This window comes from Mobula birostris, chromosome 9, assembly GCF_030028105.1.
Source record: "Mobula birostris isolate sMobBir1 chromosome 9, sMobBir1.hap1, whole genome shotgun sequence".
Lineage (NCBI taxonomy): Eukaryota > Metazoa > Chordata > Chondrichthyes > Myliobatiformes > Myliobatidae > Mobula > Mobula birostris.
In genome coordinates this window covers 59,629,940-59,774,118 of record NC_092378.1, presented here as the reverse complement: position 1 = coordinate 59,774,118, position 144,179 = coordinate 59,629,940, and the positions used below count along the sequence as shown (strand labels likewise).

The 144,179-nt window shown below is 42.6% G+C and overlaps 2 protein-coding genes and 1 pseudogene across 2 annotated transcripts; 1 reads left to right on the top strand and 2 right to left on the bottom strand.

Moving 5' to 3' along the window:
* Positions 1-44,584: 44,584 nt before the first annotated feature.
* On the top strand, positions 44,585-77,450 carry LOC140202788 (GLIPR1-like protein 1; annotated as a pseudogene).
* A 966-nt stretch (positions 77,451-78,416) lies between these two features.
* On the bottom strand, positions 78,417-104,931 carry krr1 (KRR1 small subunit processome component homolog). Its single transcript, XM_072268126.1, has 10 exons — positions 104,833-104,931; positions 103,707-103,882; positions 100,140-100,274; positions 99,573-99,698; positions 98,747-98,830; positions 91,262-91,318; positions 82,555-82,725; positions 81,788-81,865; positions 81,549-81,642; positions 78,417-79,787 (listed from the first exon to the last, which is right to left on the bottom strand). The coding sequence occupies exons 1-10, from the start codon at positions 104,885-104,887 to the stop codon at positions 79,657-79,659; spliced, it is 1,107 nt and encodes a 368-aa protein (XP_072124227.1). The 5' UTR covers positions 104,888-104,931; the 3' UTR covers positions 78,417-79,656.
* Positions 104,932-108,963: 4,032 nt separating this feature from the next.
* LOC140203380 (uromodulin-like) lies at positions 108,964-130,648 on the bottom strand. Its single transcript, XM_072269433.1, has 8 exons — positions 130,485-130,648; positions 127,391-127,522; positions 121,775-121,965; positions 121,352-121,509; positions 117,112-117,369; positions 116,327-116,492; positions 113,225-113,375; positions 108,964-109,128 (listed from the first exon to the last, which is right to left on the bottom strand). Exons 1-8 carry the CDS (start codon positions 130,633-130,635, stop codon positions 109,001-109,003), a joined length of 1,335 nt encoding a protein of 444 aa, XP_072125534.1. The 5' UTR covers positions 130,636-130,648; the 3' UTR covers positions 108,964-109,000.
* Positions 130,649-144,179: the final 13,531 nt, after the last annotated feature.

Genomic DNA, 144,179 nt, shown 5'->3' with positions numbered 1-144,179 from the left:
GCACTTGAATAGCTCGTTCAAGGGTGGACTACCGACACTTAAACAAGGCAGCCCCCCTCCCCCTTGCTACCGCAGTACCGGGCAAAGTCACCCTTGTAGATGACATTGCGGGACGCCCAGATAAACCCTGGTATGTCGTAGTGGACTTGGCCAAAGCATTTTTCTCCATCCCCCTCCATCAAGATTGCCAGGAGCAATTTGCATTTACATGGATGGGAGACAATACGCTTTCTGTCGCTTACCCCAGGGCTATATCCACAGCCCAACAATTTGCCACGGCCTAATCTCCCATGATTTACATCAAATTCAACTTCCCCCAGAGGTGCCACTCGCCCAGTATATAGATGATATCCTCCTGCAAGGTCCGTCTCAGAGGCACCTGATATGTTAACCTCCTCCGTCAGGGGACCTGGCTGGGCAATTAACATTGAAAAAGTACAGGGCCCCAGCCAGAATGTCCTGTTCCTCGGGATTCAATGGCACTCGGGCCAAAGAGACATTCCCGAGACTGACAAAAACAAGATTTTAAACTGTGCCGTCCCCTCAAACAAAACGGACACCCAGAGATTCGTCGGCCTCCTAGGCTACTGGCGGCAGCATATACCTCACCTCACCATTCTTCTCAGACCACTCCCCGATAATCTCCCGCTAGAAAGCCACATTCCTATGGGGACCCGAGCAACAAGCTGCTTTCGATACAGCTAAGCAAGCTGTGGAACAAGCACTGCCACTTGCTCCCCGCCAGGCAGGTGCCCCTTTGGAATTGCAGGTTTCGGCCAGTGAGACGGTCACCGAATGGAGCCTCTGGCAGAATACTCAAGGGCGCAGAGTCCCGCTCAGTTTCTGGACCAAGTCTCTACCTGAAGCTGCCGCCGCTACAGCCCATTCGAGCACCAGCTGCTTGCCTGTTACCTGGCACTCCTCGCCACCGAACACCAAACAGGCACCCACCCTGTCGTCCTTCGCCCTCACCTGCCCATAATGCGGTGGGTCAAGTCCCCCGATTCCACCCACAAAGAGGGTCCTGCCCAGAGGTCCTCCATAGTAAAGTGGAAGTGGTATATAGCGGACCGGGCCGAACCCGGTCCAGAAGGGGTCAGCCGCCACCACGAACAGATTATATCATTCCCGCAGTCCCAGGACCCAGCCCCAGACATACCCGAAATCCGGCCCTCCCCTGTGTCCTGGACCAACCATTCGACTCCCTCGACCCTGATCACAAATTGCATGCCTGTTTCACAGACAGATCCAGCCGCTGAAAAGGGGGAAGTAGTATTGGAAGGCGGTGGCACTTCATCCTGCCACGGGCAAAATTTTAACCACAGAGGGAGCGGATGGTTCCTGCCAACTTGCCAAGCTGGCGGCAGTAGCCCTTACCCTGCAGGATACCACCGACCCAGTCCACATTTACACCGATTCTTTGGCAGTGGCTAATGGTATGGCTGTGCGGCTGGCCCGGTGACATGAGATGGGCTGGGAAATTCATGGAAATTCTGGGGACAGCAGCACGAGCGGTTCATTTGGGACTCCCACATAAAAATTTCAGTCCATCACGTGGATGCCCATACCCAGAGAAACACTGACGAAGCAATACATAACGCCGCTGTGGACCAGGCTGCCCAAATATGCCGCGCCACCACTTCCCCACTAGAAACGAAACTCAGTGCGCTAGCTGCATGGGCACACCGTAAAGGTGGCCATCTAGGGGCCGACAGTTGGGCAGAGCAATCTGGGCTCGCCCTCACGCTAGATCAATGTAAGACCTCTGTTGCCAACTGCCCCATCTGCCAACAGGGGAAAACACGGGGCTGGCTGACAGGGCCACCGGGTCACATTCGCCACGGCACGGGAGCAGGTCTCCTATGGCAGATTGACATATGGCATATTGGACCGCTCCCAGCCAAAGTAAACAGCAGTACGCCCTGACGATGGTGGACACGTTCTCTGGTGTCCAGGTGGCGGTGCCCTGTTCTGGACCGAGCAGAACAGCACCATCAAAGGATTACAGTACCTCTCCTCCATCTATGGAGTCTCGTGGGAGGTACAACCGATCAGGGCTTGCACTTTGCTGGGGCCAAAGTTCAGAGATGGGCTGCTAAAGCGGGGATCTCTTGGTTGTTCCATATACCCTATCACCCACAGGCATCGGGATAATTGAGAGGATGAACGGCCTACTTAGAAGAAAAAATACGCACGCTAATGCCCTCTGGCACACTGCAGGGCAGGGGTGGTTGAGCGTGCTGCAGCAGGCCGTTGACCAGTTAAACACACTGCCCACCGGCGGGGCGGGGGTCCCCACTGTCCCGCCATCTGGCACACTCCCCATCCCCCGACTTAGAAAACACCGAACCCCGCCCCCCCGCCCCCCCCCCCCCCCCACCGAGGACAGAGGAAGAGTATGCCTACAACGGCCACAAGGTCCCCCCCAGAAGGGAGAAGTTGTGGCGCAGTCCAGGTGACACCTATTGGGTCGCGATTTTGGGTAAAACTGACTTGTCTACATACCCGACACCTAACCCGACGAGAATGAGTCTGTTCCTCACCACCCCGCCCCCCCCCCCCCCAAACCCCTACAGGACAATGGCCTTAATCCAGTCATCCCTCCTGGTCACCGTGATGGTCGGCTTCGGGACAGCTGCCAACATCTTCCTCAGGGTCGCTTACGAGTTCGCCAGAACCACCAACACATCGGACTGCTGGATCTACATGCGAACCCCAGCACACTCCAGTACCGCTGGATGACTCTGAAATGAACTGTTTACACAGACTGTTTGCTCCTGTGGGTTTTGGTATATCTGTTGAGGGGGGGGGGGTAATGGCAGTCCCCCATCACTCCCCTCATTACTACATAACATCTCTTCCAGCGATCCCCGAAGGGGTGGGTGCTTCAGGAACTGGTATTTCCCTCCCTACAATTTGACCTCCACCCGAGTTCCGACCCTCAGGGTTATTATCCCTCAGCCAGTGAGCCGACCCAGGGAATGTTGCTGCAGGCTTCAAAATGAGCACAGTTCCAACCTTTCAATTGGCCATAGCGACTCTGAGGAAGACTGGTATCCAGGTGCTCCAGTGACCACTGCCGATGGTGCCGCTAAGCTGGGCTTTGAATGGGACCCACCGGATTTGAGGCCACGGTGCCTATCCGTGGCTCCCCGCGAGCTGGAACGGTTGTTGCTTTCCAGCATATGTGGTGCCTTTCATCCACCCCTGAACGATCTGGGGGAGCACCCGACATGTAGCGGCCACCGGGACAAGAAGGCCATTATGGAGGCGGAGAGGTTCTGGATGATAGCCTTTCCCAGATATGGCACGACCCGATTGTTCCCGTGAGGTGATCCAGATGACCAGTGTGCTCGAGACGCTGGCCAACGAAACGGCAGTGGCACTGCAACACACCGAAGATGCCCTCACTTGAACGGCAGCAGAGCTGGCGACTGTCAGGATGGTCGCCCTGCAGAATTGAATGGCCCTGGATTACCTACTCGCTGCTGATGGTGGTACCTGTGCAGTGATTGGTAAGGAGACCTGCACGTTTATCCCTGACGAGTCGAGTAACATCACCCACTTGTCATGGTCCAGTCCCTGAAGTCTTCATTCCGGTTCACGGTCCGGTCTGTGGACTCGGGACTCCGGGTCTTCTAGCTGTCCCTTGTTTTGATTGAGTTAATCATAGGCACCTGATTCCCATCTTGAAGCTTGGAATATAAGTAGCCTTGGGGTTGAGTGTGGGCTGCTGGTTTGTCTTGTCAAAATCCCTTGGGAGCAACCTGCTGGTGGAAGGCTAGAGTGGCCACTTGCCATTTCTAGGCTGTGTTGGAAAACCATCGCTTCATGGAGCTTTGCTGTCAGTAGTTGGAGCTGTCTTTGTGGTATGGATTTGGCCATTTCCTGGACCAGCTGAGGGGCTGTCAGCCACTCTGAGTTAGGTAGCGATCTGGCTGTTTCCATAGCCAACCAAAGTTGCTGGCTGTAACTGCTATTTGGAGCAACCCTGATGCAGAGAGAGAACTCTGTTGTTTGTTGGTGTTTGTCTCTTGTCCTTGCCTCTGTGGGGTAAGTCAGGCTGTTCTGCTGTTGCCCTGTGGGGGGGGGGGTCCTGTCTTGTCTTTGCCTCTGTTGGGTAAGTCCAGCTGTTCTGCTGTTACCTGACGGATGGTCCTGTCCTGCCTTGGTGTGGAGAAGTTGAGTCCCGGCTTGTCTAAGTATAAGACCCAGATCTATGTCTATGTAATGTCCTGTCTCATGTTGGTGATGTGTTAAAGATGAGTCCTGGCTTTTTGAAGGATAAGTCCTGGCTCTATGTTGATGTACAGTTCTCAGTCTGTCTCTGAGCTCCAGTTTCTGAGTTATCAGCCTCCGCAGCCTCAAGAGCCAAGACCCTGGCCTGCAAGCCTCAAGACCCCAAGCCTGTCTCCAAGCTCAAGCCTCAAGACCCCAAGCCTGTCTCCAAGCCTCAAGACCTCAGCCTCTAGTCATGTCCATGTCTGGTTCTGGGGCCCGAGCCCAAGGCAAGACCCAGGTTCTGGGTCCTTGTCCAGTCTCTGGCTCGGGGTCCAAGCCCAAGTCTGCGTTCTTGTCCCTGCTCCTTGTCTGTATCCTGTCACATCCCTACTCTAGTCAAGTCCTGTTCCTTGTACTTCAGTGTCTGTGTCTTGCATTTGGGTCCATTCCCAACGCCCCCATTGTGACACCACTTGGCTGCTCACATTTGGGACTTGGTGGCTAAAATTCAAAAATCGAGGGACCAGCTCCTCCAGCATGACACCTCATGGGGAAACTGGTGGCGGTTTGGGTCCCGGGGTGGGGGGGGGGGGGGGTTGGTGGGTAACTGTTGTCCACTGGTCGATTGCACTCGTTATCATCGCTATGTGTATATTATGCCTTGCTTGCCAAATTATTCAAAGCACGTCTGCCTTTCTTTAGTTCTGTATAGTCACCTATAGCGTTAGCCTTATAAATAATTAAGTGTAAGACTTCCATTAAGATATATTACTTTCCTTCTCACTGTTACATGTAATGCTTGGCGAGTGTTGTGGCTTTCCAGGGGTGGACTGTATTGGTGGGGTTGTGACTGTCACGTGACAGCACTGCCCACTACCTGGTCGGAAGGCACGCCACCTGCCAATCAAGGTTTGACCCCTCATCCATCAATGCACACCTAACCATTGACCCCTCTAAATAGCCTTGTACTTGGCCTCGGGCGATTGGCCTTTGTGATCAGCTTATCTCTTCTGGCACCGAGCCATTGGCCCCCTTGTGAATTACCTGGGCTGGACCCTCCAGCCCTCCTGCACTAAAAGAGTGCCACATGTACTGGGCTCTCTCTTTCTGCCATCTCTGAGGGACCACCCTGCTCCACTCTAGGATGAGAACGGTGGAACCGCGCTGGTGAAATTGGTGAGCTGTGCATTGAATAGGGTTGGGAGCGTTGATTGTTGTCCCTAATAGCATGGAGCTGTGCCTGCACAGAGTCAAGGGGTGGCGGGTATCGTATTGACTGTGTGTGTGTGTGTGTGTGCGTTTCCCACGTTCGTTAATTGTCTGTGTGTTTTACTGCTGATCTGACTTTTCCCACGACTGCTGTAAATTGTGCCCGTGTGCATGTTGCTTCTGTTGCCATTTTTCCACATTTGCCTTCTGTAAATAAAATCCTTTACTACCAAGACTGTGTCCAGAGTCCTTGCCTTTGAGACCTACCGAATCTGTTTCCTCACTTACAACAACTGGCGCTGCACGCAGGGTCTCAGGGGTCTTGGTTGGACACCAGCGTGGGAAAATGTTTTGGAACAGGGGCAAAAAAGCCAGTGCAGGCACTGAGGATAGGATTCCCGGCTGGACTGACGAGAGAGAGAGAGGGGGATTTGAGCACTTGGCCAGCCTGCTGGCGGGTATCGTATTGAGTTTTCCCTTGGTTGTATGTGTGTGTGTCCTGAGTCCTTTGCATTTGAGACCTACCGAATCTGTTTCCTCACTTACAAAAACCTTATGAGAACAGGTTGCGCAAACTTGGCCTTTTCTCTTTGGAGCAAAAGAGGATGAGAGGTGACCTGATAGAGGTGTATAAGATGATGAGGGGCATTGATTGTGTGATAGCCAGAGGCTTTTTCCCAGGGCTAAAATGGCTGATATGAGGAGGCATAGTTTTAAGTTGCTTGGAAATAGGTACCAAAGGGATGTCAGGGGTAAGTTTTTCCACACAGGTGGTGGGTGCATAGAATGTACTGCTGACAGCACTGGTGGAAGTGGATACAATAGGGTCTTTTAAGAACCTCTTTGACAGGTACATGAAGCTTAGAAAAATGGAGGCTATGAACTAGGAAAATGTAGGCAAATTTCTAGAATTTCATGGTTGGCACAACATTATGGGCCGAAGTGCCTGTAACTTTCTATGTTCTATAAATTGTAATCTAATTGCAAATAATACCTTTGGAACTTATTTTTAAACTTTGAATGAATAATTCTGTTATTTAAAAAAAAGTCAGTGATCATTACTCATAATTGCAATTGTCTGGATCAGCTAGGTTATCCAAATGTTAATAACAGTTATGTGAACACATTTAGCACCTTTGTTATTGTATATTCATGATTGATTATTGCTTGATCAGTTATTGAGTCAAATTCTTGAAGTCTCCATCAGTTTGTAAAATGGTAACATAAGAGCCAAAAATGAGAGTTCCTCCAGCAGCATCCAAGATATTCATTCCATTTTAGGGTCAGAAACTGTAATTCACTGATACTTAAGTACTAACCCCCTTTTTGGAATTCATTAGGGAATGAAGCAATCTATTTCATACAGTAGTACTAGGACAAAATCCAAAGTAACATTACACTATACTAGTACTACTTTAAAAACTGTTTGCAATATGAGGTAATTTAAAAAAACTGAATATCACATTGTCCCCTACAATATACATTTTGGAATTTATTGCTGACCAAATGAGCTAATGATATCCATGGCTACTACTGTAAGTCCATGAGTATTCAGCAGCCAGAAATGCTTCCCCACTCCTAAACCAAAATTACTCCACAATCTGATGTAGGTAGTATCTTTTCCAAAGGCCCAGCTGTGCACAGCCTCAGTACAACTACAGATTGCACCTAACTTAGACATCTTCTCCTTCCATCACTGGAATCTCTGGTCCCTACATATAAAAAGTTGCCATACTTTCTTCAGGAAAACTTTAAGTTCCCCTCTACCTACTAGGACAAGCTGGGCAGGAATTATCCATGGCTTCCTAACTTACCCTCAACTTAATGCCAAAATACTTGCTACTTTCGATCATAATTTTGACATAGCAGAATATGTGTTATTCATATTTATTTATCACACGTACATTGATGCATTTAGACCAAAAGACAAAGGAGCAGGATTAGGCTATTTGGCCCATTGAGTCTGCTCTGCCATTCAATCACTGCTGATACTTTTATCCCCTCCTCAGCCCCACACCCTGGCCTTCTTCCCGTACCCTTTGATGCTGTGGCCAATCATGAATTTAACAATCTCCACCTTAAATACACCCATTGACCTGGCCTCCATAGCTGTCTGGCATAACAAATTCCACAAATTCACCACCCCCTGGCTGAAGAAATACTCCATTTCTCTTTTTTAAATAGATGTCCCTCTATCCTGAGGCTGTGCCCTCTTGTTGTAGACTCCCCCACCATGGAAAGCATTCTTTCCACATCTACTCTGGCTAGGCCTTTCAAGATTCAAAAGGTTTCAATGAGATCCTGCATTATCCTTCTAAATTCCAGTGAGTATGGGCCCAGGGCCATCAAACATTCCTCATATGATAACCCTTTCTTTTCTGGAATCATCCTTGTGAATCTCCTCTGAACCCTGTCCAATGCCAGCACATCTTTTCTTAGATTAAAAAGCCCCAAACTGTTCACAGTACTCAGGTGAGGCCTCACCAGTGTCTTATAAAGCCTCACCTTGAGTATTATAAAACCTACCAATTAGCCAATGTGCTAACCATGCTAATAACTTTCCTGTAATACCATGGGCTCCTATCTTGGTAAGCAAGCTTGTGTGCAAAAGGCTTTCTGAAAATCCAAATATACAACTGTCATGGTCCGGTCCGTAAAGTCTGCACTCCAGTTCACCGTCCGGTCCATTGACCCTTGCTCCAGGTTTTCCTGTCGTCCCTGTTGAGCACTAATTGAGGCAGCTGATTCTGGTTGGGGTTGGCTGCATAAATACCAGGGTGTGGCTGCTGGATTGTTCTTGTCCTTGCTCCTTGTATCCCTTCCCCCTGCCTTCTGTTTCCTCACCTGAAGCCCTGCCTTGTCTTGCCGGTTACTCTCACCTTGCCTGAAGTTCTTGTCTCGCCTTGCATTGCCTGAAACCTTGCCTTGTCTTGCTGGTAACTCTCACCTCATCTCGCCTGAAGTCTTCTCTTGAAGCCACCCTGAACCTAGCTCCCTTCCTGTCCCTTGCCTTTGTTGGGTAAGCCAGGCCACATTGCTGTAACCCTGTGATTGGTTCTGTCCCTTCCTGTCCCTAGCTTCTGTCGGGTAGAGATCTGCGCCCTGCCCAGGAGGAGCTTCAAGACCCCAACCCTTGAGCCTCGCCCCAAGCCAAGCTTCAAGACCCCAAGCCTCGAGCCTCGCCCCAAGCCAAGCTTCAAGACCCCAAGCCTCGAGCCTCGCCCCAAGCCAAGCTTCAAGACCCCAAGCCTCGAGCCTCGCCCCAAGCCAAGCTTCAAGACCCCAAGCCTCGAGCCTCGCCCCAAGCCAAGCTTCAAGACCCCAAGCCTCGAGCCTCGCCCCAAGCCAAGCTTCAAGACCCCAAGCCTCGAGCCTCGCCCCAAGTCAAGCTTCAAGTTTGTGGATGACACGAAGCTGCACGGCAGTGTTAGCTGTGAGGCGGATGCTAAGAGGATGCAGGGTGGCTTGGATAGGTTAGGTGAGTGGGCAAATTCTTGGCAGATACAATTTAATGTGGATAAATATGAGGTTATCCACTTTGGCAAAAACAGAAAAACAGATTATTATCTGAATGGTGGCCGATTAGGAAAAGGGGAGGTGCAACGAGACCTGGGTGTCATTATACACCAGTCATTGAAAGTGGGCATGCAGGTACAGCAGGTGGTGAAAAAGGCGAATAGTATGTTGGCATTCATAGCAAGAGGATTCGAGTACAGGAGCAGGGAGGTACTACTGCAGTTGTACAAGGCCTTGGTGAGACCACACCTGGGGTATTGTGTGCAGTTTTGGTCCCCTAATCTGAGGAAAGACATCCTTGCCATAGAGGGAGTACAAAGAAGGTTCACCAGATTGATTCCTGGGATGGCAGGACTTTCATATGATGAAAGGCTGGATCAACTAGGCTTATACTTGTTGGAATTTAGAAGATTGAGAGGGGACCTTATTGAAACGTATAAAATCCTAAAGGGATTGGACAAGCTAGATGCAGGAAGATGTTCCCGATGTTGGGGAAGTCCAGAACGAGGAGTCACAATTTCAGGATGAAGGGGAAGCCTTTTAGGACCGAGATGAGGAAAAACTTCACACAGAGTGGTGAATCTGTGGAATTCTCTGCCACAGGAAACAGTTGAGGCCAGTTCATTGGCTATATTTAAGAGGGAGTTAGATATGGCCCTTGTGGCTAAAGGGATCAGGGGGTATGGAGGGGAGGCTAGTACAGGGTTCTGAGTTGGATGATCAGCCATGATCATATTGAATGGCGGTGCAGGCTCAAAGGGACGAATGGCCTACTCCTGCACCTATTTTCTATGTTTCTGTTTCAAGACCCCAAGCCTCGAGCCTTGCCCCACACCAAGCTTCAAGACCTCGAGCCTCGCCCCAAGCCAAGCTTCAAGACCTCGAGCCTCGCCCCAAGCCAAGCTTCAAGACCTCGAGCCTCGCCCCAAGCCAAGCCTCAAGCCTCTGGCCTCTAGTCTCTCCTCAAGCCTGAAGACTCCAGCCTTGTCCTGCCTGCCTGCCAAGTCTCGTCCTTGCCTAGTTCTGGGGTCCAAGCCAGAGATAAGACCCAGGTACTGGGTCCTTGTCCAGTCTCTGGCTCGGAGTCCAAGCCCTGGCTCCTAGCTTTCCTGTTCTGGGTTCCCGGTTTTCGTGTCCATGTCCTAGCCGTCACCCTGTATCCTAGTCCTGTCCCTAGTACTGCAGTGTCTGTGTCCGTTCCCATCCACCTCATTATGACAACAACATCCACTACATCTACTTTATTTATCCTATTTGAAATCTACACATAGAATTCCAACAGATTTGTCAGGCAAGATTTCCTCTTAAGGAAACTATGCTGATGTTGTCCTACGTTGTTCTGTGTCACCAAGTACTTCATAAGTTCATCCTTAACAATTAACTCCAACATCTTCCCAACCACTGAGGTCAGGCTAACTGGTCTATAATTTCCTTTCTGTTGCCTCCCTCCTTTCTTAAATAGTGGAGTGATGTTTGCAATTTTCCATTCCTCCTGGCACCATGCTAGAGTAAATAATTTTTGAAAGATCATTACTAATACCTCCACAATCTCTACTGCTATCCCTTTCAGAACCCTAGGGTGCAATTCATCTGGTCCAGGTGATTTGTGCACCTTTAGATCTTTCAGCTTTTTGAGCACCTTCTCCCTTGAAATAGTAACTGCACTCACTTCTCATCCCTCACACCCTTCAACACCTGGCACACCACTAGTGTCTTCCACAGTGAAGACTGATGCAAAATACTCATTTAGTTCATCTGCTATCTCCTTGACCCCGTTATTATTTCTCCAGCCTCATTTTCTAGCTGTCCTATATCCATTCTCATCTTTTTTTTTTATATATACTTGAAAAATATTTTTCTACCCACCTAGGTATTATTTGCTCGCTGGCTTTCATATTTCATCTTTTCCCTTCTAATGATTCTTTTAGTTGCTTACTGTAGGTTTTTAAAAGCTTCACAATCCTCTCTCGCTGCTCATTTTTGCTTTGTTGTATGCCATCTCTTTTGCTTTTATATTAGCTCAGACTTCCCTTGTCAGCCACAGTTGTACTATTTTACCACTGGAGTATTTCTTCATTTTTGGAATACATCTATCCTGCACCTTCCTCATTTTTCTCAGAAACTCAAGCCATTGTTGCTCTGCTGTCATCCCTGCCAGCATCTCCTTCCAATTTACTTTGGCCAACTCCTTTCTCATACCTCCGTAATTTCCTTTACTTCACTGAAATACTGCCACGTCAGACTTTACTTTCTCCCTATCAAATTTTAAGTTGAACTCAATCATATTGCGATCACTGCCTCCTAAGCGTTCCTTTACCTTAAGCTCCCTAATTGCTTCCAGTTCATTACATAACACCCTATCTGGTATAGTTGCTCACCTAGTAGGTTCAATGATAAACTGCTCTACTAAGCCATCTTGTAGGCATTCACCAAATTCACTCTCTCGAGATCTATTAGCAGACTGATTTTCCCAACCTGCCTGCATGTTGAAATCTCCCACAACATTGCCCTTTTGACACACCTTTTCTATTTCCCATTGTAACCTATAGTCCACATCCCAGCTACTGTTTGGAGGTCTGTATATACCTACAATCAGGGTCCTTTTACCCTTTCTTAACTTTACCCACAAGGATTCAACATCTTCTGATCCTATGTCACATCTTTCTACAGATTTGATGCCATTCTTTACCACCAAGCCATGCTATCCCCTTTGCCTACCTTCCTATTCCTCTGATACAATGAGTAACTTTGGACATTGTGGAAAAAGTATCAAGGCCTTACGTTGTAATGGGCATTTACGGTCTAATGATTTGTTTCAAAATGTGAATTTGAAGTTTACAATCATTTATCTGTAACAAATGTACTCCGTGTGACAGCTATCTGTACTTCCTTATTCTGAGAATTTTTATGTCTGCGGTTGAGCCAGATTACCTGATATATTTTTTGAGAACTAACATTTAAGTAAAATGTGTAGCTACTCAAGGACATATATTTTGCTACTTCGCTATTCGCTCGAGTTCCATTAAATACTAAGAAACTGATTGTTAAGCTTTGCTTTGAAGTTGTCATGCAGGGTGCAGTGGACTAATTATACATTGTTCTCTAAAATATTAGACATTTTTCTCTGAAAATGCTAGACAAATGTTCAAATAAGAAATTACCTGGTCATACAATGTCCTGAGGCATGTGACCTTTATTTCTGTGAACAAAAAAAAATCCACCTAAGTGTCTCCTGTCATGTACCATTCATGTATAAATATGACTGAGTTTTCTTGTTTGATGGAGTTCCAGGATCCCGCTTTTAGGTGCTGGAGCTACCCATGATATCATGTGACACATAAAGAATTTTCTACAGCACTCTCCCTCTGGGTCTGAGTATTCTTTTCTGCGACAGACATTCAGTTCCCAACTACAACCATCCTTCAGCCATGATTCAGTGATGCCCACAACATAATGCCTGACAATCTGTAAGTGCTACAAGATCATTCACTTATTTCTTGTACTCCGTGCATTGAAATATAACACTTACGGCACTGTGTTTGGCATCATTTTTGATTCAGCATCCCTAATACCCTGATACTCACCTGCTGGCTGCAATTTTGTCCTATCAGCTGCCTGCCCTTCCTGACAGTATGACTGCATGCTACCTTTGCTTTTTTTTAACCATTCGTCTTATCCTGAGTCCCTTCACTCTGGTTCCCATCCCCTGCCAAAGTAGTTTAAACCCTCCTCAACAGCTCTACCAAACCCTCCTGTGCAAATATTGGGCCCCCCCCTCAGGTTCAGGTGCAACCCGTCCCTTTTGTACAGGTCATACCTCCCCCCGAAGAGATCCTAATGGTCCAAGAAGCTGAAGCCCTGCCCAGTGTGCCAGCTTCTCAGTCAGGCATTTATCTGCCAGATCATCCTGTTTCTCCCCTCACTAGTGCAGGCACAGGTAGCAATCCAGAAATAACTACCCTGGAGGTCCTGCTTCTCAGTGTTCTGTCTCTCTTTCTCTAAATTCTCTCTTTAGGACCTCTTTACATTTCCTTCCTATATCATTGGTATCAGTATGTACCAAGACATCTGGCTGATCTCCCCCCACCCCACAAAATGCTGTGGATGTGACCCAAGACATGCTGACCCTGGCACCTGGGAGACAACATACCATCCGAGTGTCCCATTCACCTCCACAGAATCTCCTGTCTGTTCCTCTGACTATTGAGACCCCTACCACTACCACTCCCCTCTTCTCCCTCTTTCCCTTCTGCACACAGACCAATGCTCTGTGCCAGTAACCTGGTCTCTGTTGCATTCCTCTGGAAAGTCATCCTCAGCATCAATATCCAAAGTGGTACCATATACTTATTATTGAGGGGAATAACCACAGGGGTGGTCTGCGCTAACTGCCCATTCACCATCCCATTCCTTCTCCTGACAGTCACTCTGCTACCCGCCTCCTGCAACTTCCCTGTAACTCCGATTGATGATCTCCTCATTCTCTTGGAAGGTCATCCACTGCTGCTTCAGATCCCTAACACGGTCTTCAGGGAGCCTTAGCTGGATGCACCATGCAGATGTTGTTCTCTGGAAGACTCTGGGTCTTCCTGAACACCAATATCTGGCATGAAGAACACACATAGGTCATTTAAACTACACAAAGTACCCTGACACATTAAGAAAAAGGGCAACTTACTTGGACAACTTGCCCAGAGCCAACACCTGTTCCGAGCTGAAGTCTTCGAGCCAAAGCCTGACACTCTCACTTTCACCACCGGCGCACTCCCGACAATGGCCGCTCCACTTGTCCCTCTGTACTTTTATTTACTCCTCTTTGAGCTGCTCCTGCCACTGATTGGGCTGCTGGAATGACATGTTAACCTGCGAAGCTCTCCTTTTAAAAACAAGCACCGCCAATCTGAAAAAACTCCTCTGATTAGGACACTGGAATTTACAGTGAAATGCACAGTTTGCGTTCACAACCATTGCAACTAAGGATGTTCTGGGGACAGTCTGCAAGTGTTGCCACACATGCTAGCGTCAATATAGCATACCCATAATGCTCGGCAGAAAAACAGAACACAACAAATAACAGCAAAATAAGCCCCTTTCTTCCCTCCCACCACTCACATATATGGACAGTCTTCCAATTCCAGGACAGGTCTCCTGTCTCCAGGCTTCAGCCATTGGGCTTTGACCTCTGGATTTGCAATGGACCTTCGGCACCTAATCAGCCATTAAAGCTCACCAGATCCTAGGCTTCATAATTAAGAGCACTGAGAACCACATAAGAGATTAGTGGGCAAAATTAGGGCACATGGCGTTGGGGCCAGAGTACTGACATGGATTGAAAATTGGCTGGCTGACAGAAAACAAAGAGTAGCGATTAACGGGTCCCTTTCGGAATGGCAGGCGGTGACTAGTGTGGTACCGCAGGGTTCAGTGCTGGGACGCAGCTCTTTACAATATATATTAATGATTTAGATGAGGGAATTAAAAGTAACATTAGCAAATTTGCTGATGACACAAAGCTGGGTGGCAGTATGAAATGTGAGGAGGATGGTATGAGCATGCAGGGTGACAGGCTTGGTGGTAAGAACAGGAAGGCAGATTATTATCTAAATGGAGTCAAGTTAGGAAAAGGGGAAGTACAACGAGATCTAGGTGTTCTTGTACATCAGTCACTGAAAGCAAGCATGCAAGTACAGCAGGCAATGAAGAAAGCTAATGGCATGCTGGCCTTCATAATAAGGGGAATTGAGTATAAGAATAAAGAGGTCCTTCTGCAGCTGTACAGGGCCCTGGTGAGACCGCGCCTGGAGTACTGTGTGCAGTTTTGGTCTCCAAACTTGAGGAAGGACATTCTTGCTATTGAGGGAGTGCAGCATAAGTTCACAAGGTTAATTCTCGGGATGGCAGGACTGTCATATGTTGAAAGATTGGAGCGACTGGGCTTGTATACTCTGGAATTTAGAAGGCTGAGAGGGGATCTTATTGAAACATACAAGATTATTAAGGGATTGGACACGCTGGAGGCAGGAAGCATGTACCCGCTGATGGGTGAGTCCAGAACTAGAGGCCACAGTTTAAGAATAAGGAGTAGGCCATTTAGAACGGAGTTGAGGAAAAACTTTTTCACCGAGAGAGTGGTGGATATGTGGAATGCTCTGCCCAGAAGGCAGTGGAGGCCAAGTCTCTGGATGCTTTCAAGAAAGAGATGGATAGAGCTCTTAAAGATAGCGGAATCAAAGGTTATGGGGATAAGGCAGGAACTGGATACTGATTGTGGATGATCAGCCACGATCACAGTGAATGGCGGTTTTGGCTCGAAGGGCCGAATGGCCTACTCCTGCACCTATTGTCTATTGAGTATAAAAAAAGCTTATGTTGAACTTGTATTGAAGAATAATTGCATCACAACTGGGTCACTATGTCCAATTAAGGTAAGTGCTCTTTAGTAAAGATCCAAGAGGGAACACAAATATGATTTACTGGAATGGTTCCAGGAAAAAGGGACCAGTTATAAGTTAGCATGGATTAGCTGGGAGCAAGGGAAGTTGAGAGGAGATCAGATGAAATGGATAAGATCAAAAAGGATTAAGATAACTTTTCTCATTGCTACCATCCAGAGGAAGTTACAGGGGCATGAAGATCCACACCTTATGGTTCAACAACAGCTCTGCTCTCACTGCTATCAGGTTCTTAAACAGATCTGTGAAAACTCAATTCGACCATGGACTATAATTTCCCTGGAACTTGCACTAAAGTTGTTCTGTTACTTTTGTTTATTTTGTTGTGCATTTAGGTACAAAATATGTTAATTTAAGATTATGTGATGTATGTTTGTCATGCCTGTAATATACTTTGCTGCTACTGCAAAATGCTAAATTTCATGGGATTTATATACTGTGTCCATATACCCATTACAATAACCTCAAACTTGACAACTTGGACAACAAAAGAGAAAATATCCTATTCAACAAATAGTGCATGTCTAGAGAATGGATCAAAACAGGTGGCGGGGGGAGAGAAATTGTAAAGATTTGGGATGGCGGTGCATTGAGTAAAAACTTTTGTACAGATGAATAGTGTGCAAGTAGAAATGATGTGAACAAAATCAAATGTGGTTTCCAAAAGAGAAATGATGAGGCTACTGCAGTGTGATATAGGTATTTTAAACAAGTTCAAAGCTCTGTTTTTATATTCTGCGCTCTTTATTGTGAAATCTAGGATTCCATGTGTGTTACCAACTGTGTTCATGATAGGTCTTGCCACTTTCAAAGAGTTACATACATTTATATCTAGGTCTCTATATAATGTTTAGGAGTAGAGCTATAATACGTTGTTTGATTGAGAAAATTGAGAGTACATCCTTCTGTATTCTAATTGCCTCTGGAAAAACTACTGAAGGGTAAAACACTATGAGCAAGATCCTTCCCTAGGTTTTCAGTTTCATGTTTTCAAGTACTCAAGTTTCAAGACTTTTTCTGGGTCTAAGTGTCCTGGTGTAAGCATTCAAGGTTCTCAAGATTCTCTGGTCATCAAGGTTTCCAGGTTTCACTGCCTCCCGAGGTCCCCTGGTCATCCCACCTCTCAAGCTCTCTGGATATCAAGTTTTTTAGTTCTCCCTGGGCCATCAGGTGCTGACCATAAGGAGAGGGGTACTGTAATAAGCTCCTTGGGCCTGTGCGGGTCTCTGGAGTGCATTGGGTTCTGAGGTTTTTAGAGCACCTGAATTGGTTAATTATTGTTTAATAAGAGTTAATCATTTAGAATTCTTTGTTTTCCCCCGAGTGACTTGCTCTTTGTAATGGAGATTCACGGTGCATTCCGTTTAAGCTTGATGTTAATTTTGAAAGGCTTATTTTGATAGATTGTTTTAATTGTATTATTTAAGTGGATCCCAGATTAGTGCTAATTGTGGGGCCCTGGTTTACAGAATGTTATTTCTCAACATGCAAACTTCTTACAGGAAGCAGCAGGAATTGAATCCACGTTACCTGTACTGTAAAGCATTGTGCTAACCACAACTCTACCATGTTGAAGTTGTACAAGGTATTGTTGAGGCTACACTTGGAGAATTGTGTGCAGTTCTGGTCACCCACCTAAGCTTGAAAGAGTACAGAGAAAACTTGCAAGGATGTTGCTGGTGCTTGTGGGGTTATAGGGATAGGGCAAGAAGGCTTTTTCCACTGAGGTTGGGTGAGATTAGAACTAGAAGCCATCACTTAAAGGTAAAGGACGAAATATTTAGGGGGAGCTTCTTCATTCAGAGTGGCGCGAGTGTGAAATGCGCTACCATTAGAAGTGGTGGAATTGCATGCAATTGCAAAATTTAGGAGAAAATTGGATAAGTATATGGATGGGAAGGAGTTATAGTCCAGGATGATATGAGGCAGAATAGCAGTTCAGCATGGACTAGATGCACCAAAGGGTCTGTTTCTGTGTTGTAGTGCTCCATACTTCCAAAATGTAAAGGTCATGTACTGTTTTGTACATTTTTAAAAAAAACGTACATTGCTGTCTGTCCTTTCCAGCAATGACCAGATCCTATAATTGAAATTAAAGCCCTCTACATTCGAGGTACCTGTCTACTTCGGTTACCTGTAACAAGGGTAACCTGGCAGGGTATGAGGTATGAACGGATGCGGCTGTGTTACGTCACCGTGGACAACCCCTCCCCCCACTCCCCAGCATTGGTCGTTACCCGACCGGCCATCGCAGGCCTGTCTGCCATGGAGGTGGTAGCTGTCGAACTCCTGTCGAATGCACTGGCTGACCACCTTTCCACGCCCGCTCACGTCAACAGCACCGAGTCCACCGCCAAATTCGTCAAGCAATGCGTGAACGAGCACATACGGTATAGATCGGCGGTGTCCCCAGGAGCCGCTAACATGCACTTCATGGTAAATGCTCGTCTTCTTTGGCACCGCGACGATACGAGACAGGTGCCTCTGGTTCGAAGGGGGTGGGATGGAGAGGGCAGAGGGGGGGCAGCCGGCAGTCCGAAGGGAAGGGTCATGCCTCTGGGAACTGCGGTGTTATAAGGACCAGCAATGGTGGGAAAATCCGCTTGGCTTGCACGCTGACCTGTTGACGGTTAAAGCGGTTTCCCGCGCTTCACGGTCATTGGCTGATCAAGTCACGTGGACGTCTCGTACCGTCAGTATCAATGGCAATGGCCATCGACCGACCACAACTGGCCCAGCCACATTATTTCCCATGGCTACAATATTGTAATTTATAGTATAGAAATATCCCTCAAAACAACAAATCTCAGCGATAATACTTCTGATTCGGCAGAGGTGGGAGCTGGATGGTCTGTAGAGAGTGAAGGACCTCATGATGTTCCAAGGATCCTCCACTATCTGAAATACAGAAACCAAATATTAAAGATTAGGTTAGATTAAAGGTTAACGTTATTTATAAATTGTATATTGAAACATTAAGTGAAATGCATTGTTTGTGCCAACCATCAGCCTGAGGATGTTTAGGGGACAAGTTGCTAACGCTAACCATATGTCTTTGAATGTGGGAGTATCTGGGAACTCGGAGGAAAGCTGTGAGGTACTGCAGGCAGTGGTGGGAAACATTGCACTAACTGCCGTGCTATGGGACATGAAGGAAACTAAAAGACTGCAGCTACTGGAAATCTGATATTAAAAGCAGAAAATGGTGGAATAACTCAGCAGGTGAAGCAGCATTTGTGGAAGTTGAAACAGTTAATCCTTCAGGCCCAAGACAAAATTCTTACCGAGTAAAACATTAATTTTTTTTGTTTGATGGAATATTCTACATTTGATCAGTGAATTTCCAGCAATACTACTAGGGACAAGTCTGAGGTGCAATAGAATGCTTCCTACTGTTTTTTTGTTCAGTAAACTTCCAACAACTAGTATATGTGGGTACAATTAGAACATTTTGAAAAGTCCATGGATAGAAAAGGCTGGTAGGGATAAAGGCCAAACACAGGTATATTGGATTGGCTCTGGAGGCTACGGTTGGCTTAGACAATTTGGGCTGAAGGGTCTGTTTCCTTGCTGTATAACTCTGATCAACTATACAAGCACAATTCAGAATATTCTCCACATGTCAGGATGTGTGCACCTCCAAAACAAATAGGGCAAAGCACCCCATTTGACTAGCACCACATCAATCTCCTAAATATTCATAGCCTCTATCCCCAACATCTAGTGCCTGTAGCATATGCCATTTATAAAATGCTCCCCCCTCACACTTTAACCCACAGCCTCTAGCACCAAAAGCACGTGGCAATAGACATAGAAACACTACCACCTTCAAGTTCCTCTCCAACACTGCCCACTTGGAAATAGATTACAGATCCTACGTTGTCAGAATCTAGACACATTGCAAAGGTGTCCTGCGAGCACTTCTCTAGAAGAATTTCAGCAGTTCAGGGCTGGGACTCACTACAAACTTCACAAGGATGATTAGCAATTGGAAATAAATGTCAGTCTTGCCAGTGACACCCAGATTCTGAAATACAACAATGAACATTTTAGAAAGTCCATATTGAAGTGAGGGTGGTGTGAGGCTAATAAAGAAAATAGAACATTGCAACATAGTACCAGCTCTTCAGCCCGTGATGTGCCAACCTTCTAACCTAGTCTAAGGTCAATCTAACCTTTCCCTCCAACATAGTCCTCCAACTTTCTCTATCATCCAAGTGCTCACCTAAGAGTCTGTTAAAAGGTCCCTAATATATCTGCCTCTACCACCACCCTAACAGGGCAGTACATGTTCCCATCACTTTAAAAAAAACTTAACTCTGACATCTCACCTGTACTTTCCTCCCATCACCTTAAAATTATGTTCCTCATATTTGATTATTCAAATTAATACCTTCACAATATGAAGATATAATGAAGACCAATAATCTCACAATGAAGGCATGTACCACAGTTTTGTTCACTTAATCTGTGTATGTTCCTTTGTATTAATCCTTGGAGAAATGCTTGCTGGATTATGGGTACAGTGCAGTGGTTATGTTTTAAAGTGTGGAAGTGAGCAGGGTGAGCTACATAGCTTAGCTGCAGTGCATTCTTTTGAAACTCTACTAAGTGTAAGTGTATACTTCAAAAATCTGGTATCCCATTACTGAATGTGGAACAGTTACAATACATGAGGAGTTTAAGACTTCACATTAACATTATAAAGATGGGTATTGAGAGGTTTCTAGCCATGTGATGTAAGATCTGTTTTTACACTTAAATGAATAGAATAATTTTTAAAAAGATAAAATTGGATAACTATCTTCTTTGGTGATTGCAAGATCTCTCATTACGATCTTGCAGCAGCTCACCGGAAAGCGGTTGAATTTTCCACTACTGCATAACAATGTAATTGAAAGATATATTAAAGATAAGAGTGACAATTGTAGTATTATTTTTGTTAAGATGCAGAATGAGAATGCTAAGATAATAAAAAAAGTAATTGATATGAAATTGTGTTACATGTAGTACGTATATGTAACTTTTTTTCACAAATCTAGAGCTGGGATGCAGAACTTGCAAAAAACTGCTAAAGCATGGAGCAAGACATGCATTTAAAAACAATCCATATCTGAAAGTCAAAGGAAAAAGCTATCCATATTTTAATAACATTGGAGAAAACCTCTATCAGGCACATTTTCTGTGGTGGAAGCTATTAAAGAATGGATGCTGAAGGAAGTAATTTTGATTATGACAACAACACATGCTTGAAGTATAAAACATGTGACAATTTCATCCAGGTAATCCTTACCTTTTTCTTCACCGTATTCCTCCCTATTCAAGATATTATTTGTCATACATTTTCTACTGGTCAAGGCAATATAAATTACTATTGGATAAATTGCGCTGAAGTATGAACTGAATGATAAAGGTGAATATCTTAAGAATGTAAGAAATAGAAGCAGAAGTACAGCCCCCAAACTGTTTTCAAGATCATAGTACTTCTGTACCTTGTCCACTTTGATTTTTTGCTAAAAATCTATCCAACTTACATTTAATGTCTGAACACCACACCACTGAAGTAAAAAATTCTACACTTTTGTAAAGAAATTTCTCTTCGGAAGCTCACTCTGAAAATGCTCCTTAGCTTTTTAGTTCTTGGAATTCTTCCTTCTGAAAAAGGTTTTGTGTCCGGCAATGAAAAGTTCCGAAATAAATGTTTGATACAACAGTGCCAACTTAGCAAGTTACATAAGTGAATATATTGCATCTGGTTAGGAAGTATACACATCATAATTTGCGATATAAGTAACTGGAAAATATTACTTCAAATAATGTACTTATTTGGAGATCACTAGTGGATTTACACACAGATTTTAGATGTAGATGGTATTGCAAACCATGCAACATACTTTACTAAAACTAAAGTATTAATTCCACTACTTATAGGATTTGGATATGGAAAGCAACTGTAGCATTTACACTCAGTGACACTTCATTATGTACACCTGTATACTTGCTCATTAATGTAAATATCTAATCAGTCAATCAATCATGTGGCAGCAACTCAATGAATAAAAGACTGCAGATATGGTCAACAGGTTCAGTTGTTGTTCAGACCAAATATCAGAACGGAGAAGGAATGTAATCCAAGTGATCTTTGAGCATGGAATTATTGTTGGTGCCAGATGAGAAGGTATCTCTTTTTTTTAAATTTTATTTTTATTTGGATAAGGAATTCACAAATATCATGTACTTTTTTCACACATATAAGCTTTTCCATTTTTTTATATGTACAAAACTACAATTATTTATACATTCTTAAGTACACATTGAGATGATATAAAAGGAAAATAAACATTTAAATAGATAATTATGTACTGTGGTAAATCTAACCTATTAGGCTAAGTAATGGAATTAGTTGTTAAGAAAAATGGTAATAATAGTTTCCATATAACCCTTCTGGACCATTTCCACTGGTCCAAAATGTTGTATATAAGCCTATGTATCAACCTATGTATTTGCCTATGTATTTGTTCATGCTTGCTCCTGCCCGCAGACATAATTATCCAATCCCTATGTACTTATTTACTTAATTTTTTCATTTTTTATCCCTTTTCCAAATCTTTCCCTTTACTTGTGTTAATTCTCTATTTTCCAAAAGAAAACAAAAAAAACAAACATTTAGACTAGGGGTGCTTATGTTAGCAATATTACTGTGTTGATGAGAAGAGCAGTATAAATCATAGGAGAGTCATCTAAAGTCTGCTGGCATTGGAGTTATATATTCAATCCATTTATTCCAGATTTGATAAAATTTTTCTTTTTGAGTTCTCAGGGTGTAAGTCAACTTTTCCATTTTAAATATTTCCAAGATAATTTCGTACCAATCTTCTAATGTAGGTGGTATTGGATTTAGCCATTTTCTAGTGATTGATTTCTTACTTGCCGCTAAGAGGGCCTGCAGCAACTTTATATCTTCCTTCTGTTCAAGAAACAATACATGCCCCAAATAGAGCGTCTCAAAGTTCAGAGGTATCTGGGACCTAAGTACCTTAACTAATGTTCTATGAATACCTTCCCAAAATAGACTTAATTTAGGGCAATCCCAAAAAATATGAAAATGATTTGCCTCCTTGGAGCTGCACCTTCTCCAACACATCACATTTGTATCTTCATATTTTTCCTGATATGGGATCTTGAAGTATCTTATAACGTTTTTCCAACAATGTTCTCTCCAAGTCAAAGAATTAGTCGAGGACCATTGAAAGCAGCAGATTTCCCCCCAAGCCTCCTCTGAAAGTACCAACCATGCTTCTTTCTCCCACTTCTCTTTAATATACAGTGTATTTACATTTTTAGCATGGGAGAGTGCATTATATAATCGAGAAACTGATTTTCTAGGTATTGAACTGCAAGCCGAATTCAGAATCTTGAAAAATTCTAATTCTACTGTTGATAGGTCTGTATATCTACAACTCTGGTTAACATAGTTTCGTACTTGAAGGTACCTAAAAAAGTCATTATGTTCTAGGCTATGTTTGTCCTGCAGGATTTGGAAACTTTGTAATACTCTTTTATCTATAAATGAGAGGTAGGTTGTAAGACCTTTCTTTATCCATAGCTCAAATCTTTTATCTCCTCTGTTGGGAAGGAATTCGGTATCATATGCACACCGTCTAAAGAGTTTTAACATGTTATTAATTCCACATGAATTAACCACCTTCTGCCATACTTTTAATGTAAGATTTATCCAAGCGTTTTTAAATTTTTCCAACTGGGCCATCAATCCTTTGTCAGCTATTGAGGCCTGAAGAGGAAAACTGTCAACTAATCCAAATTCTATTTCCTTCCATCTAGCCTTATATTCCCTATTACACCAATATAACAGAGGGGTTATCTGTGAGGCATAAAAATAATTTCTCAGGCAAGGAAGAACCATACCTCCTCCTTCTTTCCCTAACTGTAAGGTGTTATATCGAATTCTAGGTTTCTTTCCTTGCCAAATGAAGCGGGAAATCCATTTGTCCCATTCCCTGAATTGATTATCATCCACCTCCACCGGTAAAGTACGGAAAAGATACAATAACCGAGGAAGAATATTCATTTTTATAGTATTTATCCATGAATTTAAACTTAAAAAGGGGATAAGATTCCATCTATGCATATCTGCTTTTATCTCTGAGATTAATCGCCCATACTTTACCTGTGACAGTGTTGAAAGATCCTTCAGCAGGGTTATTCATAAATATTTTAATGATTTAGCTTCCCACTTAAGATCATATGTATCCTGCAACTTTTTGGATGGTGTATAATTTAGGGACATAACCTGCGTTTTCTTTACATTTATTTTATAACCTGATATTTTCCCAAAGTCATCCAACAGTGTAAACAATCCTATAAATGATTCTTCTGGTTCACTCAGGTAGACCAAAACATCATCTGCGAATAATGCCACTTCCCGTTCAATCCCTGCCACCTTGATACCTTTTACGATTTCGCTCTGTCTTATTAGTTGGGCAAGCGGTTCAATATATAGCGCAAAAAGGAGAGGAGAAATTGGGCATCCCTGTCTGGTGCCTCTCTCTAAGATGAAGGAGTCAGAGAGGTCCCCATTTATCTTAATTCGGGCTGTAGGGCTGTCATATAGAGCCTGAATTACTTTAATAAACTTTTCTTGAAAGCCGAATTTTCCTAACACTCTGTATAGGAATGCCCAACTAACCGAATCAAAAGCTTTCTCAGCGTCCAATCCTACTACCATTGTCTCTGTCACGTTCTTATTAACCTGTTCTAATATGTGCAGAGTTCTCCTTATGTTGTCCTGTGTTTGTCTTTGTTGAATAAATCCAGTCTGGTCTAAGTGGATTAGGCCAAGTAAAAGCTTTTCCAATCTGCGCGCTAATATAGATATAAATAGTTTGTAATCTAAATTAAGAACACTAATTGGCCGATAATTGCCACATTCTAGTTTATCTTTACCCTCTTTAGGAATAACTGAAATAATCGCTTCTCTCCAGGAAGGTGGAGTTTCTCCTCTCTGCAAGATCCAATTAAAGGTGTTAAGTAGTAATGGGGCTAACTGTGTCTTCAGGGACTTGTACCACTCTGAGGTAAACCCATCAGAACCCAGGGACTTTCCAGCCTTTAACCTAGAGATGGCTACGTTCAGTTCTTTGACAGTTACTGGTTCTAATAAACTTTCATTTTGTAAATCTGTAAGTTTAGGTAGATCTAAAAAATTCAATACACTGTCTATATAGGGCTCATTGGGGGCCCGGGGTTGGGAGTACAGCTCTCGATAATATGTTTCAAAACTCTCTTGAATTTTCCCTATTGTACTCTCCACAAGCTTTGTCTTTGGATTCTTTATTTTATGAATTGTATTGTCTCCTTGTTGTTTTCATAATTTATATGCTAATAATCTAGCTGATTTACCTCCTACTTCATAATTCTTTTGTCTCAGGTAAAGAAAATTTCTTTGAGTTTCCAACGTATAAATATCGTCAATTTCACTTTGCAATTTCCTAATTTCCTGTTTTCGATTTGAATTACTTTTGTTGCTATCTACAATTTGAAGTTGTTTCAATTTTCCTTGAAGGTCTGCTAATTTTTGTGCATTGATTTTTTTCATGTGAGTGGTAATGGAAATAATTTTCCCTCTCAGTACAACTTTCAATGTATCCCATAAGATCACTGGTGATGTTTCTCCTGTGTCATTAAGGTCTAGATATTCTTTGATTTCTCCCCTTAATCTCTCCATTACTTTCGGGTTATTGGGTATATGTGAATTTAGCCTCCATAGTGTTTTCCTCATTTTCCTTTCCAGGATTAGAGACATAGAGACTGGGCTATGATCTGACAGATCAATTGTTGTAATATTACAGTTTTTTATCCTGTGTCTATCTGTATTAAAGATAAAGAAATAGTCTATCCTTGAATAGGCTGAATGAGGGAAAGAGTAATATGTATAATCTTTACTAGTAGGGTGTAATTCCCTCCAGACATCTATAATTCCCAACTCCTCCATCAATGAATTCACTTTCCAAGTCAGAGGTTTATTCTGAGTAACTATTCTTGAAGAATTTAATATAGGATTTAATCTAATATTAAAATCCCCTCCACAAATTACTACCCCTTGAGAACTGACCAAAAATGGTCAAAAATGTGTCTATAAAATGACCATTCACAACCTGGAGGAGCATAAACATTCAGCAATGTTATTTCTGTACCTTCTATTCTTCCTGTGATTTTTACGAACCGTCCTTCTTTGTCTCTAGTCTCTGAAATATGTTCATAATTAAGAGTACTTGATATTAAAGTAGCTACCCCTCTTTTGTGACTCAATTTATATGATGAATAAAATACATGCTTAAAGCCCATTCTTTTTAACTTTCCATGTTCAGATTGGCTCATATGTGTTTCCTGGAGGAAAGCTATTTGTGCCCTCTCTTTTTTCAATTTAGACATAATCTTATTTCTTTTAATTGGATTCAAAACCCCATTAACATTATAGGAAATTATTTTTACCAATTCAGTTTGCATTTTTCTCTGGTAGAAAAAAAACACTCTCCTTTTCTAACCAAACAGTAAGCAATCCCTTCTCAGCAGTAAACCAAGACATATAACCACACCCTAGACATTTTTGAACGTGCAACATTTGAAAATTTTTCCCGACTTCCCACAGTGAGGCCTGAGCACCGACCTGCCTCAGTTCAGAGGGATAACCTCTATCTTCACCCTGTGTTAGAGGGCCCTCAGCAGTTTGAATAATCATAGAGAATTTTCTCCTATTTATGTCTCGACCATATTGCTATCATTCAAGTTATTACGTCTAGGTTATTTTCAGTTACCAGTTTTCATTTTACCTTTAAGTCCGATTTACTCTTTTCAGTCATTTCTCTTAATTAATCTGTGTCCTCTGTACATTCGCATCTGAATATTTGCAGCTTTTCCTTGTAGTTTGACACCCTGGTTCGTGTGGAGCGTCCTCGCCCCACTAACTGCCACGGCTTCTGCCGAATCCTCTCCAGTAGCGACTCCGGTTGGGTGATAGCTTTAATAGGTAGTCCCCGGTCCGCCAGGTCCAATGTTGCCTCCTCCACCGTAGCATAAGTTTTTGTCCCTTCGTCGTAAAAGACTCTCAGCCGAGCTGGATACAAGGTCTGGAATTTGATGTTGTTTTCCTTCAGGACTCTCCGTGTTTCCGTATATTCCTTCTGTCTGGCAAGAATCCCCGGTGCGTAGTTGTGGTCTAAACTGATTTTACAGTTGTTCCACATGAAACCTTTCTTTTGCCATGCCCTTTTAAGCACCTCTTCCTTCGTTCTGTAACTGAGAAATCTGACCAGAATCGATCTGGGCTGGGCGCCTGCTGGAGGCTCTGGTGCCAACGCGCGGTGAGCTCTTTCTATCTGTAGGTCTTTTGCAGCTGGTATATCAAGGTTCTCTCTAAGTAGCTTCTCCATGAAGGGAATCATCAATCTGGGTTTACCTTCAGTTCCTTCGGGAACTCTGTAAATCCTCACATTTTCCCTTCTCGAGCGGCCTTCTTGATCTATTAGTTTCCACTGGAGCTGGTCTTGCAGCTTCAGCATTTCTGCTATCACCTCCTCTGCGTTTTGTAGCTTCTCTTCAATTCCAACAATCCTCGCTTCGGCTTCATCTATCCGCGAGTTAGTTTTTACTATTTCTCCTTTAATATCTTCCAGCTGTTTGCTGTTATCTTGTCGGAACTCGCGAATCTCTCCGAGAATCAAGGACAGAGTCACCGATTCCCCCTCATTATCTCCGTCCTGGCTTGCCGTGGGGGAGCTAGGCCCGTCGCCTTGCTGCATCTCTTTATGTTTATCAGCCTTCGGAGCGGACTTTTTAATCTTGTTCTTAGACATCATCCTTGCCCCTTTTACTAATATAGTTATGCAATATTAAGTATTTGTCTAAATTCGGTTATGGGGCTGTTTACCTTCTTTTTTGTCGAGAGACCTTTTCCTTACGCCGCCATTCCCTTGATGACCCGGAAGTCCCACCCGAGAAGGTATCTCAAACTGCTGATCACCTGGGATTTTCAACAGTCTCAAGACAGAGAATTGTGCAAAAAACAAACAAAAAATAACATTCTGTGAGCAGCAGTTCTGTGAGAGAAAAAGGCTTGCTAATGAGAGCGGTCAGAGAAGAATGGCCAGATTGGTTCAAGCTGACAGGGAGGTGATAGTAACCATGCGTTATGCCTGGGGAAACTCATGCAGTCACAGAGAACAACCATCTCCACACTGACAGCATCAGAAGTCATATCAGTGGAACTATTAAGAAGCAGTTGCACCACAAGTGAGAGAGAATGAACCACCCACCTACCAGTAGGGTGGGAACATCTTGTTAGAGTGGTAAATATTTTACATAGATTTTCAGGTGCTGTAAGGTGATGCTTAGGGAGAAGGCTGAAAAGAACATATCTGCTTCTGGTTCCACTGAAGAAAGCTATTTACTCAGTATGAATTACCTTTGTTGTATTCATTTGCTATGGCAAATGGTTAATTGACATTCTAGTTCCTGTTGATGATGCAAAGCTTCGATTCAGTATTTATATATAAAACTGCTGAACAAAGCTCTTATTTGCAGTCTAAATAAGCAGTATTGAAATAGATGGCACATAGAGTAGTAACATTTTGATGGCTTATTCATTCTGGTTGTAGTGACAGTAGACATTATCCCACAATACCTGATCAACAAATTCATTTTCCAATCTTGACGTCTTTGAATGCTTGTACAGAAGTTTTCATGTTATATCTGTATGTTTACAGTGCCACTTCTACTTCTTTTCAGGGAATTAAATGAAGATCATAAGACAGGTGCAGAATTAGGCCATTTGGCCCATCAAGTCTGCTCTGCCATTCGATCATGGCTGATCCTTTATACCCCTCCTGAGCCCCACTTCCTGGCCTTCTCTCTGTAACCTTTGATGCCATGTCCAATCAAGAACCTCCACAGCTGCATGTGGTAACAAACTCCACAACGGACACCCCTTTGTCCTGAGGCTGTGCCCTCTTGTCCTAGATTCCCCCACCATGGCAAACATCCTTTCCACATTTACTCTGAGCCTTTCAACATTCTGTAGGTTTCAAGGAACCCCCACCCCCCCCCCCCATCCTTCTAAATTCCAGAGCTATCAAACGTTCCTCGTATGATAAACTTTTCATTTCTGGAATCATCCTTGTGAACCTCCTCTGAACCCTCTCCAATGCCAGTGCACCTTTTCTTAGATGAGGTGCCCAAAACTGTTCACAATACGCAAGGTGAGGCCCTACCACTGCCTTATGAAGCAACAGCATTACATCCCTGCTCTTGTATTACAGACCTCATGAAATTAATGCTAACATTGCATTTGCCTTCCTCACCACTGACTCAACCTGCAAGTTAACTTTTAGGGTGTTCTGCACAAGCTCTCCCAAGTCCTTTGCATCTCAAATTTTGGAATTTATTTCCCATTTAGGAAATGCTCTGCATATTTATTTCTACTACCAAAGTGCATGACCATGTATTTTCCAACATTGTATTTCATTTGCCACTTTCTTGCCTATTCTCCTGATCTATCCAAGGCCTTCTGCAAACTTTCTGTTTCCTCAACACCACTTGCCCCTCCACCAATCTTCATATCATCTGCAAACTTGGCAACAAAACCATCTATTCCATCATCTAAATCATTGATATACAGCATAAAATGAAGTGGTCCCAACACTGGCCCCTGTGGAACACTACTAGTCACTGGCAGCCAACCAAAAGGGGATTCTTTTATTACCACTCGCTACCTCCCACCAATCAGCCAATGCTCTAATCATGCCAGTAACTTGCCTGTGATACCATGATAAACAGTCTTATGTGTGGCACCTTGCAAAAGGTCTTCTGAAAATCCAAATATACAACATCCACTGCATCCCCTTTATCTATCCTACTTGTAATCTCCTTAAAGAATACCAACAGATTTGTCAAGCAGGATTTTCCCTTAAGGAAATCATGCTAACTTTGTCCTATTGTGTCCAGTGTCACCAGGTACTCCATTACCTCATCCTTAACATAAGGTCAGGCTAACTGGTCTATAATTTCCTTTCTCCTTTTTAAAGAGTGGTGACATTTGCAGTTTTCCAGTCCTCTGGCACCATGCCAGAATCCAATGATTTTTGAAGGATCATTACTAATGCCTCCACAATCTACTGCTATCTCTTTCAGAACCCTAGGGTGCAGTTCATCTGGTCCACGTGACTTATGTACCCTCAGGTCTTTCAGCATTTTGAGCAGCTTCTCCCTTGTCATAGTAACTGCACTCACTTTTCTTCCCAAGCACCCTTCAGCGTCTGGCACACTGTTCATGTCTTCCACAGTGAAGACTGATGCAAAATACTCATTTAGTTCAGTTGCCATCTCCACCCCAACCACAATCTATTCCAGCTGCTCCCATCCAGGAAACGGTACCGCAGCATAAAAGCCAGGACCTACTGGCTTCGGGACATCTTCCATCAGGCCATCAGACTGATTAACTCACGTTGATGTGAGTGTATTTCTATGTTACATTGATTGTTCTATTTATTACAAATTACTATGATTGCACATTTAGACGGAGATGTAACATAAAGATTTTTCATCCTCAAGTACGAGGGGTGATTGATAAGTTCGTGACCTACGGTAGAAGGGGTCAATTTTAGAAAACCTAGCACATTTATTTTTCAACATAGTCCCTTCCTACATGTACACACTTAGTCCAGCGGTCATGGAGCATACGGATCCCTTCTCTGTAGAAGTGGTCCACAGCTGGGGTGAGTGATAAGTTCATGGCCTAAGGTAGAAGGAGATGAGTTGTACAGCTCTTATGCACAAAACAAAGAAACTCAAAAGAACCCATAAAAAAAAGATCAAACGCTCAATGAGCAGAGAGGGAAAAGAACAAACTGTGCAAACAATAAAAGTAAGCAAATGGCATTCAAAGCAAAAGTGAGTCCATAGACACAGTGCTCCAAGCAGCCAGAGCAGGCCACAGCCTCAGTCTCAGTAGAGCGCATGGCCGGGCAAACGTGTTGGAGCAGCAAGGAGACTCAGACCAGTCCTTGTGTTTGGTCCTGACACCCTGCCTTTACAGTTTGGCCCGGCAATTAAATTGTCCAAACATGGTGTTGCTTTTCGCTCTAGAATCCAGGCTCTGGTGTTTCAATACGTTCTGGGCCTGGATTCTTCCTCGCCTCCGCTTGCCCCAACTTTGCCTTGCTTCGAATGTGCCTCAACTTTGCCTCGCAACTGTTTGACTCAGCCTTGCCTCTGTTTGCTTCAACCCTCGACCTTCCTTGCCTTTGCCTGCCTCCCCACTGCTTGGGTGTGCATTTTCCATCAATTTTACCAGCAAAAGTGTTGTTAATAAAATATTTAGTTGTATTCTTTATTTTGTTTTCCGCCAGTAAGTAGCTGCTGGACTTCACCAGCATCATCTTAAACAGGGATATGGGTCAAATGCAGGAAATGTGACTAGCTCTGAAAGCACTTTGGTCAGCACAGACAAGTTGGCTGAAGGGCTTGTTTTCATGTATATCTCTGACCTCAAGAATAATATCTTAAGATGTGATGCAGGGAACGGTTCTGTTAAAAAAGTTGTTGGCTTTTGCAGATGCAGATGAAAGGACCGAATAAATTACTTTCACAGTACCTGGAAGAGATAGTGGGGATTTTGTTTACAATGACTATCCAGCACTTCAGGACATGCTCTCTACCCATAAAATGTAAACAGTGGCTACAGATACTTCATAAAGAGTGGCATTGAATCTGCTTTCCTAAAGCACACCCCCATCTCCAGAAATGAGGGAATTTGAGACATCCCTTTTTGACCATTTGAAATTTGAACCAAAGACAGTTAAAAATGAAAATTACAAGTATTTTATGGGATGCATGTTAAAGTCTCTTAAAAGAGAAAATGTGCCAACTAGTGATCCACATGAGACAGATGACTATATAAAATTATATAGAAAAGATTTAATGTTCATTTAAAGAACATTGGGTCATCTTTTCTTCTTTTTTAGCTTATTTGGGGAAATACTTACAAGATTGGCTGCGGTGCACACCATTGTCCAAATCATATTGAAGGTTCTAAAATAAAAAGGAATAATTTTTGTCTGTAATTATGTACCCAGGTGAGTATTTTTCATTTGAAATGCCATGCTTACACCATTCATTTTTATAAACGTATTAACAGTTACGTAGAACCTAGCAGTTAAATAATTAATCGGGTATGCCAGTGGCACAATTGACTTATTACTGGCAGAAAATATTGGTTCTGGAATGTTTCATGAATAGTGTAGAAATAAAATGGTTTGTATAGTTCACTAAGTTAAAGCAAACATAATTTGCCAGTCAACTGTCATGCTGTACAGGATATAACTGTATTCAGGTTATGTATTTATGTTTTGTACCAAACAACCTAAACAGTGTAGATAATGGAAATTTTAAAGACAAATAGAATATTTTGAAAATACTCAGAATATCAGCAGCATTTGGCAGAGAAGAAAATAACTAGCAAAATTTAAGATTGCAAGGTCAACTCGGGTCATTAATCCTGCTACTGCTCCCACAATTATAGCCCAACTTGGTAAGTATTTCCATCAATTTCTGTAATTATTTAATATTAGATTTGTACCTTTTTTGTCTAATGTGCTGTAATATCAAATAATTATTTGTTTAAAGAAGGATTTCAATGGACAAAAATTTATATATCTGCCTTCTTATTCAATTCTCATTAAGTTTTTTACTTTATGTTAGTTTTTAATCAAGTAGAGCTAATAGGACTTGATGTTTCAATCCCCATGATAAGTTGGCACTCTTGATATTGGAGGTAGGTTTGGAGTGGTGGCCAGGAGGGAGGGTAGGTACGTCATCGGGGTCAACAGGTGGGCACCCTCCTTCTTTGATGTTTTGTTGATAAGCCCACGACATCTCCAGAGGGCTCAACGGTGCTACCTGGCATCCCAGATACACCCCCTCAGTTCCATACCCTCCTGTCTTCATCTTGCAGCCCAGTTGTTGTCTTTCCTTTTAATCCAGATCCACTTACTGCTTTCTTCTGCTGCATTTGACAAGGACTTGATTGTTTGTTGGAGGAAGTGACCCCTCACCCCCATCTTCTTCAATAGACTGGTCGTAGATGTAGCCACGAATCCCCAGCATCCCACTTCTACAGGGAAAATCTTGGTCTTCCAGCCATTCTGGGCAGCTTCAGTTTCCAGTTTAGAGTACTTGGTCTTTTTCCTTTCATAAGCTTCTTCGACACCATCTTCCCATGGTACTGTCAATTCCACAACATATGCCAGCTTGGCTGTTGTGGACCACAGGACCATGTCTGGCCGGAGTATTGTAGCCGCAATGTCTGGGGGAAACACAAGCTTTTTTTCCAAGTCCACATCCATTTACCAATCCTGAGCAACCTGCAGAATACTTACCTCTTTTCATGTTATATGGTGCTCTGGAGGTTGGCCTGCTGGTACAAATCGTGTGATGTGAACATTTCTTGCCGATGTTTGTGGGAGAACATTGTGGTAATTTGCCTCTGTTCCAAGATTGATGCCAGCTGTCTGAGAACTTGGTTATGCTGCCAAGTATACCGCCCCTGGCTGTGGCTCATGGTGCATCCTGTTAAAATGTGCCTTAGTGATCCAGGTGCTTGACGAAGAGAGCAAGCGGGGTCTTCTCCCCACCATTGATTCAGGTTCTGGGGTGTGGGTAGGTGGTCATAAGTAGCTCTGATGACAAAACTTAGCCAAGATCCCTCCATCTCCCAGATGTCATGCTAGCTAAGTTTCCTCTTCTCCAGGCTCTCCCAATTAGTCCATTGGTCCTGCTTGTCCATTGAGATGGCCCTGGCATGTCGCTCTGCCTCCTCCTGTCTTCTCCCCTCCTCCACCACGAGCCATCTCTTCTGCACTGATGTTGCCTGGTGCCATTGAGGAGCCTTTGGGACGAGCCCAAACCCGAGCCCGGCTCTCCGAAGTTGGACTTTGCCAACCACATCCCTGAAGCGAAGAGCAGACTTAGCACTCTGAACGGCTTCAGACGGAGTCCACTTCCTCCCCGTTGCCACACGGGGTGGGGGGGGGCTGCTGTTCAAATAACAGTATCTTCAGATTTAGTGAGGGTCATGACCAACCTTGCTTTGGTGCATTTGAATTCTTCCACAAGACTTGCAATTGGTAATTCTAATTTGCCGTTCCCGCGCAGCCCAACAGGACTTAAGCATCGTGGAAGTCCAAGCCACTGTTTTACATGTGTGCTGATCACACTTTCGAGCTTTTCCACCTTGTTGATGGGGATTTCATACGCTGTTAAAGGCCACATGAGTCTTGGGAGTATGCCGAACTAGAAGCACCACAGCTTGAGTTTTCCTGGCAGCCAGGTCTTGTTGATGCGAGCTATGTACGTAATGGTATCCTTTTTGAGTTGTTTAAACTGCTCGGTGTCCTTGAGCTTAGCATCATACCATCGGCCCAAGCTCTTCACTGGCATTTCTGACACAGTTGGGACAGGTGTTCTGTCAGACTGAAATCTTTGATCTGTGACTTGACCTTTGACAATGGAGATGCTTCTGCACTTGCTGGGCTTGATCTTCATCCTCGCCCATGTGATGTTTTGATGAAGCTTTTCCAGAAGTCTCTCGGTGCAGGGGACAGTTGTCGTAGGTATTGTTATATCATCCATATAGACTCATATCAGTGGTACTGTTGACCAAACTTTAGCCATTTTCCTCCCGCAACTCATTTTGAGGCTCTGATAATGAGCCCCATTGCCATAGTGAAGGCAATGGGGAGATGATGCACCCCGCCATGATGCCTACTTTCAGTGGTTGCCAAGCTGTGGTGAAGTCTGATGTTGTGAGACAAACTTGCAGATCCTGGAAGTAGTGTTTTACCAGATTTGTTATTGATGCAGGCACCTGAAAGAATTCAAAAGCAGTCCACAGTAGGAAATGAGGAACTGATCTATAAGCGTTGGCCAGGTCGAGGAACAAGACATGTCGATCCTTTCTTTCTTTCTTAGCCATCTGGATTTGATGCCATATGATGCTGGTATGTTCAAGGCATCCTGAGAAGCTGGCTATGCCAGCCTTTTGGATTGACGTATCAATGAAATGGTTTTGTTTCAGATACTTTGTAAGTCTTTGTGCCAACGCACTGAAAAAGATCTTGCCTTCTATGTTCAGAAGGTTTATTTGCCGAAACTATTCGACGGTGGATGAATTCTTTCCTTTTGGGGTCAGAACTCCCCACCGCCCCCCCGCTCTTCTCCAGGCTTTGGGGATCACTTGCTTTTAGAGAGCCTTTTAGAGAGTAAATGCATGTAAGAAATTGTTTGCTCCTCATCATTACTGTTGAGTATTTGTTTATGAGTTTGAAATTTTACATTTGAAATTGGCAGTGTGAGATTGGATTAGACTTTTAAATTAACAATTTTTGAATTTCTGCAGGCATTGTATTATATTTGTGTTAAGTAAGTATATCAAATGTATTAGAAAAACAAAGACCATAACTAAAATCCATAATGGGATCCCAATAGAAACTGCTAAGTTCAAATTTTCTGTTCAATTCAGCCAGGCACACATCTTTCTTGATAGTTTCTGTCATAGAAGTCCGATTTAATAGTGATCACCACATCATGCACAAGGATAGATCTGGTCCTAGGGTTGAGGTTCTGAACTGGAAGAAGGCCAAATTTGAAGAAATGAGAAATGATCTAAAAAGCGTGGATTGGGACAGGTTGTTCTCTGGCAAAGACGTGAGCGGTAGGTGGGAAGCCTTCAAAGGAGAAATTTTGAGAGTGCAGAGTTTGTATGTTCCTGTCAGGATTAAAGGCAAAGTGAATAGGAATAAGGAACCTTGGTTCTCAAGGGATATTGCAACTCTGATAAAGAAGAAGAGGGAGTTGTATGACATGTATAGGAAACGGGGTAAATCAGGTGCTTGAGGAGTATAAGAAGTGCAAGAAAATACTTAAGAAAGAAATCAGGAGGGCTAAAAGAAGACATGAGGTTGGCTTGGCAGTCAAAGTGAAGGATAATCCAAAGAGCTTTTACAGATATATTAAGAGCAAAAGGATTGTAAGGGATAAAACTGGTCCTCTTGAAGATCAGAGTGGTCGGCTATGTGCGGAACCAAAGGAAATGGGGGAGATCTTAAATAGGTTTTTTGCGTCTGTATTTACTAAGGAAACTGGCATGAAGTCTATGGAATTAAGGGAAACAAGTAGTGAGATCATGGAAACTGTACAGATTGAAAAGGAGGAGGTGCTTGCTGTCTTGAGGAAAATTAAAGTGGATAAATCCCCGGGACCTGACAGGGTGTTCCCCCGGACCTTGAAGGAGACTAGTGTTGAAATTGTAGGGGCCTTGGCAGAAATATTTAAAATGTCGCTGTCTACAGGTGAGGTGCCGGAGGATTGCAGAGTGGCTCATGTTGTTCCGTTGTTTAAAAAAGGATCGAAAAGTAATCCGGGAAATTATAGACTGGTAAGTTTAATGTCGGTAGTAGGTAAGTTATTGGAGGGAGTACTAAGAGACAGAATCTACAAGCATTTGGATAGACAGGGACTTATTAGGGAGAGTCAACATGCTTTGTGCGTGGTAGGTCATGTTTGACCAATCTATTGGAGTTTTTTGAGGAGGTTACCAGGAAAGTGGATGAAGGGAAGGCAGTGGATATTGTCTGCATGGACTTCAGTAAGGCCTTTGACAAGGTCCCGCATGGGAGGTTAGTTAGGAAAATTCAGTCGCTAGGTATACATGGAGAGGTGGTAAATTGGATTAGACATTGGCTCAATGGAAGAAGCCAAAGAGTGGTAGTAGAGAATTGCTTCTCCGAGTGGAGGCCTGTGACTAGTGGTGTGCCACAGGGATCAGTGCTGGGTCCATTGTTATTTGTCGTCTATATCAATGATCTGGATGATAATGTGGTAAATTGGATCAGCAAATTTGCTGATGATACAAAGATTGGAGGTATAGTAGACAGTGAGGAAGGTTTTCAGAGCCTGCAGAGGGACTTGGACCAGCTGGAAAAATGGGCTGAAAAATGGCAGATGAAGTTTAATACAGACAAGTGTGAGGTATTGCACGTTGGAAGGACAAACCAAGGTAGAACATACAGGGTTAATGGTAAGGCACTGAGGAGTGCAGTAGAACAGAGGGATCTGGGAATACAGATACAAAATTCCCTAAAAGTGGCGTCACAGGTAGATAGGGTCATAAAGAGAGCTTTTGGTACGTTGGCCTTTATTAATCAAAGTATTGAGTATAAGAGCTGGAATGTTATGATGAGGTTGTGTAAGGCATTGGTGAGGCCAAATCTGGAGTACTGTGTTCAGTTTTGGTCACCAAATTACAGGAAGGATATAAATAAGGTTGAAAGAGTGCAGAGAAGGTTTACAAGGATGTTGCCGGGACTTGAGAAACTCAGTTATAGAGAAAGGTTGAATAGGTTAGGACTTTATTCCCTGGAGCGTAGAAGAATGAGGGGAGATTTGATAGAGGTATATAAAGTTATGATGGGTAAACATAGAGTGAATGCAAGCAGGCTTTTTCCACTGAGGCAAGGGGAGAAAAAAACCAGAGGACATGGGTTAAGGGTGAGGGGGGAAAAGTTTAAAGGGAACATTAGGCGGGGCTTCTTCACACAGAGAGTGGTGGGAGTATGGACTGAGCTGCCAGACGAGGTGGTAAATGTGGGTTCTTTTTTAACATTTAAGAATAAATTGGACAGATACATGGATGGGAGGTGTATGGAGGGATATGGTCCGTGTGCAGGTCAGTGGGACTAGGCAGAAAATGGTTCCGCACAGCCAAGAAGGGCCAAAAGGCCTGTTTCTGTGCTGTAGTTTCTATGGTTTCTAATGTTTAGGAAGCTGTCTGGAACATACTGTATCTTGTTTCAATTGCTTCCTTCATGAAATGCAAAGTCTCCCTCATTTAGAATTTCACATGGATATAAGTTGTCATATATGATTTCAAGTATTTTCTCATCTTAATTTTAATTTCTATTATTGAACAACAATTCCAATTATTGTTGGAATTACTTCTTTATATCCCAGAGTTATTAATAAGTACATATTTTACATTGGCTATAAAGCAATATTTTCTAATCTGTTTCAGATAGAAGTGCTTCATTATAATCCTTTCTCTTCCTTGTTTAAAAGTTTATAATTTAAAACTAACTAAAATAAACTTATATTTTGGACTTTCCAGAAGAAAAATTGAGTGTTTCTCCTGAAATTGTAAGCCTTATTCTTGTGGAAACATTATACACATATTATCTATTTGTGGGCTGACAAGCTTGATGTCTCTTACATATTTTTACTTACCAATTTCCCATTACAAGCTTTGCCATCAAAAAGCTTGTCTGACTGATAAGATTATCTCTTTGGATCTATTTCATATCCCTTCTAATCTGATCTCAGAATCAGGTTTAAAATCACTGGCATATGTCATGAAATTTATTGTTTTGAACATAGAACATAGAATAGTACAGCACAGTACAGGCCCTTTGGCCCACAGTGTTGTGCCGACCCTCAAACCCTGCCTCCCATATAACCCCCCACCTTAAATTCCTCCATATACCTGTCTAGTAGTCTTTTAAACTTCACTAGTGTATCTGCCTCCACCACTGACTCAGGCAGTGCATTCCACGCACCAACCACTCTCTGAGTAAAAAAACCTTCCTCTAATATCCCCCTTGAACTTCCCACCCCTTACCTTAAAGCTGCAGCATTACCTAGCAATACATAATTAAAAACTGTAAATTACAATAAGAAATTTTATATATATATCTATATAAAATTTAATTTAAATAAGTAGCACAAAGAGTGCCAAAAAAAGGAAAAGAAAACTAAATAGTGAGGTAGTGTACATAGGTTCACTGGACATTTAGAAATGGGATGGTGGAGGGAAAGAAGCTGTTGCTGAAAAGTTGAGTGTCTGTCTTCAGGCTGTATACACCTCCTCCTTGATGGTAGCAATGAAAAGAGGACATGTCATGGGTGATGGGTATCAAAATACTCAACTGGTTTAGAATCAGAATCAGATTTATTATCAAGGACATCTGTTGTTAAACTTGTTTTGAAGCAGCAGTACAGTGCAATACATAAAATTACTGTAAGTTACAATAAGAAATATAAAAAATAAATTAGTGCACAAAGAAGGCAAAATAGTGAGGTAGTGTTCGTGGACTATTCAGAAATCAGACAATGGAAGGGAAGAAGGTGTTCCTAAAAGATTCAACATGTGTTTCAGGCACCTGTACCTCCTCTCTAATGGTTAGGCAGCATCTCCACCTAACAAAGTCATGCTGATCATGTCTGATTGTGATTAAAATACAGCATGGAATAGGCACTGCTGGCCCTTTAAGCTGCGCCACCCAGCAACCCCCGACTTAACCCTAGCCTAATTATAGGACAGTTTACAATGGCCAATTAACCTACTAACCATTACATCTTTGGACTGTGGGAGGAAACCAGAGCACCCAGAGAAAACCCATGCATTCTATGGGGTAGATGTATGGACTCCTTACAGTTGATGTTAGAATTGAACTCTGACACCCTGAGCTAGAAACATAGAAAACCTACAGCACAATACAGGCCCTTTGGCCCACCATGCTGTGCTGAACATGTACTTACTTCAGAAATTACCGAAGGTTACCCATAGCCCTCTATTTTTCTAAGCTCCATGTACTTATCCAGGAGTCTTTTAAAAGACCCTATCGTATCTGCCTCCAGCACCGTCACCGGCAGCCCATTTCACACACTCACTCTCTGCGTAAAAAACGTACCCCTGACATCTCCTCTGTACCTACTTCCAAGCACCTGAAAACTGTGCCCTCTCGTGCTAGCCATTTCAGCCCAGGGAAGAAGCCTCTGACTATCCACATGATCAATGCCTCTCATCAGCTTATATACCTCTATCAGGTCACCTCTTATCCTCCGTTGCTCCAAGGAGAAAAGGCTGAGTTCACTCAACCTATTCTCATAAGGCACGCTCCCCAATCCAGGCAACATCCTTATAAATCTCCTCTGCACCCTTTCTATGGTTTCCACATCCTTCCTGTAGTGAGGTGACCAGAACTGAGCAATGGGGTCTGACCAGGGTCCTAATAGCTATCACATTACCTCACGGCTCTTGTAATCAATCCCATGGTTGATGAAGCCCAATGTACCTTATACCCTCTTAACCACAGAGTCAACCTGTGCAACAGCTTTGAGTGTCCTATGGACTTGGACCCCAAGATCCCTCTGATCCTCCACACTGCCAAGGGTCTTACCATTAATACTATATTCTGCCATCATATTTGACCTACCAAAATGAACACCTCACACTTATCTGTGTTGAACTCCATCTGCCACTTCTCAGCCCAGTGTTGCATCCTATCGATGTCCTGCTGTAACCACCAACAACCCTCTACACTATCCACAACACCCCCAACCTTTGTGTCATCAGCATATTTACTAACTCATCCTTCCCCTTCCTCATCCAGGTCATTTATATAAATCACGAAGTGAAGGGGTCCCAGAACAGTTCCCTGAGGCACACCACTGGCCACCGACCTCCATGCAGAATGTGATCCATCTACAATCACCCTTTGCCTTCTGTAGGCAAGCCAGTTCTGGATCCACAAAGCAAGGTCCCCTTGGATCCCATGACTCCTTACTTTCTCAATAAGCCTTGCATGGGGTACCTTATCAAAGGCCTTGCTGAAATCCATTTACACTACATCTACTGCTCTACTTTCATCAATGTGTTTCATCACATCCTCAAAAAATTCAATCAGGATAGTAAGGCACGACCTGTCTTTGACAAATCCATGCTGACTATTTGTAATCATATTATGCCTCTCCGAATGTTCATAAATCCTGACTCTCAGAATCCTTTCCATCAACTTACCAACCACAGAAGTAAGACTCACTGGTCTATAATTTCCTGGGCTATCTTTACTCCCTTTCTTGAATAAGGGAACAACATCTGCAACCCTCCAATCCTCTGGAAACTCTCCCGTCCCCATTGATGATGCAAAGATCATTGCCAGAGGCTCAGCAATCTCCTCCCTCACCTCCCACAGCAGCCTGGGGTACATCTCATCCGGTCCCGGAGACTTATCCAACTTAATGCTTTCCAAAAGCTCCAGTACATCCTCTTTCTTAATGTCTATATGGTGAAGCTTTTCAATCAGCTGTAAGTCATCCCTACAATCGCCAAGATCCTTTTCCATAGTGAATACTGAAGCAAAGTATTTATTAAGCACCTCTGCTATCTCCTCTGGTTCCATACACACGTTTACACTGTCACACTTGATTGGTCCTATTCTCTCACGCCTTATCCTCTTGCTCTTCACATACTTGTAGAATGCCTTGGGGTTTTCCTTAATCCTGCTCACCAAGGCCATCTCATGGCCCCTCCTGGCTCTTCTAATTTCACTCTTCAGCTCCCTCCTGCTAGCCTTATAATCTTCTTGATCTCTATTATTACCTAGTTTTTTGAACCTTTCACAAGCATTTCTTTTCTTCTTGACTAGATTTTCAACAGCCTTAATACACCACAGTTCCTGTACCCTACCATCCTTTCCCTGTCTTATTGGAATGTACCTATGCAGAATGCCACGCAAATATCCTCTGAGCATTTGCCACATTTCTGCTGTACATTTCCCTGAGAACATCTGTTCCCAATTTATGCTTCCAAGTTCCTGCCTAATAGCTTCATATTTCCCCTTACTACAATCAAACGCTTTCCTAACTTGTCTGTTCCTATCCCTCTCCAATGCTATGGTAAAGGAGATAGAATTGTGATCACTATCTCCAAAATGCTCTCCCGCTGACAGACCTGACACCTGACCAGGTTCATTTCCCAATACCGGATCAAGTACAGTCTCTCTTCTTGTAGACTTATCTACATATTGGGTCAGGAAACCTTTCTGAACACACCTAACAAACTCCACCCCATCTAAACCCCTTGCTCTAGGGAGATGCCAAACAATATTTGGGAAATTAAAATCTCCCACCACGACAACCTTTTTATTATTACACCGTTCCAGAATCTGTCTCCCTATCTTCTCCTCGATGTCCCTTTAATTATTGGGTAGTCTATAAAAAACACCCAGTAGAGTTATTGACCGTTTCCTGTTTCTAACTTCCACCCACAGAGACTCCGTAGACAACCCCTCCATGACTTCCTCCTTTTCTGCAGCTGTGACACTATCTCTGATCAACAGTGCCACCCCCCACCCTTTTGCCTCCCTCCCTGTCCTTTCTGAAACATCTAAAGCCTGGCACTCTTAAGTAACCATTCCTGCCCCTGAGCCATCCAAGTCTCTGTAATAGCCATCACAACATAGCTCCAAGTACTGATCCATGCTCTAAGCTCATCCACTTTGTTCATGATGCTTCTTGCATTAGAATAGGCACATCTCAAACCATCCGTCTGAGCGCATCTCTTCTCTATCATCTGCCTATCTTCCCTCTTGCCCTGTCTACAAGCTTTCTCTATTTGTGAGCCAACCGCCCTTTCCTCTGTCTCTTCAGTTCAGTTCCCATCCTCCAGCAATTCCAGTTTAAGCTCTCTCAAATAGCCTTAGCAAACCTCCCTGTCCCCCTCGGGTTTAAGTGTAACCCATCCTTTTCGTACAGGTCATGCCTGCCCCAAACGAGGTCCCAATGATCCAGAAATCTGAATCCTTGCCCCCTGCTCCAAACCCTCAACCACGCATTTATCCTCCACCTCACTATTCCTATACTCACTGTCACGTGGCACAGGCAGTAATCCCGAGATTACTACCTTTGAGGTCCTGCTTCTTAACTTCCTTCCTAATTCCCTGTAGTCTGTTTTCAGGAGCTCCTCCATTGTCCTACCTATGTTGGTACAAATATGTATCACGACATCTGGCTGTTCACCTTCCCACTTCAGGATATCATGGACGCTATCAGAAACATCCTGGACCCTGGCACTTGGGAGGCAAACTACCATCAGCGTTGCTTTCCTGAGTCCACAGAATCGCCTGTTTGACCCCTAGCTATGGAGTCCCCTATCACTGCTGCCTTCTTCCTTTCCCGACCCTTCTGAGCCACAGGGCCAGACTCTGTGCCAGAGGTGCAGCCGCAGCCACAGCCACTGTTGCTTCCCCCGGGTAGGTCATCCCCCCCAATAGTACTCAAACAGGAGTGCTCATTGTTAAGGGAGACAGCCACAGAGGTACTCGCTAGTATCTGACTCTTGCCCTTCCCTCTCCTGTGACCCACTTATTTGTCTCCTGAGGCCCCAGTGTGACTACCAGCCTGTAGCTCCTATCTATCACCTCCTCACTTTCCCTGACCAGAGGAAGGTCATTGAGCTGCATCTCCAATTCCCTAACCCAGTCCCTAAGGAGCTGCATCTCCACGCATCTGATGCAGATGTGGCTGGGAGTCTCCTGGACTTCCCACATATGACACCCAGTACAGAACACCGGCCTCACAGACATACTTCCTGTTTCTATTCTTCACAAGTAACTTACCTTGCCTCGACCCGTTATCACCAAAGCCCCGTTGAGCCAATGTCCTACCACTCTGCCGATGACCGCTCCACTAGGCAGTGTCTCCTTTTTATGCCTAAACTTTCCCTGCTATCTAACTCACAACTGGTGCTCCAGTTGTAGCCACTGATAGGCCACATACAGTGGACAGATGCTCTCGAAGCTCCCTTTTTAAATAACCGCCGCTGACCTGCGAGAAATCAGTCTTGATAAAGCTCTTTTGACGCCACTGATAGGCCGCTGTAATTACATTGTGCTAACTACTATACTACTGTGGCACCTTGCCTTGCCTTTTTACAGTAAATTTACTGAAGCACCTTCAATTACTCCAAAAGACTGAGGTTTGGTAAAATACTGAAAGGCTTTTATTCACTGTACAATACGACCTCCACAGTGAGTGTCTGCCCCCGGACTGAGGGGGAGGGGCAAGGCGAACACCTTTATACAGGACGCTGTGGGAGGAGCCACAGGGGCAGTCAGCAAAGGGGTGTGTCCAGACAGGTAACCGAGTTACAACATATATACATGGTTTACCACATTTACCATGATGTTAGACCCACTGGTCTGTAATTAGTTAGTTTATACATGCCGTTCTTGTATAAAGTTACCTCAATTTTATTCAGCTTTGACAATCACTTATACTCTGACAGCTTGTTATATAAACTTCCACATGTTACCTCCCGATGTGCTCTTTTATTTACATTAAAACACAGAACATAAAACAATACAGCCCAGGAACAGGCCCTTCAGCTCATGATGTAATGCCAAACTAATTAAGCACTTTCCTCATAGAAGGCAACATCCTGGTAAACCTTTTCTGCACCCTCTCCAAAGCTTCCACATTCTTCTTACAATGAGGAAACCAGTATTGAATGCAATGCAATGAAAATGAAGCCCAAATAGAATTTTATAAAGCTGCAACATAGCTACTTGACTCATGAACTTAGTGCCTCAACTAAGGCAAGCACACCATACCCCTTCTTTATCACCCTAACAACTTGTGCAGCCACTTTCAGGGAACTATGAACTTCGCCACCGCTTAATGGAGGCTATGATTAATTTGAATATTGTTAATACTTTCCACTCAAAGAAAAATATTCTCAGTTTATTAAAATAACACAACTCTTTCATCCCAAGAACCATTCTGCTAAATAATTTCTTCATTCTCCAAGGGTCCTGAATAAGTAATGCTATGCAAGTGAAATTGACAGAATAGTGATGTTATTACATGGAAGCTTAAATTGTGGTTTTACTGTAGTTTAAAAAGTTAGGGCAGGCTTAGATCTTTGCTATGACAGTTATGACTTGCCACTGCAACAGATCCTCCATTATTACTGTTGCTATAGCAGAAAGAATATTGGCAATGTCACACAACTAAACACCTAGCAATTGAGTGGATTGTATCAGTATGGTTGAAACTTGTGCCAATAACCATACCACATATAAAAGGATTTCTTCACCACGTTTGCATCATTGGTGAATTACAGAATTGTTGTCAATGTGGCTGCCCTGAATCAATTTAATTGTAGCCACTTTCAGCTGTTGTCTAAGGCACTGTGGACAACCTGTGAATCTCTAAGTTAACGTCTAGGTTTATTGTTCTCATATGCAAACGAATTCCATGAACATTAACTTCTTGCAGCTTGAATGCTACGTGGAGAGTAGTCAGGATTAGTGTGCAAGGAGAACAATTGAGAAAATGAAGCCCCTGAACACTCCACTGCCATCTGGGAGATTGTCTTGGTGCACAGACGACACAGATGGCAGGTACTGCCTGTGAGAACAGTCTACGCGTGCATCATGACGACCGAAACGGGAATACACCCGGCGCCATTGAGCGACGCTTCGAATCGGGCGCGGGTGCGGAGAGCGCGCTCATCATGGCTGCCCTCCGGTGGCTTCTGTTCGCCCTCAGCGCGCCGCTGTGGTGCTGGGGCCTGTTGCCGTCCATCACCGACCCCAGTTTTATCGAGGACTGCGTGAACGAGCACAACACATATCGTTCGCAGGTGAACCCGACGGCCAGCAAGATGTTCAAAATGGTAATGCTGGGGGTGGGGGAAGGAAAGATCGAGAACGAGCCGTGGTTTGCGCGGGAACCGACGACGCCGCATTTTTCGAAATCAGTGAGGGAAGGAGGATATACAACAAAATTATAACTGCTTAATACTGGAAATGCGCACTAGGTCGGCCAGTATTTGCGGAGAGAGGGAGTCAGTGTGTCATGCTGATCTGCTGTCATAATTCAGAGGCAGAAAGTGGGAACGGGAGGCCGTTCAGCCCCTCTAACCCGTGCCTTTATTTAGTAGAATAGTATTTAACGTCATGTGACAAAGTAGTTACAGCATAATATATATAACATCGACTTCTCTAACTTCCGCTAAGGCCCCATCTCCCCCTCGTACCCCATCTGTTACTTATTTTTATACACACATTCTTTCTCTCACTCTCCTTTTTCTCCCTCTGTCCCTCTGAATATACCCCTTGCCCATTCTCTGGCCCCCCCCTTTTCCTTCTCCCTGGGCCTCCTGTCCCATGATCCTCTCGTTTCCCTTTTGCCAATCACCTGTCCAGCTCTTGGCTCCATCCCTCCCTCCCCTGTCTTCTCCTGTCATTTTGGATCTCCCCCTCCCGTTCCCACTTTCAAATCTCTTACTAGCTCTTCCTTCAGTTAGTCCTGACGAAGGGTCTCGGCCTGAAACGTCGACTGTACCTCTTCCTACAGATGCTGCCTGGCCTGCTGCGTTCACCAGCAACTTTGATGTTTGTTACATAATATATATACTGCGTTCTCATATATTTTAGCATTATATCATATTATGTAAAATTTTCATAGTTTCTGGTAAATTGCTCTCATTACAAACTCAAATCTTGCCAAATCTAACCTCCATCTCTTTCATGTTGCTGTTCAATGTAATGGGTTTGGATTCAGGCTAGTTTTAGACCATAAGAGCAGAATTAGGCCATTTGAACCATCATGTCTGCTCTGCCATTTCATCATGGGTGACCTATTTTCCCTCAGCCCTGATCTCCTGCCTTCTCCCCATATACTTTAATACCCTGACTAATCAAGAACCTGTCAACCTCTGGTTTAAATATACCCAATGGCTTGGCCTCTACAACCGCCCCTGTGGCAATGAATTATGTAGATTCACCACTGTCTGGCCAAAGAGTGATTTACACAGTGGTACAATTAAAATCCTTTCTAGTCCAAAGCTCACAGAGTAAACTGTGTACAAGGTGATAATGAATACAACAATGATATGGAACAAGACACCCAAATCTCCAATACTCATTCCACGTAGAAATGCACTGCTGAAAGGTTAGTTTTTTCTTCTTAGCACACTGTCATATTCTGACTACCCCACCAGTTGGTTGATATCTTCATATGTTAACGCATTGTCTTCTGTCGTAATAAATAACAAGAATGTAACCCCATCTGTGTAATCCATAACCACTGGAGTCAAAATGTTATTCTGGCCAGTCCAATGGTACACTTTATATAAGAAATGGCAGAACTGCCCAGAGTACTTCAGATCTAACCTGGGCTTTTGTATTGTGTTATTCTCCAGATACTTTATACTAAAATAAATTAATTATGCTGAAGCTGTTGTTGCCTTTTCGGGGTCTTTCTTTCCTTTGACTTCACACTTGATTACTGACTTGCTGGCTTCCTTCTCCATATTGGATCAATGTTCAGGTACTCAAACACCTCCAGTCCAATTTGAACTCATCTCAACCAACCAGAAAGAAATCATGTCAATCTTCAAGTCAAAGTACATTTATTATCAAAGTGCATGTATGTTTGGAAATACTACATTGAGATTCATTTTCTTGCAGGCATTTAAGGAAAATACAGAAATACAATAGAATTTATGATAAACGATCATAACCCCTGACATCTCCTGTGTCATCCTTGTAAGTCTCGTCTGCGTCCTTTCTATGGTTTTGACATCTTTCCTATCGTGAGGCGACCAGAACTGAGTGGAGTACTCCAAGTGGGGTCTGATCAGAGTCCTATACAGCTGCAACATTACCTCTCGGCTCCTAAACTCAATCCCACAATTGATGAAGGCCAATGCACCATATGCTTTCTTAACCACAGAGTCAACCTGTGCAGCAGCTTTGAGTGTCCTATGAACTCGGACCCCAAGATCCCTGTGATCCTCTACACTGCCGAGAGTCCTACCGTTAATACTATATTCTGCCATCATATTTGACTACCAAAATGAACCACCTCATGCTTATCTGGGTTGAACTCTATCTGCCACTTCTCAGCCCAGTTTTGCATCCTATCAATGTCGTGCTGTAACCTCTGTGGCGTTTTCTGTACCTAATAATTGGTATTTCCAATACAGGCTGTGATGCATCCAGTTAGGATACTGTTCATCTATAGAAGCTTACTTGAAATTACCCCCTCTCACCTTAAATGCATGTGCTATGGAATGAGATTTTTCAACCTTAGTAAAAGATACTGTTTATCTATGCCTCTCATAATCTTATAAATCTCTATCGGACCTCCCCTCAGCCTCTGCTGATCCAAAGAAAAGAATCCAAGTTGAACCTCTTGTCATAGCATGCCTTCGAATCTAGGCAGCATCATGGTACACAACTTCTGCACCCTCTCCAGAGCTTCGACATTGTTCTATAATGGGGTGACCAGAACTGAATACAGTATTCCAGATGTGGCCTAACTAAACTTTTATAAAGATGCAACATAATTTTCTGACATTTTTGTACTCATTGCCTCCACAATTAAAGGCAAACATGCCATATGCTTTCTTAACTACCTTATCAACTGTGTAGTCACTTTCAGGGAGCTATGAACTTGGGACGGCAAAATCCCTCTGCTTCTCAATGCTGTTTACTTTTGTCTGTCTGCCAGTCACTTATTTGATCCTATTCATGAAGTGTGAAGTGAAAGGTGTCATCCATTTGCCTCTACCTTGCAGATGCACCGTAATGGCACCAGATGCTGGTTATGCTCTGAAACTTGGAGCTTGACCTCTTTCAAGTATTGATACTTCCTGAATATGTTTGGCCTGGAGAAGGAAAAGTTTTATTTCCACTCACATATGTTGGGTTTTCTTATGCCATTATTTACAGTATCCCATTCATTTATTCATTAGTAAATATTGATAATTATTGACACTTGACTCCCGAGGAATGCTTTATCATTTGTCAGTAGATGGCTACTGAAGCCAATCTGGAATTTCAGATATAGCTGCAACCTGCAACTTGGACATGTATTGAATGGAAAAGTCAACAGTCCATCACAGGCAAATCCATTGAGAGCATTAACATGGAATGTTGCCATAGGAAAGCAGTATACATCACCAAGGAAACACATCACCCAAGTCCGCTATTGCCATTAGGCAGGAGGTGCAGAGGCCTTCGTCCCACATCACCAAGTTCAGGAACATTTATTACTCTACAACCATCAAACTCCTGAACTGGTGTGGATAACTCACCTCAACTTGAACTGATTCTACAACCTAGAGACTCAATTTTAAGAATCCACAATTCACATTCTCAGTAGAACATATAACAGTACAGCACAGGGACAGGGCATTCGGCTCACAATGTTGTGCTGATACAGCTAAAAAGCAAATCAAAAATACCCAAACCCCTTCTACCTACACCATGTTCACGTCCTTCCATTCTCCTAATTTGCACTGTCTTTTTTTGCATATTGGTTGCTTTTTTATGCATAGTTGTTCATGAATGTTATTGTATTTCTTCATTTTCCTGTAAATGCCTGCAAGAAAATTAATATCTAGGTAGTATATAATGGCATACATGCGTAAAACCCTGGGAAAGGTTTCACTGCTAATGTAATGGTCTTTCTGTAGAAGCAGTGTTTGGGTTATGGTTAGAGATAACAGGTGTTTTGGAATGTGAAGCCGTCCAGTGACAGAAGGGTGTTTTTATGCCGTGTGCCTGACACCAGGGTGATCTGGGTCATGTTTGGCGGGAGATGAAGAGAGAAGAAACCGGAGTGGGGCCAAGTCCCGACGAAGGCTGGGGGACCGAAGGAGGACAGGCAAATGGGAAACCATGAGCTCTAACTTGTGGACATTAGACTGTTTCATTTAAATGGGCCCTTTTCTTTTTTTTTGCTTTTTCTTCACTAACCCTGTAGTCAAATTAAGAACTATAAAGCTTAATCGTTTAATTGTATGCAGTGTACTGTCTGTTATTTTGTGGTACTGATTTGTAACAGGGTAACAGATCACACAGCATCCACCCAAACGGGGGTTTCGGGGTGGACTCGCATCTCAATCTCACCGGTTTGGCAGGGCCAGAGATTGTCTTCCCTAGACTTATGCAGCCAACAGAACCTGAGGGTCACACATGTACTTTGATAATAAATTTAATTTGACTTTGATATATCTCTGAATGATATTAGTGGGTCTTGGATACTGATCTGCTATCTGAAAAGCTCCTTTTGCTGTTCCTAATTTTCTATATCCTTATTGCCAATTGTGCAGTTTCAAAATGCTTTGATTCTTGCAGCAGGCGATTATATTCCACTGTAAGTCAGCATTAATGTTATATCGTTTCACCTTTGTGTTGAGAATGTCGTTGAAATAGCCTGAGCTCAGAGAAAAGTCTTGCTTCTAGAGTCTGGCTTCCAAATGAAGAACCTGATGTCGGCTGCTTCAGTCCTTGCTGTACTGATTTGAGGGAGGATGTTGGCGATGTTTTGTCAGCCTTGGTGGAAAAGATCTTCTGCAAGCATTAATGATACTTCTTAAGGGGTTTTGAATGAATCTATACTTATTATTTACTTATTGGCTTTTTAAAATAAAAGAGCGATCATGAATGCCTAAAGCCATTGTATTTGAAAATCTCATTTCTTCTGTTGATTAAAGGCCATATTTCCCCACTTAAGGCAATGCTGGATGTCTTTTGTTGCCTTGTGGGAATATCTTCTAAAATTTTGGAAGTGGTTAGTGTTACCTAGAATCTCACTACGAATCAGAGACCAAAGCCCTATATATGAGAGATTCAGTCTTTTTATAAAACCATCAGTGATTGTTGGATCATAAGCGCAAGAAGCTCTACAAATGCTGGACAGAGTACTCCTTGAGAATTTTTTATTGCGACTTCAGTTGGTAAGTGTTCCTAAGTGCACCTTGCCCAGTTTACCTTACAAAGTGTTTGTAATTTTTCTGCTCCTAGATAAGGTGAGGAAAACCATTAAACAAGGGGAAAAACTACTGAACAATACACCCTGATTCTCTTTGACTCCAAGTCTTTTCCATGTATTATGCTGATTCAACATAGATAATGTACCAGAAACATCAAAATATTGCATCTCCTTTGCTTTTGATGATGACTTACTATTTTCTTTCTTTAGTTCCTGAGCTAACCGCCTGTTTCTTTTGGGAAACTGACACGTTCCCCTGAATTAATAATCCAGTATCTGAGAATGTGTTCTATTATGTCTGCTTATTTAATTTTTCAATTCTCAATTAAATAAATAATTAATGGATTGCATGATTGCTTTCAATTGTGTGCTGAGTTTGTCTCAGGGTAGTTAGCCTTGACTGCCCTTGGTTATTGAAGGAAACTGAATGTTAGGGTTCCCTGCTGAATTTGTAATATATAGGTAGCAAAGCAGATTGTCTTGGACTCCAGCATGATATTGAACAGCTGGACAGTTGAATGAAGTATTGCAGATGGAACTTAATCCAGACAAGTGTGACATAATGCATTTTGGAACAGTAGACTATACACAATGAATAGTGGGACCCTAGGGGCTTTTGATGAACCAAGGGATGTTGAGTTACATCCAAAGGATTTTGAGGTACATGCAAAGATCATTGAGAGTGGCAGCATACGTAGATATAACTTCATCAGCCATGGCATATTGGATGTCATGTTACAGCTTTATAAAATTTGGCTAGGCTAAATTGTGTGTAGCTCTGGTCACCACATTATATGAAAAATGTGGTTACACTGAGAGGTTGCAGAGGAGATTCACCAGGATATTGCCTAGATTAGAACATTTCGGTTATAAAGAGGGATTTGCTAGTCTGGAGCAGAGGAGAGTGAGGTTATGAGGAGGATAGATAGGAGAGACGATAAAAATGTTCTTCCTGTGGTGAGAATGTCTAAAAGCAAATGGGCATCGATGTATTATTTCAGTGCTCAAGAAGAACATGGTAGCTTGCCTCAATGACCTAACTATTAATTAGTGGCTCCGTCTGTCTAAGTAGACAATGGATGCACCCTTGGGGTGCAGACCTGGGTGATGAATATGGAGATCCTGGGCTGCCCAGGCATCAAGATCCCCCTCTCGGCCTTGCGGATGTGGTCCAAAGGAAAGCAGTATATTTGGCATCAGCTTGGCTGCAGGAGCTGCCGGGAGGTGATGTGATACGTCATCCAACCACCTTAGGGGCTCCACTCCGGATTTGTGTAGGGTTTACTCCTTAGCTTTCTCTTCTCCCGAAGATACCCACAAGGCAGTGGGGTCCGTAACCCTGGATAGAGGCACATACCGGGTGCTGTCAGCCAGAGCCAGCTGAGCCGGGACTCATGTAAGGCAGGGTCGTCACGCCCTGTAGTAGTGACATATGGGGCCACTACCCACTACCCAAAGACTTTTGTCACCATATAAAACCTTGAGTTTCATTTTCTTGTGGACATACTCAATAAAGCCAATAACCATAATATAATCAATGAAAGACTGCACCAACAGCGCAGACAACTTGTGTGCAAAAGACAATAAACTGGGCAAATAGAAAAGCAAAATAAAATAAATAATAATAATAAATAGGCAATAAATATTGAGAACATGAGATGAAGAGTCCTTGAAAGTGAGTCCATACAGTAGGTTGTGGGAACAGTTCAGTGACGGCGCAAGTGAAGTGATGTTTCGTTGAAGTTACCAAATGTTGATCATGAAGCACATCAGCTTCTGGAGAAGTAATTTGGATTTGCTCCAATTTGTCTACTGTCACAATAGGTCAATAGCAGGCACCGTTTCAGTGGTTTTTCACTCATCTCTGCAACATTTGGACAGCGAAGGTGCATACATCAGGAAGCTTGTCATCGATTACAGCTCAGCAATCAACACTATCATCCCCTTGAAACTTCTAAATAAGCTCCAAGACCTAGGACTCAATACCTTCATGTGCAACTGGATCCTCAATTTCCTCACTTGCAGACCCCAGTCAACTTGGATTGGCAACTTCACTTGCCCCATCAATGAACTCTTCCCACAACCTACTGTATGGATACTTTCAAGGACTCTTCATCTCAGTTTCTCAATATTTATTGCTTATTTATTTATTTTTTTTCTTTTTTATTTGTACCATTTATTATCTTTTGCACACTGGTTGTCTACCCTGTTGGTGCAATCTTTCACTGATTCTTTTATGGTTGATTGAGTTATTGAGTGTGCTTGTAAGAAAAGGAAACTCAGGATTGTATTGCCTGTATTGTATTGTGTTGCCTCCCAGGTGCCAGGGTACGGGATGTCTCGGATCAGGTCCAGAATATTCTGAAGGGAGAGGGCGAGCAGCCAGTTGTCTTGGTACATGTTGGTACCAATGACATAGATAGGACAAGGGAGGAGGTCCTGAAGAGAGATTTCTGGGAGTTAGGAAGGAAGCTGAGAAGCAGGACCTCCAGGGTAGTAATCTCAGTATTGCTACCTGTGCCACGTGCTAGTGAGGGCAAGAATAGTAGGATCAGGCAGATGAATGCGTGGTTGAGAGACTGGTGCAGGGGGCAGGGCTTCAGATTTTTGGATCATTGGGATCTCTTCTGGGGGAAATATGACCTGTTCAAAATGGACAGGTTACACCTGAACCCGAAGGGGGCCAATATCCTGGCAGGAAAGTTTAATAGAGCTGTTAGGGAGGGTTTAAATTAATTTGGCAGGGGGATGGGAACTGGAATGATAGAGCGGAGGAAGGGGAAAACAGAAATAAATCTAAGGTAGTGAGCAGTAAAGATGGCAGGAAAGACAGGCAGGTGATGGGGCAAATTTGTAGCCATTGGGATGAATTGCAGTGCAATAAAATTACGGTGCAATTACAATTATAATTAAAGCGAAAAGTACCAAATACTGGTCTTAAGGTGTTACACTTAAATGCAGGTAGCATAAGGAATAAGGTGGATGATCTTGTCGTACAGCTACAGATTGACAGGCATGATATTGTGGCCATTGCTGAGACGTGGCTAAAGGATGCACGTCTCTGGGAGCTGAATGTCCAAGGATACACGGTGTATCAGAAGGATAGGAAGGTAGGCATAGGGGGAGGTGTGGCTTTACTGGTAAGAAATGATATTAAATCATTAGAAAGAGGTGATATAGGATCAGAAGGTGCAGAATCTTTATGGGTTGAGCTAAGAAATTGCAGGGGTAAAAGGACCCTGATGGCAGTAGTATATAGGCCTCCAAACAGCTACAGTGATGTGGACTACAAATTACAACAGGAAATAGAAAAGGCTTGTCAGAAGTACAGTGTTATGATAATTGTGGGGGATTTTAACATGCGAGTGGATTGGGAAAATCAGGTCAGCGCTGGATCTCAAGAGAGAAAATTTGTAGAATGTCTGCGAGGTGGCTCTTAGAACAGCTTGTTGTTGAGCCCACTAGGGGATCAGTTGTACTGGATTGGGTATTATGTAATGAACTGGAGGTGATTAGAGAGATTGAGGTGAAGGAACCCTTAGGAGGCAGTGATCATAACACGATTGAGTTCACTGTGAAATTTGAAAAAGAGAAGCCGAGATCTGATGTGTCGGTATTTCAGTGGAGTAAAGGAAACTATAGTGGCATGAGAGAGGAACTGGCCAAAGTTGACTGGAAAGGAACACTGGCAGGAAGGATGGCAGAGCAGCAGTGGCTGGAGTTTATGCGAGAAGTGAGGAAGGTGCAAGACAGGTATATTCCAAAAAAGAAGAAATTTTCGAATGGAAAAAGGATGCTACTGTGGCTGACAAGAGAAGTCAAAGCCAAAGTTAAAACAAAGGAGAGGGCATACAGGGAAGTAAAAATTAGTGGGAAGACAGAGGATTGGGAAGTTTTTAAAAGCTTACAAAAGGAAACTAAGAAGGTCATTAAGAGGGATAAGATTAACTATGAAACGAAGCTAGCAAATAATATCAAAGAGGATACTAAAAGCTTTTTTAAGTATGTAAAGAGTAAAAGACAGGTGAGAGTAGATATAGCACCGATAGAAAATGATGCTGGAGAAATTGTAATGGGAGATAAGGAGATGGCGGAGGAACTGAACGAGTATTTTGCATCAGTCTTCACTGAGGAAGACATTAGCAGTATACTGGACACTCAAGAGTGGCAGGGAAGAGAAGTGTGCGCAGTTACAATTGCAACAGAGAAAGTACTCAGGAAGCTGAATAGTCTAAAGGTAGATAAATCTCCCGGACCAGATGGAATGCACCCTTGTGTTCTGAGGGAAGTAACTGTGGAGATTGCGGCGGCATTAGCGATGATCTTTCAAAAGTCGATAGATTCTGGCATGGTTCCGGAGGACTGGAAGATTGCAAATGTCACACTGCTATTTAAGAAGCAAAAAGGAAATTATAGACCTGTTAGCTTGATATCGGTGGTTGGGAAGTTGTTGGAGTCGATTGTGAAGGATGAGGTTACAGAGTACCTGGAGGCATATGACAAGATGGGCAGAACTCAGCATGGATTCCTTAAAGGAAAATCCTGCCTGACAAACCTATTACAATCTTTTGAGGAAATTACAAGTAGGCTAGACAAGGGAGATGTTGTATATTTGGATTTTCAGAAGGCCTTTGACAAGGTGCCACACATGAGGCTACTTAACAAGATAAGAGTCCATGGAATTACGGGAAAGTTACATGGATAGAGCGTTGGCTGATTGGTAGGAAACGGAGAGTGGGAATAAAGGGATCCTATTCTGGTTGGCTGTCGGTTACCAGTGGTGTTCCACAGGGGTCCGTGTTGGGGCCGCTTCATTTTACATTGTACATCAACGATTTGGATTATGGAATAGATGGCTTTGTGGCTAGGTTTGCTGGTGATACAAAGATAGGTGGAGGGGCTGGTAGTGCTGAGGAAACAGAGAGTCCGCAGGGAGACTTGGATAGATTGGAAGAATGGGCAAAGAAGTGGCAAATGAAATACAATGTTGGAAAGTGTATGGTTCTGCACTTTGGCAGAAGAAATAAATGGGCAGACTATTATTTAAATGAGGAGAGCATTCAAAGTTCTGAGATGCAATGGGACTTGGGAGTCCTCGTACAGGATACCCTTAAGGTTAACCTCCAGATTGAGTTGGTAGTGAAGAAGGCAAATGCAATGTTGGCATTCATTTCTAGAGGAGTAGAGTATAGGAGCAGGGATGTGACGTTGAGACTCTATAAGGCGCTGGTGAGACCTCACTTGGAGTACTGTGGGCAGTTTTGGTCTCCTTATTTAAGAAAGGATGTGCTGACGTTGGAGAGGGTACAGAGAAGATTCACTAGAATGATTCCGGGAATGAGAGGGTTAACATATGGGCAACGTTTGTCTGCTCTTGGACTGTATTCCTTGGAGTTTAGAAGAATGAGGGGAGATCTCTTAGAAATATTTCGAATGTTGAAAGGCATGGACAGGGTGGATGTGGCAAAGTTGTTTCCCATGATGGGGGAATCTAGTACAAGAGGGCATGACTTAAGGATTGAAGGGTGCCCATTCAGAACAGAGATGTGAAGAAATTTTTTTAGCCAGAGGGTGGTGAATCTATGGCAGTGGTCCCCAACCACCGGGCCGCGGACCAGTACTGGGCTGCAAAGCACGTGCTACCGGGCCGCGAGGGAACAATATGAGAGTCAGCTGCACCTTTCCTCATTCCCTGTCACGCCCTCTGTTGAGCTTGAACGCATGCGAGGTCATTACCCACGCATCATCCATGTCAGTGCGGGAAGGAGATCAACTCCTGGAGCTTGCAGACGACGGCGGGCTAAAAAGTATGTTTGACATAACATCTCTGCGGGCATTCTGGATCAAAGTCAAGACTAAATATCCTGAGATAGCCACGAAAGCACTGAAAACGTTGCTTCCATTTCCAACATATCTCTGCAATGAATGCAACGAAAAGTAAACTGCGGAGTAGACTGGACATAAGGAAACCCCTTTGAGTATCGCTGTCTCCCATCACCCCTCGATAGGACTGTCTTGTTGCAGGAAAACAAGCCCAGGGCTCCCACTGATTCAGCGATATTGATGCGTTGCAATGATTTTATATGTTCATATGGGGAAAATATGTGCTGTGTGTTTAATATCCAAACGTTACTTAAAATGTTATGATGCTATTGACTTACTTATATAACCATATAACAATTACAGCAGGGAAACAGGCCATCTCTGCCCTTCTAGTCCGTGCCGAACGCTACTCTCATCTAGTCCCACCGACCTGCACTCAGCCCATAACCCTGCATTCCTTTCCTGTCCATATACCTATCCAATTTTTCTTTAAATGATAATATCAAACCTGCCTATATACCACTGCTACTGGAAGTTCTTTCAACACTTACTTCAAGCTCCCCTGATAATTGACTTATCACTATATTCATGCGAGGAAAATATACGCTGTGTGTTTAATATTAAGTTCTTTAGATAAACCCTTTTAGAAACGAAATTGAGTGTATTAGCTAATTATCACCTATATTCCAGTTGTGATTAACACCCCCCCCCCCCCGCGGGGGGAACAGAATCGCCAAAAACGATTTGTAGGAAGAAATATCGGCACGTACCCGCACGCGCACTGGTGCCTGCGCAAGGCTTCATGGTCATTGTAGTCTTTCTCGGGGTAAACACAACGTATTTGACTGCTACTATTGTCCGTTGGCAACCCTACCCCCCCCCCCCCGCCCCCGGGTCGGCCGGTCTGCAAGAATATTATTAATATTAAACCGGTCCGCAGTGCAAAAAAGGTTGGGGACCCCTGATCTATGGAATTTGTTGCCACAGGCAGCAGTGGAGGCCAAGTCATTGGGTGTATTTAAGGCAGAGATTGATAGGTATCTGAGTAGCCAGGGCATCAAAGGTTATGGTGAGAAGGCAGGGGAGTGGGACTAAATGGGAGAATGGATCAGCTCATGATAAAATGGCGGAGCAGACTTGATGGGCTGAATGGCCGACTTCTGCTCCTTTGTCTTATGGTCTTATATGGTGACATATATGTACTTTAATAATAAATTGACTTTGAACTTTGAACAACATCTCCATAATCACCATCAGCACAGGTGGACTAAGGTTGTGTGCTTAGCTCCTGCTCTACTTGCTTTATACTTATAACAATGATGCTAAGTACAGTTCCTGCACCATATTTAAGTTTGCTTAGTTGTTGGTCAGATCAAAGGTGGTGACAAATTGGCATATAGAAGGGAGATTGAAAATCTGGTTGAATGCTGCCATAACAACAACCTTTCACTCACCATCAACTAAACCAAAGAGATGATTATTGACTACAGAAGGAAGAAATCAGGGGCCCATGAGCCAGTCCTCATTAGGGGATTGGAGGTGGAGAAGATCAGTAACTTTAAATCCTTAACATATCAGAGGATCTGACCTGGGACCAGCACATAAATGACATTTGAAAGAAGGCACAACAGCGCCTCTACTTTCTGAAAAGTTTGTGCAGATTCTGCATATCATCTAAACCTTTGACAAACTTCTATTGATGCAAAGTGGCAAGTATCCCAACTAGTTGAATCAAGGCCTGGTATGGAAACACCCAATGCCAAAGAATCAAAAAGCCTACTGAAAGTGGTAGGTACAGCCCAGTCCATCATAGGAAACACCCTCCTCACCAATGAGCACTCTCACAAAGAATGTTGCTACAAGAAAGGTGCATCCATCATCAGGGACTCCCAGCATCCTGGTCAATCTCTCTTGTTACTGTTGCCATGGACTGAGAGGTATGGAGCCTTAAATCCCACACAGCCAAATCAGGGACAGCTATTATTATCCAGCCATCAGGCTCCTGAACCAGCATGGGTTAATTCACTCACCTCAACTCTGTACTGATTCCACAACCTAGAGATTCATTTTTAAGGACTCTACAACTCGCTCTCATCCATCTATCTGTTTTCTTGTATTTGCATAGTTTGTCTTCCTTTGCAAATTGGATGCGTGTCAGTCTTTGTGTAGCTCTTCATTGATTCTATTGTATTTCTTTGTTCTACTGTAAGACACTGATTCTCAGAAGTATGTTGTAACATACTATATTTGTACTTTGATAATAAATTTACTTTGAACTTTGTAAGGTGAGAAGTATGGGGTGACGAAGGGACCTAAGAAGATTTTTCTTCCACACACAAAGGGGTTGGAATCTGTAATGTGCTGCTTCATGAGGTGGTGAAGGCAGCTGCTCATTTAACAAACATTTGAATTATCAAGACAAAGAGGCTGGAAATCAAATGAGGGTAAATGGGACTTGTGTAGATAAGCAAGTACATGGAGGATTGAAGGGACCATTTCCACCCCGATTCTATGACATTATTCAATAACCTGTTGAGAATGACAGGGCACTTCATGAGAACTGAGAAACAAGAAACACAATAATTTTATTTTATTTAGAGATACAACAGGGTAACAGGCCCTTACGGCCTGCATTAGATTGCCAGCAACCTGGGTTTAATGTCAAAGCTCTCTGTAAGGAGTTTGTAAGTTTCTCCCATTACCTATGGGTTTCTTCTGAGTGCTCCAGTTCCCACCTACATTCCAAAGCCTGCTAAGCCTAATTATCAATTAACCTACTAGCCTGTTTGTCTTTGGAATGTGGGTGGGAACTGGAGCACTCAGAAGAAACCCATAGATAATGGGGGAAACGTACAAACTCCTTATAGAGAGCTTTGACATTAAACCCAGGTTGCTGGCAATCTAATAGATTACATGAAAGGATGTAATCTTGAGGCTTTATAAAGCACCGATGAGGTCTCACTTGGAGTATTATGAGCAGCTTTGAGCCCCTCATCTAAGAAAGATGTACTGGCATTGGAGAGGGTTCAAAGGAGGTTCATGAAATGATTCCAGGATTGAAAGGCTTATCATCTGAGGAGCATTTGATAGCTCTGGGCCTCTACTCACTGGAATTCAGAAGAATGAGGGATGAATCTCATTGAAAAGTATTGAATGTGGAAAGATCTCGACAGAGTGAATGCATAGGGGATGTTTCCTATTGTGCGGGGTGTCCAAGACCAAAGAACACACCTCAGAATAGAAGGGCGTCCATTTAGAATGGAGATGAGCCACAGAGTGGTGAATTTGTGGAATTCATTGCCACAGGTGGCTAAGGAGGCCAAGTCTTTGGATATATTTAAGGCAGTGAGATTGATAAATTCTTGATTAGGGCAGGAAGGGATACAAGGAGAATGCAGGAGATTTGGGCTGAGAGGGAAATGGATCAGCTAAGATGAAATGGCTGAGCAGATTCGATGGGCCAAATACCCTAATTCTGCCCCTGTATCTTATGGTCTTATGACTCAAATTGCAAATATGACAAACAAGGCTACCTTAGATTAAAATACAATTTATCCTCTTTGAATTATGCCCTTCAAGCTCAGATCTAATTTGTTTGAATTGAAGTAGCTCACAATACTGAGTGAACACTGATTTCCATGGAATAAATGTTGATTTTAATAATGATTATTAACTGATTAACCTAATATAAATCCCTCTTATTATGTATTTTATCTTCCCAGTTTAAATTAGACAGCAGCAGCTTTCCATTCTGACCAGACTCTTAAGTTTGGCATGCTTCATCTATATTTAGTTTGAAATCAAAGATGAAACTAAATTTATTATGAAAGTACATATATATTACCATATAGTGCCAAGATTTATTTTTGCAGGCACAATTGAATCAATGAAGAACTACACACAAAGATGGACAAATAACTAAAGTGCAAAAGACACCAAACTGTGCAAATACAAAAAAGAAAAACAAAATAACAATACATAAATAAGAAATAATATAAAGAACGAGTTGTACAATTCCTGAAAGTGAGGCCATAGGTTGTGGTCTGCACTTAAATGTAAATTAAAAACAACATAAAAGTAGTACTTCTCCACCCTTTATAAATTCCCATGAATGCCAAATTACTGATCTTTGCAATTTGAAGTTCTGTTCAATAGAAGCTGCACCCACTTTATACATCATACTTTCACAATGGGAACATAAAAAATGAAAGCAAGAGTAAGTAATGTCATTTAATTCCTTGCACTGACTATCATTCATAAGATAATGGCTTTTACTTCATATCCACTTCATTGTACTAACCACGTATCCTTTGAAACAATTTTAAAATTTGAAGATCTGTCTTAAAAAGTTAGTTGAGATGACAAAAATGGTGCAGAGATATTTTAACATTGTTTTCCTTTTCACAATTCTAGTCATGGGATGATGCTCTTGCTAAATCTGCAAGATCTTGGGGCAAGAAATGCATATTTAAACATAATCCAAGCTTGAATAAGATTGGAGGAGTACATCCAACCTTTTTCCCAGTCGGAGAAAACATCTTTGCTACAACAGGCCCTGTTCAAACCAAAGATGCTATTGAGACATGGAATGATGAACTGAAGAATTATAATTTTGGAGCAAATAGCTGCAAAAAATATGCTGTTTGTTGGCATTACACCCAGGTAATATTTCTGTTGTAGACACTGTTAACTTTGAATTACTGAATGAAGAGAACTTCATGAAATATATACAGACAGAAAAAGACAATACTCAGCAGAATTTGTGGGGAGAGAGTTAATTTTAGGTTGATGCCTTTGCAAAGATCTTTATAAATGTTGTCTCATCAACTGAGTATTTAAGGGATATTCTGTGTTTATTTCAGAGATACGGCATCTGTTGATTTTTACTTTTGCCACATTATTTTAGGTTCCTTTTGCATCAGCTGCATTACAAGACTCCTGAGACTCAATTATAACTCACCATTGGTGGCCTGCAATCACGTTAGCTATTTAATGTCAAAAAAAAATGTAGGTGCCACTCTGCTGATGTGAAGTGGTATTGGTTTATTTGTTTATTTTACATAAAGGTTACTTGCCTTCATTTTAATATCATGGTTTTAATCTGATTGTTCAATTTCTCAAGCCTTGGGAAATCTGACCCCTGGAGACAGGCAAGGAAGATTGAGGTGGGTACCTTTACAGTACAACATGTGAGCCAGCAGCATCAGAAATTAAATTGCAAATACACCTGGAACAGACATTTCCAGTTTTCTTTGTAAAGTTCAAAGTACATTTATTAATCAAAATACATAAAAGTATATGTTGCCATGAGATTCATTTTCTTGCATGCATTCACAGTAAATACAAGAAACACAACAGAATCAATGAAAAGCTGTACTCGAGACGGACAAACCACCAATGTCCAAAAGATACCAAACTGCAAATAACAAAACGGTTCAAAAACCTGATGGTTGAAGAGTAATAACTATTCCTGAACCTGGTGGTGTGGGTCCTGAGGCTCCTGTATATCCTTTCAGATGGCAACAGTGGGAAGAGAGTATGGCTTAGATGGTATCAAGCAGGCCTTCAGGATGGAAGATGATATGATTCCAGGTTTGTGGATTTTAAGGTGGCTGAGGAGATCAGTGTGGGATCCATAGACAGGGTGAGTGGGTAGTAAGGGGAATGTCATAGTCCTTATACCATTTTAACTGGGTTTCAGCACGTTAGACAAAGAAACTTGAGGTTCTCATTGTCAGTCAAATGCTTCTCCATTTGGAGTAACCATGAGCTAGGGGTTCCTACAAGTTGTTGGTGATATTGCCCTTCTGAGCAGTGGTCCCCAACCTCCGGGCCTCTGATCTGGGCCGACATTTATGTGCCTGGCGGCACCTAATTAATTAGCTTGTTTATTTCTGCTTTTTTCTTAAAGGTGTGCTGGGTGCATCCCGGCTACCCCTGCACCCCTGCATGCTTCGTGGCCTGGTACCAGTCCACGGCCCGGAGGTTGGGGACCACTGCTTTTGAGGACGCTTTGGGTCTTGAATCACCTCTGTCCTGTTGTAATAGAACTCAGAGCAGAGACAGAAGCACAAGGAGGGAATTGCAAAAATAATCGAATTGATGAATTCAAGAGGAACAGGAGTCCAGAGTTGGACAAGTGCGAGTCTCAGCCTGCCTGACTGGCTGAATGGTGGGGCTGAGAGAATGCTGATCCTGCCAGTAGAATTAGAGGATTTCACAGAGACAACATTGGTTGTATCCCCTAGTGCTAGGAAGTAACTGCTGTAAGTAATCCATCTATCAGAAGCATCTGGAGAGCAGTAATCACCTAGACCATAAGCTTTCCATACTCTTCCCATCCATATACCTATACAAACTTCTCTTACATGTTCAGATTGAACCCACATCTACCACTTCCACTGACAGCTCGTTCCACACTCTCACCGTCCTAAGTGGAAAAGAATCCCCTGAAGTTTCCCTTCAACGTTTCACCTTTCAGCCTTAATCTATGACCTCTAATGCTATGCTTGCTTACATCGATTTTCGCAAAGCTTTTGACTCCATTCAACGAGGTAAAATGCTGAAGATCCTGAAAACTTACGCAGTGCCAGACCATCTACTGAGAGCAATAGAGTCCAGCTATACCAAAACCATGGCAAAAGTTGTATCATCAGACGGAGAAACAGCAGTGTTCAAGCTCCTGGCTGGAGTGCTGCAAGGAGACACTCTGGCACCTTACATCTTTATAATCGTCCTTGATTACGCTCTGCGTCAAGCTACCAAAGATCATGACAAGCTTGGTTTTACCATAAAACCAGGACGAACCAAAAGGGTCAGATCAGTTACGCTCACAGATCTCGATTTTGCAGATGACATAGTCCTGCTCTCTGACCCGAAGGAGGAAGCACAGCAGCTACTGACAAAAGTGGAAATTGAGTGCAATAAAGTTGGACTTCACCTAAACGCTAAAAAGACAGAGTACATGGCGTTTAACTGCGACGAAAGTACTCTCAAGACCGTAAAGAATGATACCATTAAGAAAGTCTTTGACTACAAGTACCTCGGGTCAAGAATGATGAGTTCGGAGGACATAAAGATACGGAAGCCGCTGGAGTGAGGGCTATGAACGACATGAAGTAAATCTGGAAGTCGAACCTGACCGGAGGGCTTAAAAAGAGGATCTTCATAGCAGTCATAGAGTCCATTCTCGGGTACAGATGCGAGACGTGGACACTCACCAAGACTATGCGAAAGTCTCTAGATGGTTGTTATACACGATTCCTCCGGATGGCTCTTGACGTGAGTTAGCAACAGCACATGACGAACGTCGAGCTCTATGACGACGAACCGATGCTCACCACTAAAATCGAGGCGAGAAGACTGCAACTAGCGGGGCACTGTCTACGCCACCCCAAGCTACCTGCCAGCCTAGTCATCATATGGGAGACCAAGCATGGGAGGATGAACCCTGGGCGCCCTCCCAAGACTATGGTCAACACGCTCCTAGAAGACAGTGGCGCAGCTAATGTGGATGAACTGAACACACTGATGAGGGAGAGGGAGAAGTGGAGAGTCCGTCATCGTGCCTGACACCGACCCCAGGCCTGAGTCGACGTAATAGTAGTAGTCTAATGCTAGTCACACCTAAACGTATAACAAATATAACAGTTAGAAATAATATGTTGTATGCATACATATGACATATTAGGTGAATATAGTGGGTGATTCATTCAGCATTATCTGAAAAATCATTTTAAAATTGCTAGAAATATCCAGCAGGTCCCACATTGAACTTTCAGGTACAGTTCCTACTCCTCCACCATCAGATTTCTGAAGGGACATAAACTAACCGATGAACTACACCTTACTATTTTTGCTCTAAGATATACAATATATATAATATATATAGTAATTTATAATTTCTATTACATATTGCTGCCGCTAAACAACAAACTTCATTACAAATGTCAGTGATATTAAACCTGATTCTCATTCACAGTAGCTGTGGGGAGAGATTAACTGATATTTCAGGTTAACTATACTTTCTTTTTGAACATGAGATTTTTATTTTACATCGTTATTGGGTAGAAAACTGTTGCTGGGCTGTATTGAGGTTAATATAAATGGTTAGCGAATTCAACTGAATTTCAGAAATTGTGGATATTCAATGATAAAGTTATCAAAAGAGAATTACTTGATGGCTACAAATTTTAGTTATAATTTACATTTTCACTTTTAGATACACATTTGTGATTTAAACAGAATCAGTAGTGTTTATTTCACAATGTTTTTATCAAACGCAAGTGAACTGTGTCACGTTGGCATCATCATCATCAGAGCGACTTAGTGGTCTGACAGGTTCGTTCTTGTTCTGTGTGCTATGTATGGATCCTGCGGAGCTCCACATAAGGGAAAAAGAACTGTAGTGGTTTCTGACAAATGTTTAATAGAATTAGAATTAAAATCGGATTTATTATCACTGACATAAGTCATGAACTTTGTTGTTTAGCAATGGCAGTACAGTGCAATACATAAAAACACGGTTACAATAAGAAATATATAAATATGTACTGTAAAATGAGAGCTAAAAATGGAACCAATAATTTTTCTACTCTTAAGATAGATATAGATACTTTTTTGATCCCATAGGAAATTATAGTGTCAGTGTAGCATTACAAGTGCACAGATATAATATTAGAAGTAGAAAAAATAAAAAAAATAAGTTACCATGAACAGTCTAATGGGAGGGGGCCATCACTTCCCCAGCTATAGATTGACTCATTATAGAGCCTAATGGCCAAGGGTACAAATGACCTCATGTAGAGCTTTCCAGAGCAGCGCAGTTGCCTTAGTTTTATTTACCATATACAATATAATCTACACAATGGTAGTACCTTCATGTATGATAAATAGATCAAACATTTACAGAATAAATAATGTGACAGATGTTGAAAGACTGATCTTATTTTTCAGGTTGTCTGGGAGAGTACATACAAAGTTGGTTGTGCTGTTACTAACTGTCCCAGTGGAATTAAGCACTTTGGAGGAAGAGGACCAGCCAGGATATTTGTGTGTAACTATGGACCAGGGTAAGTTTTCCAAATATTTTTAAACAATAATTTAATTTGAAATATCATTGCTTTCTTTTAATTGTAAAATTAAGTAAATACTAGAGCAATAATTCAGATGAGTAATTGAAGTTATTTTTAAAATATTAAACACTTACCAGTCATAACATTGTCACACGAAAAGGCAATAATTTTTAATCTGTTTCAGTTTACAGGTGACCTTGAATCAAGCCAGATATTTAAAATAATTACCATTATTCAAATTACTACCCTTTTGAGCATTGTGCAAACATAGTTTAAACTAATTTGCAAGGGGGATGGAACTGGGAGCGATAGAGCAGAGAAAGAAGTGCATGGAATAAAGCCAGATCCAACATATAGAGAGGCTTTGAGGAAAGAGAAGCAGAATAAATGGTGTAAAGGTAGTAAGGCAGAAGGCTGAAGTGTGTGTACCTCAGTGCAAGAAGCATCAGGAACAAAGGTGATGAACTGACAGCTTGGATACATACATGGAATTATGATGTAGTGGCCATTACAGAGACTTGGCTGGCACCAGGGCGGGAATGGATTCTCAATATTCCTGGATTTCAGTGCTTTAAAAGGGATGGGGGGGGCACGGAGGGGAGGAGGGGTGGCATTACTGGTCAGGGGACTATTACAGCTACAGAAAGGGTGGGTAATGTAGCAGGATCCTCTTTTGAGTCAGTATGGGTGGAAGTCAGGAACAGGAAGGGAGCAGTTACTCTATTGGGGGTATTCTATAGGCCCCCTGGTAGCAGCAGAGATACAGAGGAGCAGATTGGGAGGCAGATTTTGGAAAGGTGCAGAAATAACAGGATTGTTATCATGGGTGACTTTAACTTCCCTAATATTGATCGGCACCTGATTAGTTCCAAGGGTTTAGATGGGGCAGAGTTTGTTAAGTGTGTCCAGGATGGACTCCTGTCACAGTATGTGGACAGGCTGACAAGGGGGAATGCCATACTAGATCTAGTACTAGGTAATGAACTAGGTAATGAACCAAGTCAGATCACGGATCTCTCAGTGGGTGAGCATCGCTCCCTGGCCTTTAGCATTATCATGGAAAGGGATAGAATCAGAGAGGACAGGAAAATTTTTAATTGGGGAAGGGCAAGTTATGAGGCTATAAGGCTAGAACTTGCGGGTGTGAATTGGGATGAAGTTTTTTGCAGGGAAATGTACTATGGACACGTGGTCGATGTTTAGAGATGTCTTGCAGGATGTTAGGGATAAATTTGAACCAGTGAGGAAGATAAAGAATGGTAGGGTGAAGGAACCATGGGTGACAAGTGAGGTGGAAAATCTAGTCAGGTAGTTCAGGTGGAAGGCGGCAGCATACATAACGTTTAGGAAGCAAGGATCAGTTGGGTCTATTGAGGAATATAGGGAAGCAAGAAAGGAGCTTAAGAAGGGGCCGAGAAGAGCAAGAAGGGGGCATGAGAAGGCCTTGGCGAGCAGGGTAAAGGAAAACTCCAAGGCATTCTTCAGTTATGTGAAGAACAAAAGGATGAGAGGAGTGAAGGTAGGACCAATTAGAGATAAAGGTGGGAAGATGTGCCTGGAGGCTGTGGAAGTGAGTGAGGTCCTCAATGAATACTTCTTTTCGGTATTCACCGATGAGAGGGAACTTGATGACGGTGAGGACAATATGAGTGAGGTTGATGTTCTGGAGCACGTTGATATTAAGGGAGAGGAGGTGTTGAAGTTGTTAAAATACATTAGGACGGGTAATTAGAAATGTGTGCAATAAAGGAACAGCAATTATAATGGGTGACTTCAATCTACATGTAGATTGGGTGAACCAAATTGGTAAAGGTGCTGAGGAAGAGGATTTCTTGGAATGTATGCGGGATGGTTTTTTGAACCAACATGTCGAGGAACCAACTAGAGAGCAGGCTATTCTGGACTGGGTTTTGAGCAATGAGGAAGGGTTAATTAGCAACCTTGTCGTGAGAGGCCCCTTGGGTAAGAGTGACCATAATATGGTGGAATTCTTCATTAAGATGGAGAGTGACATAGTTAATTCAGAAACAAAGGTTCTGAACTTAAAGAGGGGTAACTTTGAAGGTATGAGACGTGTATTAGCTAAGTTAGACTGGCAAATGACACTTAAAGGATTGACGGTGGATATGCAATGGCAAGCATTTAAAGATTGCATGGATGAACTACAACAATTGTTCATCCCAGTTTGGCAAAAGAATAAATCAAGGAAGGTAGTGCACCCATGGTTGACAAGAGAAATTAGGGATAGTATCAATTCCAAAGAAGAAGCATACAAATTAGCCAGAAAAAGTGGCTCACCTGAGGACTGGGAGAAATTCAGAGTTCAGCAGAGGAGGACAAAGGGCTTAATTAGGAAGGGGAAAAAAGATTATGAGAGAAAACTGGCAGGGAACATAAAAACTGACTGTAAAAGCTTTTATAGATATGTAAAAAGGAAAAGACTGGTAAAGACAAATGTAGGTCCCCTACAGACAGAAACAGGTGAATTGATTATGGACAGCAAGGACATGGCAGACCAATTGAATAATTATTTTGGTTCTGTCTTCACTAAGGAGGACATAAATAATCTTTCAGAAATAGTAGGGGACAGAGGGTCCCAGTGAGATGGAGGAACTGAGCAAAATACATGTTAGTAGGGAAGTGGTGTTAGGTAAATTGAAGGGATTGAAGGCAGATAAATCCCCAGGGCCAGATGGTCTGCATCCCAGAGTGCTTAAGGAAGTAGCCCAAGAAATAGTGGATGCATTAGTGATAATTTTTCAAAACTCGTTAGATTCTGGACTAGTTCCTGAGGATTGGAGGGTGGCTAATGTAACCCCACTTTTTAAAAAAGGAGGGAGAGAGAAACCGGGGAATTATAGACCGGTTAGCCTAACGTCGGTGGTGGGGAAACTGCTGGAGTCAGTTATCAAAGATGTGATAACAGCACATTTGGAAAGCGGTGAAATCATCGGACAAAGTCAGCATGGATTTGTGAAAGGAAAATCATGTCTGACGAATCTCATAGAATTTTTTGAGGATGTAACTAGTGGAGTGGATAGGGGAGAGCCAGTGGATGTGGTCTATTTGGATTTTCAAAAGGCTTTTGACAAGGTCCCACATAGGAGATTAGTGTGCAAACTTAAAGCACACGGTATTGGGGGTAAGGTATTGATCTGGATAGAGAATTGGTTAGCGGACAGGAAGCAAAGAGTGGGAAGAAACGGGACCTTTTCAGAATGGCAGGCGGTGACTAGTGGGGTACCGCAAGGCTCAGTGCTGGGACCCCAGTTGTTTACAATATATATTAATGACTTGGATGAGGGAATTAAATGCAGCATCTCCAAGTTTGCGGATGACACGAAGCTGGGTGGCAGTGTTAGCTGTGAGGAGGATGCTAAGAGGATGCAGAGTGACTTGGATAGGTTGGGTGAGTGGGCAAATTCATGGCAGATGCAATTTAATGTGGATAAGTGTGAAGTTATCCACTTTGGTGGCAAAAATAGGAAAATAGATTATTATCTGAATGGTGGCCGATTAGGAAAAGGGGAGGTGCAACGAGACCTGGGTGTCATTATACACCAGTCATTGAAAGTGGGCATGCAGGTACAGCAGGCGGTGAAAAAGGCGAATGGTATGCTGGCATTTATAGCAAGAGGGTTCGAGTACAGGAGCAGGGAGGTACTACTGCAGTTGTACAAGGTCTTGGTGAGACCACATCTGGAGTATTGTGTGCAGTTTTGGTCCCCCAATCTGAGGAAAGACATCCTTGCCATAGAGGGAGTACAAAGAAGGTTCACCAGATTGATTCCTGGGATGGCAGGACTTTCATATGAAGAAAGACTAAATGAACTGGGCTTGTACTTGTTGGAATTTAGAAGATTGAGGGGGGATCTGATTGAAACGTATAAAATCCTAAAGGGAAACAACAGGAATTCTGCAGATGCTGGAAATTCAAGCAACACACATCAAAGTTGCTGGTGAACGCAGCAGGCCAGGCAGCATCTGTAGGAAGAGGTGCAGTCGACGTTTCAGGCTGAGACCCTTTGTCAGGACTAACTAAATCCTAAAAGGATTGGACAGGCTAGATGCAAGAAGATTGTTCCCGATGTTGGGGAAGTCCAGAACGAGGAGTCACAGTTTGAGGATAAAGGGGAAGCCTTTTAGAACCGAGATTAGAAAAAACTTCTTCGCACAGAGAGTGGTGAATTTGTGGAATTCTCTGCCACAGGAAACAGTTGAGGCCAGTTCATTGGCTATATTTAAGAGGGAGTTAGATATGGCCCTTGTGGCTACGGGGATCAGGGGGTATGGCGGGAAGGCTGGGGCAGGGTTCTGAGTTGGATGATCAGCCATGATCATAATAAATGGCGGTGCAGGCTCGAAGAGCCGAATGGCCTACTCCTGCACCTATTTTCTATGTTTCTATGTAAGTCCCCGGGGCCTGACGGAATATTCCCTAGGCTACTCCTTGAGGCGAGCGAAGAGATTGCTGAGCATCTGGCTAGGATCTTTATGTCCTCGTTGTCCACGGGAATGGTACCGGAGGATTGGAGGGAGGCAAATGTTGTCCCCTTGTTCAAAGAAGGTAGTAGGGATAGTCCAGGTAATTATAGACCAGTGAGCCTTACGTCTGTGGTGGGAAAGCTGTTGGAAAAGATTCTTAGAGATAGGATCTATGGGCATTTAGAGAATCATGGTCTGATCAGGGACAGTCAGCTTGGCTTTGTGAAGGGCAGATCGTGTCTAACAAGCCTGATAGTTCTTTGAGGAGGTGACCAGGCCTATAGATGAGGGTAGTGCAGTGGATGTGATCTATATGGATTTTAGTAAGGCATTTGACAAGGTTCCACACGGTAGGCTTATTCAGAAAGTCAGAAGGCATGGGATCCAGGGAAGTTTGGCGAGGTGGATTCAGAATTGGCTTGCCTGCAGAAGGCAGAGGGTCGTGGTGGAGGGAGTACATTCAGATTGGAGGATTGTGACTAGTGGTGTCCCACAAGGATCTGTTCTGGGACCTCTACTTTTCGTGATTTTTATTAACAACCTGGATGTGGGGGTAGAAGGGTGGGTTGGCAAATTTGCAGACAACACAATGGTTGGTGGTGTTGTAGATAGTGTAGAGGATTGTTGAAGATTGCAGAGGGACATTGATCGGATGCAGAAGTGGGCTGAAAAGTGGCAGATGGAGTTTAGCCCAGGGAAGTGTGAAGTGGTACACTTTGGAAGGACAAACTCCAAGGCAGAGTACAAAGTAAATGGCAGGATACTTGGTAGTGTGGAGGATCAGAGGGATCTGAGGATACATGTCCACAGATCCCTGAAAGTTGCCTCACAGCTAGATAGGGTGGTTAAGAAACCTTACGGAGTGTTAGCTTTCATAAGTCGAGGGATAGAGTTTAAGAGTCGTGATGTAATGATGCAGCTCTATAAAACTCTAGTGTCCATTTGGGGTCAATCCTATAAGCTACCTTTTCTTTGTGGGCGTTGAGTTCAGGATTTCGAACTAGTTTGTTCTTGACAGGTGTGTTTGTAGGTGCGTCGTCTGAGTGTTGAAGTCTAATGCAAGTTAGGCCACACTTGGAGTACTGTGTCCAGTTCTGGTTGCCTCATTATAGGAAGGATGTGGAAGCGTTGGAAAGGGTACAGAGGAGATTTACCAGGATGCTGCCTGGTTTAGAGAGTATGCATTATGATCAGAGATTAAGGGAGTGAGGGCTTTACTCTCTGGAGAGGAGGAGGATGAGGGGAGACATGATAGAGGTGTACAAGATAATAAGAGGAATAGATAGAGTGGACAGCCAGCGCCTCTTCCCCAGGGCACCACTGCACAATACAAGAGGACATGGCTCTAAGGTAAGGGGTGGAAAGTTCAAGGGGGATATTAGAGGAAGGTTTTTTACTCAGAGAGTGGTTGGTGTGTGGAAAGCACTGCCTGAGTCAGTGGTGGAGGCAGATACACGCGTGAAGTTTAAGACACTACTCGATAGGTATACGGAGGAATTTAAGGTGGGGGGTTATATGGGAGGCAGGGTTTGAGGGTTGGCACAACATTGTGAGCCAAAGGGCCTGTAAATGTGCTATACTATTCTATGTTCTATATGTAAAGTAGAATCCAAAAAGTATTTGTGACCACTTCAGGGAACACAACTTTTCATCTGGACTCAATTCAAATGAAAGGTTTTTTTTAAACTGAAAATATTGACTGTGTATTTCCCTCCACTGAGTTCCGATAGCACCTTCTCTGTTGCTCCAGATTACAGCATCTGCTGTCTATTTTGTTTACAACTTGTGTTTCTTTTGTGTCTGCTGCTATACTGTTCTCATGATAACTGCTTTTAGGATTACCAGTGTTTAAGATCATCACTGTACTTTCTACATTCAACTTTGTTCCCCACTTTATTATGACTTTTCATATAAGACTTTGTTTCATTTGTCACATTATTATTTTACTTATCCAGCATCTTTGAAGGTTTACCATTATTGATCACAATTTGATGCCAGTCTACTTTTGCACATTGGAGTTCAAGTTTATTGTCATCAGTTTGTGTGTGTGTATATGTATGTATATATATATATATATATACACACATACACATACACACACACACACACAAACACACACCAAAGTTGCTGGTGAACGCAGCAGGCCAGGCAGCATCTGTAGGAAGAGGTATAGTCGACGATTCAGGCCGAGACCCTTCGTCAGGACTAACCGAAGGAAGAGCTAGTTATAGATTTAAAAGTGGGAGGGGGAGGGGAGATCCAAAATGATAGGAGAAGACAGGAGGGGGAGGGATGGAGCCAAGAGCTGGACAGGTGATTGGCAAAAGGGATATGAGAGGATCATGGGACAGGAGGCCCAGGGAGAAGTTGGGGGAAAAAAAACCCAGAGGATGGGCAAGGGGTATAGTCAGAGGGAGGGAGAGAGGGACGGGGTGGGGGAAGAGAGAGAGAGAGAGAGAGAGAGAGAGAGAGAGAGAGACACAGAGAGAGAGAGAGAGGAGAGAGAGAGAGAGAATGAGAATGAATGAATGAATGAGAATATGTATATAAATAAATAACGGATGGGGTACGAGGGGAAGGTGGGGAATTAGCGGAAGTTTGAAAAGTCAATGTTCATGCCATCAGGTTGGAGGCTACCCAGACAGAATATAAGGTGTTGCTCCTCCAACCTGAGTGTGGCTTCATCTTACCCACCTCCCCCTCGTACCTCATCCATTATTTATTTATATATTCTTTTTCTCCCTCTGACTATACCCCTTGCCCATCCTCTTTTTCTTCCCCCCACTTCCCTCTTTTCCTTCTCCCTGGGCCTCCTGTCCCATGATCCTCTCATATCCCTTTTGCCAATCAACTGTCCAGCTCTTGGCTCCATCCCTCCCCCTCCTGTCTTCTCCTATCATTTTGGATCTCCCCTCCCCCTCCCACTTTTAAATCTATAACTAGCTCTTCCTTCAGTTAGTCCTGACAAAGGGTCTTGGCCTGAAACGTCGACTGTACCTTTTCCTAGAGATGCAGCCTGGCCTGCTGCATTCACCAGCAACTTTGATGTGTGTTGCTTGAATTTCCAGCACCTGCAGAATTCCTCATGTGTATGTGTGTATATATATATGGAAGTTTTCATGCTTTATTGTTTTACAACATTGAATCACAGTGAATTTAATTTGGCTTTTTGACACTATTCAACAGAAAAGACTCTTTCATGTCAAAGTGAAAGCAAACTCCTACAGATTGGTCTAAATTTATAACAATTAAACACAAAATAATTGATTGCATAATTACTCACCTCCTTCAAGTCAATCTAGCAGATGCACCTTTGGCAGCAATTACAGCCTTGGGTCTGTGTGAATAGATGTCTGTCCGGGTTGCACATCTGGACTCCGCAATTTTCCTCCATTCTTCTTTACAAACTGCTCAGTTCTATCAGATTGCTTGGGGGTTGTTGAGTGAACAGCCCTGTTCAAGTGTAGCCACAAATTCTCAATTGGATTGAGGTCGGACTCCAATTTGCCATTTTAAGTTTGTTAGTTTTAAGCCAGTGCTCTGGAGCTTAGGCTTTAGGCTTGGGGTTATTGTCTTGCTGGAAAACAAATCTCCCAAGATGCAGTTCTGCAGTGTATGAGGTTTTCCCCCAGGATTTCCCTGTATTTTGCTGCATCCATTTTACCCTCTACCTTCACAAGCCTTCCAGGGCCTGCTGCAGTGAAGCATCCTCACAGCACCATGCAGCCACCATCATGCCAAACATAACATTTAGTCTGATGGCCAAAGAGACCAATTTTGGTTTGATCAGACCACAGAACCTTCTTCCAGCTGACTTCAGAGACTCCCACATGTCTTCTGGCAAGCTCTAGCCGAGATTTCATGTGAGGTTTTTTCCTACAGTGTCACTCTCCCATAAAGCTGTGACTGGTGAAGCACTCCAGCAAGTTGTTGTCTACGCAGTCACTTCCACCTCAGCCACTGAAAATGGTAACTCCTACAGAGTTGTCATAGGTCTCTTGATGGCCTCCCGCACTAGTCCCCTTCTTGTACTGTCACTCAGTTTTTGAGGACGGCCTGCTGTAGGCAGATTTACAGCTGTGCCATATTCTTTCCATTTCTTGATGACTGTCTTAGCGATTCCAAGAGATATTCGGAGACTTGGAAATGTTCTTGTATCCATGTCCTGACTTGTGCATTTCAATAACCTTTTCGTGGAGTTGCTTGGAGTGTTCTTTTATCTTCAAGGTGTAGTTTTTGTCAGGATACTGACTCACCAGCACTTGGACCTTACAGGTGTATTTTTACTACAATCAATTGAAACACCTTGACTGCACATGATGATCTCCATTTAACTAATTGTGTGACTTCTAAAACCAATTGGCTGCACCAGTGATGATTTGGTGTGTTATATTAAAGGGGGTGAATACTTGTGCAATCAGTTATTTTGCATTTTATATTTGTAATTAATTTTGATCACTTTGTAGAGATCTGTTTTTACTTTGACATGAAAGAGTCTTTTTCTGTTGCTCAGTGTCAAAAAAAGTTCTCCAGGACCTCACCTGTGCCTAAAGAGGATACAAATATACTGGTCAAGGCCCCAACAATCTCATCTCCTTATTCCTTTATTCAAAAGAGGTAATAGGGACAATTCTGAGAATTATAGGCCAATGAATCTTATACCAGTGGTGGACAAACTACTGGAGAGTTTTCTTTGAGATGGGATTTATGAGGATTTGGAGATATATGGTCTGATTAGGGATAGTCAGAATGGCTTTGTTAGGGGCAGGGTTGTGCCTCATGAGCCTGACTGAATACTTAATGTGGGTTGTAGAATGGACTTCCGGGGTGGTTGTAGAGACACATGCATTAGGAACATTTTAGAGACTTTTAGGTATGCACATGGATGATAGAAAATTGGAGGGTACATGGGAGGGAACTGTTAGACTGATCTTGGGAGTGGGTTAAAAGATTAGCACATCGTGGGCCCATGGGTCGATATTGTACCGTGCAGTTGTTACAAATTTATTTAGAAACTTGTGAAAATAAACATGTCATATTACTTGGTCTGATCATGGATCTTCTGAGGACAGCCCTATCTCTTGAGAAGAGTGGTCTGTGCTATCATCAGGCATTTGGGAAAGGGAAGTCACATACTTTACTGGTCTCTCCCACATTTCCATCCTCAATGGTAATGTATGTGTAAAATTAAAAGGTTAGGTGACCTATCATACATCTACATATTTATGGTTGTCTTCTTTTTTTCATGAATGAACTATCATTTTGTCGTGTCCTGATTGCTTTTCAAGTGAAATTTTAAAATTGTTTATAGTTTTTCATTACAGGTGAGCTTTCTGTTATGACCATTTGGGTAACAGAAATTCATCCTTACTGAATTCACAAATTGCTACCTAAAATCTAGCATACGGAATACACTCATGGAATTGGTGTTACTTTATTTTCAGCCTGCATTTCTTGGCATGTGCATATTTTGTGACTTCACATTATAAATTATAATAGAGATAGTTTCCTGGGAATGCAAACCCTCCAATACACAGGGATCATCTTTTTTATTTTGATATGGGCTTCTTTGAATTTCCTTAAATAGATTCACATGTCCCTAAACTTTGAAACATACACCTAATATTGAACTTACTTTGCTGTTTCTTGTAACTTGTAAAATTGCTATACATAATTTTATGAACAATAGTTTCTTTCCATCCAAGTCTTTTTGTTTGCACGCAGTGGAAATTTTCGTGGAAGACGTCCATATACATCAGGAACATCTTGTTCAGCTTGCACCACATGTAGTGGCAAGTTATGCAGTAAGTTAGATAATAGTCTAATACTATTATTGCATTGAAGTTATTATAAAAGTTGATCTAAGTGTAAACTGTTACAATTTAGTTTTTTCTTTTATTAGCTGATGCAACCCGTGATAAACTCAAAAGTATGTATTTTGTATTTTTTATATTTATAATTTGTTTGTCAACTTTGTACAAATTAGTTAAACATTTCCCCCTTTTTTGTTTTGGCAGAGTACCCTCATTGGAATCCAGACTTTGGATCAGCCTCTATTTCCTTTTATGATCAACTAATATTTCTTATCACTATTATTTTAATATATACTCTACAATAATTATGTAAATGTAGTTTATCTTTTCAGGATATTTTGATTGAACTTGAGAGGGTGCAAAGTTTTGGTTCGTTAATATTTTTTAGCCAAGATGTATCTAAATGCATCATGCTTTCAGTACAATTTCATCATCACAGTTCAACTTTTTGCAAGGCATATCCATCTAATAAGTCAAATACCGGCAAAACTAACAATTAAAATAATCCTGGGTTGACAGGGTAAACCAGAGATTCAAACTGGTGATCTTAATTTGATCAACAATCTGTTCAGAATTTTCTCTCCTCCACCCCGAGAAAAATCTCTTCCATCTTACCTACTTAAGATGGTAGTTTTCTAAATCTGAATCTGCCCAAACATTATTCAGAGTAATAATGACTTTTTGTTAAAGTTGCAGAAGAAAAAGTTAGTTACTACTACACATGATACGTTGATACTTAACTAATTTTGTTCATGCTGGCAAAAAACAAGTTGCCAAAGATAATTTGATTTCAGTCAACCAGTAAATACTAGTCAGAAAATCCATGAAAATCCCGCCTGCACTTTTGATTACTTTGTGGCAGATTTTGCTGAACTCCGGCATTTTATTAATCTTGAAGGAGATCACTTGATAGCCAAAACCAGTCATTTGCTGGAAATATTTAACAAGTTTAGCTCAGAAAACAAAACTCTGACATTCAGATTTGCTGCATCTACAGCATTTTAAAATTAGTTATTGCTTGATGGTCCTATCTTAAAAGGAATAATTGTGAATGAGAGTCTTATTTCTGTTTAACCATTTATACTTGGAAACATTACTTTGCCAATTGAGTGTAAGCTTGCCAAAAGTAAACAACTGAAATCACAAAGTATAAGAGACCTTACTAAAATATAAAATTAAACATCATATTGGCAGACGAATTGAAATACAGTACTCTAATGTGACCAAATAGGATAAGTATCACAGGTCTTCATACTAAATTTTGAGATTCTCCAAATATATTCAATTTCAGTAAGATTCTAAATGTATTACTTTAATTAAACTACAGATTAGCAGATGACCAAGTTTCTATTCTTACCCCTTGGGAAGGTAATGTTTATCATCTAATACAATTTCTGTCTGGAGGATATTAGTCAGCCTTCTGTAACTTTGGTTAAAATGTGTCTACGTATTGAACAGTCAGGCCAGTACATATAAATTAACACCATAAATTGATAAATGCATTAACTCAACACCTGCTGTTTTATCTGAGCATTTCAGCACCTTTGGGTTTTGGGTAAATTGCTAATTCCAGAATCTGTAGTAGTTTGCTTTTGCATTAATGCACTGTACTTTGGAAAATTGCAAAGGATCTCGTGATAACTTACCACACCCTCAGCTTTAAAATAAACAATGCTAATTTTCCACCATATTCTTCACTTTAAATAAACTAACACTGATTACTGATAACTCAATAGTAATAAAACAGATGCTTGAATTTTGAAATGAAACACGAAATGGTTGAAATACTTGGCATATCAAGCAGCATCCATGCTATGAGGTTTAATATTATCATTTCAGATCACCTCAGATCTCTCTCTTGTAACACATTTACTGCCTAATCAATTGAGAATTGCCAGCATTTTCTTTGACCCCTATGTCAGACTTGCAATTAGTGTATCAAAGTCTTACAATTAGATTAGCAGCATTTGGACCTTGCCAAGCACATAAACTATATCAGAAATTGTAAAGCTGCACTGTTATTGCTAAGTCCTACGTATTGATACTCTGAACTAATAGCAAGCCTCACCCCAACAGTTTCATAAGGTTAAGTTGCAATTCTGTTTCTATGGATTCATACAGACTCAAATTTTGCTAAGCATTGTTTTCCTTGCCTGACCCAGTAATAAGATTCAATCTTGTATGGTCACCAGGATTTTGGAACCAGCTTCTGAAAAATCAAACTTAACATTAGTCACTAGTGTAGAACAAAAGATAATCGTATTGGCCATTTGTTGTATACCACAACACTGGGAAGTTAGAACCAAATTCCAATTCAGCAGGGCATGGTGAAAAAATTAACACCATGTCTACTATACATTTGCTATTCTAATTACCATCCTTTTGAAATTGACAGTGTTTGATGTTGGTCTGAGAGCAATTTTATGGAAATCAACATTGTAGACCTTGAGGTTGCAGACAATATTTAAAGACATTGGATTTTCCATAACTGAGCAATGAATACTATTTGTGAAACTTAGCCTTGTGTACCAGCATTACTAATAAAATAGTTTCACATTTGTTTATGCCATTTTTTATGTATCATAGTAAATTACAAAATTTAGCTGCAGTCACTGATCCCCTTGCATGTCTATCCAGTGCTTGGTTAAATATTTAGCCTCAGTTTTGTTTTCTCCTATGCACATCATATCATATTTAGTTTATACCAACCCATGTTATTTAATCTGTTTTATTGGCCACAGGAGTATTACCGAGTACTGGTTCAACTGAATGAACCAGCCACATCCTCAAATCTCAATTGCTGAACTCGTTTCCACTTTTCCGTGTTTGTTGGGTGCTCTTCATTATCCGACATGGTGGAAAATACGATACGGCTTTAGTGAGCGTGACAGCAGCCTATATTCAAAGTTCAACCATGCTTCTCAAAAGCAAGTTACTCCTTTGTTCCAGAAAGGTAACAGGTATAATCCTGAGAATTATACTTGCACCAGTGGTGGGCAAACTATTGGAGAGGATTCTTAGGTGCAGGATTTATGACCATGTAGAAAAGCGTAGTCTGATAAGGGCTAGTCAGCATGGCTTTATGAGAGGCAAGTCATGTCTCACAAGCCTATTGATTTCTTCCAGAAAGCGCCAAAACAAATTGATGAAGGTAGAGCGGTAGATATGGTGTACTGTATGTGGATTTTAATACAACATTCAACAAGATTCCCTGTGGTAGGCTCATTTAGGAAGTCAAGAGGCATGGGATCTTGGAAAACTTGTCTGCATTAATTCAGAATCAGCTTGTTCACAAAAAGCAGAGGGTGGCACTAGATGGAGTGTATCCTGTTTGGAAATTGGTGACTAGTGGATTCTGCAGGAATCTGTTCTGGGAACCCCTGCTCTTTGTGACTTTTATAAATGACTGAGATGAGGAATTGGAACGGTGGGTTAGTAAGTTTGCAGGTGACATGAAGGTCGGTGATATTGTGGATAGTGTAGAAGGTTGTTGCAGGTTACAGTGGGATATTGATAGAATGCAGAGCTGGCTGAGAACTGGCAGATGGAGTTCAATCTCAAAAAGTGTGAAGTGAATTATATCTTAACATTGCACTGCACGTGAATAGCTCATTATGAACATTTAATGGAACAAAATCAGTTAATTTTAGATATAACACAAACCATGAGATACAAAATATATTAACAAATTTTGAAATATTTTTCTAAATGGTATTATGTCAAATAAACTAAACAGTTGCACCTACACACAAAACAGATTTCACTGTCTTTGAAACTCATTGAAGACTTCACTTCCAGTACTGTAAAGGAGAACAATAATTTTACCCTGACAGACAATACTAGTCCGAGAATACTCACATAGCACTTTAGTTGTGGTCTGCACAAGTTTCCGCCAGTCTTCATAAACTTCAGAATGCAGTGCACGCTTGTAGTATGGTGAAACATACTCCCACAATCTGTGCCCACTAGGACTATTATACAAGGTTTAAAATAGACTTGGTCGTTGTCCCCCACCTGCATTTTAAAAATATACCCAAGTCATTCTAATCATGGAGTCAATTGATGGTGACAGTAAAAGAACCTAGTACTCAGTTGTTAAGACTGGATTACAGAAGATCCAGACCTGTTAAACATTCTGAGGTAGAAGACAGCTAGGGAATCACAAGTACTGGTTCAATTGCATGAACCAGCGACGCCCTCAAACCTCAAATGCTGAACTCACTTCCACTTTTCTGTGTTTGTTGGGTGTTGTTCATCGTCCGACGTGGTGGAAAATACGATACAGCTTTAGTGAGCATGACAGCAGTCTTTATGGATAGTTCAGCCATCTTGTCAAAAGCAAGTTAGGAGATATGGAAAATTATTCCAGTTTTATTTTTTCTTCTTCTCCTTTTGAGCCATCTTCTGTGCAACTTCCTCTGTTGCTGGAGCTCCTAGTTTTTTCTTCTTGGCTGCTTTCACTTTTTCTTTAAAAACTTTAACGTCAATTTTAGTTTCAACAGCTGAAACAGAAAGCGATTTCAGTAAAGATCACATGTCTACCCTGTACAAACTTTACAATTTAAAATACTATAGGTTGAAAACAACAATATTGGCAATTGGACAGGGTTTAGTTTATGCACAATTGTTCTTACAATTACAATCTGAGAAAGGAAAAAGTTGATGAATCTATTCCACCAATCATCAATCCCATGTTCCATAATACATTTTAATATTTTAACCACTCAGATTTAACATTTTGACCCAGTATCTTGTCCTGTGTCAAAATCTGTCACAAGCCCTGAAAGACAGAGCTTCAATTTTTTGGACTTAGGCCATCAGTGAAAATACTCTGTCCTCAGTTTCCCTTAATATCTCCGTAACAAAATTCCATGGAATGCAAAACTAGATTCTGTGTTCTTTCCACGTAATTTAGTACTTTAATTATTAAGCATTCATTAATGATTTCCAAAGGCAGTCCACTGAATGAAGGCCATTAATGTACTTTCCAAAAATGTCATAAATAGAATGGGAAATGTTTGTTTACAGCACACTATTGACTTTATTGACTTTTCCAAACTTAAAGAAAATACCAGATAAATCCCGACAACAAACAAGAGAAAAACTGCAGATGCTGGAAACCCAAGCAACACACACAAAATGCTGGAGGAACTCAGCAGGCCAGGCAGCATCTATTGGAAAGAGTACAGTCAATGTTTTGGGCCGAGACTCTTCAGCAGGACTGATAAATCCCAGGACTACTGTATATATTCTTAAGAAAATTATCCAAGTGTTTCATGGAACTATGTGGACAATGGATGCAAAACCTAAAATTTTACTGAGAGGACAAAAAAAATCACTTTGTGGGAGAGGCAATTGTAATTGTAAAGAAAATTGCAGAACGTAGGACCGCATAACTACCTTCAAACAAAGTAGGCGGTTCAGTCAGATTTATTAGGTTTCTCACCTGGTACGATTTTTGGAATAATAGACGTACACTAGATTAATAAAATAAAACATTAAAAAATGATCTACTTAATGCATAAAGTAAGCTTTAGCTTTTATAAATACTGAGTATAGAAATTGGGATGTTATGTTGAGGTTATACAAGACTTCGGTGACACCACATTTGGAGTATTGTGTGCTATTCCAGTTACCAACCTCCAGAGAAGATATCAATAAGATTGAAAGAGTGCAGGGAAACTTCACAAGGATGTTGCCAGAACTTAAGGACCTGAGTTATTGAGAAAGATTGAATAGGTTAGGACTTTATTCCCTGAAGCATAGGAGAATGAAGGAAGATTTGATAGAGATATTCAAAATTATGAGGAGGGGTATATAGGGTAAATGCAAAATACAAAGTTGTGAGAAATATAGATAGGGTACATGCAAGCAAGCTTTTCCCACTGGGGTTAGTTGAGACTAGAACTAGAAGACATAGGTCAAGAGTGAAAGATTAAATATTCAAGGAAACCTGAGGGGGAATGTCTTCGCTCAGAGGGCGATCCGAGATGCCAGAGGAAGTGGAGGATGTGGGTTCTGTTGCAACATATAAGAGAAGTTTTGATAAGTACATGGAAGGGAGAAGTATGAAGGGCTATGGTCTGGGTGCAGGTTGATTGAACTGGGCAGAATACAGTGTATAATGAAATAGATAGAACAAAGGGCCTGTTCCTGTGCTGTAGGGCTCCAGGGCTCTATGGCAATGGAATCACCATTCTTAATTTGTTTTTTAATGCAGCAGGATTTTGCTTGTTGTCTTTGTAAACACAAATAACTTTTACCTTTCTTTGCTTTAACCGTGGGCTTTTCTTTAGGAGGAATAAAAGCTTTATTTCTTTCTTCCATTCGTCTAGCTGTTGCTTCTGCTTCTTTGGCCTGGAAATACAAATAGAAAATGGTAGATAATTACAATGATTCATTTGATCAGCAAACTGAGACAAATAATCAAATTAATAAAGTAGTGAAAAGAGATTATTCATCTTTCATTACCCTCCCCCCATTCACAATATTTTAGACTGACCTTCATTTCATGTAATTTTTTTCTCCTCTTGTCTTTCTCCTTTAGAAAGTATTCACCAGTTGCCAGTTCCTGATCAATCTAGATAGTAAGAATAGCAAGCAGTTATAAACAATATGCTGAGGCTTTTTAAGGCATGGGTCAGACTGTACTTCCGAGTATTGTGAGCAGTTTTAAGTCTCTTACCTCAGAAAGGATATGCTGGCATTGGATAGGGTCCAGAGGAGGCTCACAAAAATTATTTCAGGAATGAAAGGGTTAACATATGAGAAGTATTTGATGGAGTTTAGAAGAATGAGGGGGAATCTCATTGAAACCAATCAAATATTGTAAGTCCTAGATTGAGTGGACGTGGCGAGAATAATTCCTGTAGTGCCGGAGTCTAGAACTAGAGGGCTAATATGAGGTGATTTTAAGGTGATTGGAGGATGTCGGAGGTATTTTTTTTTGCAAAGAGATTGGGTGTGCTTAAAATGGAGTTTAATAGGTTGCTGCTCTGTAAGGGTGTCAAGAAACATTATGGAGAAAAGACAGAAGAAGGGGGTTGAGAGGGATAATAAATCAGCCATGATGGAATGGCCTAATTCTGCTCCTACGTCTTATGGACTATACTCAGCGGACAAGAAATATCAGGGAGTGACAATGAGTTGACTAATTGCGAAGTATCCTTGTTCGTGGACCTCATTTGTGAGGCACAGATGGTAGGTAAGCTCCCTATCATCCATGTTTAAGGTTACAGAATAAACAATTTAGCAGTAAAGCGTACCCACCTTGCTTTCTGGCTGAGGTGGTGGGAAAGGCGTGTACTCCTTCTTCACCCTCTTCTTTTTGGGCACTTTGCGTTTGTTTATGTTCTTCGGTTTGAAAGTGGGCAGAAAGCGCTCCCAGTTCTGTGTCCTTAGCTCTTTGTCTTTTGCTAATTCCCGTTTAATCATCAATGTCTTTGAAAAGATCAGAGTTTTACCCCACTTGAGTATCATGCATATGAAACAGGCAAAAAAAAAGAAACAAACCTATAGAACAAATACAGTCGGCCCTCCTTATCCACGAGTTCCGCATACGTGAATTCAACCAACCGCGAATCGAGAAAACCCGGAAGTGCTCTTCCAGCACTTGCTGTTCGAGCACGTACAGACTTTTTTTTCCTGTCATTATTCCCTAAACAATGCAGTATAACAGCTATTTTACATAGCATTTACATTGTATTAGGTATTATAAGTAATCTAGAGATGATTTAAAGTATACGGGAGGATTGCATAGATTATCGTGGATCGGGATTGAAAACAAACTGGAAGTTCTCTTACTAAGTTGGAACAGGTATCTCCGGTATTATTTAGCGTCAGTTAGTCAAACGTTTGTCTTAGTATATATTATATATTTTACCTTTCTATGCATATAAAATACTTAAGAAATGTATGTTTCAGTGCCGGGCTTGGGAACGGAAGTTCCTGAGTTCGATCCAGTGAGAGTGCTCCCGAACGCGTCCTGCATCCATGCCAAGTTGATGTGGAGGATCAAAAACCCCAAACCCAATAATTAAACCACTGCATTGCTTAGTAACAATTATAGCTTTAATCGGGCAGGGCCTTTCTCATTTTATCCTTTAAAATTGTTCCGATCGTTGACCAACTATAGCCTAATGCTTTTCCAATGACCGAAGGCGTTTCACCTCTTTCCGATCGCTTTATTATTTCCACTTTATTTTAAATCGCGATCGTGATTATTTTTGTGAACAGAAACATTGCAGATTCAGAGCTCCACCGCCGGGTCCTAATGCCCACCGCACTTAGGTTAAATAAGGTCCGGGGTTCCGCTGGGTCCAAGGTTCACTGCATTGAGACAGGTTGAATAAGGGACCTGTTTTTGGTATCCGCGACAGGTCCCGGAACCAATCCCTTGCGGATAAGGAGGGCTGACTGTAAGTCGTTGAATGGAACTAGCCTTCCCAAATCCCAGTACCATGCTGGTATTTATGCACATTTTATTCCATATCTGTACTCTACCTTTTACCATTATCTTTGTATAACTCCTTATATAATTGTTGAATATTGTTTTTTGTTGTATGTCGTGCCAACACACAATAGCAAGTTGCAAATACAGTGGATTCCAGATAATTGGGCTATCAGTTAATCAAAGCAGTCGCTTATTTCGGACAAATCTTAAAGAACAACAACTAATCGAGAAAATAGTCGGGATTCCCTTTGTTTATTTGGGACACTATGTTGCCTAGTTGGGACAGGATAGCTGGCGAACAGTTTCTAGTGGCAATCGCATGCACTTGTGGCCATCATACACTACATCATGCTTAGAGTGAATAGTTTTTAAATAGAGTCAGTTGCATGTGTTGATGTTCAAAAAGCAATGATTCTTTCCCCCACTGATAACTGGTGAGAAATATGGAGTAAGACAATTCAGAACTGTTTTACTCACTGCAGTTTCCAACATTCAGGCTTGGAGATGCCAGAAACAACCAGGAGTAAAAATGAAACAATTTCACTACTTCAACAAATTCAGTAGTACAAAGAATTTAACAACCATCTTGAATGTTACAATGAAAAATTAAGATTTGGAGGATGTTATCGTCGAGAGCATTGTATAAAGGCAGCCCAGTATCTGTACTAGGTGTCTGCACTAATTTTGTACATTTACAGTCAATCAAAAGAATATGGCAGCATACACTGGATGAATTCCTTCGTCGATAACTATTAGGAACTAAAATACTGTTTTATAGAACTGCAGTAGCATTGGTGGTGTTCTAATTTATTCTGTATTTCATTTCAAGACATAATTTGTTACTCAGTTAAACAGTAGTTTGCCATGTTTTAAACCTTTTTAACCATTTCCACGAAACTTCAGCAAATTGGGGCAGCCACTTAATTTGTGGCCCCTCTATGTCCCAATTAACCACAGTTTACAGTACGTGTAACTGTTATGGTGAATAAAGTTGATTCTCCTCAAGTCTGTTATCTCCTCACATTCACTGTTCAAAGCAAATGTATTGTTATTGTTGACACAAATCACCTATTGCATCCGGTGCTCCCGCTGCGGCCTCCTCTACATCAGTGAAACCCGACGCAGATGGGGGACCGCTTCGTCGAGCACCTCCGCTCTGTCCGCCACAACAGACAGGATCTCCCAGTAGCCACCCACTTCAACTCTGCCTCCCATTCCCATTCAGATATGTCCATACATGGCCTCCTCTACTGCCATGATGAGGCTAAACTCAGGTTGGAGGAGCAACACCTCATATACCATCCAGGTAGTCGCCAGCTCCTTGGTATTAACATAGAATTCTCCAACTTCCGGTAATTCCCTCCCCCTCCCTTCCTCTATCCCTGAGTCACTCTGCCCCCTCCCCCAGCTGCCTATCACCTCCCTCTACTACCCATTGTGTTTTCCCCTATTCCTTCTTCACCTTTCCTGCCTATCAACTCCCTGCTTTCCCTCCCCCACCCCTTTATCTTTCCCCTTACTGGTTTTTCCACCTGGAACCTACCAGCCTTCTCCTTCCCACCCTCCCCCCACCTTACTCTCACCAGGGAGAGAGAGAGGGAGAGGGAGAGGGAGAGAGTGTGTGTGTGTGTCTGCCTGCGCGCGTGCCACTTCTTTTGGTTACCGAGTATGTAATCTGCGATTGGTTCCTTAAAATCCAATTAAATGATAAATTGTTGTCCGGGCTGTGTTAGTTGACCGTTATGTAGGATTAACGTCCTCATGATTGACACGTGTAATCAGGTGTGAATTGACTCTTGGGACTAACGACGTGACGCTGAAGTGGGATGTAAACTGGGTTCATTTCGATGTGCTTGTTGATAGAATTCTGTGTGGAGAATAAAACCTCTAAGGATTCTCGGGTTTGTTGTTGATGGGCTGGGCTTGGCTTGGCCTAGGATAGTGACATTGGTCCAGTTGAATTGATGTGCTTCACTGTCACAATGTATAGATACAAGGAAAAGTTGATCATGATGGTTTACAGGCAGTTGGTGTTCATGTACCATTGTTGATAGCTTCCTACCAGATATAATGCTTGACGCAGTTGGCGCATGGAATTTTGTATATGGTGTCCATGACATTGGTGTAGTGTAGCTGCAGGTTTGTATGCTACTGTGATGTCAAATGGTCGTAGAAATCTGTTGATCATTTCTGATATGTTCTTGATGTAGAGTAGGGTGACCAGCTTGGTTGGATATTGTGTGCTTCTTTGACTTTGTTGGTTAGACAACCAGCGCTGAACAAAATTCTTTGAGTATTCATTGTTCCTGAAAACTTTGTAGAGATGTTCTTCTTCACTCTTCCGAGTAATGCTGTGCTGCAATGTGTAGTGGCCCGTTTGGATAATGTCCTGACACAACTTTGCATGTGGATACCTGGGTGGTTGCTGTGGAAATTGGGTATCTGATCCGTGTGAGTTGCATTTCGGTAGACACTAGTTTGAAATTCGCTGTTGACTTGTCATTCAACCAATACATCTAAGGCTACGTCCACACTAGACCAGATAATTTTGAAAACGCCGGTTTCGTGTAAAAACGATAGGCATCCACACCAGGTGTTTTTGAAAATACCTCCGTCCACATTAAAATGGGTATTTGGGCGAATCTCCTCCTACTGGGCATGCGCAGGACACATCCACAGAAAACAAGCGAAGAGGAAACAGTATACCATTTCCGTTTCTGCAGTGGTGTTGTGCTATTTCCATTGGTCAAAAACTAAAGTACCTACAACAACAGCGAAAGAAAATTTTCAACACTGTCTTCGAGGAATACAAAGAAAACCTCCACTGGAAAAAGCAGACCAGACTTCTTTGTTTGGAAAGACGATGAAGTCGAGCTGCTTCTGCGAGCTACAAACGACTACAAAGTCAGCAAAGCAGTGCAGAACGTGGGACTGGGGGTCATGCCAAACCAAATACAACGACATCCTCGACCGCTATAAAGAACACTATATGCGTTCAAGAAAACAATGAAATGCCGCGCCGCCGCCACCATCTGTTCCAGCATGTCATCACAGCATTTTTAAAAAGCTCTGGTTACCTGTACACACTACACCGCCCAACTGGTGTTTTCAGATTTACACACTCTGGAGAGTGTTTTAGAAAAGCTCCATTTTCAGGCAAGGAAAACGCCGTTTCAATGTGGACGGAGGGTCAAAACGAAGAGAAAAGCTTCGGTTATGGATTTATCCGGTCTAGTGTGGACGTAGCCTAAGAATGGAAGTCGGCTGTTATTCTCCTCTTAATCCTACATAACGGTCGACTAACACAGCCCGGACAACAATGATATCTTAATTGGATTTTAACAAACCAACCGTGGATTACATAATCGGTAACTAATAGGAATGGTGTACACGTACACACACACGGACTAATCACAGGATACATACAAGACGAACAATGTAGATCACCAATGTTTCATTTGAAGTTGTACTGATGATGTTGCCTAGCTGGGTAACGAAACATTTGCAAGCTAACAAACCAGCTCGGCGAGCTACTCAACAACAACATCCTCATCCCGAGCTACCAATCTTTTCGAATACCTTAAATTTATTATGCACATACATATACTACCCTGAGATTCATTTTTTGCAGTCATTTACAAGGAAAATACGATATATAGGAAAAAACATATATAAACAAGATGGCAAACTGTTCTTGAACCTGGTGGTGTGGAACTCAAGGCTCCTGTACTTCCTGCCCAATGGTGGTAGTGAGAAGCGAGTATGGCCTGGATGGTGGGGTGTGTCTTTGATTATGGATGCCCTTTTTAAAGGCAAAACTCCTTATTTGGGGTGGCAAGGTAGTGTAGTGGTTAACACTTTATAGTTCCAGCGACCCAGGTTCAATTCTTGTTGCTGCCTGTAAAGAGTTTGTACATTCTCTCTGTGACCATGTGGGTTGCCTCTAGGTGTTCCTGTTTCTTCCCAGAATCCAAAGACATATTGTTTGTAGGTTAATTGGTCATTGTGAATTGTCCTGTGATTAGACTAGGATTAAATTGGGGGTTACTGGATTTGTGCTCAAAGGGCTGGGAGGGCCTATTCCACTCTCCATGTCAATAAATAAACAACTGTTCTTATGGCAACACTTCATATAAATGCTGAATGTTTGGGAGGTCTTTTCCTGTGATCGACTGTGCTGTATCCACCACATTCTGTTGCCTTTTCTGTTCCTGGGCATTGATGTTTCCCTACTAGGCCCTGAAGCCTAACATCATGAATGGCTGTGATGCTTCACTGCCAGGTGAGCTCAATGCCTATTATACACACTTTGAAAGGGAGAATAAAACTACACCTGTGTCAACTCCTGCAGCATCTGGTGATCTGTAATATCTGTTAGAAATTGACATCAGATCATCTTTCAAGAGGGTGAAACCTCAAGGCCTCAGTCCCTGAGGTACCCGGTAAGACACTGAAAACCTGTGCCAACCAACTGGCAGAGTATTCAAAGGCATCTTCAACCTCTCACTGCTGAAGTCGGAGTTTCCCACCTGCTTCAAAAGTGTAACAATCATACTACTGCACAAGAAGAGCAAGGTGAGCTGCCTATCAACTGTCTCCTAATTGCACTCACATCTACTGTGATGAAGTACTTTGAGAGGTTGTCCATGGCTAGAATTAACTTGTGTCTAAGCAAGGACCTGGACAAGCTGCAAACTGCCTATCGCCACATTAGGTTCTACAGTGGATGCAAATTCACTGGCTCTCCAGTTGGCCCTGAATCAACTAGACAATAACAATACCTACATCAAGCTGTTTTTATTGATTTCAGCTCAGTGTTCAGTACAATCATACCTTCAGTTTTAATCAATAACCTCCAAAGACTATGCTTCTGTGCCTCCCTCAGCAACTAGATCCTTGACTTCTTCACAGGGAGATTACAGTCAGTGCAGATCGGAAATAACATCTCCTCACTGACAATCAACATAGGCGCACCTTAATGATGCATACTTAACCCACTGCTGTACTCTCTCTACAGCCATGACTATATGACTAGGCATAGGTCAAATGCCAAAAAAAAAATTGTCGGTGACACAACTTTATTGGCAGAATTTCGATGGTGACGAGAAGGCATACAGAGGCATAATAAATCAGCTGGTTGAGTGGTGTAACAACCACCACTTTACACTCAAGGACTTCGGGAAGGGGAAGCTGAGAGAACACAGACCAGTCATCATCGAGGGATCAGTAGTGGAAAGGAAGAACATTTTAAAGTTCCTGAATGTCAATACCTCCGAAGATCTATCCTGGGCAAAACATATTGGTGCAATTACAAAGAAGGCACAACAGTGACTAAATTTCATTAGGCATTTGAGCAGACTTGCTATGTCATCAAAGATTCTTGCAAATTTCTACAGAAGTAACGTGAAGAGCATTCTGACTGGTTGCATCGCTATCTGGTATGGTGTTGCCACTGTACAGGATGGGAAAAATCTACAAAAAGTTGTAAGCTCAGCCAGCTCCATCATGGGCTCTAGCCTCCCCAGCATCAAGGACACCTTCAAAAGGCGGCATCCACTATTAAGGACCACCTTCCATCAGCCAGCACATGCCCGCTTCTCGTTGCTACCATCAAAGAGGCAGGGAGCCTGAAGACACACACTCAATGTTTCAGGAAGAGCTCCCCAATCAAATTTCTTAATGGCCATTGAACCCACGAACACTACCTCACTATTATTTTTTCTCTTTTGTACTACTACTTAATTTATTCTATGCATGTGTTTATACATACATATATGTACAGACACTTCTTATTGTAATTTATAGCTTTTTTTATTGTGCACTGCAATAGCCTGCTACTGCAAAATAGCAAATTTCATGACATATGCCAGTGATATTCAACCTGATTCAATCAGTTAGGATTCTGATTCCTCTAGTTATAGTCTCACCCCACCTCAGTGGAAAAAGTCTGTATGCATTTACCCATTTATACCACTCAAGATTACCCCTCTATCAAATCTCCCCTCATTCTCCTTTGTTCTAGGGAATAAAGTCCTAACCTATTCAACCTTTCCCTATAAGTCAGGTCCTCAAGTTGCCTGGGTAAGTTTCCGATGAAGACTCGAGTCACTTATTTCTTCAGAGGTTGGTTGAAGAAGGTTGCTGTAGCTTGCCTCTTCAATGTAGTGCAACAAAAGATTACTGTGGGCAGATATAATAAATGGATGGTGCAGTTTGCTTCTCAGAGTTTGTAGCACTGGGGTGTAGCACAGCCCTGCAGTGACACAGACCTGGTTTCAATCGAGATATACGGCGCTGCCTATGTGGAGTTTACAGGTTCTTCGCATGACCATTTGAGTTTTCTCTGGGTACTTAAGTCTCGTTCCCCATCCAATAACATACAGGTTGGTAGTTTAATTGGCCGCTCTGTGTAAACTGTAATATGTCACTAATGTGTAAGTGAATGGCAGAATCTTGGGGGAGTTGATGGGAATGAGGGGAGAGTTAATGATCATAAACATGAGATTCTGCAGGTGCTGAAAATGTTAAGCAACATACACAAAATGGAGCAACTCAGCTGGAGAGTCAACCTCCAGAAGAAGGGTCATGACCCAAAATGCCGACTGTCCATTCTCCTCAACAGATGCTGCCTGAGCCGCTGAGCTCCTCCAGCAGTTTGCTTGTTGCTACAGTTCTGCTTCTCATTGACTGAGTAAGCAACATTCCATAGGAAAGAATATTACAGAGACTAACAATAACTACAAATGAAGATATTTCTCATCTCAGTCCCAGATGACATTTCCTTCAGTCTGTCAGGCTGACACATTCTCAAGTTTACTTTTTGTCTCACTGGCATGGTGTCATGACAACATCAGCAAAACGAAAGAACTGGTCATTGACTTCAGGAAGGGGGGAGGGGTGGTGCACATGTTCCTGTCTACATTAACAGTTTTGAGGTCAAAACGGTGAGAGCTTCAGGTTCCAAGGAGCGAACATCACTAACAAACTACCCTAGTCCAACTGTGGCCAAAAATACTCATTAACATCTCTAAATTATCAGGATGCTAAAATAATTTGGCATGTCTACTTTGAACATGGGTTGGTATGACAAATGCTCTGCTCATGATTGCAAGAAAATGCAGCTCATCACAGAGATCAGCCACCCCTCCATGGACTCTGTCTACACTTCTTGCTACCTCAGTAAAGCACCTAGCCTACTCCAGACATTTTGTCCTTTTCCCTAACACCAGGCAGAAGAGACAGAAGCCTAAAAGCTTCTGTACTGCTGTTATTAGGCAATTGAATGGTCCCCTTATACAATAAGATGGACTTTTGACTTCGCAAACTACTTATTATAACCTTGCACCTTGTCTGCTTGCACTTTCTCTGTAACTGTAACACTCTATTCTGCATTGTTATTGTTTTAGCACGTACTATCTCAATGCACTGCTCTAATAAAGTGATCTGTAAAGACATGTTTTTCACTGTACCTCAGTACATATGACAGTAATAACCAACTTACCAATTTATTGCAATAAACCATACCTTGATATTGTAGATTGGATGAATATTCTTCATGGTATCAATTACTACTTTTCTGGCCTGAAAAAATTAAGACAACAAATATTACTATGACTACAAAGGTTATATGGACTATTGTTCTCACTAATGTGGGTAAGCACTGCATGGTCAAGTTTATTGATGAGCTGCAGCAATGGTTCTGTTTGGAACTGACTCCACAACCTGGCTATTTCACAGACATTGGGGTGGCATGTTGTGTAGCACCTAGCTCAATGTTTTTCAGCGCCAGCAACCCAACTCATTTCTCACCGCTGTTCATTAGGTGTTTGTACATTCTCCCTGTGACCGTGGGGGTTTCTTCCCACGTTCCAAAGGAGTATGGGTTAGTCAGTTCAATGGTCACATGGGTGTAATTGGGCGGTGCGGGCTTGTTGAGACGGAAGGGCCTGTTACTCTGCTGTATCTCTAAACAAAATAGAATAAATAATAACATTCCATGACAACTGTATAGTACAGGCTCCAGCAACATGTAGGTAAAACTGCAAGGTCAATTCCTTAGAGAGAGATGGTAGACTGCAAACATTTTGACAAGAAGTCCCCTGGTGCCACTGAAAGCAGACTTGTTGAATTTTGTTTTGGATAGCATAGTGGGTCAGGGTTTTTTTTAAACTGAAAACTTATCACCTCTTATGAATCCAAACACCTCACATTTATTTGGATTAAAAGCAATTTGCCACATACCTATTTTATCATGCCCCCGAAATTTATGTCTACATTACTACACATAAAAAAGGACTGAATGTCAAGCGCTGTGGAACACCACTGTTTTGAAAAAAAATCTTCCAACTACAAGAAGATACACTCAGTGGACACTGACTGTATGTTCGTGATCTTCTTCTGCTGTAGCCCATCTGCTTCAAGGTTCAACGTGTAGTGCATTCAGAGATGCTTTTCTGCACACCACTGTTGTAACGCGTGGTTATTTGAGTTACTGTCACCTTCCTGTCAGCTTGAACTAGTCTGGCCATTCTCCTCTGACCTTTCTCATTAATAAGGCATTTTCACCCACAGAGCTGCTATTCACTGGATGGTTTTTGTTTTGGGCACCATTCTCTGTAAACTCTAGAAACTGTTGTGCGTGAAAATCCTAGATCAGCAGTTTCTGGGATACTCAAACCACACCACCCGACACCGACAATCATTCTATGGTCAAAGTCATTCAGATCACATTACTTCCCCATTCTGATGTTTGGTCTGAGCAACAACAGAACCTCTTGACTATGTCTGCATGCTTTTATGCATTGAGTTGCTGCCACATGATTAGCTGATTAGATATCTGGATTAACGAGGTGTACAGGTAGTCAGTGAGTGTAAAACCCTTCCCTCTCACATGGCTGTCTATTTTTCTTTCATCCACGTACCTATCTAAGAATGTCTTAAACGTTCCTAACTACTATGCTTTCATTTCCTACCACAGATCCTTTTGGGGATCCAATTTGCCACACCCTCTGAATTCCATGCACCTTTTAAAGTTATTTTTTGACCAGCCTGCCTCACAGGATCTTGTTGAAAGCTTTGCTACTCAAGGGAGCACAGGTCTGATGGATTGTTCAAGATTCTACCAGTCTGCTAAACAAGCTGTGCACAATTATGGCCTTTCCTTTACCAAGGCAACAGGGGTAGGGCCCCTGTTCTGGTCTGCAAGAGAGATTTCTTATTCTCTCTCTTTAAAAACCATGATACAACTTTCTCTCCCACTGTGAATATGTGTGATGAAAATGTTATGTGGTAATTTTAGTGGATGTTAGCAACAGAATTAGAATTAAATTTCTATAATAGCAGTGAATATTTAAGCATTTAGACAGTTTGCATTTAAACATTTAAAATACCTTGCCATCACTGTTTCATTATTTATATCATTTGCCAGCTGTCACACACAGAGATGCAAGACACTGGAGATGGTTGCATGACCCACAAACCCACCAGAAAAATGCAGTAAAAAACTGACATGAATTGTACAAAGATTAAAATAAAATTATCCCCAGATTTAGCCTGTGCTTAGCATCTAAAGAAAATTAGGGCAGTTAGTGGATTTATGAATTGTTGGCAACAGCTTCTGCCCCTCAGCCATCAGATTTCTGAACAATCCGTGAACAATTGAGATCATAGGCTGAACGTGAAGTGTAAAACATTTAAGGGGAGTGTGAGGGAGGTCCTTTTCATTCAGATGGTGGTGTGAGTGTGGAACAAGCTGCCGGTGGAAGGGATAGATGTGGGTTTGATTACATTTAAGTTTGGATGTGTAAATAGATGGGAGGGGTATGGAGGGCTACGGTCCATTGTTTGGGTCTATGGGACTAGGCAGAATAACAGTTCTACATGGACTACATAGACTGTTCCTGTTTTTGTGCTGTAGTGCTCTATGCCTCCATGACACTATTTTTGTAATTTCCATATTTTAATGTCTTTACACTGTACATGTGCTGCAAACTACAAATTTCATGTCATGTCTCACTGATAATAAATAACATTAAATCAGATACTGATTCTAAACAACACACACAAAATGCTGGAGGAACTCAGCAGGCCAGGCAGCATCTGTGAAAAAAAAGTAGTTGACATTTCGGGCCGAGATTTCAGCAGGGTCTCGGCCCGAAACTTCAACTGTACACTTTTCCATGGATGCTGCCTGACCTGCTGAGTTTCTCCAGCATTCTGTGTGTTGCTTTGATTTCCAGCACCTGCAGATTTTCTCGTTTATGTCCTGATTCTAAATGTCAATTAGCTCTGTTTTGTATGACATAAACAAAATCTGTAATTTCTTAAATTGTCTCACTTATTCATAAGCACTGAACTGAACTTAAAAAAGTTAATGTTACAAATGTAGGATAGCAAAATGAAAAGTTATTGGCTCTGATTAATTTTAGCCATTCATAGGAGTTGATTATAGTTGGACAGATCAGCTTTAATTCCCCATCTCTCAACACCCCTGAACTGCAGCACCATTGTGGAGGGTTTCACATTGCTTATGGAGCCACATGTTAAGCATATAGCACAAGAATGACAGTTTCCTTCCCCATTGAACAGTAGCAAACTAGATGAAGTTTTCCCATTGTTAACACATTTAAAAATTTAATTAACTAAGCTTTAATTTTCCATAGGGGACCATAAGACGGAGGAGCAGAATTAGGCTACTCAGCTCTTTGAGTCTGCTCCGCCTTTTCATCATGGTTCATTAATTACCCCTCTCAACTGATTTATCATTCTCCTACCTTCTCCCCATAACCTTTGGCACCCGGACTAACCGAGAATCAATCAACCTCTGCTTTAAATATGCTCAATGACTTGGCCTCTACAGCCATCCATGGCAGTGAATTCCACAGATTCACTACCCTCTGGCTGAAGAGATTCCTTCTCATCTCTGTTCTAAGTGGATGTCCCTTTATTCTGTGTACATTCAAATATAACAACTTCGGTCCTGTATTCGTCAGTCTTCGGTTTTGCCAACATGTACACTTCACCTCATCCCAATGACTGAAATTTTACCCCATCACCTGCCTGTCCTTCCTCAGTCTCACTACACACTGCATCTACTTGTACACCATTTGCCCCACCTCAGCCCTATAAATCTGGTTCCCATCCTCCTGCCAATTTAGTTTATACCCTCCCCAACAACTCTTGCAAGCCTGCCCACAAGGATATTGATCCCCCCTGGGGTCTGGTGAAACCCATTCTTTTTGAAGAGGTCATACCTTCCCCAGAAGAGATCTCAATGATCCAGAAATCTGAAACCCTGCCCCCTGCTCCACTCCCTCAGGCACTCATTCATTTGTACTATCATCCTATTCCTGCCTGACGAGCTCATGGTACTGGGAGTAATCCAGAATTTACCACCTTAGAGTTCTTGCTCTTGTGCATCTTCCCTAACTCCCTATACCCACTATGCAGGAGCTCTTCCCCCTTTCTACCTACAGTATGTCATTGGTGCCAATGTATACCACGACCACTGGCATCTCACCTTCCCTCTTGAGAATCTTCTGCAGCTGCTCAGAGCCATCCTGGACCTTCGCACCTGGGAAGCAACACAGCATCCTAGCTTCTCTTTTGTAGCCACAGAATCCACTGCCCGTTTCCTCCGAAACTAATGAGTCTACTATCATTACCGTTCTACCTGACTTTACCCTTTCTTGCTGAGCCTCGTAGCTAGCCACAGTGCCATTGTTCTGGCTGCTAGTGCTGTGCTCTGATATGTCATCTGCCCCCCAGCAGTATTCAAGGGGGTATACTTATTGCTGAGGGGAATGGCTACAGGGGAACTTTGCAATCTCTGCTTACTCACCTCATCTCTCCTGGCGGTCATTCATCTATTATCTGAAGCCTGCGCTCTAGGTGTGACCATCTCAGTAAGAGACTCATCTATGAAATTTTCAGCCTCCCGGACGGTCCTGAGTTCCAGCTTCAGTCCTTAACCCTGTCAGCACTTACTGCAGTAGTCATCAGGGAGACCTTTAGGTACCCTGAAATCCCACATCTCACAGGGGGGCCATTCCACTGTCTGAACTACCACCTTGTCTACACTTGTTAAGCCACTAACTTCTCAAACTTAAGTTCTAGACTGAACCTGTTTCCAACAAAGTCTGACCACTCTAACAATGAGCCTTCTGCTTAAACCTTGCTTCTTTTTATTGGCCTTGCTAATGAACCCTGGTTACTATTAACCCAAGCAATCTCCCACTCCACAGACAAGTCCCAACAGGCTCTGCTCGCTTTTTAAAACTATCATGCAAAGTGCACAAGGAACTGCCTATCCATCTGGTGATATCATCGTCATAATCAGGTGCCATGCCCAGTTTGAGCTTTGACTGCCATGACCCACACTCTCCTGTTTCGGGTCAAGTGGATCAGTTCATTGGTATTCATTTCCAGTTCTCTGGCTGTTGTCTCCATCATCATTTGTCTTTGTCTTCCTCTTGCTTTCTTCCCTTCAATAGTTCCCATAATTACCGTGCATTCTAACTCCTCTTTCCTCATCACATGTCCAATGAAGTTACATTGCCTTTTCATGATCTCATACATTATTTCTCTTTTTGTGTTTGCTGTGTTCATGACATCCTTGTTAGATATTCATTTCGTCCATGATATTCTTTGCATCCTCCTCAAAGACCACATCTCTGCTGCTTCAGTTCGTTTCCTCATGTTACTAGATATTGTCCAACATTCTGAGCCATATAACATAACTGGATAAATGTAACATTTCAGTACTCTGAGGCGGGTTGTCATGCCTAGTTTAGTATTGGTCAGTGTACTCTTCATTATTGTAAAGGTGTCTTTTGCCATCCCTATTCTTCTTTTGATGTCCAAGTTGCACCTGCCATTTGATCTCACCCAGCTTCCTAAGTAGCAAAAGTTCTGTACTTGTTTTATGTCTTCCCCATTTATTCTCAGCCTGCAGATAGGATTCTCCTTCTTTTTGGTTATCACCATACATTGTGTCTTTTTGCAATTGATAGATAGACCCATTTTGGCATTTTCTTCAACAATTATATCAATTAAGTTTTGCAGTTCTTCCTCCGTACTTGCATTTAACAGTGTCATCTGCATATCTGAAATTATTGATGTTTTCACTGCCAACTTTGATTCCCAAGATGTCTCTTATTTTTTGTAATATTGTTTCATGTACACATTAAATAAATCAGTGGAGAAAACACACCCTTGTCTAACACCTCTCTTGATTTTCGTAAACTGACTTACTTCTCCGTCTATTCTTACAGCGGCAATTTATTCCCAGTACAGTTTTCTGATTAGGCGGAGGTCTTTCGAATCTAGATCTAGAGTTTTCTGTAATATTTCAAACAACTTATTGTGCTTCACTTTATCAAATGTTTTTGTGTAGTCGATAAAACAAACAAATCTTCTTGCACTTGAATAGCTCGTTCTGATAGTATCCTTAACGTCAATATTGCGCTTCTTGTACCTTTGTCTTTCACAAAACCACTTTTAGCTCTTGTGATCAAAATTCTTAGAAGTATCTGGTGATATACAGCATGGAAAAAGGCCCTTTATTTCAACTTACCCATACTGTCCAGGGTGCCTTACTGAGATGTTCACATTTGTCTGTATTTGGACTATATCCCTCCAAGCCTTTCCTATCCATGTACCTGTCCAATTGTCTTAAATGTTGTAATTGTTCCCACCTCTAACACTTCCTTTGGCAGCTTGTTGTATATATCCGCCTCCCTGTGGAGGCTATGGCAAAGTAGAAGCTGAGGTAAGGTTAAGGTAATGTCCAGGCAAGGACAGTTTACAGATAACATGCTGTCAGCCCAGGCAAGAAAGGTCAGTGAAAAAAATGCAGAGGACCAGAGCCACTTGGCATATGGAGACAAGATAAGGAAGGATGCAAGGCACACACTATTGGAAAATCACAAAATACAGAGTCACCGGCATATTTTGTGAAATTTGTTGTTTTGTGATACCAGCACACTGCAACACATAATAAAAACTATAATCTACAATAAGAAATATATAAAATAAATTAAATAACTAATGCAAAAAGTGAGCCAAAAAAAGAAGAAAAAAACTGAGTTGGTGTTCAGGGGTTCATTGTTCATTCAGTCCCCTGTACCTCCTCCTCAATGTAGCATGAGAAGAGGGCTTCCCCTGGCTAACAGGGGTCTTTATGATGGGTGCCACCTTTTTGAGGCATCGTCTTTTGAAACTGTACTAACTCTAGATATCATTGGCTGTTATCTCCTAGTTTCTATTGGCTAATAATACCTGTATTACCAATGTGATTGATTATGCAAGTAAGGAATTTGAACATACATTAGGCTACCAACTGGTCAATATCTGTATCCAAGTGGTCAATTGCTGTACAAAAACTTTGTTGTTCAGTCTCAGAACAGTTTGATGATAGCAGCCAGGCTGTCCCCCTTGTGCCCTGTGGAATTCATTGCCACTGACAGCTTTGGAGGCCAAGTCATTGGGTATATTTAAAGGACAGGGTGATAGGTAAGAGTGTCAAAGGTTATGGGGAGAAGGCAGAATGCAGTTGAGCGGGTTAATAAATCAGCCATGATAGAATGACAGAGCAGACTTGATGGACCAAATGGCCCAGTTCTGCTCCTATGGCTTAGGATCTAACCACATAAAGTGTCTTTGAGGAACCAGTGCTAGTTTTCAGAGTCCAGATTTTGGCAACAACTTGTGAAAACTTTGCCCCTTTAAATCTTTCCCCTTACACCGCTGCCCTCATTTTATGGCTCCCTACCTGGTAGCCCTACCATGTACTTCATAATTTTATTAACCTCCATAAGGTTATCCCTCAGCTTCCTTTAATTCGCAGAAAACGGCCCCAGTCCGTCTCCTCATAACAGACCTTGATAGAATCTCAACTTGTGGCTTTGGATCATTCATCCAGGCCTCAGGATCACTAGCCAAGCCTTAGCCAAAACACAGAGGGAATTTATAATTCCTACATGAACACCACGACATAGTATATTTACATACCTCTTTAAGCCCAGAGTATGGCCCCAGTGCAGCCACTGTATTCCCTTGTACCAAAATATAGCAGTTTGTCAACAACTCCAAGGCCTGTAAATTGAAGATAAAACACAAAGAATCTCATTGAAAATATACACTTGACACAGACATGCAATCCTGACTCACTGCAGGTCTGACAATATTACCCAAGTTAAAATTCCTTATTCTGCTGTCAAGATGCAGTTGTGGGACTTCTCTGAGAAATAATTACTCATTGAGGTCTTCATTGATGAATCAGCAGTGGAAAAGGTGAGCAGCTTCAAGTCCCTGGGCAGCAAAATCTAATAGGATCTAACCTGGGCCCAACATATTGATACAGTCACAAATACAGGACACTACCGGCTATACTCATTAGGAGTTTTGAGATTTGGTATGCCAGTTTCTATAGATGTATGATGGAGGGCATTCTGACCAGTTGCAACACCACCTGGTATGGAGGCTCCAAAGCTCAGGGTTGAAAAAAGCTGTTCATTCCCCTCCATAGGCAGATTTGCTGTCTCCAGCATTTTGCGTATTTTGCTCAAGGTTTTCATCATCAGCAGAAAGTCTCATGTTCATGGGTATATCTGACTGCTACAAATTCAATTGCTAATTTAAAGTTGGGAGATTAGTTTCAAACACACATGGTGGTTCAGGTCAAGTTTACTGTCACCTATGCACAGTCATTGGGTATTTTTAAAGGACAGGCAGCATCTTGCTTGCGGCAGCATCTCAAGCAGTAATCAAAGAAAGATTTTCATTTCAATAAAGGTAATTGCATTCTTTAACAACAAAAGAACAAGCACCACTTTACCTTAATTGTTGATCCCTTTGGTCCAATGAGCCTCATTCTCCTTTTCACTAGTCGCTCACGGTTCCTAACTAGTGAGCCTATCTTAATTATGTCACATGCCATATCATCCTGAAAGATGCGAACTGCCTACAAGGAATAACAGGGGTCACAACTTAGAAAGGTCTGAACAACTTGCACAAGGTTAACCCTCCTTGGGAGTTTTAAACTAGCCAAACTGGGTTCATTTTACAAGTTTAAAAGTCTACCTCAACAATTTCAGCTGCAAATCACCAACCATGAGGGTTATGGGGTAGGGCAAGAGAACATTCTTTGAAAATCTATGCAGACAAGGGCATGCCATACATCTTCTTTACCACTCTGTCAACCTATGGAGCCACTTTCAGGGAGGGATGGAGTTGGACCCCAAGATCCCACTGTACATTAGGGAACTGCCATCAAGTGTACTGTGCCTCTACATGTCATTTCCCAAAGCACAGCACCTCACACTTGGTTGAATTAAACCCCACTTTTATTAAAACAGAAACCCATCATATCTCTGCCAATTTCTTTAGATATTTTGCTACTCACTTGCTCAAATGGAACACTTCTTGCCAAAAGTTTTATAAGGTCTCTGGCCTTGATGATAGCATACGGATCAAACGTCTTCCTTGTGCTGCAGACTGTCATGCTGCCTTCGATCAAATCTAACGTTGCTTTAATGTGCTTAAAGACAAAAGATATTTATTTTTATTTAGAGATACAGCAGGGTAACTTCAGTCCCAATGAGCCCACGTCACCTAATTCCACCCATTGCACCAATTAACCTACTAACCCATACATATGCTCCTAAAGATAGGCTTTATTTGTCACATGTACATTAAAACATAACAGAGAAATACATTGTTTTGCATCAACATTCAACACAGTTCATGGGGAAAGCCCGTAAATGTCACCATGTTTCTGGTGCTAACATAGCATGCCTACAATTCACTAACCCTAACCTGTGGGGACGCAGAAGGAAACCAGAGCTCTTAGCGGTCACGAGGAGAATGTACAAACTCCTTACACGCAACTACTGATTCCAAAAATATAAAACAATGCACGAAAGACACCAGATACAGGTTGACCAGCAATTTTCCGAAAACTGATGGACTCTTTTAATTCGGATGAAATTACAAGGCCAAGTATCGTTCACTTTTCATGAAACACCTATTAGATGGGGTGAATGCTAGCAATTCTGTACAGACATTTATAAAAGAATTTAACATGAACGACATACTTGGGTTCACTGCTTGAGGGTGGGAGAGGATAGAACCTTCAACACGAAAGAATGGCCGGCATAAGTTGTGGCCTGCCTTGATGTTTGATAATGCGCCTGAAGAAAAGCTTGATGTTGATTTTACAGGATTTTGTGTACCAAAGGAGAAAGTAGGTGTTCATGACCTACTTTCAACGACATAGCAAGTATTCTTAATGAAGAAAATCTACATGAGTGGATGATTGTCCAAGATGAAGCACCTGTTGAACATCACCTTGCAGAATCGGAAAGTATAGACCATGTTAATACTGCAAGTGATGAAGATGGCAGCGATGATGAAGAAATGGATGAAACTGAAAGATTCACTATTGACAAGTTAATTGAGTTAGGTGATTTAATCAAAGAGTTAGAGAAATGTACCTTTGTGACAGAACAAGAGCTAATGCATTTTAATTTGATGCAAGAAAAATTACAGGGAGATCAAAACATGAAACAACTTCGCCTGGATAGATTTAAAAGCAACATTCATTGTAAGCACAGTAATTAATAAATATACATTTAATTTTTGGTTAATTAATTTCCCTTTTTAAGCTTCCATACTCCATTTTTGCCATCTTTATTGCATGACCTCTTTCAAACTGGCAAAAAAGTTAATCCGGCAAGGCTCAGGAACCAAGTGTACCGGAAAATAGGTGGTCAACCTGTATTTAAAAATTCTCAATCAGGAGATATTTAATAAAAATCTGAATTAAAATGGCAGGACGGGCAGCTTCTGTGGAAATAGAAACTAAATTAAAGCTTCAGATCACAAAATCTGTTATCTTTCTTTTCTAAATCAACAAGCTAGTTTTAAAATCACAACCACTTTGCAACGCAAACTAATCTCTTTTCTTTCTGCCAAGGGGATTTTGGGTTGAAACATTATCTGTTTCCTATCCAATGACACTCAAGAGTTTTCCCTCACTGATTCACAAGTGCTCTTTCACTCACACATCCTTCATTGAAGTGTAACACCCGGTTTAATTTACAACTACTCTCACAAGTAACAAAATGGCAAGTGTGAGTCTCGCACCGACACACGATGCGCCTTCAATGACACACAAAAGCCATCCTCACCATACAGTACATATGATATTATGCCTACAGACATTACGGCTCAGGTCAGTAATTATATTTCAGCAACCCATCAAGGTGTGCCTGTCTTTGCAGTATCCACTGTGTACAGAGGCATTGCCTGAAGCTTCCACTGTTCCCAGCGACCCACTTCCCTGGCTCCCACACACACGAAGTAAAAGTGCTCATCGATGAAGCAAGTGCTTGGATTGGGGAAGGAGGGTTGTGGAGTGAGAGGAGAGGGGTTCGGTCAACTAGGGGCCATGAAGGGTTCAGTCAGGGATCCCAGGACCAACAGTGTGAGTGTGGCTCTGTGAGGATCATGGTGCAGGGGATATCATTTGAAGCAAGAGAGCTGGTGGGGGATATTCAATGATCTCCAGGTTAGAAACAATATCTCTGACACCCCTTTATTCCCTCCTCGATGTACCTCTAACAACCCTCTAAACCCCTTCACCTCCGATGCCCCCATCCTCTCCAAAACCCCTCAACCCTCACACACTGGAGGGCCCATTGTCTGCCCCCTAACCCCAGAGCAGAGATGAGAGGAGTGGAAAGGGGTAATGGATCAGATGGCAGAACACATTTGCTCACAAACACACTCTTTGGTGTCAGTTTCAGAACACCCGAGGCAGTTTGCCAGGGCACACACGCATGTGCTTTAGTACTGCTTTGTCCCCTGCCTGTTGAAATGTTGAGATTCCTTCTCTGCTCATTGGGTGTTCAATGATCTTTTCTGATGGGTTCTTTGGGCTTTTTTGTTTCGTGGCTGCCTGCGAGGAGATGAACCTCAAGGTTGTATAATGTATACATACATTAATAATAAATGTAGTTTGAACTCATCCTTCTAAACCTCACTATAGGAAGGATGTGGAAGCATTGGAAAGGGTACAGAGGAGATTTACCAGGATGCTGCCTGGTTTAGAAAGTATGCATTATGATCAGAGATTAAGGGAGCTAGGGTTTTACTCTTTGGAGAGAAGGAGGATGAGAGGAGACATGATAGAGGTATAAAAGATAATAAGAGGAATAGATAGAGTGGATAGCCAGCGCCTCTTCCCCAGGGCACTACTGCTCAATACAAGAGGACATGGCTTTAAGATAAGGGGTGGGAAGTTCAAGGGGGATATTAGAGGAAGATTTTTTTACTCAGAGTGTGGTTGGTGCGTGGAATGCACTGCCTGAGTCAGTGGTGGAGGCAGATACACTAGTGAAGTTTAAGAGACTACTAGACAGGTATATGGAGGAATTTAAGGTGGGGGTTTATATGGGAGGCAGGGTTTGAGGGTTGGCACAACATTGTGGGCCGAAGGGCCTGTACTGTGCTGTACTATTCTATGTTCTATGTTAAACTCCAGCGAGTACAGGACCTAACCCAACAAATATGTCTCATACATTAACCTTTTCATTCCCAGATTTATTTTCATTACCTTTTCTCTGGAGTTACATATATATTTGATAATTGCTGTCGTATGCCTTGGAATATTTTAACACTTAGGTCCCCAGAAAATTACTAATAGAACGTTGAATCATACAGCACAATATGGTCCTTCGATCGACAAAATGGCTGTAGCATTGGCAATGGACAGCACAGCAGTCAGCATAAAGCTTTACACCACCAGCAATCACGAATGGGGTTCAATTCCACCGCTGACTGTAAGGAGTTTCTGCATTCTCCCGGTGACCATGTTGGTTCCCTCCTGTTGTTCTGGTTTCCTCCCAGAAGATAAAGGTAATCTAATCTAACCAATATTACTCTAGAACAATGATTAAAAGTAGCTCACATGATCATTCAGTGCATTCTGCACCAAAGGCCAGCATTCCTTCAGATAGGCCTCTCTGTATTTAGGAAACAGAGTTGCAAAGCTGCTTTCCTCCAGAAGCCCATGGATATTGTCCTCTTTGGTAAATAGTGGCTCCTTCCACCCATCTGGCACCGTCAACAGCTCTGATTCGTCGGCTGCAGTAAGTTAGCAGAGCCACATTAACAATGTAAAATTTCATCTCCCTGCAAACTACGTAGCTAACAAGTCATAAGAAGTTACCTGAATTTTAAATGATAACTCATTTTAACTGGGGGAGGGGACGAGAAGAGGGGGGCCGGGGGGGGAGGGGCGGATGAGGAGAGAGGGGCCCGGGGGGGGGGGGGGAATGAGGAGAGAGGGGCCCGGGGGGGGGGAATGAGGAGAGAGGGGCCCGGGGGGGGAATGAGGAGAGAGGGGCCCGGGGGGGGGGAATGAGGAGAGAGGGGCCCGGGGGGGGGGGGGAATGAGGAGAGAGGGGCCCGGGGCGGAGATGAGGAGAGAGGGGCCCGGGGGGGGAATGAGGAGAGAGGGGCCCGGGGGGGGAATGAGGAGAGAGGGGCCCGGGGGGGGAATGAGGAGAGAGGGGCCCGGGGGGGGAATGAGGAGAGAGGGGCCCGGGGGGGGGGAATGAGGAGAGAGGGGCCCGGGGGGGGGGGGAATGAGGAGAGAGGGGCCCGGGGCGGAGATGAGGAGAGAGGGGCCCGGGGGGGGAATGAGGAGAGAGGGGCCCGGGGGGGGAATGAGGAGAGAGGGGCCCGGGGGGGGGGAATGAGGAGAGAGGGGCCCGGGGGGGGGGGGAATGAGGAGAGAGGGGCCCGGGGGGGGGGAATGAGGAGAGAGGGGCCCGGGGGGGGGGAATGAGGAGAGAGGGGCCCGGGGGGGGGGAATGAGGAGAGAGGGGCCCGGGGCGGAGATGAGGAAGAGGGAAGGGAATGAGAGAGAGGATGAGGGAGATCACGCAGAGAGCGCGGATGAGGAACAGGAAGTTCGGCAGGGACAAGAAGACGGGGCAGGGAAAGCGGGGACGCGCTATAATGGGGGAAGAAGGGCAGGAGCCCAGCCTGCTCTCCCTCCGTCATCCATCTCCCGTGGGTCGCTCCTTCACCTTCGTTTGTCCCACGTTTCTTCCCTCTCGAAGCCTCCTTTCCCCGCGGCTCCATATCGGTGCAGCGCCGAACACTATCCGGGCACGCACTTCCGCCGACCGCGCTCGATTTTGGGTTCCGCTCAGCCGTGGTTCTTAACCCCTGTGGTGATGTCCGGATCCCACTGTATCAGGAAGAGGATTTATTCCTCTCTTCTCCCTGTTACCTTTGTTACCCTTACTAATAAAGGACCAATAAATTGTACTCTTTTCCATGGATGTGGCTTGGCCTGCTGAGTTCCTCCAGCATTTTGTGTGTGTTGCTCCTCTTTAAATATAACCAATGACTTGGCATCCACAGCCGTCAGAGAGCAATGAATTCCACAGATTACCACCCAATGGATGATTAAATTCCTCTTCATCACCGTTCTAAAAGGTCATCCTTATATTCTGAGGCTGTGCTTTCAGGTCCTATGCTCCCCACCACAGGAAACATCCTTTTCATGTCCACTCTATCAAGTCCTTTCAATATTTGATAGGTTTCAATGAGTTCTCCCCTCATTCTTCTAATCTCCAGTGAATACAGGCTGAGAGCCATCAAACGCTGCTAATACATTACTCATTTTATTCACAGGATCATCCTCATGAACCACCAATGCCAGCATATCTTTTCTTAGATAAGGAGCCCAAATCTGCTCACAATACTCCAAATGTGGTATAACCAAATTTCTCATATCATGTAAAATAGTGATAATAAGCCTGATTCTGATAAATGTTTACTTATGTTTACCCCTCAAGACATTTCTCCCAATTACCTAGGTTATGAACAGGTTGATACTTGGTGCAGTGCAATATTTAGGTCTCACACTCTTGTCCCCCAAAAGTTAGATCTCTTCCATCCATGTGCCCATGGTGACAGTGGGATACAATTAAGATAAGCAGAACAGTTAGATTTTAATCAACCTTCAATACCAAATGCTGACTTTTTCCCCGACTTGTGAGATCACAATGTGCATTGCTATGCCTGTTGTAACATCTGAACACCAAAGTGTGCATAAAAAATGTGAGGTACCTTAAATTAGCAAAGCAGGTGAGGCAAGATAATCTGCATGGACATCCATATTTTCTCAAGTTTACATAAATAGGAAGAATCATTGCTGCCATCAGGAAGAAGGTAAAGGAACCTCGGGACTCACACCACCAGATTCAGGGACGGTTACTACCCCACAATCATCATAACCAGAGGGGATAACTTCACCCAAAGGAGATAACTTCATTCAACTTCACTTGCCCCATCATTGAAATGTTCCCACAACCCATGGTCTCACTTTTAGTGACGCTTCATCTCATGTTCTTGATATCTATTCCTTATTTATTTATTATTTCTTTCTTTTTGTATTTGCGCAGTTTGTTATCTTTTGCACACTCATTGAACAGCTAAGTTGTTGGGTTCTTTCATTGATTCTGTTATGGCCATTATTCTATAGATTAATTGTGTATGCCCACAAGAAAATATATCTCAGGATTACATATCAGTATATATAAATCAATAAATTATATACACAAACACACACACTTTGAACTTTGATTTCTAAAATAGGATTCTGGGGATCTGCTTTTATTTCACAATACTGAATATTACACCAATGCTCAGGAATAACGCGATGGATGTTCACTTCTTGGTTGTTCGCTAATCTTGCTCGCTAAACACAGTAGCTGACTCTTGCAAGGTCAAACAGTTGTAAGTAAATTTATTTAATACTGCTTTCTTTAGCTTTTTGTTGTAAATGTAAGTCAGTCTTCAGTTCTTCAAATGTAAATGGAAAGCAGTAATCAGTTTGAAGTTAAAACAAGTATTGTCTATAAAACAGCTTTGGAAACAAGCTCTGTATGGAGCCTCAGACTTGTTGGCTCATACCACAAGGCTAACTGCTTGAGAGATGCAGTATATGACAATGGGTTATTTAATTTGGCTTGTTTCAAACAGAAAAGATGACTAAATTGCTAAGGAAGCTTGCAGACCAGATAGCTAACATCATTTAGCACATCAAATAACTGATGTATTTATGGTTAGGAATTTTATGTACGCAGAGAAGTTAGGTTCTACGTCTCCAAGATCTTTTTAGAGCATTTGTGTTAAAAGGGTACTGTATTTGAGGTGAAGTCACCTGAGTGGTAGAGAAAGGGTACAAATGTAGAGTGCAGTTGAGGCCTATTAGGAATGGGGTAAGGAACCATCAATAAACACGGAGGAAACACTGTGAACTAGAATACATTCCTCTTGCTTTGGTTTCTGTGACAGACAGTTTGTTCGTCTGCCACTGGTTACCACGTATAGGAATTGTACCTGTGTTTTGAAATATTTTATCTTTTATGCTTTGTATTTTGGAAATATTCAAAATAAAAATCTTCTGAGGTTTAAGTACAAACATTCTTAAAGCATATTTATGCATCACTGAAAATAAATTAACTACTTTATTAGCTGGAAATATCTTTTCCTTGGTAGGGAGAGGGACCCCACAGCTTGAATAGAGGGTATTGGCAGCAAAATTCACCTCAGAAAATACACAGAGAAGTAAACTAGTCTTTGAGGATTGGATCATTATAGTACGATATTCCTTTAGTGAGAGTACTTGTGGCTATTTATATTGATAATGATTAAGGTTTTTCAATGTAGAACTTCACGGTCAGTGAACCCAATATCATCATAATAGAAATGTTCCCTCCTCCCATTGCCTGCCACTCTTCTTCAACCAGATCTACATGTTGCTTGCCACCTCTTGCTCTACCCCTGTATACCAGCCAGCACCCCCTACCTTTTCAGTACAGATGAAAGAATTTCAGTACAAAATGTTAACTGTCCATTGCCCTGGCCCACTGATTTCCTCCAGCAGTTGAGTTTCTTTTTGCTCTGGCTTCCAACTAAAAGGGCAAGCAACTCCAAATTTCTGGGTCTTAATATCTCTGATATTAATATTTTTTATAGTTTTGCTTGATTTGTTCTTTTTTTTCCACACATTGGATGTTTGTCAGTTTTTGTGGGTTCTATTGTGTTTCTTTATTTTGTGGCTGCCTGCTAGAAGACTAATCTTAAGGTTGTATAGGGTATACATATTTTGATAATAATTTTACTTCAAACTTTGATTCTGATTTTGAATTTTTCCCTTTGTGTTCTTTTGAAGACCCTGACCTGGAGTTACATGCTGACTTTGGTTCTTTGCAGGAATGGAACCTCGGGGTTTCAGAACTACCGTCGTTCGGCACGCCAAGGGTTCGGCCTGAGAGTCAGGCACGGATTTGGAAGCCTAAGATCTCGGGGCTCTGGAGACGGGCGGATCGAGTGTCAGTGTCACGACAGGGGACCTGTATGTCATTGGGGGAGTCGGAAAATCTTCTGCAGTGTGCCCAAAGACCCGGGATCTTTGAGAACAGAGCTCGGAAAAAGCGACATAACGGAATTTTAACATTGTAAACCAGTGAGTTGTTTGTTATGTCTCCCTGCTCGCTGGGGAAAATACAGAGACACCTCCTCCTCCCTTATTAGGGAGAGAAAACCTGTGGTATGTTGAATCCCAGGTGAAACGCGAAGTCTTTGGGGTAATTGCAAGTTTGTGTCTTTGCTATTGCTTTGTTCACACTTGAGTGCTCAGTGGTGGGTGCTGATGCATTTTTTTTTGCTAGTGAAGGGATGGGGGATCGTTGCATGCTGCCGCTTATGCTCAGGAGGGAGAGGAGCCGGGGAGGGGGGTGGGGGGGGCACATTTAGCTGTCGGTCATTGTTTGGGCCACTCCTCTGATTTTGTGGATGTTTGCAAAGAAAAAGCATTTCAGGATGTATATTGTATACATTTCTCTGACATTACATTGGACCTTTGAACCTTTAGTTCAGTATTGTCTCTCCTTGTTCCCTGGTTCTTAACCATCCCAGGCCAGTGGGAAGTTTCTCTTCATGCCCCATCCATATAATTCTTGACCTGAACAAACTATTTCTGATTCCACCACCACCCCCCCCCCAGCAACCTTCACCATTTCAGAAGCATTCAGCAAAATCTGATCAGAAAATACACTGAAGACAGTTTAATTAGTTTGATTTTATTATAAACACCCATTGTAGCAAATAATTGGAACTTATCTTAGTGCCAGACAGTGAACTACATCTTCTCTGGGACAGAAGACACCCAAACTTCCATCAGGAACTATGCCATTCCAACCGTGCATGGCTATTTGTAGCCTTCAGTGAAATAACTACAACCACCATCAGCAGGGATATTCCTGTTACACTGCCGATTATCCAGAGGAGGGGTTTTGTGCCATGCCCTAGAATGTAAAAGCATTGGTTTAAATATTCCATTCATGGAGGGATTCACGAAACACATAAACAAGAGCACAAGAACATAAGAAATAGAAGCAAGAGTTGGTCATCTGGCTTATGGAGCCTACTCCGCCATTCAATAAGATCATGGCTGATCTGGCCATGGACTCATCTCCACCTACCTGCCTTTTCCCCATAACCCTTAATTCCCCTACTATGCAAAAATCTATCCAACCTTGTTTTAAATTTATTTATTAAGGTAGCCTCCACTGCTTCATTGGGCAGAGAATTCCAGAGATTCACCACTCTTTGGGAAAAGCAGTTCTTCATCTCCATCCCAAATCTACTCCTCTGAATCTTGAGCCTATGTCCCCTAGTTCCAGTCAACTATCAGTGGAAACAACTATCCTGCCTCTATTTTATCTATTACTTTCATAATTTTAATATGTTTCTATAACATCTCCTCTCATTCTTCTGGATTCCAGCGAGTACAGTCCCATGCGACTCAATCTCTCCTCACAGTTTAACTCCCTCATCTCTGGAATCAACCTGGTGAACCTCCTCTGCATCATCTCCAAAGCCAGTATATTCTTCCTCAAGGAGACCAGATGTGGCCTCACCAGAACCCTGTACAGTTGCAGCATACCTCTCTGCTCTTAAATTCAATCCCTCTAGAAATGAAGGACAACATTCCATTTGCCTTCTTGATAGCCTGCTGCACCTGCAAACCAACTTTTTGTGATTCATGCACAAGCACTCCAAAGTCCCTCTGCACAGCTGCAGACTGCAATTTTTTCTTCTTTTAAACCATTTAAATAATCTCTTCTTCCATTTTTCCTTCCAAAGTGGATGACCTCGCACTTACCAACATTGTATTCCATCTGCCAGACCCTGGCCCACTCACTTAACCTATCGATATCTCCCTGCAAACTCTCCGTATCTTCTGCACAATTTGCTTTTCTACTCGGTTTAGTTTCATTAGCAAACTTAGATACAGTACACTCAGTCCCTTCTTCCAGATTGTTAATGTACATCGTAAACAGCTGCAGGCCCAGTACTGACCCCTGTGGCACACCGCTCATTGATTGCCAACCAGAGAAACATCAAAGTATCTCAGCTCTCTGCTTTCTATTAGTTAGCCAATTCTCAATCCATGCTAGTACATCACCCCCAACTCTATGCATCCTTATCTTATGGATGAGTCTTTTATGCGGCTCTTTAACAAACACCTTCCGGAAATCCAAGTAAATAAGGACCATCTGTTCCCCTCTATCCGCTGCGCTTGTTATATCCTCAAAGAACTCCAGTAAGTTTGTCAAACAGGACCTGCCTTTGCTGAATCCATGCTGTGTCTGCCTAGTGGATCCATTTCTTTCCAGATGCCTCGCTATTTTTTCTTTAATAATAGCTCCCAGCATTTTCCCAACTACAGATGTTAAACTAACTGGCCTACCCTTACCTGCATTTTTGCCTACATCCCCTTTTTTTTTTTTTTTTTTTTTTTTTTTTTTTTGGGAACAGTGGCGTGACAGTCACCATCTTCCAAACCGCTGGGACCTGCCCAGAGTCCAAAGAATTTTGGTAAATTATCAGCAAAGCCTCTGTTATAACTTCTGTCATTTCTTTCAGTACCCTGGGGTGCATTTCCATCAGGACCAGGGAACTTATCTATCTTTAAACCCTGTAATTTTGCTCAGCACTACCTCTTTAGTGATAGCTATGGTATTGAGGCCCTCACCTCTCATCACATCCATAACATCTCTCTTTGGCATGTTAGACATATCCCCCACTGTGATGATAGACACAAAATAGTCATTCAAAGCCTTTGCCATTTCCCCATTACCCAATATCACCAGGATGCTGCTTGGATTGGAGAGTAGGTCTTATGAGGAGAGGTTGAGGGAGCTAGGGTTTTTATCTTTGGAGTGAAGGAGGATGAGAACCAACTTTGTAAACATCTATAAGATAAGAGGCATAGATAGAGTGGACAGCCAGAATTCCCCCCCCCCCCCCACACCCCAGATGCATATGGCTAATACAAGGGGAGATAATTGTAAGGTGATTGGAGGAAAGTATAATATGGAAGATAGTTTTGTTGTTTTTTTTATAAAAACAACATGGAATGGTGAGTGCTTGGAATGAGTTTCCAGAGGAGATGATAGAGAGATAAATTAGGGACTTGAGAAATTCTTAGATAGGCACATATGGGATACGTGGGAGGGAAAGGTTGGATTGACTGTGGAGTCGATTAAAAGTTAAACACGTCATAGTGGGCCGAAGGGCCTGTACTGTTCTATCTCAATTAAATTTTCTTCCCCTCCCACCGGCAATCTATATCCAAATTGTTAAACAGGAAGTTGTATATTTTGTTTTAAAACCCATCAGATCAAAGATTAATGATCAAGTCTTCGGTTTCAACTATCCCCCGCTCCCACTGGACAGGATGGGAGTCTTCTTTCTCGCCACTCCAGCATAAAAAGTCTCCAGACAATGCGGGAGGCACCGTAGACTAGCAGTTATCGTAATGCTATTACAGCGCCAGAGACTTGGGTTCAAATCCTGCTGCTGCCTGTAAGGAGTTTGCACGTTCCTGTGACTGTAAGTGTCTGTAACGGGTTTGTGTGTTCCTCTGTGACTGTAAGTGCCTGTAACAGGTTTGTACGTTCCCGTGACTGTGTGGGTTTCCTCCGGGTACTCCAGTTTCCTCCCACTTTTCAAACACATCTGGGTTAGTAGTCCGGTTGCCAACTTTCTCACTCCCAAATAAGGGACAAAAGTAGCAGTCAAATATGGGACACTTATGTTTACCCTAAGAAAGACTACCATGACCATGAAGCCTTGCACAGGCACCTGTGTGTGCATGGGTGTACGTGCCGATTTTTTTCTACAAATCGGTTTTGGCTTAATCTTCCGATTCTGCTTTTACTATATGTTAGTGTTATTTTAGGTTTTGTGTTATTTGGTAGGTTATTTTTTGGGTCTGGGAACACTCAAAAATTTTTCCCATATATATTAATGGTAATTGCTTCTTTGCTTTACACCATTACAGCTTACAAACGGTTTCATAGGAACGCTCTACCTTAGCGGGGGAAATACGGGACAAGGGTAGTCACGTATGGGACAAAGCAATTTAGCCCAATATACGGGATGTCCTGGCTAATACGGGACAGTTGGCAACCCTAGTTAGCAGGTTAATTGGTCACGGGTGGCATGGGCTTGTTGGGCCAGAAGGCCCTGTTATCATGCTGTTTCTCTAAATGAAAAACAAAGCACCCACCAAAACTTGAGTCAAGATTGGAGATAGAATTATATTCCTCTCAACCTTCACACCAGAGAAAGGTCTTGCTACTAAAATATGTGGACTTTCTCCATAATGGGTCAGGCTTTTACTGTGAAACCACATCTAAAGCAATTCCCTGTTATACATGGACCGTCAAACATGTACCAGCAGAAGACAGATACCGAAGTATGGAGCATAACCTTGCTGGAGGAACTCAGTGAGTTGAGCAGCATCTGCAGGGAGGAAAGAACTGTTACACTGTAGGGTTTTGACTCAAAATGTTCACAATTCTTCGAACACTCCCTCATTATTTTTTTCTATATTGCACTATGTAATTTACTGTAATTGTCTTGAACTGTACTGCTGCTACAAAACAAATTTCATTTCATATCAGTGATAAGGTATACAAAATTATGAGTATAGATAGGATAAATGGCAGCAGCCTCCCCTCCCCCCCACTGAGGTTGGGTGAGAACTAGAGATCATGGGTTAAGGGTTAAGGGTGAAAGGTGAAATGTATAAGGGGAACTTCTTCACTCAGAATGTGGTGAGAGTGTGGAACAAGCTTCCAGAAGTGGTGGGTGCAGGTTTGAATTCAATATTTCAGAAATTTGGATCTGTACATGGATGGGAGGGGTACGGAGGGGTACTGTCCAGGTGCAGGTTGATGGGACTAGGCAGAATAATAGTTCAGCATGAACTAGATGGGCAGAGGAATTTCTATGTTACAGTATTCTATGGCTCTTAAATAAATCTGATTCAGATGCTGCTTGACCTGCTGAGTTCCTGCAGCAAATTGTCCTTCGATCACTGATACACACATTTTGTGGCCGCCTTTTCCAGGTCCTCTGGCTGACTGGGATGGCTGCGCAGAGCTATGGATCCTGTGGAAACAAGTTCAGTCACAGGTTCATGGAGCGTTGTCCCTTCCCTCTGTTCTTGCCTTTTGGGAATCTGTGTACTGGAGCACTCCTGGGTGGGGGGAGGAAATAAAAAGTTACCAGTGTGTCGAGCAAGATGAACAAGGGTGACATAGTACTGTTGTGGTTAGTGTAATACCATTGACTTGGGCTCAATTCCCGCTGCTGTAACAAGCTTGTCTGTTCTCCCTGTGACTGCACAGGTTTCCTCTGGGCGCTCTGATTTCCTCCCACATTCCAAAACATATCGGTTACGGTTAGTAAGTTGTGGGCATGCTAGGTTGGTGCTAGAATCATGACAACACTTGCAGGCCGCCTCCTGAACATCCTTGGACTGTGTTGGTTGTTGATGCAAAAGCACATATTTCAGTATGTTTTGATGTACATGTAACAAAGTTAATATTTCCTAATCTTAGAAATAGGAGAACATTAACTTATGACTGCTATTTGGTAGACTTGTCTCCCTTTCCCCATTCCCCTACAAACCATTTATCCACTTCCCTTCACCTCTTTCTAAAGCAGCACACTCTTAAACAGAAACATATTGAAAGATTTTCACCAAAACCAATCTAAGGTGATTGGACTAAAGTACAAGGGGAAAGTCACAGGTGCATGCAACACATTGCCAGGGGTGGTAGTAGAGGCTGATACATTGGACTTGAGAGACTCAGATAGGTACACAGACGATAGAAAAATGTAGATCTATGTAGGAGAGAAGGGTTAAATTGACTTTGGAGTACATTAGGTGGTCGTCACAACATTGTTGTCTGAAGGGCTTGTACTGTCCTGTCCCGTTCTACGTTCCACGTTCTATCAATTTTTTTTGCAGACTAAAAGGTTGATTAGTTAGTAAGACAGGCAAGGCAATCACAGCTGGAATTTAATCCTGCTACACAGGAGCTGATACATTCTTGGAAGATTGACAAGGGCAGGAATTAACACTATGAATGGCAGGGCCCTGGGGAGTTTTGAGGAACCTTGGTGTGCAAGTCCAAGCATTCTGAAAGTGGTAGCACCAATCGAAAAGATGATTTAGAAGGCTTGCAAATAGCTGTTTTCTGTGTGACCAATGAAGGCAAGGGTAGGGGAGTTATGATACAGTATAACCTTCTGAATTACCGGTTAAGTCACTGCTGGAGTTGTGTACACAGTTCTGGTCACCACAAGCTGAAGGATGTGACAGTACTGAAAAAGTTGCAGAGGAGTTCATCTGTATGAGAAGTTGGATTTTCCTTGGAATGGTGGAGACTATGGTGGGGGGGGGGGGCGTCCAATACAGCATATAAAGTTTGAGGGGATTTCATACAGTAAACCTCCTTTAATTTGAAATGCTCAGATAGTTAACATTTTGGGCTGAGACCTTTCAATTACACTAAAGAGTCCTGGCCTAAATATCAACTGTATTTCCCTCTGGAAATGCTGAGTTCCACCAGCATTGTGTGTGACGCTCAAGTTTTCCAGCATCTGCATAATCTCACATCTCTGAAATTAAATTGATAAATGAGTGTATTATTGTCCCATATACTGAGGTACAGTGGAAAGCTTGTCTTGCATACCAACTGTACAGATCTATTCATTACAACAGTGCATTAAGGTAGTACAAGGGAAAGCAATAAGGTAGTACAAGGGAAAGCAATTTCGGAATGCAGAATAAAATGTAACAGGGAAAGTGCAGAAGTTTTTGTTGTGGTCATAAAACTTTTCCCATAGCAGATGTGTCTAAACCATAGGGGCTGGAGTAAGGAGCAGAGGGAATCCTAGGAGGATTTTCACTGAGGGGATGTTGGAATCTGCCATGCACACCAGGTTGGGAATCCTGCTCTTGAACCAGTAGTGTATGTAAATCCCAGATCAGTAGTTTCTGAGAACCTTTTCTGACACCAGGCTCAAGGACAGCTTCTGCCCTGCTGTTAAACTCTTGAACAGATCTCTTGTATGATAAAGGACTCGATCTCAGTCTATCTATCATAGCCTTGCACCTTATTGTCTACCTGCACTTTCTCTGTAACTAACACTTTATTCTGCACTGTTATTATTTTTCTTTCGTACTGCCTCAAAGGACCTGCGTATGCAATGGCTTGTCTGGATCAGTATCTCGGTACGTGGGACAATAATAAACCAATTACCACATCGCTCACTGGTGCACCATTACAATGTAATGAATACAAACTTCATCACTGAGCATATACACTCATTGGCCACTTTATTAAGTGTCACTGAGTGTACATTCAAGGTCTTCTGCTGCTGTAGCCCATCCACTTCAAGGTTCGACATGTTGTGTGTTCAGAGATGCTTGTCCGCACACCACTGTTGTAACGAGTGGTTATTTGAATTATTGTTGCCTTCTTGTCAGCTTGGCCCAGTCTGGCCATTCTCTGACCTCTCTCATTAACAAGGTGTTTTCAGCCACAGAACTACTGCCCACCGTTTGTTTTTCACACCATTCTCTGTAAACTCTAGAGACAGTTGTGTGTGAAAATCCCAGGAGATCAGCTGTTTCAGAGATACTCAAGCCACCCTTTCTAGCACCATCATTTCACAGTAAGAGTCACTTAGATCACATTTCTTCCCCATTCTGATGTTTGGTCTGAACAACAACTGAACCTCTTGACCATGTCTGCATGCTTTTATGCATTGAGTTGCTGTCACATGATTGGCTGATTAGATATTTGCATTAACAAGCAGTGTAGAGGTGTACCTAATAAAGTGGCCACAGGTGCTGCTCCGCATCAGCCTGGCTTCTATTGGAACAAAGGACAGTATAGCACAGCAACAGGCCCTTCTGCCCATTATGCCTCTGCCAACCTATGCTGCCATTTTAAACTGATCTCATCTGCTCACATATGGTCCCTGTCCTCTGCATGACTCTTAAATGTTGCTAATTAACAAATAGTGCTTAGAAAACAACCAGATGCAGCATTTTCCATCTATAGAATCTTTTAAAAAAAGTTTTTATAACACTCCAGTTAATAGCTCACTTATGGATTTAAATAGTTGACCTACTGTTGAACAGTCTCCAGCAGCTTCCACATTGCAGATCTTCACCTGGCAGTGCAGGTAAATGGGACTGTTCACCATTTCCGTGAAGCAGAACATCTTGATGGCAAACCGAGTGTTGCTGCTCAGCCCGTTAACAGAATGCCATCTGAAGGTCTCGTCTACAGGACACCTATTGGAAGAATGGAAGATATGAAGGAGAAAAAACAGCAGAAGGAAAATCAACACCCAATCTATCTCCTAAGCAACACATGGGCTTGCTTTGTCAACTGAATCAAACATGGTGATGAACCGGCATATAGCATAGAGATCTTCAATTTCATTGAGTGGTACCTCAATAACTCCTCGCTCAACATCAGCAAAACCAAACAGCTGATTATCAACTACAGGAGGGAAAAGCCAGGGATCCGTGAGCCAGTCTTCATTAGGGAAATGGAGGTGAAGAGGGTCAATAACCTGAAATTCCCTGGTGTTAATATAGAGAATCAATCCTGGGTTAAGCAGGTACTGTAAGTGCCACCACAAACGTGGCACAACAGCACTCCTCTTAGAAGTTTGACTCTGTTCTAAAGGGATGTCCCTTTATTCAGAGGCTGTGCCCCCAGATTCTGGACTCCACAGCCATTCTATCCAGGCCTTTCAATACCCAAACAGGCCTTTCTTCACTCTTCGAAATACCACCACACACAAGTTTGTCCAATCTTTCTTCACAGGACAATCCAACCCCATCCCCCCACATTCTGGATATCAGTTCAGTAAACTTTTTTGAACTCATTACACTTAGTTCTCACCCATCCCGGAGGAACTGGAATGCTCGTCTTCCCAGCCGGTCAGCAGCTGCAGTGGCCCAACAGGAAACCACTTCCAAAACAAAAGCAGCCTCTGAGGTCCCAGTCGGAGATGCCCTGACCTCCAAGTAGAGATCCTCGTTAAGCTGGATGGTTGGAGATTCTTCGTACATAGTGCTGGGTGAGAATGTGTCGTCTTTGTAGAGGAAGATGGCGAGATGGAGGGGGTCTCTATTATACTCAATTATGGGTTCAAACATCCTTGGAACAAACAAGAAAACAAAACAGTTTAGGACACTTCTGAGCAATAAATGGTTGTCCCATTATACAGAAGTTACACAGGTTTCAGAAGTGAATACGAATTACAAGGAGAAACTTGGGTTGTTTTCTCTCTGTTTAAACAAAAAACTGCTTCCACTCCCATCACCTCAAAGCCATAGCCTCTGGTACTTGACATTTTTACTCTGGTTGAAAGATTCTGAATACCTACCCTGTCTACATTTCTCAGAAGTTTATATACTTTTATCAGGTCTCCTTTCAGCCTCTCCAAGAAAAACAACCCAAATTTGTCCATCCTCTCCTGATACCCCCTAATCCAGGATGCTGAGGCACAAGAATTCTAGGGGAGCAAACACAAAATGTTGGAAGGACCCAGCAGGTAAGGTAGCATCTATGGAGGGCAATAAACAGTTGACACTTTTTGACCGAGAAGGGTCTCAGCCTGAGGGGCTGCCTGACTTGCAGCGTTCCTCCAGCATGTTGCCTGGATTAGAGTGCAGGAGCTACAAGGAGAGGTGGGACACACCTGGGTTTTTTTTTTCCTGAGGTAGCAGAGGTGCATAAAATGATGAGAAGTGTAGAGAGGGTAGATTATTCTTGAGATTACCATCATGCAGAGGCTTGTGATTTCCTGAGATCGAGAGGGATGCCATCTGGAATTTAGCTCTGTGGCGCCGATCTCCTGGTAAGGTCACCCATGCTGGTAAGGTCAAGGAAGAGGTTCCAGACAAAGAGCAATCCAACCAAAACCTCAGCAGTGGAGCAGGTGGAAGATGACAGCATGTCACAACGGCAGTGAAGGGACCCCAGTTGCCTTTCACTCCATACTGCTGGACCCCAACCCTAATCCCAATCTATCAAAGACTAAGTGGTGGTTGCCCATGCATCAGCCTCCCACCTTAAACAGAGTCTAATGTGTCTAAGTGGAGAACACACTGGCATTCTCCATTAAGGGAGTAATAGACAACCCCTTAGGAGAACGACGTACTTGACTTGAGTGATTGTACTCTTGCCAGGGTAGATGGTCAGAATTTTTCCTCCCAGAGGACAGAAATGCCAAGTGCTTGAGGCATAGTATTAAGATGAGAGGGAAAAGCAAGATCTTCATTTAAATGCCGAGGGTGATGGGTTCCTGGGACACGCTGTGTGGTGGTGGAAGTAGATATAGAAGTGAGATTGAAGTAGTAAACGATAGACACAGATGCGCAGGGAGTGGATGGATACGGATCATGTACACGTACAGAGATTTAGTGTAATTCTGTATTTTGTTCAACACAGACATTATGGGCTGAAGTGCCCATTCCTGTGCTATACTGTTCGACCACAGAACAGTATAGAACAGGAGCAGTCCCTTAAGATCAGAGAATGTATACAACCTGAAATTCTCACTCTCTGCAGACATCCTCAAAACAGAAGGAAGACCACAAAGAATGAATGACAAAAAATGTAAGAACCCCAAAACCCCCTGCCCCCTCCTATACACAAGCGGCGTCAGCTCCCCTTCCCCTCACTTATTCAAGCATAAAGCATCAGCGTTTCCACCACCCTCCATTGAACAGCAAAGCCCCCAGACAGAGACCATGGTCTACAGTACTTCAAAAAAACTGTTCACTTCAACATCTCTTCGGTTCTCCCTCATTAACAAGGGAGAGACAGATATCGCTCCTTCCACAGCAAGAGGAGAGACAGTCCACGGTGTTGTGCCGAACTAATTAAACTGGTAGTAATCAACTAGCTGGCTAACCTGTTCTATGTAAATGCTATTGGATCTGGAAACTACATTGACCAGGAGGTTTTTTGGAAATAATGTTGTGGTTACAGCTGTTTAACTAGATGTTCATAACAAAGAATTAACAGCAAATCAGCATTGGTAACTAACTCCAACTATAACCAATTCACCTGTAATCAAAAACAAAGAACAAAGCACCTTGCCTTAGGTCAATACTTGTACTGAAATCTAGCTCAAATGGGACAGATAAAAGGGAAATCTTTTGATAAGAACAGCCTAGGAGACAACAAGGAACAGTCTTGATCTGCACAGCCAAGAATTGAACTTCGGAATGCCCCAAGCTGTAACATTATCAGTTTCCAAGTATCAGAATCAGGCATTGTAAACTGTTTCAATGAAAGTGAACACAGCTCTTTGTTAACACACAGTGCTTTGATAGGTTCTTGATTAGTCAGGGCATCAAAGGCGGTGGGGAATAGGGTTGAGAGGGAAACTTAGGCTACGTCCACACTAGACCGGATAAATCCGTAACTGAAGCTTTCTCTCTTCGTTTTGGCCCTCCGTCCACATTGGAACAGCGTTTTCCTCCCCCGAAAACAGAACCTTTCAGAAACGCTCTCTAGAGTGAATAAATCTGAACACGCCTAATATCTGGCGTAGTGTATACAGGGTAACCAGTTATTTTTAAAACCGCTGTCATGATGTGCTGGAACAAATGGTGGTGGCAGTGCAGCACTTCATTGTTTTCTTGAACGCAACCTCCAACACCACAACAATATCTGACAATAGATGTGTAACAGCCTAATGTAGCATTGTATGGAAATACAAGATAACACTGATGCAGACATGTTTTATACATTTAACAAGGTGCTTTATTAATGTATTGTTTGTGCAAACATTCAATAGATGCAATTGTCACTTTTGCCCAGTAACTCGTTTTATTGCACATGTTAAATACAGCAAAATAATACACAAAGACATGGCTAAAGTAAAGGCAAACAAATGAGGTAACTGCAAATTTCACTTTTGCCCAGTAACAAGCCTTATTGCATTTAGTTGTAGCTGTCGTCCCTTTCATCGATGAAGAGACTATGCCTGTAGGAACAAACGCACACCAAGTCTTTCGTTTGGCAATTTCCTTTTAAGTTTTTCTACTCTGTAACTGGACAAACGCGCACCAAGTATACCGTTTCCTCTTCGCTTGTTTTCTGTGTCCTGCGCATGCCCAGTAGGAGGAGATACGCCCAAATATCTGTTTTAACATGGACGGAGGTGTTTTCAAAAACGCCTGGTGTGGACGCCTATTGTTTTTACGCGAGACCGGCATTTTCAAAATTATCCGGTCTAGTGTGGGCGTAGCCTAAATCAGCCACGATGGAATGGCGGAGCAGATTCAATGGGCCAAATGGCTATTTTCTTCTCTTATGGGCACAGGCTTACAAACAAAGAATGCATTAAGTACACAAGCAGCTCTACCACAAAATACTGAAAGTCAGAATCAGGTTTATTGTCACTGACGTATCGGGAAATTTGTTTTGTGGAAACAATACAGTGCAAGACAGAAAATAAACCACATAAAAATAATGAGGTAGTGTTTATGGACCATTCAGAAATCTGATGGCAGAAGGGAACAAGCTGTGTGCACTGCACATTTACAAATGGGTGATTATGCAAGCATAAAGAAAGTTAAACCACAAGAGAAGTAACAATTTAACTCCTAATCTACTAATACCAGGGATAACAAAGTGGGGGGGGGGGTCCACTAATTCAAGAGGTAATATTTCAACCTAGATGTCCAGAGGACATCTTGTTCCAGAAAGCGTAACTACCCACCATGTGGAGAGTTGAAGCAAATGAGAATCATTTCAGAAGTTATAAAACCAGAAGACAAAGGAGCAGAAGTCGGCCATTCGGCCCATCGAGTCTGCTCCGCCATTTTATCATGAGCTGATCCATTCTCCCATTTAGTCCCACTCCCCCGCCTTCTCACCATAACCTTTGATGCCCTGGCTACTCAGATACCTATCAATCTCTGCCTTAAATACACCCAATGACTATACAAGCACACTGGGAGGATGATAAGAGGCAAGAGGCAAAATGTGGGAAAGAAAGGAGGGACAGGGAGAGGAAAAATAAAAGGCAGACACACCCAGGCTTTTGGATTATTACTGCAGTGATTTTTTTTTTAAAAAAACTATCACTGATCCTAGTGAAAAGGTTAAACATTAACCATACCTAATCTGTGTGATCACATCCAGAGGCATTTTGGCCAAGGAACTCCTGGAATAGACACAGTTCACAGTGAGTGTCAGGGGTGGTTCTCTGATGATGGGAGATTCGGAGTGGTACTCGTTAGTGATGACGTGTTTGAATATTTTGTGTGTCTCATTCATCTGGAGAAAAGGAGACAAAAACAATTCTTTAAAATAATTGGCGACTGACATTGTTAATGTACACATGCAAATTTTCTTAAGTGTATTGGAAAAATTAATTCAAAGTAAAATGGTTAACTAAGCTTTTTTTTAAGAAAAGCTAGTGATTATTTGGGTTGGTGTGGGCTGTCTGCATTTCAGTGGTCCCTCTAACCTCGCCCTTTTAAGTCTTAAGGGGATATATTCTTATGTGCAGTACTTTGGTAATAAATTCCTTTGACCTTACCTCAAGCTGCCCTCCACAATAAGCCTTGGTGTCAGTGACAGTGAACGTGTAGAAGTCCAGCTCCTCTTCTGCCCCACAGACCCCATCGTTCAGGACCAGTTGCAGACCTGATTGCATCAGATCCACCAGGAATTCTTTTGACACACTAATTTTCATTGAATCCATTCTGCAGTCTGCAAACACTCCATAATCTAATGGAGAGAAAAGGGGTTCCGTTACACAACATTATGATCCTACATCAGAGAACAGGAATTCTTAGAGCAGCCACTGGTGAGGACACATTAGAATTGGTTTATTATTGTCACATGTACAAAGACACATTGCAAACCTTGTCTTGTATACTGTTCATACAGATCAAATCATTACACTGTGTATTGAGGTAGGACGAGGTAAAATAATAACAAAATGACCCAAATTAATGATTCTTACCAAAGGTAACTGACCCAAAATATTGCCTCCACATATGCTGCCTGACCATCAGAATATTCCATCATGTGTTTATTCAAGGTGGAAATGATTTATTATTGTCACATGTACTGAGGTACGGTGAAAAGCTTGTCTCGAATACAGCTCACACAGATCATATCATTACGCAGTGCATTGAGGTAGAACAAGGGAACACAAGACCACAAATCATCTCTCTGACACAGTAGTGTCAAGAAAACAACCTCTCCCTCAATGTCTCAAAAACAAAGGGGTTGGTTGTGGATTACAGGAGGAATGGAGATGGGCTAACCCCTACTGACATCAATGGATCTGGGGTTGAGAGGGTTAACAGCTTCAAGTTCCTCGGCATCCACATCACCGAGGACCTCACGTGGTCTGTACACACCAGCTGTGTTGTGAAAAAGGCACAACAGCACCTCTTTTACCTCAGACGGTTGAGGAAGTTTGTTATGAGCCCCCAAATTCTAAAAATTTTCTACAGGGGCATAATTGAGAGCATCCTGACTGGCTGCATCACTGCCTGGTATGGGAACTGTATCCCCCTTAATCGCAGGACTCTGCAGAGAGTGGTACGGACAGCTCAGTGCATCTGTAGTTGTGAACTTTCCATGATTCAGGACATTTACAAGGACAGGTGTGTATATATATACCTCTATCAAATCTCCCCTCATTCTTCTACACTCCAGGGAGTAAATTCCCAATCTATTCAACCATTCTCTGTCCTGGCAACATCCTTGTAAACCTTCTCTGCACTCTTTCAACCTTATTTATATCCTTCCTGTAATTTGGTGACCAAAACAGCACACATACCATCTCCCAGTAGCCACCCACTTCAACTCTGCTTCCCACTCCCATTCAGATATGTCCATACATGGCCTCCTCTACTGCCATGAGGCTAAACTCAGGTTGGAGGAGCAACACCTCATATACCATCTAGGTAGTCTCCAGCCCCTTGGTATGAACATAGAATTCTCCAACTTCCGGTAATTCCCTCCCCCTACCTTCCCCTATCCCTATTTCACTCTACCCCCTCCCCCAGCTGCCTACCACCTCCCTCATGGTTCTGCCTCCTTCTACTACCCATTGTGTTTTCCCCTATTCTTTCTTCACCTTTCCTGCCTATCACCTCCCTGCCTCCCTCCCCCCACCCCTTTATCTTTCCCCTTACTGGTTTTTCACCTGGAACCTACCAGCCTTCTCCTTCCCACCACCTTCTTTCCCCTTACTGGTTTTTCACCTGGAACCTACCAGCCTTCTCCTTCCCACCACCTTCTTTATAGGGCTATGCCCCTTCCCCCTACAGTCCTGACGAAGGGTTCCAGCCCGAAACGTCGACTGATCATTTCCACGGATTCTGCCGGACCTGTTGAGTTCCTCCAGCGTGTTGTAAGTGTTGCTTTGACCCCAGCATCTGCAGATTATTTTGTGTCTAATCTAATTTACCACCTCTCCATATATACCTAGCAACAATCTTCCTAACTAGCCTCCCATGGGGAACTTTGTCTAAGGCCTTACTGAAGTCCAGGTAGACAACATTCACTGCCTTCCCTTCATCCACTTTCCTGGTAACCTCCTCGAAAAACTCTAATAGATTGCTCAAACATGACCTACCATGCACAAAGCCATGTTGACTCTCCCTAGTAAGTCCCTGTCTATCCAAATACTTGTAGGTCCTATCTCTTAGTACTCCCTCCAATAATTTACCTACTACTGACGTCAAACTTGCCGGCCTATAATTTCCCAGATTACTTTTAGAGCCTTTTTTAAACAATGGAACAACATAAACTATCCTCCAATCCTTCGGCACCTCACCCGTAGATACCAACATTTTAAATATATCTACCAGGGCCCCTGCAATTTCAACATTAGTCTCCTTCAAGGTCTGAGGGAATACCCTGTCAGGTCCTGGGGATTTATCTACACTGATTTGCCTCAAGATTGCAAGCACCTCCTCCTCTCCAATCTGCATAGGTTCCTTGACCTCATTACTTGTTTGCCTTATTTCTGTCGACTCCATGCCAGTTTCCTTACTAAATACAGACGCAAAAAAACCATTTAAGATCTCCCCCATTTCTTTTGGTTCCATACATAGACGACCACTCTGATCTTCAAGAGGACCAATTTTATCCCTTACTATCCTTTTGCTGTTAATATACCTGTAGAAGCTCTTTGACTGCCAAGCAACCTCATGTCTCTTTTTAGCTCTCCTGATTTCGTTAAGTATTTTTTTGTACTTTTTAATACACCTGAAGCACCTTATTTGCTCCGTTTCCTGTGCATGTCATACATCTCTCTCTCCTTCTTCATCAGAGTTCCAATATCCCTCGAGAACCAAGGTTCCTTATTCTTATTCCCTTCGCCTTTAGTCCTGACAGGAACATACAAACTCTGCACTCTCAGAATTTCTGCTTTGAAGGCCTCCCACTTACCAATCACATCCTTGCCAGGAACAACCTGTCCCAATCCACACTTTTTAGATCCTTTCTCATTTCTTCAAATTTGGCCTTTTTCCAGTTTAGAACCTCAACCCTAGGACTAGATCTATCTTTATCCATGATCAAGTTGAAACTAGTGGTGTTATGATCACTGGAACCAAAGTGTTTCCCTGCACACTCTTCCGTCACCTGTTCTAACTCGTTTCCTAATAGATCTAATATTGCAGCCTCTCTAGTTGGTACTTCTATATTGATTTAGAAAACTTTCCTGAACCCATTTTAGAAACTCTAACCCGTCTAGACCTTTAACAGTATGGGAGTCCCAATCAATGTGTGGAAAATTAAAATCCCCTACTATCACAACTTTATGTTTCCTGTAGTTGTCTGCTATCTCTCTGCAGATTTGCTCCTCCAATTCTCGCCGACTATTGGGTGGTCTATAATATAACCCCATTAATGTGGTCATACCTTTCCTGTTTCTCAGCTCCATCCATAAGGACTCAGTAGACAAGCCCTCTAATCTGTCCTGCCTGAGCACTGCTGTAACATTTTCCCTGACCAGCAATGCCACCACCCACCCTTCATTCCTCTGCCTCTATCTCATCTTAAGTATATTTGCTGAGTTAGCCTCCACGGCTTCATTGGGCAGAGAATTCCACAGATTCACCATCCTCTGGGAAAAGCAGTTCCTTCTCACCTTGATCCTAAATCTACTCCTCCGAATCTTGAGGCTATGTCCCCTAGTTCTAGTCTCAACTATCAGTGAAAACAGCTGTTCTACCTCAATCTTATTTATCTCTTTCATAACTTTATGTTTCTATAAGATCTCCTCTCATTCTTCTGAATTCCAGCGAGTACAGTCCCAGGCGACTCAATCTCTCCTCAACAATAACAATGCAGAATAAAGTTTACCAACTACAGAGAAAGTGCAGTGCAGGTAAACAATAAAGTGCAAAATCACAATTAGATTACGTGGTCAGAAGTCTAATTTATCTACAAGGGAACTACTTAATAGTTTTATAACAGTGGGGTAGAAGCTGACCTCGAGGCTAGTGATAAGTGCTTTCAGGCTTTTGTATATCCAGCGTGATGGGACAGGGGTGAAGAGATAATGCTGACTGCTTTACTGAGGTAGGGAGAAGTGTAAACAGAGTCCATCAAACCTCCCAGGGGGGCTGTTGCTGCACTTGCTCAGTCAAGAACCTACAGCACCACTCAGGGAATTTCCAGTGGGTCAGTTCCTGGGGCCCTTGAAACTTTGTTCAAATTAAAGTATGTATACATCACCAGATACAGCCCTCAGATTCACTTTCTTGTGGGCATACCCAATAAATCCAGAGCAGAATAATAACCATAATAGAATCAATGAAAGACCACACCTACTTGTGTGTTCAACCAGTATGCAAAAAACAACAAAATGTGCAAATACTAAAATAAATAATAACAACAATAATAAACAAACAGAACTTCATACTCTGGTGTTTCAAAGGAAAAAGTTAGTCCAGTTGAATTACAAAACCCCTAAGACTGTTGGAAAGGGTAGAGTCTCAGAGACTGGACATCATACATCATGGAAGTCCTTCAGCCCATCATTCTCATGCACCCCATTGTATCTATCCATACTAATCCCATTCCACCCCCCCCCACAATAAATGCACTGCCTTTCATGCCTCAGTGATTCAAGTACACATCTAGATGCTTCCTAAATGTTGCTAGAGCATTTATCTCTACCAACGCTTCAGGCAATGAGTCTCCAATTGGTCATTGGGAAAAAGACTTCCCTAATATCCCCTTTAAACATCAGCTCTCCTCAACACAAACGGTTCTTCAGATACTGGAAATCCAGAGCAGAGCAGTCAGCATCTACAGAAAGGAATAAACAGTTGGTGTTTTAGCTGAGACACATCAAGTTGGTACTGTAGCGTAGGAGTTTGCAAAATGCTATTGCAGCGACAGTAACCCATTTCCTGCCACTGCCTATAAGGAGTTTGTGTGTTCCCCCTGTGACTGCACGGATTTCCTCTGGATGCTCTCGTTTCCCCCCACATTCCAATGACAGGTTAATTGTTCACATGGCGTAATTGGGGGCATGGGCTCATTGGCTGGAAGGGCTTGTTACCACGCTCCAAATCTAAATCAGGACCGATGAAGGGTCTCAGCTTGAAATGATGAGAGTTTATTCCACTCCATAGATGCTGCCTGACCTGATGAGCTGCAGCATTTTGTGTTTGTTGCTCCCGCTCTCAAGTCTGCTCCCTCTTGGCCTAGACATCCGCATGGGAAAGAAATTTCTTCTATCTGCTCTATTTATGCTCCCCAATGTCATACACCTCCTCATAATGAAGGTGCTCCTTTAGGAGAAGGATTTGACCATTCAGCACTGGGATGTTGCTCACCGCCGCGCTGGTTTCGACAGAGCACAAATATAGGAATAACTTGGTTGCAAGTTCCAGGCTTATTCTCACTCATTCCTACTTGTCCGTTGACCGCTCTTTGATTTTTTTTTTTTTTTTTGTTGCCTACCTACACCAGGAGGGAACTTGGACAATTAACCTATCAGCACATCTCTGGGATGCAGGAGGAAAGCAGAGCACCCGGAGAAAGACCACACAGTGACAGGGAGAATATGCAAACCACACACACAGGCAGGGATAGGATCTCTGACACGGTGAGCAAGCGGCTGGAACGGATGAGCTACAAAACAATACATTAAAAAAAAAGGGAGAAAACCAACCTCTACAAGATCTGCTTTGGAAATCAGGGTCAAAGTACCCTTGATGACAAACACACGTGAAGGAATCAAAGGTATTGATACAGTCAGCCCCGACAGGACAGTCATTCTTGGCAGAGGAACACTCATCCTCATCTGGAACGGAGACCCAAAAAAAAAAAAAAAAAAAAAAAAATCAATAAGTCATTAAAGAAATGTATAATTGACAGGAATGCATGGTTTACTAGCATAATTGGTTATAATACACTCAGTGCCTACTCTATTAGTTACCTCCTGTACCTATTAAAGTGGCCAGTGAGTGTATGTTCACTGTCTTCTGCTGCTGTAACTCATCTTCTTCACTGTCTTTGCCATGTTGCACATTCAGAGATGCTCTTCTGTACACCACTCTTGTAATGTATGGTTGTTTAGATTACTGTCACCTTCCTGTCAGCTGGAACCAGTCTGACCATTCTCCTCTGACCTCTCTCATTAACAAGGCATTTTTGCTCACAGAGCTGACACTCACTGAATGTTTGTTTCTCACACCGTTGTCTATAAGCTCTTTAGCAGGGGTTCCAAACCTAGAGTCTACAGATCTCTTTCTTAATGGTATTGGTCCATAGTATAAAAACGGTTGGGATCCTCTGCTCTAGTGTGAAAATCCCAGGACAGCAACAGTTTGAGGAACTCAAACCACCCTGACTGGCACCAACAGTCATTCCATGGTGAAAGTCACAGATTACATTTCCCCCCCTTTCCAATGTTTGATCTGAACAACAGAACTTCTGAACCACATCTGCATGCTTTCATGCATTGAATTGCTGCCACATGATTAGCTGTGTAGATATTTGGATTAATGAGGTGTACCTAATAAAGGGGCCACAGAGTGTAGATCAATTACTGTAATAAATTAGGTGACAGTACCATAGCGGTTAGTGTAGCATTACAGTGCCGGTGATACAGGTTCAATTTCCTGTCTAAGGAGTTTGTATGTTCTCCCCGTGACTGCATGGGTTTCCTCTGGGAGCCTTAGTTTCCTTCCCGCCATTGAGGACATTTTTAAAAAGGCAGTGCCTCCAATCATTAAGGGCCCTCAACCTCTGGGACATACTCTCTTCGTGTTACTACCATGAAGGCGGTGGTATAGGAGCCTGAAGATGGACACTCAATATTTTAGGAACAGTTTCTTCCTCTCCACTTTTAGATTTCTAAATGGTCCATGAACAATGTTTACTATTTATTCTCTGTATTTCTTACTGTAATTTTTATATTGCTCTGTACTTGTGATAGTAAACCAGATTCAGATTTAAATTCCAAGGTTGTACAGGTTAACAGACTAATTGGTCACATGGGTGTAATTGGGTTGTGTAGGCTCACTGGGCCGGAGTAACCTGCTACCGTGTTGTGTATCTCAAATAATTTTTAAAAAATGCTTATATTGTTATGGTTTCTCAGTGCTTCCATAGTAGTGGAATCTCAGCTGGGCGAGAATGGTGGCGATATGCAGATGGATCGCAGAAGTTGCTTTACAGTTTAATCAGATGATTAAACACACACTGAAATCAGAAACGCATTCAAATATCACCACAGAATCCAGCAATTTAACTCTGTTTCTCTCCCACATCCCTATAATGTGTAGATTGGTAGCTTAATTGGTCGCTGTAAATCGTCAATTAACCTGCGGGTGGGGAGAGTGGTGGAATCTGGGATTGCAGAGTGAATGAACTGGGATTAGTGCAGATCGGAGACACGAGATTCTGCGGATGCTGGAAACCTTGAGCAACATGCACAAGATACAGGCAAGAACTCAGCAGTTCAAGCAGCAATGGAAGGGAATAAACAGCGGACATTTCAAAACTGTCAACTATTCATTTCTCTCTCTCTCTCCCCATAGATGCTGCTGGACCTGCTGAATTCCTCCAGCATTTTGTACCACTGTGTACATCAGCACTTAGCATTCAGCATGTAATCAAAAGGCCTGATTCTATATCGTATGAACTATAAATGCTAAAATAATAAAGGTTAACATGGTTTGAATGGAATTACTGAATTGTGGTCAAAAACTATCCCATTCAGATACACTTCCAGAAAGAAAATCTGCCAATTCACTAATTTCTGTACAATTTGCTCTTCCTCTGGCCTTGTTCTCTCTCTTCTCAAATCACCCACCTAGCACCCCACATTGCTTCTTTCCGCTTCTCTACCCTCCACACAAACATACACACTCCTTCCCCAATGACCCTCCCCTTCCCATTGCTCCACTGTCCTCTATCAGATTCCATCTTCTTCAGCTCTTGCTGTTCCCACATTCTATCACCTCTCCAACCCCCGATCTGGATTCACCTGGCACCCGCCAGCTCCGTTCCTTCCCTTCACCTTTAACTTTTTGCACAGGCTCCCTCCCCTCTATTTTTCCAGATGAAGGGTCGCAACCCAAAATGTCATCTGCCCAGTTCCATCCACAGATGCTACTCAACCCATTGAGTTACTCCAGTTTTTGTGTGTTGCTCCAAATCTTGCACATCGATTGTTTAACAGTACTTATGAATTTTTCATAGATTCTATTGTATTTATCTATTTTCCTGCAAATGCCTGCAAGAAAATTAATTTCAAGGTCATGTATGGTAACACACACATACTCTGATAAAAGATTTATTTTGACTTTAAGATTCCAGAACCTGCTGCCTCTTGTGTCTGCCACTTTAGCCAGCCCAGCCCAAGTGGGGCAACACAGTAGTGTAGCGGTTAGCATAATGCTTTACAGTGCCAGCGGCCAGGGTTCAATTGCCACCACTGTCTGTAAGGAGCTTGTAAGCTCTTCCCCTGGTCCGGTTTCCGCCCACATTCCAAAGACACACGGGTTAGTAGGTTAATTGGTCACATGGGAGTAATGGGCAGCGGTCTTGTTGGACCAGAAATGCCCGTTGCTATGTTGCATCTCTAAATAAAAAGCGATTCCAGGCCTATAATAATGAGATTGATTCTTAACAGCTGGACAGGTACACGCATCAATGGATACCCTCCATATTCTGATACGTCAACTATAGGAGGAGAAAGTCAGAAGCAAAAGGAAGAGAAGGGCAAGGTGAAAGAGGAAGTATATTTCATTACCCACCATCCCAGAACAGCACATCACCCTCAGCAGACACTCTGGTATGACCGAGATTGGACAGAAGATACTTGAGGCTTGCTGGCGTGCTGTTCAATTGAATGTGGGCTGCCACATTCATCTCCACTCCATCACTTCCTCTCCTCAGATGCAACATCTCCACATCTGCATTGGCGAGTTTCCCAGAATCCAGGAACAGTTGTCTAACCTGCCGGATTAACACAGCAAACACGTTAGAGAATCAAATGATTCATTTCCCCAGTGGGGACAGGTCTTGGTTTACACTCTGGGCGGGGAAGCCCCCAACTAAATCTTCACCCTCAGTGCCTGAAACTCAACCCTCCAGTTCCCAGTCCTTGGCTCAAAGTTGCTCCTTGTATTTCTCATCTCATACCTTCTGGTAGGCTCATGAGAATGATACATCTATATACACTAGTAGAGAACAATTCGAGCTGCATCAATGCATAGTACAGAAACTGCACTGCAGCACACCAGAAGGCTCTACAATGATTAGTCAAAACTGCCCAACGGATCACTGGCACCAGCCTACCCACCATAAAGGGCATAGGTACAAAAAAGTGCCAGTAACACCACGATGGAACCCATCCACCCGGCTCATGGACTGTTTGTCCCGCTCCCATCGGGGTAACTCAACATCCACGCCAGGACCTCCACACTCAAACATAGTTACCTTCCCCAAGCAGCAAGGCAGATCGGCCCCTCCACCCACTGACCGACCCGCCCACCGCCACTTCTTTATCATTTCTTGTCAGTCACCTTATGTACAGACAGTACTGTGCCTAGCATCACATTATGGATGATGTATATAAGCCATCTCACATATTTTTATTTATTGTGCTGTTTTATTATTGTGTTCTTTATCTTGCTTGTGTATTTTGTACTGCATAGGATCTGGAGTAACAACTGTTTCATTCTCCTTTGTACAGTGGAAACAACATTAAGCAATCTTGAATGAATGATTCTGGGAATGAAAGGATTAACATAGGAGGATAATTTGTTGGATCTGGGCCTGTACTCACTGGAGTTATTAAACACTACAGCGCAGAAACAGACTATGACCCATCTAGTCCGTGACAAACTCATTTCTGCCTAGTCCCATCAACCTGCGCCCAGACCACAGCTTTCTCATCCACATACTTAACCACATTTCTCTTAAACGTTGAAAATCAAACCCGCATCCAGGACTTCACTTGGTGTCCGAGTGCATGGTTCCCCAAAGGTCAATTTGCAGGTTGGGTCAGTGGTAAGGAAGGCAAATGCAATGTTACCACTCATTTTGAGAAGACTAGAATACAAAGGCAAGATTTAATTGTGAGGCTTTATAAGGCATTGTTCAGACTGTACGGAGTATTGTGAACAGTTTTGGGGGCCCTTAAATAGAAGATCTGCTGCACTAGGAGAGGATCCAGAGGTGGTTCACAAAAATGATTCCTCGAATGAAATGGTGAACGTATGAGGAGTGTTTGCTGGCTTTGGGTCTGTACTCACTGGAGGTTAGGAGAATGGTAGGGAGGGAACCTCACTGAAACTTACTGAATATTGAAAGGCTTTGCTAGAGTGGACATGAAGAGGATGTTTCCTATAGTGGGAGAATCTAGAGCCAGAGGACACGGCCTTCCTAGAAGGACGTCCTATTAGAACTGAGATGAGGAGGAATTTCTTTAGGCAGAGCGTAGTGAATCTGTGGAATTCATTGTCACAGATGGCCGTGGATATATTTAGAGCAGAGACTGAGAGATTCTAGATTAGTAGGGGCAAAGATTATGATGAGAATGTCATTGAGATGGAAAATAAATCAGCCAGGATCTACTAGAGGAGCAGACTCGATGGACCAAATGGCCTAATTCTGCTCCTTTGTCTTATGGTCTTATCTCGAAACCCAGTTGTGACTGGCCAAGTTAAAATCCTCACTCTAGACACGAACAGCAATTCCTTCAAAGACTGATGGGAAGATCACATAAACTCTGGCCATTCAGCTCATTATTGAGCTATCGAATTACTCTTGGGGTCCGATCTGTGCTGGTCTCCCAGTCTTTTCCTTACTGCCCTGTACTATATCTCAAATATTTAACCGATTCTTATTTTATTCGTCTCCTACTACCTTTTATACAGCACATTACAACTGTGATTTGTAAAAAAAAATCTATTCAGCTCTTTTCATAGATACAAGAGATTGTGCAGATGCTGAAAATCCAGAGCAACACAAAATGCTGGAGGAACTCAGCAGGTCAGGCAGAATCTTTGGCGATGAATAAACAGTCAATGTTTTGGGCTGAGATTCTTCATCAGGACTCAAATATCCAAAGATCTGTCAGAAGCACTGAACCAAATCCTCATCTGCTCCATTGACTTGAATAAGTTATTCTGTTCCATAGATGCTGCCTGACCTGAAGTTCCCCCAATAATTCAACTAGTTTGATTCGTTTTATCTATTCTCTCAAATATGCTCTCTCTACCACCTTGCTTTTCAACCATAGGAAACCATTTACACCCAATCTCTTCTATTAAATCCCACCAAGGTGACCAACATTTTCCATAAAATCTCATCAATCCACCCTTGCTCCGAGCACCTCTGCAGGGCTGGCTGGAATCTCTCCAACCAGGAAGCCCCTGTGCACTCTCCCTCTACCCAACATCTGGTTTTTAACTCCATCTTACCTTGGAACGAGAGATGCCTGCCAACTTTAGGTAAGCTTTTGAAGTTGGATCATTCATGTAATCCGCAAACTGCCAGGGAAAATGTATGCGGAAGTGAATTTGGTTGGGCGGCACGATAATACTCTTACGATCCGATGGTCGGACTTCTGGAGGACACCCTGTGGAATTCCTAAAATTAATCAAAGTCAACTCAAAGGCACCTCCAACCAGCAGACCTATCCCAGGACACTGGTTACTTCCCACCCACCAACTCTCCCAAATCTTTTGAACAAATGCTCTAAAGTCAGCAGCACACCAATATACACGCCCAAGACATTATTTCCAACCTCCTTCCATTACATCAGAACTATTTGTTCATGGCAGTAGCCAAGGTAATCCTCATTCATGGAAGTGTTACTCCCCTTACCAGAAGCCCTCAAGCAAAGAACAGCACCTCTGAATCACCAATAAACAAAAAGGACACCTGGCTATTTTAATTGATTAGTTTTTGTTCTTTAAGAGTTGCCCCAAATAAGCAGCCACCCTGATTAACCAGTGGCCCTGTTAACCAGAATCCACTACAAATAGTTGACATTTTGGGCTGAGACCTTTCATCAAGACATTGTCATTTTCCCTTGTATAACCTCAATGTAAAGATTAGTTTTGTCACACATATACCGAAACTTCCAAATATACAGTGAAATCGTCTGTTTCCGTTAATGTCCAACGTGCTGTCCAAGAACATGCTGGGGGCAGCCCGCAAGTGTTCCCACGCTTCGGGGCACCAACAGAGCATGCCCACAACTTACTAACTCGTACGTCTTTGGAATATAGGAGGGTGTTGGATCACCTAGAACAGTGCGGCACCTAATCGATTAGCTTGTCTATTTCTGCTCTTTTCTTAAAGATGTACTGGGTGCGTTCCAACTACCGCTGCACCACTGCATTCTGCGCGGCAATGTATCGGTCCGCGGCCCGGAGGTTGGGGACGACTGACCTAGAGGAAGTCCATGGAGTTGTGGGGAGAACCTTGTAACCTTTGGAATATAGGACTGAAGTAGAAATTGAACTTGGGTTGCTGGTGCTGGAAAGCATTACTCTAATGACTCCATGCCACCTGATATTAAAACCCTACTCATACTTTCTGTGCAGGCTGGAGTTTCGAGACTCTTGAAATCTGCTCAGTTATAGCACTATTTAAAGATGATTTCATTTCACTTGGGGGTTGGGGGTGGTGGTGGGGGAGGAAATGGTACCTGTAACTGCGACCCAGGAGATTCCCTTGCTCATCCATGGTCCACAGGTTGCTTGGAAAATGTACAGGTATTGAGTACAGGCTGACAAACCGGACACCTGGTAATAGCTCTTCTTTGTGAAAGCCACCAACGTGTTGTTAGCCTGCACACGAATTCCGTGATAGGCTGGTGGGGAACGCCAGGAGAAGAAGCCCCCATCAAGAGTTGGTTTGTAGATCAGGTCGGTAACACTGACTGGGGCTAGGGGGAAGAGAAACATTTAATAGCAGCCCCAGAATAGACAAATAACAAAAAAAAAAGTTTGACGTTATTCCAGAACTGTTGGATGTTATAGCCAATGAAATAACTCGTGTTCAGGAAACATGGCAGCAAGCACGGTCTGGTATAACAGTTGAAATACACAGGGATGCACAAAACTGCAGAGAATAGTGGCCTCGGCCCAAAACATCACAGACACATCCTTTCACAAACAAGAGAAAATCTGCAGATGCTGGAAATCCAAGCAGAAACCCCAGGCAGCATCTATGGAGAGCAACAGTCAACATTTTGGGCTAAGGCTTAAAGATACAAAGATTTGTCAGAAGAAATGCTGAACTAAATCTTCATCAGCGAGACGCGAAAAGACACCCAGTACCAATTCCACTACTGCAGGGGAATGTGTCCTGATGTTTTATTTATTTATTCATTACTTCATTGTCACCAAACAATTGATACTAGAGTGTACAATCATCACAGCAATACTTGATTCTGTGCTTCACGCTCCCTGGAGTACAAATAGGTAGTAAATATAATAATTTAAATTATAAATCATAAATAGAAAATAGAAAAGGGAAAGTAAGGTAGTGCAAAAAAACCGAGAGGCAGGTCCAGATATTTGGAGGGTACAGCCCAGATCCGGGTCAGGATCCGTTCAGCAGTCTTATCACAGTTGGAAAGAAGCTGTTCCCAAATCTGGCCGTACGAGTCTTCAAACTCCTGAGCCTTCTACCGGAAGGAAGAGGGATGAAAAGTGTGTTGGCTGTGTGGGTCGTGTCCTTGATTTTGCTGATATTTCTCTGAACAGACATTAAAAACTTCATCACTTATTCTATTATTGTTTTACATTGAAGAACCTGACCATTTCCTAAATTACAGATGCACTTCCCAAGCTACTGATAGAAACAGGTTCTTTAAGCTAGACTGACTACTATAGGGATGACACATTGAACCGTCACACAACACACTAGCAGTCCTGCCAGCCTAACTTGTCCGTGCTGATCTAATCTAGTCACATTTGACCCACATCACTTGAAATCATTCCTGTCTCATGCCAAGGATGTGCATATACCGTGCTTCAATTAACAAATTTATTTTATTTAGAGATGCAGTGCAGTAACAGGTCCTTCTGACCCAACAAGCCCACACTGCTCAATTACACCCAGGTGGCCAAGTAACTTACTAACCAGTACAGCTTTGGAATGTGGGAGGGAAAAGAGAGCACCCAGAGGAAACCTATGTAGTCATGGGAGAACATATACAGACCCCTTACAGATAGTGGCATAATTGAACCCAGTCACTGGAGCTGCAAGTGTTACAGTAACTGCTATGTAACAGTGCACCCAAATACAAGGAGAATCTATATATCTACAATATATATCGGAGAATAACATAGAACAGTACAAGCCAACTCTTTAACCTACTCCAAGACCAATCTAGCCCTTCCTTCCCACATAGCTCTCCATTTTTCTATCATCCTTGTGCCTATCTAAGAGTTTCTTAAATGTCCCTAATGTATCTGCCTCTACCACCACCTTGGCAGTGCTTTCCATCGAACCACCACTGTAAAAAAAAAAAAAAAAAAAAAAAAATCCCTCTGACATGCTTCCTATACTTTCCTCCACTCACCTTAAAAGTTATGTCCCCTTATATTAGATATTCCCACCCTGGAGAAAAGGGGCTGGCTGTCCCCTCCATCTATGCCCCTTATCATCTTGTACACCTCTATCAAGTCACCAGAACTCAAGGAGAATCATCCATCCTCATTGACAATATCACTGGATAAGTTGTCAATCGTCTGATGTTTGTCCTTTGTATTTAAGGAACATATTTTCAAACCAAGGAATCAAGTTGTTATCCTGAACTCTTCCATAAACACTAAAACCAATGGAAGAGGGAGCATTTCCCATTGTAGCGTGGAGAGCATTCTAACTAGCTGCATCAGCCTCTGGTACGAAGGGGCCACTGTGCAGCAGAGGGGTGTAAACTCAGCCAACTCCACCATGGGCACTAGCCTCCCCACCATTGAGAACATCTTCGGTGCGCTGCATCTATCAAAAGGGGTCCTCACTACCCAGGACATGCATTCTCATTGCTACTATCAGGGAGGGAATACAGGAACCTGAAGAGAAATACATTTTTGTATATACATTGTAATTTATAGTATATATTAAGCATTGCACTATACTGCTGCCACAAAGTAATAAATATTATGTTACATAAAACATGATACTGAAAAAAGTAAAGCCCCAGACCTGTTGTCACAACAATTGACTTTTTGTCAGCCACAACTCCGGTCCTACACACCACCTCCAGCATAAACATCTCTTCGGTGCAAGGTCCGATACCCACTGTGACGTACTCCATTTGGTTCTGGGTCAGTTGCATGTGTCCATTTCTATAGACTCGGAAGAGGACTTGAGACGGATCTCCTGAGACTAACCAGGACACCTTGTAACCGTCATCAGCAGCAGCAGTCTGAGCAAGTTTCACCAATTTCACTGGAGCTGAAATGGAAGGAGACACTATTTTTGTGTGTTTAATTGACGAATGTTTCCAAACATCTTAAAAGCAAGTTACCGACAGCTGCAACTGAAAAGCCTCAGAAATAAGCATCTCCTCCTCCTTCCCCAACACACTTTCTAACTCTGCCTTCTGCCCCTTCCCCTTCCAGGGTCTCAGCCCAAAATGTCAACTGTTTATTCCCATCCACGGATACTGCCTGATCTGCTGAATTCCTCCATTTTGCGTGAGCGAGGGGTTTCGGCCGGAAATGTTGACTGCTCATTCCCCTCTACAGATGCTGCCTGACCTGCTGAGTTCCTCCAGTATTTTGTGTATGTGTGTTGCTCAAGATTTCCAGCACCGGCAAAATCTCTTGTGCCCATACACGTGACAAGTACAAGGGGATTGTCTACATCACGTGATTCGGTCTTCTCCATATGGAAGCAATGCTCTATATCTACTCCACCAATCACTCCCAGAATTTGGTACCATTAAATGTACTCCTGAAAAGTCAGACTCATTTCTCAATTACACTATTTATTTGTGCACAAGGAGAATAGCATGGCTGTGTCACCAAATTGTTCTAAAGTTTATCAGGCCAGTCCCTTTCAGTCTCACCTTGCAGAAGAAGCACCTTGTCCCAGGACTCTCATGCCCAGAATTCCAGGGACAAACTCTATGTCCACCTTTAAGCTCTGCAAAACTCTGGTTAGAAGAGACTTGAAGTATTGTGTTCAGTTCTGTTCACCTCATTATAGGAAGGATGTGAAAGGTTTGGAGAGGGTGCAGAGAAGATTTACCAGGATGCTGTCTGGATTAGAGAGCATGTCATACAAGGAAAAGTTGAGTGAGCGAGGGCTTTTCTCTTTGGAGAAAAGGAAGATGAGAGGTGATTTGATAGAGGGGCACATGAGGCATAGAGAGAGTGGACAGCCAGAGATTTTTTTTCCCTCCCAGTGTGGAAATAGCTATTCTTTATAATTGTTGAATGCTGTTTTTGTTGCACGTTATGCCAACACGCCTAATACATATAAATGTATGGAGCAATTAAAGTTGATCCTCGATAATTTTAAAGTGTTTGCAGGAAAGTATAGGGGGTGGGGTGGGGTGGTGTGGTGTGGGATGTCAGAGTCAAGTTTAATTTCATGGCTGGTGCATGGAATGTGCTGCTAGGGGTGGTGGTGGAGAGATAATTTAGAGTCATTTAACAGACTCTTAGATAGGCACATGTATGATAGAAAAATGGAGGGTTATGCAGGACAGAAGGGGATAGATTGATCTCAGTAGTTAAAGGCCAACACAACATTGTGGGCTGAAGGGCCTGTACTGTGCTGTAATGTTTTATGTTCTTTAGGCATAGAGACAAGATTTAGATTCAAGGTTCAAGTTCAGTGAAATGCATACAGCAAAATGCATTTGTGTTAAAAACAACACCCCCCAGAGTGCGGTGGGGGCAGGCCACTGGTTTCCCTACACAATTTGACATCAATATACCATCACCACAATGCTCGGCAGAACTACATAAAACAACAAAATTAGTCCCCGTTCCTTCCTCACACCCATGCACATACACAGTCCTTTAACCCAAGGACAGGCCTCCAGCAGACTTGGACACAGTCTCCTAGCATTCTAGGATGGATCTCACAAGCCCTTTACAAACTTGGCAAGATTTGCATATGTTTATACTCAATCCCTCTACTGATAACAAGGTGGACAGACCATCTGGTTACCCAGTGGTCAGCAGCACCCTGCAGCTCGTCACAAACCAGCACAGATTCCACTACACAACACTAACTTCTCACCACATACAAAAAAAAATTCACTTTCCCATCTAGCTCTGTACAAGCAGCAAACATGGACACCTCAGTCTTTGCATTCATACTACTAACATAAGTGGAGCAAGAAGCCAGAATTAAAATTCAAAGTTCAAAGTACATACAGTGCGCATCACCATATACCATGCAGATTCATTTTCTTACAGGCATTTACAGTAAATAGAAAACCACACACAGAGACAAACAACCAATGTGCAAAGGACAACAAACTGCCCAAATACAAAAAGGATTAAGTAACTCAGCTATAAATATTGAGATTGAATCACTAAAAGTGAGAACATGCACTGTGAATCAGTTCACTGCTGAGGTGATTAAAGTTATCCGCTCTGGTTCAAAAGCCTGATGGTTGAGGGGCAATATCTGTTCCTGAAGCTAGGGGTGTGGGACTTGATGCTCCTGTATCTCCTTCCTGATGGCAGCAGCTAGAAGAGAGCATGGCCTGGACAATGGTGGTCTGCGATGATGAATGCTGCTTTCCTGCGACAGCGCTCCATATTGATGTGCTCAACGGTGGGGAGGGCGTTACCCATGATGGACTGGGCTATGTCCACTACTATTTGTAGCTTTTCCATGCAAGGGTATTGGTGTTTCCATACCAGCTGTGATGCAACCAGTCAGGTTACTCTCCAACACTCACCTGTAGAAGTTTGTCAAAGTTTTCAATGACATGCCAAATATGCAAAATCCTCTTAGGAAAGTAGAGTAGCTGCCGTGCTTTCTTGGCAAGGACAGTTACATGCTGGAAACAGGACAGATCTTCTGAGATGATAATGATGAGGAATTTAAAGTTGGGGACCCTCTCTACCTCGGATTCTCCTGATGAGGACTGGTCATTGACCTACAGTTTCTTCCTCCTGTCGTCACTAAACTTGTTTTCCTGACATTGAGTGAGAGGTTGTTGTCAGTCTCAGTCAGTCACCATATCAGAATCAACTTTTTGGATCTGTAAAATTCCTCAAATCCACTCAATCATTTGTCAACACAAGAAAGATTTATTTCTATAGATCCTCACCAACATTTAGTCAGTACCCCACAGAACACATTGTCTGAATACATCATGGCTTGGTATAGCAACTACTCAACCCAGAAACTGCAGGGTTGGGGACACAGTTCAGTTCAGTGTTCGTTTATTGTCATTTAGAAATGCATGCATTAAAAAATGATACAACGTTCCTCCAGAATGATATCACAAGAAAAACACAGGACGAACCAAGACTAAAACTGACAAAACCACATAATTATAACATATAGTTACAACAGTGCAAAGCAATACCGTAATTTGAAAAAGAGCAGACCTTGGACACGGTAAGAAAAAATCTCAAAGTCTTGATAGACTCATCATCCCACGCAGGTGGCAGAAGGGAGGAACTCTCCCAGCTATGTACCTCCAAGCACCACCAACTCGCCGATGCATTGGAAGCACCCGACCGCAGCGGACTCGGAGTCGGTCTGAAAACTTCCAGCCTCCGACCAGCCCCTCCGACACCAAGCACCATCCTCTGCCGAGCGCTTTGACCCCACCCCCGTTATGGAAGTTGCAGCAAGTCAAGAGTTAAAAATGGCGTACTGACAGCACAGAGTGCAGACACTGTACAGTTTCAAGTTGAACAAAACCTCTGCGAGCTGGACTCCCCTTTTTTCAGCCTTTTCTGAGTTGGATGTTCAGCAAGGCAAGATGATAAGCTGACAGAGACAGTAAGCAGACATAGTGCAGTCTTCCAGGCTGAACATGACCCTTGGAAACCTCGCTCCCCTTTGTACAGCCTCTCTGTTCAAGCCTGGGAACGAAGGTCAGCAAACGTATCAAGCCAAGATTAAAAAATGCAGACGACGGATTCTAGGTCAACACTTACTATTGGGCAGTCATTTTACTGATTCTCAAATATTATTGGCCTTTAACACATTGATTTAATTAGTTGACACCCAAAATATGTACTGTGATTGATATTTAAATGTACAAATGATGGGATTCAGATTGGATCAATTTCTGTATTCAACTAGTCAATTTTTGCACAGCAATGGCATTTCTTTGTTCAAATTTCAGAGCAGTTTGGTGACAGGAGCCATGCTGTTCACCTTGTGCACAACTGTGAATGAAGAATGAGTTTTTCAGAGTCATGGTTAATCAGCAGTGACACTGTGTGACCCTCACCCACGTAATCCCTGCGAAGACCAGATACAGCTCCTCCACGGGTTATGACCACGTACAGTTCTTGAGAAGTATTTGCAACCCAAATTCTTCACAAGTCAGAAATATGCATCCAGCAATGTACAGTATTTAAATAATAACCTAGGCCAATGAGTGGTTAAACCAGGTTGGTTAACTCAACCAATCAGATACTGACACAGAGTTCCCGCCAGGCAGAAGATGCTTGCAGCCCAGAGGCAGTCAGCAAATCCAATCAGCCAGTCTTCCAAACGCTCGTTCCCATACGCAGGCTGCAAGTGATCCAAGTATATAATGTATATCTACTACACGCACACTGAATAAATAGTGCAAAAAGAGTAATAATAGTGAGGTATAATGATGAAATAATATTTATGAATTTATTGTCCACTCAGAAAGCTCAGTCTCACCTGTGTTAGCCACCAGAGACATATTCGTGCTTTCTTTCACCGTGGCTCCTTCACATGCACTCTTAAGCGAAACACGCACCTGACGACAAACTGGCAAGCCGTCGACGAGGAAGGAAACCCCACTTTGTGTCAAGTTGTATGACTGAAGTAGTGACTCAGTGGCTTCACCATTTTGTTCAAGCAAGATGACATCCAGTTGAAACCAGTCCACGTCTCCCCGAGCTGGCTTGTCCCAATAAATGGTAACACTGTTGGAATTTGATGTTATTAGGCTCAGGTTGCTGGCTGGCAAGGGTTCTACACAAAGATTAGAAAATGAATACAGTTAGAATCAGATTTATTATCATTGACATAAGTTGTGAAGTTTGTTGATTTGTGGCAGCAGTGCAAGACAAAAAAATTACAATACGTTAAAATATAAATAGTGCAAAATAGGAATTATGAAGTACTGTTCATGAACCATTCAGAAATCTGATGGCAGAGGGGATGAATCTGTTCCTAAAAATGTGGAGCATGTATCTTCATGCTCCTGTCCTTCCTCCCTGATGCTAGTAATGAAAACAAAGAGCACACCCTTCTTCATGTACTGCCTTTGAAGACGTCCTTTACGGTGGGGAGGACAGTGCCTGTAACGGACCTGGCTGAGTCAAAAACACTCAGCAGCTTTGGCTCACTTCATTCCTGTTGCATTGGAGCCTTCGGACTAGGTGGAAATGCAATCAGTCAGAATATTCTCCATGGTACAGTTGCAGAAATATGCTTCTCCCCATCCCCCCAACCCCATTACCATCAGGGAAAATACAGCAGTCTGAAAGCACACATGATCAGGCTTAAGGACAGCTTCTACCACAATATTACAAGACTATTCAATAGTTCCCTAGTACATTAATATTGACTCTCGATTTCGGTCTTTAAAATTGTGCACCTTATTGTCTACCTGCACTGCACTTTCTCCACAAATGTTGCTGTTTATTTTGCAAAGTTGTTTTACTTTGTTCTACCTCAATACATTGTTTAATGATTTGATCTGTAAAAACTGACAACAATAATAATAAACCAATTCCAACTTGGATAAAAACACTGGAACATTCTGATGGTCAGAGTCTCTCTGGAGGCAATATTTCACATCAGTTACCTTTGGTAAGAATCACTAATTTGGATCTTTAATGGTGTGCAAAAAACAAAAATTGCATATTTTAAAATTTAAACCTTCAAATCAGTTTGATCTATTTGGAAAGACAACTTATTTTTTAAAAAAAAATTATATTATTGGATAACTAGAGCAAGAATCAAAATTGTCTCACGGGCATAAAAAGTCACATTACTGCTGAGTTCATCTTGTCAACCCACACACAAGAAAATATTGGAAAGACTCAGCAGGAGGGCAAGGGTGAGGGAGTTTCCCTTTCCACACTTGGAACTGATGAAGGGTGTTCAACCAGAAATGTTCTCTTTTACTCTCCCCACAAATGCTGCCCAACCCATTGAGAATTTCCAGTTATTTTGATTTTCAAATATAATCAAAATTGATCCAGGCCCTCCAATGCGGTATCAATGTTTATTTGTGAAACCAAGGGCCTACCTCCTCAGGTAGATGTGAAACATCTCCCATCACTATTTCATTATATAAACTCTGGCCAGAATAGCACCTTCCTTCTGCCTACATTGTACGTGGTTGAGTTGCTGAGAGAACAACCAGTAACGTGTTGAATTCAAAATTAGAAAATATTTATTCATGTTTTCTAATATTATTGGACGTCCGGAGTCCAGGCCAAGCATGAGGGGGAACTTCTTTACTCAGAGAGTGGTAGCTGTGTGGAACGAGCTTCCAGCAGAAGTGGTTGAGGCAGGTTCGCTGTTGTCATTTAAAGTTAAATTGGACAGCTATATGGACAGGAAAGGAATGGAGGGTTATGGGCTGAGTGCAGGTCAGTGGGACTAGGTGAGTGTAAGAGTTCGGCACGGACTAGAAGGACCGAGATGGCCTGTTTCTGTGCTGTAATGGTTATATGGTTATATGTGTGTGTGGCCATCCTGTGGAAATCGGGCTGTCCCAGACCTGCGACTCCCTGGATCAGACGTCTATGCAAGCAGGAAACATGAAGGCCAGTGACTTGGTGAGCCTGGAGTTTGATGGAACCCAGAGCTCCAGACTCATTGGCTAGCCCGGGGGTTGATACCAAAGATCGAAACCTGAAGGTCAATCAGAAGGTCAATCCAACGGCTGAAACCAGGAGGCCTGGAAGCTTTTACTGTCATGGGATTGAAGGACAGAGAGTGTGAGAGAGAGAGACACACACACACACACACACACACACACACACACACACACACACACAGAGGGAGTGAGGGAGTGAGGGAGTGAGGGAGTGAGGGAGTGAGGGAGTGAGGGAGTGAGGGAGTGAGGGAGTGAGGGAGTGGACCTGTTCTGCTGTTGTTATTTTGTTGCTTCTTGTGCTTTGTCATTGTGTTCTGCCAATATTGAGGGCATGCTATGTTGGTGCCAGAATGTGTGGTGATATTTGTAGGCTGTCCCCAGCACACCCTTAGTTAGTTGATTGTTAATCCCAATGACAGATTTCACTGTATGTTTTGATGTAGATGTGATACATAAA

Bases quoted from the DNA above. Each gene is read 5' to 3' on its own strand.
- LOC140203380 (XM_072269433.1), bottom strand. From the start codon at position 130,635: ATGTTGCATCTGAGGAGAGGAAGTGATGGAGTGGAGATGAATGTGGCA. The intron at 117,370-121,351 runs GTATGGTTAATG...GTTTGTTCCAAG, and splicing joins GATGTGATCACACAGATTAG to GATGTTTGAACCCATAATTG. The intron at 116,493-117,111 runs GTGAGAACTAAG...TTCTTCCAATAG, and splicing joins TTCCAGTTCCTCCGGGATGG to GTGTCCTGTAGACGAGACCT.
- krr1 (XM_072268126.1), bottom strand. From the start codon at position 104,887: ATGGAGCCGCGGGGAAAGGAGGCTTCGAGAGGGAAGAAACGTGGGACA. The intron at 100,275-103,706 runs GTGAGCTACTTT...TTTGTCTTTAAG, and splicing joins AGAATGCACTGAATGATCAT to CACATTAAAGCAACGTTAGA. The intron at 98,831-99,572 runs GTAAAGTGGTGC...TTCAATTTACAG, and splicing joins CAAAGGGATCAACAATTAAG to GCCTTGGAGTTGTTGACAAA.